The sequence below is a fragment of the Phyllostomus discolor genome, chromosome 11 (genome assembly GCF_004126475.2).
Source record: "Phyllostomus discolor isolate MPI-MPIP mPhyDis1 chromosome 11, mPhyDis1.pri.v3, whole genome shotgun sequence".
Taxonomy (NCBI): Eukaryota; Metazoa; Chordata; class Mammalia; order Chiroptera; family Phyllostomidae; genus Phyllostomus; species Phyllostomus discolor.
In genome coordinates, this window is record NC_040913.2 from 30,478,385 (window position 1) to 30,622,563 (window position 144,179).

Consider the following 144,179-nt stretch of genomic DNA (forward strand, 5'->3'; position numbering starts at 1 on the left):
GATTTATCTGCTTGGAAGTCGGGCAGCCAAGAAGTTGAAGTAGACGCGTTCATCCGGACTGGTAGGAGAAGAGGAGCCGGGTGGGCGCGGGGCGGGCACGGGTCGGCGGCACGCAGAGGTCGGGGAAAGTTTGGCACGAAATCGGTGCGACAGCCATCCAGGGCGCAAGAACGCAGTGGTGATCCCTGAGTACACAAGCTGCGGCTGGCAGACCCAGAGGGGTATCGATTGTGGACCAGGGCAGAGCTCGCAGCCCGGGAGCCCAGAGACGGGTCTGAGTCCAGGAGAACGGAACTACCGCCATTGTTATCTCCCGTCCCTCTCCCGCTCCCGCCCCGCCCCCACATATAACGTCACAATCTAGCGACTGGGGTGCCCAGCCCCGGAGAGCACCTAAGGCTCCGCCCCCACCATAACAAAAGCAACCAGACCGGAGGGGGAAAAAAAAAAAAGGAGAGACAGGGGGAAAATATGTTTTCAACAGAGCAGATCAGTCCCCCAGGACTCATCCTTTTGAGCGACCAAGAAATAGCCAATCTATCAGATGCGCAGTTCAAAACACTGGTGATCAGAAAGCTCACAGAATTGGTTGATTTTGGGTGCAATTTAGATGAAAGGATGCAGGTTACCATAAAAGAGATGCAGGAAGATATGCGGAGAGCCAATAGTGAAAGGAAGGAATCTGAGTCTCAAAACAATACAGTGGACCAGAAGGAAGATAGAATCAACCAAGCAGGAAAGCATGATGAAATAAAAATTCAAAAAATCGAGGAAAGGATTAAGAGCATCCAAGACACCTTTAAACGTTCCGATATCCGAATTATAGGGGTGCCAGAATCGGAAGGGGAAAAGCAACAGATTGAGCACGTATTTGAACAAATAATAAAGGAGAACTTCCCCAATCTGGCAAAGGGAACAGTCTTCCAAGAAATCCAAGAAGCTCAGAGAGCCCCAAAGAAGTTGGACCCAAGAAGAAACACACCAAGGCACATCATAATTACATTAGCCAAGGTAAAAACAAAGGAGAGAATCCTAGAAGCAGCAAGAGATAAGGGGACAGTAACCTACTAAGGAATTCCCATCAGATTGTCAGCTGATTTCTCCAAAGAGACATTACAGGCAAGAAGGGGCTGGAAAGAAATATTCCAAGTCATGAAAGACAAGGACCTACATCCCAGATTGCTCTATCCAACAAAGCTCTCATTTAGAATGGAAGGGCAGATAAAGTGCTTCTCAGATAAGGTCAAGTTAAAGGAGTTCATCATCACCAAGCCCTTATTTTATGAAATGTTAAAGGGGCTCATCTAAGAAAAGAAGATAAAGAAAAGACATGTATAGTAAAAGAACAGCAGACTCACAAATATTAACAACCACACCTAAAGCAAAACCAAAAGAAACTAAGTAAACAATTAGAACAGGAACAAAACCACAGAAATGGAGGGCACATGGAGGGTTAGCAGCAGGGGGGTGGGAGGAGGAGAGAGGGGGAAAAGGTATAGAGAATAAGTAGCATAGAATGTAGGTTGAAAATAGATAGGAGGAGGGCAAGAATAGTACGGGAAATGTAGAAGCTAAAGAACTCATAAGTATGACACATGAACATGAACTAAAGGGGGGAAATGTGGGTGGGAGGGGAGTACAGGGGGGAGGGGAGAGAAGGGGGGAAATGGGACAACTGTAATAGCATAATCAATAAAATATATTTTTAAAAATATTATATTTTAGTTTTTTCTCAGAAAGACTAATCTTTTTAGGTCTTTATTTTCTCATATATTTTTTCTCAACTAATGACTCTCAAATATTTGTATTGTGTATTGATGATTCTTTAATGACAGGGAATCTATAGATGATAAAAATAATATAAACCACATTTATATTTTTCACAAACAAACTCTTTAATCAAGTGGCTTATAACTTTTGCTTCACCATTCTGACAGGCATTTATTTTATTTTGTACTACATTTTATTTTGTACTACAAAATAAATTTATTTATTATTATTTTAGATGGCTTTATTTTGACTCACAATTTTGGAGGCTGAGAAGTCTCAAGATGTGCATTTTGCAAGTGCTGTTTGCAACCTGAAGAGCCAAAAAGCTAGTGGTATAATTTACGTCAGTTTTAAAGGCCTAAGAACCAGGAGCCCTGATGTCTGAAGGCAGAAGATAGATGTAGAATATAAGTATGACGTGATATTTTTTATCATCTATAGTTTCACTGTAACTAAAGTCACATGATATTTACTAAAAATACTTGTTAGTTGACAAGAGTTATAGGAATAAAGCAAAGGCAATAAATCCATCCTCCTTCAGTCCTTTTATGGTATTTAGGTCCTTAATGGATTGGATAATGCCCACTTAATTGGGGAACATGATCTTAATTCAGTCTACCATTTCATATGCTAAATGCTACCAATTCTCTTCAGAAAGCACTCCAGAGATGTACCCAGAAGTGATGTTTTACCAGCTACCAGTGCATCTCTTAACCCACTCAAGTTGACACATAAAATTAACCATTATAGTACCTATCCAAATTATTGTACTCTAATCAGGGTCTGGTTAAACTTAAAATTTAAAAAGCAAATTCTAGGTGCCTTTATCACGAGTTATATGCTCACATTCATAAACAGACTTCCTAAAATGTAACTTTATTTATGTTACCTCGCATACACAATTCCTGGCATCTTCAAATTAAATCCAAACACTTCAATTAGGATGTCAGTTCTTAACAGGTTGAGTTCCCCAGGAAGTAAACTCACAGACAGATTAGAGTGTGGAGAATTTATTAGAGGCTTCTCTTGGGATCAACTTGTGGAAGAAAGGGGAAAAAATTGAATCACACAGAGAAAAAAGTTGTGATGTGTTGTAGTTTCAGTTCAGGCTAGAGTATACTCCTTGGGGTGTTCTGAAATGGATATGGCCCTTCAGAATTTGCACAATTGAAGAAAGGTGTGCAGAGAATGCTCCCCTGGGAATATGATTTAATCTCAGGCAATTCTATGAGAGTTGATAGCAAAAAACTATTTATTCATGGCACTCCATGCAAATGGGAAAATAATTCCCTTATTCGTGAAGGAGGAATTGAGTGGCACATATTATTCTTTTTTTAATATTATATTTTATTTTCAATTTTATATTAATTATTTAACTGTTGTTGCAGTACAATTTTCTATCTTTTACTCCCATCCCAACCCACCTACCCAGCCCTCCTCTCCTCCCTCCCATTTCCACCTGCCCCTAGTTTTTATCCATGTGTCCTTTATACTTGTTCCTGTAAACCCTTCCCATTTTCCCATGAAATTCCCTCTCCTTTCCTCTCTGAATACTGTCAGTCTGTTCTCTGTTTCAGTGTCTTTGGTTATATTTTGCTTGTTTCTTTGTTTTATTGTTTAAGATCCTGTTAAGGGTGAGATCATGTGGTATTTGTCTTTCACCTCCTGGCTTATTTTGCTTAGCATAATGCTTTCCAGTTCCATTCCATGCTGTTGCAAAGGGTAGGAGCTCCTTCTTTCTTCCTGCTGCATAGAATTCCAGGAAGTAAAAGACCTATATACAGAAAAGTACACAACACTGACGAAAGAAATTAAGGAAGACACAAACAAATGAAAACATATACCATGTTCATGGATTGGAAGAATTAACATCATCAAAATGTCCATACTACCTAAAGCAATTTACAGATTCAATGCAATACCTGTTAAAGTACCAATGGCACATATTATTCTTTACAACTGCCTTTGACCACCCCAGTCCTTCTTTGGACTGCCCCAATGTCAGCTGCCTCTTTTTATTAACTCGCTAATGTAAAGGACAGCACTGAAGGCATCAACACTGTTAGACATTGATCTTTATCTTCTATTTATGTTCTACACCAATATTTACTTTATTCTATAAACTGAAAAGCTAATAAATAATTTTTCATCTTTGATTTTCCCAGTTCTAATAAATTTGCTGCTTAATACAGTATTTCTATACTTGTTATCAGATAGACCAAGAATTTTTTGTACCTTATTCACAGAAGACTATCTTATATACCAAAGTAGAAAATAATATTCTTGAAAACAAAGGTCATCTTTGTTTCTGTAATCCCTAAAATTGAATCAAGATATATGTATAATTTTGTGTGTCTGTATATGTAGATAGACAATAGAAACATGAGTTCAACAAATCTATACATGTTTAATTAAATTGAACTACCACGTGATTAAAGACAATAGTTCCTTTGCAAAGACTTCAGACACAGGGGTATATTAATAATGCCTACAAAAATAATAAATAGTACAATCATATTATGATTTCTGACTCTCATTCCTCTACCTATGACTTCTTATTATTATACTTTCCACTTCTGTGGTATTAGGTAATAACAAAAGTCGTGTGAATGATACCATAAAGTGTCAAAGTCCTGTTAAAATATCAGCATGATTCAGTCCTGGCCAGGTGGCTCAGTTGGTTGAGTGTTGTCCTGTGTACCAAGAGTTTGTGGGTTCAGTCCTGATTAGGACACATACCTAGGTTTTGTGCTCGATCCCAGTTCAGGGCATGTGCAAGAGGCAACCAATCAATGTTTCTTACTCATATCAATTCTCTCTCTCTCTAAAATCACTAAGCAAACCCTCAGGTGAGGATTAAAAAACAAAAACAAAACAAAACAAAAACATAAGCACTATCCCCAACAACCTCACAGAAACAAACTGGTTGCCTTCTTCCCCAAGAGTGATATAGGTGACATAATCTAAAGAATATTAATTATGGTATACTAAGCATCATTAAAAAACTGTGTGCATGATATCTGTATCCATTAACTAGTATATAGATTGTTTAAATTTGTTTTTTAAATTACTTTCTTTTAAAATTCTGTCCTTTGAAGGACATTATTACATCTTTTTCTTAAGATTTTATTTATTCATTTTTAAAGAGGGGAAGAGAAGGAGAAAGAAAGGGAGAGAAATATCAATGTGTAATTGTCTCTCACTTGTTCCCTACTGGGGGTCTGGCCCCCAACCCAGGCATGTTCCCTGACTGGGAATCAAACTGGAGACCCTTTGGTTCACAGCCCACATTCAATCCACTGACCTACACCAGCCAGTCAGACTTTATTAGATCTTAATTGACAAAATTACTCTTTATTCTTTTGTAGACAAATTAAATAATTGAATTTAAAATCATAGTCACCTTGGAAACATAATAAATTTTCTACTAGTCTTTAACTATAATGGATTTTCATTATTATTTATTTCCTTCAAAACAATAAAAATAATTGCATCATTAGTTGAAATCATGGGAGTAAAATGAGCCAACTAATCTTAATATGTTTAATATTTCTACACTGTAATCAAATATATAATATGTATGGTAAACAATAAAATTTATTTCTATACTACATGTATGTCTGTAATAAATAATTATCACCTTTTATAAAACATACATTTTAAAGTTTTGTTTAAGAATAATATTTATATTTTTTTTTAGTTTGAAGCACATTAACAAATGTCACATTCATGCATATACCTAATACAAGATATGGATTAAGTATTTACATCAAAATGTCATCCATTGTAGTGTCTTTGTATTGATCTACTTTGTCAACTAACTACTAATTTGCCAGCTGTTGAAAGTAGGCATGGTGCAGAGTAATCACTCTTACCACATTGTCATGTAGAAGAAAAAATCATGATTGGAGACTGAACAGTTCAAAGAATCAGTATATTTTTATAAGTTATTAATGTGCTCAAATTAACTTGAGATAACATAGCTTATAGATTTCTACCACACTGAATATTTATTATATGAAGTTTAATAGGGTATAGCAAAATCAAGTACAGAATACAGAAACTCCCATATGAAAGTGTTCATTGGTTTTAATATGCTTTGTTCAGGCCAAAGTTCTATTCCATCCCTCAGGGTGGGACACAGCTGTATGAGAGATGTGTGAGGTACATCTAAGAGACACATTGATATGATCTATAAGTTCTACTAACTGGCCTTTTAATCAACTTTTTCTTTTAAAGTAAGTCTTTTTTAGAGGGAGTTTACTATAAGCAACAGAAACATGACTAAATGAACACAATAAAAATACATTTAATAAGATCTCATGGACTACAAAGAAGGAAAATCATGCCAAGTGTTGTCAATCAAGGTATAAACTTGGGCTGCTGTCAAACCCTTAGCTGCATACTCGTTCTAACACCCTGCTCTCTATTAAACTGACTGTACTTCAGTCATGACACAAAATGCACAGAAAGTTAATGTCTTTGCTCCTTGTCTGTTAGTGGAATTTCTACTTTGGAGTTGAGTTTTCTGTTGTCCGAGTAGCTATTAGTAAGACCAGAAAGAAGTCACACACACCCTGGTCGGTGTGACTCAATGGACTGAGTACCAGCCCGCGAACCAAAGGGTGGCCGGTTTGATTCTTAATCAGGGCACATGCCTGGGTTGCAGGCCAGGTCCCCAATAGGGGGCACAGAAGAAGCAACCTCACATTGATGTTTCTCTCCCTTTCTTTCTCCTTCTTTCCCCCTTTCTCTAAAAATAAATAAATAAAATATTTTTAAAAGGTTCCAATAAGTAGGGATACCCTTCTCTTTCAGTGAATGTCTATATAATGCAAGATAGTGACTGTTTCCTTACTGAGTTATCATTTTCATCTCAGGCTGCACCTCAGTAATTTCTATTTCATTTAACATCCCCAGAATATTTACCTAGTATATCCATGTCTGCTAGCCCAACTGCTCTACTGGTAAAAGGTAAGGAAAGAAGAAAATCTGGAGGCATGGAAACTGAAGTAGAGATGAGAAAAATAAAAACATAATGGATTAAATTTAAAAACAACAACAAAAAAAGGCAAACAGAAGAAAATACTCTGGTTTGAAGTATGTAAACAACTGATGGTGAAGAAGAGAGTCCCATGATGTTTGAAATCCAAAGGAAGAGAGATGAAAAGTAAAATAATTTATAGTTAATACCTGTTTTGTGCTAGGTTACTATTTAAGGTAATTAACATATTCTCCCTCTCTCATTAAATGCTGTGAATTATCTGTGAAGGACTATGCCATTTAAAAGAGAGACTTCTGAAACACAGAGTGATTAACTTGTCTTAATTCATACAGCTTTTAGGTGGTGAAGTTATGACTGAACATAAATGTCTCTAATTTTGAATTTTATAGCTTTTTCAATAATTCATAGAAGGTGCATAGGATATAAGGACATAATTTAAAAAATGGTAAATTGACATCTGCACAGGAATGTAATAAGATGTTCAGAAACATGGCTAGCAGTGAGTAAAAACTTAGGATACTGGGAAGTATTTATCAGAGAGTTTAAAGAATAAGTACAAAACTAGAAAAAAAAAAAACAATTTCAGCCCTGACTGGTGTGGCTCAGTGGACTGAGCACTCGCTTGAGAATGAAAGGGTCATCAGTTTGATTCCCAGTCAGGGCACAGGCTTAGGTTGCAAGCCAGGTCCCCAGTAGAGGGCGCACAAGAAGCAACCACACATTGGTGTTTCTCTCCCTTTCTTCCTCCGTCCCGTCTCCCCTCTCTAAAATAAATAAATAAAATATTTTTTAAAAGAACAATTTCAATATTTAATTTAATTTAATTTCACTACAAATTTTTTAAAATAACCTAAATGTTACTCAAAATATATTTGGGTTATTGTTAATATTAGCACTTGATTAAAAATTATGACTCTTGCTGTTCACCTGTCTGTGGAAAAATGTCTGCATATTTGAATACACACACACACACACACACACACATTACACAGGGTAATTTCATAACAGGTATTTTTTATTTTATTTCTCATTTTAGTGTTCTTGGATCAGAGTATTGGCACCATAAATGTTGACTCAATTATTGTCTCATTGTTCATTTTTTGCCTCTTCTTTTGGTAAATTGCACATTTAGCAGGAAACAGAGGAGAAAATATGAAACTAATGCAAAAGCTGTTCCTAATGACATGATTTGCTCACAGTGGCATTATTTTGTGAATAATAATGACAGCTAATTTAAACCTAATGCACAGGCAATTTCTCTGAATATTCACACCAATAGTTTTACAAAGTGAATGATCTCAAGGCTAAGGTAAGAATCTTTAGGACAATTTAGGAAATTTTCAGCTCACTAAGCAAACACATGGGAGAAAAATATTTGGAAAGAAGTTGTGGAACCACAGATGAAAATTGAGTTTAATTTGTAATGTGTGCAAATATTTTACCGTATCTATTATGCTGATATCTAGACATTAAACACAGTCATGCTTATATCCATTAATGTGCATAAAATAATATATTTTTCTTACCTTTGAAATATTTCTCTAGTATTATTTTTGGGACATAATTGGTGTGTGCAACAAAAAGATACATTTCATATTGGTGTTGTTTTGTATTACTGACACTGAACTGGAGCCCCTCCTACTATTACCATTTGTATAACTCCTTAGTTACTTACACCTACAGATTAGGATTATACTCAATAGAAATACAATACATAATATGCATAATGTTTACCTCATATTCTTGTGTGCTCCACCCTTGAGTAAAAAATATGGACTATGCTTTATGTTGATGACCTTTCTAACAAATAGAAATTCTTTCATAGGGAATCATTTAGGCAAGTGAATGACAGTCACAGGTTTTTGACCACTTGGGCCCCATCATTAACAGAGAGAAATAAGCGTAAGTTGGAGATTCAAAATCCTCAATAATAACTACAAAAAATATGGAAGGGATGCAATATTCGAAGCTACTTGAAATGACAACTTAGATGATACTTTTAAGGCCATTTCTCTTCTACTGCACATGATTGCATCGAGTCCATTCTTTTTTCACCCTTAGTTATAACTTTAATATTCCTCAGCATGGTGCCAGCCATGTAATTCTTCTTCATTTAGTTTTAATTTTGTGTCTAATAACTATCAAATATTTGGCGGGAACTGTGGATTTTTTGGTAAATAATATAGATATATACTCATTTATATATAAAAAAGGAGGTAGATAATAAAAATGCTTAGTGTAATGACTTTGTATTAAATACTTTAGTAGAAATGAAAAATTCAAAATGTTGTAATAGAGAATATCCTTGCTCACTCTTTGTTATGTATTTCTTTGTAACGTCTTTCTTTGTATTGTTTTCTATTTATATGTTTGTATGCTTGGAAGAATGAAGCAGCCCTTCATATCCATGGTATGATAATGATAGAGAAGCCTCAGAGTTGTTAAAATGTGACCCAATACTCATAGCAATGCTCCACTGTTCTCCTGTTAGACATGCCTAATCTCATAGACTCCAACATCAGATAAGACCATTCTGAGGCTACAGTAAAGTGGGAAAAAGAGGAGGTCATTGTACAACCCACAAAGTAGCAAACATTCCTATTTCTCAGCTCTTATGAGTGACTGCTATTTTTTCCCTTACAACCAGAGTGTTATTTTTGCTAAAATCTGGCCTTTCTACAGATAAAATTTATTGAACTATTCAATCATAGTACTGCTGCTGCCTTCTGACTACCCAATCCAAAGTGGACCACCACTTCTGAACCCTTTTCCCAAAATTACCCAATAGAAGGCCAATGCCAGTTACAGGTTCTTTCCAATGCTTTCTCTCTGAGTCTCTGTACTGCCCTTTATTGTGGGTGTTCTCCACCTGCTTACTCATCTACAAGTGTGTTCCTGGTGTCTTGGCTAGAAGACATTGAAAGAAATATTCTTTCTTTCAAAATTTTATAAACTGATATACTGAACCATAAAGAAAAAGAACAAAATGAAAGAGTTTAAGACTTAGGAAATGTTATTTTTTGTTGTTGGAAAATGTTTTCACTTCACACCTCCTAAATGATTCATGATAAGCTCCCATCAACCTAGGAATATATAGCCTTTTTAGCTTTGTCTTACGCTGCAAATATTGGCACCTTACCCCTTCCTGCCTCCCATGAAAAATTTAAGTATTATTTCTCTATCCCAAGGTGTTCTTAGTTCAACTTAGATGATTGTAACCATCTGTTGAATGTTTGTATCGCTAAATATCTTCTGGAAGAAATTACTTACTTTAAAGAATTTCTCCTGGTGATAGCAATGAATTTCCAGCAATAGAGAAGTCATGAAGAAGGGATCATAAAAGAAATTTGGGGAAGATAACAGCATATGGGCAGACTTTCCTCCACATGAAACAAGCATTGGTTCTTGTGACAGAAGGGGTAGGTGTTAATCATCAAGCCGAGGAACCTCTCACCCAGAGGGTTCTTTGTGTTCTATCTACTCCAAGTCAAATGTTTTTTTTTTTTTTTTAAAGATTTTATTTATTTATTTTTAGAGAGGGAAGGGGAAGAGAGAGAGAGAGAGAGAGAGAGAGAGAGAGAGAGAGAGAGACATCAATATGCGGTTGCTGGGGGTTCTGGCCTGCAACCCAGGAATGTACCCTGGCTGGGAATCGAACCTGGGACACTTTGGTTCCCAGCCCAAGCTCAATCTACTGAGCTACTCCAGCCAGGGCCAAGTCAAATGTTTTATGTTCTACTCCAAGTTACTAAGTGCATAGGTGGGAAAAATGTGTGTGTGTGTGTGTGTGTGTGTGTCTTCAGAATTTTTATTTTTTTGATTCCTCAGAAAATTATATTATTTTATATTATTTATAAAAAAAATACCTTTTTAGGCTCCCTTTGGATGCTGCTGTTGTGAAAATACTTAATTCCTATTATTGAGAATGCTAGAAGATAATTTTTAAAAGATTGTATTTATTTATTTAGAGAGTGGAGAAGGGAGACAGAAAGAGAGGGAGAGAAACATCAATGTATAGTTGCCCCTTGCACATCCCCTGCCGGGGACCTGGCCCACAATCCAGGCACCTGCCCTGACTGGGAATCGAACCAGGACCCTTTGGTTTGTAGACATGTGTTCAGTCAACTGAGCTATACCAATAAGGGCTAGAAGATGTTTTTTTAACATCAAAAATTTAAAATATGTGATCAAATTACTCATTTCTGCAATTAATGGTATTAATTTTCATCATTTTTATATTTAACATACAAGTTACTCTAAAATTGTCTGTATTCATTAATATAATGTATTCTTTATAGTTATTGCACAGAACAATATTCAACTTTTAAAGGAGAATGAAAAATCTCTAGCTTAATGAAATAATATACCCTACTAACTTTCTAATTGAACATTTCAGTGATGATTCTTTTTATTTAGTGAGACTTAATTTCATCCTGTCAATGATTAATTAGCATGACTCTTGACAGAAATCTCTAAAGAAAAAAATATTTCCATAAATCACATTGTTTTTATAATGCACATTGTGGGTAAACAGTTATATTCACAATATTTATGAAATTGTGAAAATGAAAGAGATTTAAAAGTCAATAAAATGCATTTTTGTCTTATGCATTCCTTCACTAATGACAAACCTTTCAACATCTATTAAATATACTTTTTATTCTTTGTGATTAGAGCTCTAAAACTGAGAGCTCTGTTATGATAGACTACTGATTTTAAATTAGCAAATTATTAAATTAGATTCTTAACCTGAAAAAAGATGGTCATTTAAGCTTTTTTGTGTAATTTATGTTTATGCAGGATTAATCAGTTTTCTGTTTCTGCAGAACCCAACTAATAAATGAATTGTGATTTATTGATCTGTTCAGTATCTAATTTGTAAGTGTCCATTTTTTTCCTACCAGTTGTGTAGATGTTACAAAGTTATCAGAGAAAAAAAGCATGTAGTTTATGCCCTTGTAGATCTTACTGTATGGTGGGAAAATTCAGTATTTAGGAGGTATCTAGTGTGAAACAACTGAAATTTAATCCGAAAACTATTAAATTGAGATCAAAAGTAGTAGGCACTTGGTGAAGCTGATATAAGAAGATGAGTGAAAAAAACTTTTTTTTAAAGGAAATTACTTGAAGTTTCATATTTTACGGAAAATCTAACACATTCAAAAAGTAAAAGGTGTTGTTTTTATGATGCAACTTGAATAAAGCAGAAAAGCTTCAGAAAGAAGGCCATAGTGAAGGACATGAACCATATTGAGAATATGACATATGAGAAAGACAATGAAAAGTCTCTAAAGCATTTTTAAAACAGGAGTGATACATTGTTTCATGATTTAAAAGATGAATATGAAATAGATTATCCAATAAAGTCTAGAGAGATATACTCTTAATATGGGATGAAGATAAGGTGTTAATGTGAGTATAAAAAGTAGTGGACATTTTCAAAATATATAGGAGATACACTCAAGGTTGAAAGGTAAATTATAAATGGGTTGATGGATAGTGATGCACATAGAGATATTTAAAATGTTCAGCCACTGTGATTGAGTTAGTGGTAGTTTTGAGGTGGATTGTCATGTGTAATCTAGAATCAGTGATACATCCCAAATTTTAGAATTGAACAATTATGCAAATTTTGCTAACACAATAGAACAAGAGTATGGCAGGCAAAGAGAAGACTCCTTTAAAAGTCATATGGCACCATCAAAGAAATATTGTGAGTGCATACCCTGGAGATGGAAAGAAAATCAAGAATGAGATGTCTGTTACACATAGCAATCAAGCAAGAGAGCCTTCAGTAAAGAGGATGCAGTGAAGGTTGTCAAATACAGCTGAGAAGACAAGTAGTTATAGATCATAAAATGAAATTTGTATGTAGCTACATTGAAGCCCTATGTGTCTTTAGGAAAACGACAGTGTCTATGAAGACGTATTATCAATAATAAGTTGGATCGGATGATGAGGTATTGAATTAAGAAGATATGTTTGATAAAGAAAAACAGTTAACTTTAATGAGTATGTGATGAATAGATGAGGGTAAGTATGATATTATCTTTTAATTAAAATGATTCAATATTATTTAAATACAGATGAGGAGACTGAAGTATAATTTGAAGAAAAAAATAGATAAAGTAAAATCAACAGTGCAAACTTTCCATCTAGGAGACTGACTGCAAACAGGATGCAGAGCAGGGTTGGGGAGAGGGGGTAAAATTAGCCATTAATTAGAAAGAGTGTCAGCTTATCATTGCAATGGTGGCAGTTTAAAAGTGAAGGTGTGTACATAATCGCATGATTCCAACTATATGAGGTTCTGACAAAGGCAGAACTGTGAAGACAGTGAGATCAGTGGTTGGCAGGGGCAGCAGAGGAGGGAATCAGTATGCAGAGCCCAGAGGATTTTCAGAGCAGTGAAACTATTTTGTACAATGCTATAGTGGTATATCCATGTCATACACAATTGTCAAACCCATAGAATGTGTAACACCAAGAGTGCACCCTGATATGAACTAGGGACTTTGGGTGATATTGATATGTCAGTGCAACTTCATCAGTTGCAACAAGTATCACCTGGATGAGCAATGTTGAAAGTGGGGGAGGGTGTGCATGTTTGGGGGCAGCAGACACATGCAGACTATCTATTTTCTCCTCTGTTTTGCTATGAACCAAAAACTGCTGTAAAAATAAAGCTTATTTTTTTTGAAAGGTGACTGCTTTAGGGGGAAATTTAAATGAAAAGGGGCTGGTGGATCTTTTTGCAGTAATAGAAATGGCTTGTACCTTAATTGGAGGTGTGGTTACTTGGGTGGTGTACAATTGTCAAAACTCATTAAAGTGTTTAATTAATGTCTAGAACTGTGTGTTTTATTCTTTTAAAATATGCCTCAATAAAAAGCTTAAGGAAAGATATTTAATTCTTGATTGAGAGTAGATATGGGATGTGAACAGCAACTAATTTGAGTGTGAAGTTCATTATTTGGTTCAAAGTATAATCTGAGTCATGTTGATCTGAGTCTCGCTTTCCTTACTTTCATGATTAGCCCAACGAGGCCAAAGCAAGGTCAGTGGAGACATTTTCAATTTTTTTTGTTTTTGTAGATATTAATAGGAAATAAACAAATACTGTTGCAACTTCTTCAGTAAAACAGATCCATTTCCAACTTGTCAGTTTTTTATCAAACAGTTGTAGAAACAATTTATGTTTCTTAGTGTGCAAAATTGTTTGCAGCATTACAATCTTATATATTGTTAATCCCATTTAACTATATCGAAGTAAACTGTAGAAGAAAAAAATACATTGACATAACTGGCAAAGACAGTTTGTATTTTATGAATTTGTATAAAAAGATGTGTGAATGTACATCAATATATATATGTATGTAATGTTTTCTGCTTATGAATTTATTAGATGATGCCTATACAATACAATAATGTGTGTAAAACTTTAATCCCACACATCAATTTTCGAAATGTAAATTTTCAAAATCAACAAAAGAGAATGTAAAACAAAACTAAGTGAAATAAGCCGGGCAGTGAAAGACAAATACCATATGATCTCCCCTCTAAGTGGAACCTGATCAACAAAACAAACAAATGAATAAAATAAAACCAGAGAACTTGGAAATAAAGGACAAACTGACAGAGGGGTGTGGGGAGGAGGGTAGTGGGGACAAAGAGGAAGGGGCAAGCTAAGGAACGGGAACAGAGGACTCATGGGCACAGACAATGTGGGGGACTGGCTGTGGGAGTCAGGAGGGGACAGGCAGGGGCGAGCAATGGGGTAAAAGGCAGGATGACTGTAACTAAAGACAACAAAAAAATCATGAATTCTATGAAAAGCTTCATAAAACAATACATTTTAAGAAATGTTGGCTCAATTTGAAACTTCTATAGAAAGACACTTGACAAAGATGTATAAGAATTATTTTTTAGCACGCAGAGGATTTCAAGATTAGGGGAAAATATTTTAACATTTAATTTTTGGGAAGAATCTGTAAAGAATTACACATAAATTTCAAATGATTTCTATAATTTTAGAAATGTTAGTTTGTGTTATTCTTTTTTTAAAGATTTTATTTATTTATTTTTAGAGGGTAGGGAGGGAGAAAGAAACGGAGAGAAACATTAATGTGCGGTTGCCTCTTGTGTGCCCTCTTCTGGGGGCTTGGCCTGCAACCCAGGCATGTGCCCTGGACTGGGAATCAAACCAGCAACCCTTTGCTTCATAAGCTGGCACTCAGTCCACTGAGCCACACCAGCCAGGGCAATTTATGTTATTCTTATGTATACGAATATATAAGTCTAACTGAAAGCAATTCAACTGATGAAACAGAAAGAAGTAAAACATCATGCAGATCAAATTTTATTAGATAGAACGTGTCATCTTCCTAAAATATTGGTAGAGAAGAAACTCTGTCCCAAAATTAGGCCTGTTATGTGTGGAAGAAGGTTTCCAAATTAGGGCAAAAGGTAACAGGAAATGACTTTATAAAGCTTGTTCCTAGAAGACTGTAAGAAGTGAACAAAAAAAAATGAAAAAAAGTAAACATTGAAGTCAAGAAGAGACTAGACAAAGAAAGTGGAAATATTTAATTCTTTTATCACATTAGCATATGAGAATTTCTCTTTTTTTGTGCTCCAGGATCGCCTTGTTAAATGCATTTTAGATCTGATCTTACATTTCACTATGGATTATGCTTATTAGAATTGGGAGATTACTTATTTCTCATCTAATAAAAGAGCTTTTATCACAAGCAAGGGTATGGTCCTGAAAAAACATGCAAGTTGCGCATAACCAGTATCCCTAATAACTGCAGAGCCACATTCTCTGACTGTTTGGTGCCTACGGCATGAAGTATATGAATTTAGGTACATGTTTTTCATATTTCAAGATACTATGTATGAGACAGAAGTCCTGATTATATTGTACTATTACTATCAATATTATTATTATTGTTTACCTTGTAGAATGTGCATCATTTTAAAGGGAATATCCACAAAAAATATTTAACAAAAGAAAATTCTTTAACACACATGTGTGTTTGAGAACAGTGTGGTTAGTTTTAACTTCATAGTGAACAAAACTAGTTTGGACAAAATAGCAAATAAGATGTAGGGTGTGTTTTAGTCTGGCCCATAAATAATAGCATCACAATTATTCTAATCAGCTATTGACATACACGATCCCTTAATCAGCAAGAAAGCATAATCCTGATTCAGCAACCCAGATGGAAAAGCTCAGTACCTACTGTAGACCTTAATTGTTTAAGTGGGTGTGTCATCCTTCAAATGACTTAAAATCACATTAAAATCTGCATCCAGCATTTTAAACACAAGATCAATTGTATAATTTTTGCTTAATCTTGAATTTCTTAAAGAGATTATAAAAATATATTCAGGCCTAAATTTCTAGATAAGCATACTTTTTATTTTCGTAACAAAGCAAATTCAAATAATTTTTGTGTTTTAAGCAAACACCAATTTCTTAATTTCTGTTTCAGGTCTTTTGTGCCAAATCATACCACACTTTGTCATTCTCACTCTCTCTTCCATTGCTGTTTGCCTTTCTTACTCTGTGGAATATAGAAATTCTATTAATCTTTTGGGATACTGAGAGCTTTAAGATATTTCCAATATCATTTTTGCACTTCTAATTATGTAAATTTAATTGAATGTTTCCTGATGATACACTGTGTTTCTTCTTTGTGACAATTGTAATTATTTAATCAAATATCATAAAAACTGGTAAATACATTGATGTGACACAGGCGCTCTTCTTGTAAAAAGGATTTAATTTTCAAATGAATGATAAACAATGTTATTTGAACACTACCGTTAAGTAATGTGTGGGTAAATTAAAGGTAAAATATCAGAATGAGTACTCTTAATACTTTTTTCTTAGAACGCATCACGAATGTATTTTAATTTCTTACTCTAAGTTGAATATACTGAAACTAAAAATCCTGAGTATATGTTAGAGGTGTATTTTATACGATAATTTATTGCTCATTCACATCAATGGCCTCATTAAATAGAAACCTTGGCTTTAAATTGAATACCAGTAAATATGGATTTATATGATTGCTTTTTATAATATTAGTTGTCACTATATGATTATCTGATTTAGCAAAGAAAACAGAGCTTCTATATTATATATACTTTCAAAATTAAGTTGCAAAGTTTTCAGCATATTTTTTTCTTTTCATATAGCAATTCATTATTGTATATTGTTTTTGCTTTGAAAATGATTATATGCTTATTACAAAAAATTTAAGTGATGTAAAAATGTATAAAATTATTACCTAGGGAGATATTATTTCCAAAAAGAGGCTTTGTGGTTAAAAAATAGATTATATGAAATATTAAGAGGCTAGCATTGTCAGTTATTATATAAGTGTGTGTGTGTATGTGTGTATAATGGAAATATATATGAGTGTATATTAATTAATAAAGCAGATAAAGTTAACAGTGTAATTCTTGCTAACACTTCTCAATTTAAAAATCCTATGAATTATATTATTTTAAATTATCACAAATTATGAAAAATATAGTCTGTACTTTTTTAAAGTCATATTAAGTGTTTAACATTAGTTCCAAATTTCAATCTAGGCAATGTCAATGGACACAGTCTTTTATCACTTTGTGATTTGTTAATTTTCATTTACTTCTTAAATAATTTAATTTTGTAATGACTTTTCTTTTTCTCATAACTGTTTTTCCAAGCTCTATACACTAAGTTACTTCATATTTGAAAATTAATGTTGTGTTTCTAATCAAACGGCATTGTGGCTGGGTAGAATATCCTGGATCACAGTGATTCTCAACATTCTGTATGTGAGTGACATATGTGCACTCTCCCCATAGACTTGAATTATATTGTGAGTGAGCCTGAAGTCAGCCTGAGTGAACTCCTGAACACCGTGTAAGGGAATTGCTTCTCTTTTTCTTATTTCTAACTTGAATAATGTTTCTTAATCTACTTATTTTGTAAATATAGATATGGACATTTTTCATTCTATAATCATACAAATACCAACAACATGTATTTTTTGTGCTAAAAACTCAGTTTTTGCCATGGCTGGTGTAGCTCAGTGAGTTGGGCATGGTCCCGCAGACCAAAAGTGTTGCTGGCCCCATTCCCATCAGGCCTCCTGCCTGGGTTGTGGGGTCAGTTTCCAGTTGGGACTGTGGGAGTGAAACCCTTTCTCACTCCTTCTGCTCTCTCTCAAAATAAATAAATAAAATATTTAACATAAAATAAAAATTCAGTTTTTATTTCAAATAGTTTTTTCTTTTATTGTACTTCCGACTACCCTTCTTATTTCATTTGTGTGCTTGTTTCCTCAGATGCTCCAATTATCCTCATTTTGAACTTTTTGTAGCTCACTGAGTATGCTGTCTTCTCCATTTCAATTATTTGACATTTATAATGAATTTACCATAATTATAAGGAAATTATTTTGATCCTTAACATGTACTTTTAAGTTGTAACCTTTATTTTATTCTAAATTTCAGCTTTGAGTAGTAGAAAATTGTATTGGTTTTAGTTTTGGTATGTTTGAATGGAGTAAAAATTAAAGAAAATGTATGAAGCACACAAATTCATATTTTTATCTACCCCTACTTGGAAATGATTTTAGCTGATCATGTCTGTATGAAACTGTTCCTTGGCATAAAATGCTCTGTAGAACTTCTTCCTGAGACTTTTTTTCATTATCATGTGGAATTCCAGTTTTGCTTGGTACATGTCCTTCTTTTGTTTTACAAATATTTCAATTTATATTTTTGTTCACATTTATTTCATAGGATGTTTCTATATTAGTCACCTTGTTTCTCTTTTTACTTGCTTGCATTTTGGTAAATAAGGGGTTTGGCTCCAGGTTAAAAATCTTTATTAGTAATCTTTCAGGTTCAACCATAGCCAACGACCAAGGTTTTGCCTGGCAGCCCTCATGATGAAAGCTGCCCTTCCTACTTCAGGCTTGGTGCAGAGCCGGCACATCAAATCTCCAAGGGTGCTGCAGTGAAGGACTCAGCCCGCTCCCTGCCCAGTCGTGCTGATACATATATTGGCATACTTGCATTCGTAACCCAGGCACCTTCATTCCTAGGTGTATTATCTGATGCCTTTGGAAAAGGTCTACTTTAGGCCATTCTGCAGAGGCCTCTTTATAGGTGGGCGGGAAGCAGGGAGAAGTTGGGGAATCAGCGTCCAGTACTTTTCCCACTCCTTTGAGGTTCCTCAATGGTGAGGGACAATCCCATGTCTGACCCGATCCACCTGACCCTGCATTGGTGGAGGGTTCTATAGCGGGGGGCGGGGGGGCAGGGAATGGAACAAGGGGAACTGGTGCTTTCTTTAGGTCTAGACTTTTGCTTACATCATCGTACTAAGTTATTGAAGTTTTAACTGTTTTATTTTCAGCTTGTTTCTTTATTATTTTTTATCTTCACTTCAGGACATTTCTCTCATTACTTTTAGACAGAGGAAGGGAAACAGAAATGATGCTCCAGCCAACTGGGCCACACTGCCTAGGCCTAACTTATTATTATTTTTTTAATCAGCATCTCAGACACTCAGAAACTCAGCTTTCTCTCTCTCTCCCAGCTCAGCACATCCCTGATTACAGTATCATATCTTATTAAAGTATGTGAGTTTTCTTGAACTCTCTTCCTACATCATCTGAGATTTTTTTTTCTTCTTTGAGCTAAAGTTTGAGTGATATTTTATATTCCATTCAAGTTTATTTTGTCTGGAGTTAGGAAGATCCTGAGGAAAAGAAGAAATAATGTAAAGATAAAGGTGGAATGATGGGATAAAATCAAACAAATAAAAAAATACACTCAATCTACCCCCGCCCCTTGTAGTCTTTACAAAGATGTCAGCTCTGGCCAAGCTTCTGAATGGTTCAGTTACTACATCAAGATTACTTCCAGTTATATCGAAGACTGAATTTTCTCAGATTTCAGATCATTCCCCAAGTCAACTTGGGACAAATTTCAGTTCTGTTAGAAAAAATAATCAGTCTTTGTTGTTTATTACACCTATCTTCCAGGTAACAACCTATCAAAAGGGAGATAATACAGTTTTCCCACTCTATTTCATTCCTGTGCAGAGTTACACAGGAATTCTTAGCAGTTTTACAACTAGAGATTGAGACGGGTAGCAATGAGGCTAGGAGTCCCCATTACAATTCTAGAATGTCCTATTTCTAATTTAAGCAAAAAGGGATATCTGGTTGTTGCCAGTTCTGAAATTTATGCACTATGGGCACCTTCTGTAAGATACACGATTAATTGGATAGAGAGCTTTGGAAAATATTTATGAAAGTGAAATGCCCTTTAACTTGATCTGCATTAGCTCCACCGTTGAGTTGCCTCAGTTTAGACTGATACTCTTCAAAAATATTATGCCACTAGGTATGTCTTTTCCATTGTGCTACCACTGAATATATATTTGCTTTTTAGACATTTTGTTTATTTTATTGTGTTTTAGAAAAGGATAGTTTGTTCAGCTTCATTCTAATTTTAACTGCATCATCTTACTAAATGCTCATAACAGTACTGATTATGATGTCTCAAGGAAGTGAATTAAGGCATCCACTGTGTAATAGGTTGTCCAATAAGTGATGGCGCTGGTAATGGAACCCAGGTATGCCTGAAATTCTCCCTTTTTAGTGTGATGACTAAAAGCTATGAAAAGCAAGTTAAAGCCTGAAATTTAGAATTGATTGTTTTATTTTGAAATAACCAATTAAGTACATATTCTTAATCACATCTAAACATAACTGGTAGAGTACAAATACAGTAAAATTGAATATTAAAGTTATATTAGAAAAAACATGAATTATACTAAACAAAGTAATGCAAGGGCATTCATACTAAATTTCTACCCAAAGCTCTTTTCAAAATACTGATTTACTAACAGTTTGAAGGTGAGCATGCACTAATATTTCTGAATTTCTAATTTCTTATCTGTGAAATGGATTTAATATATATATATGAATATCAAATCTAGTACTAAGCACTCAATAAATATTAGACATATATGATCAATCTTCAACACTTATTAAGAGTAACTATATGGAAAGTATAATAGCAGGTAGTTATACTATTTTATTCATTATCTATATAAGTATTTCAAACACTTTTAGATGTGAACAGAGTCATTTGTTACTAAAAACTAGGATAAAAATCGGTATCCTCCATAGTTAAATAGCCTGTGTGCATATACTTTTCAAAATAATACAGAGTGAATCAAAAGTAGGTTTACAGTTCATATGGCAAATAATACAATAATGAATAAATAATAATACAAGAATAAACTATGTTTCACATACTCACAATTGTAAACCTACTTTTGCCCCACCCTGCATGTCTTTAATATTGTTTAACACTAAGGTATTTTAACAACAAATCACAATACAAATGTAGTATTTTTAGCTTATTTTAATTACTCTGAGTTCCAAAGGCTAATATGGTCTCATGTATCAACTCTTATATTCATACAATTTATGAACCTGAATTGTTTGCTGTGAGATTTCCTGGCTCTGAATTGTTTAGTGAATGGTCATTACACTTCTGCTTAAAGAATTCTTCAAGCCTCGGTCAGTGTGGTTCAGTTGGTTGGGCCATACAGCAATCTGAGAGGTTGCTGGTTTGATTCCCAGTCAGGGCACATGCATTGATTGCTGGCTCAGTGCTCGGTCCCCAGCCAGGGTGCTTGCAGAAGGCAACAAGCCAATGTTTCTCTATCATGTTGATGTTAATGTTTCTCCCCTTCTCTTTTGCCCTCCCTCCCCTCTCTCTATTTTTTTTTTAAATCATGCTCTTAAAAAAAAAAAGAATCAGTCAAAGTTGTAGATATTACTGAAATTCTGGCACATTTAAAAGTAGAATTTTTTAAAAAATTGAGCAAGGACTTTTTAACAATGTGAGCTGTCCCACCTAATCTGGAAGTACACATATACAGAGAAGATAGAAAAACATGTTTAAAATAGTCACAAAGCAAAATTGAAATGTATAAAGGGCCAAATTAAAGAGGTAAAGTAGAACCTTGGAAAGTCATCATTTTAGAATTCTATTGCCATAATCTCTTTGAAATAGTTTGAGTGATTTCAAATTCAAAGTATATATAGTACTATATTAGCTCATACCACATAAGGTTAAAGGTCTACAGGCAAGTTATACATAAGAGCTGAACTACAGACCAAATCTAGAATGGTTGGTAACAGAGGGAGCTGATAAACACCAGTTCTATTTCCAAGATCAACAGCAACGTTGGAGTGCGTAAGCTGGTTTATTAACTCCCTTTAATTCATTTTAAGAGATTGCAACTGGAAATGAATTTACAGGATGAGACTTGTTCTCTGCTTCTACAGAAGGAGGTCAGTGCATCTTGTTCCCATGTGAAATCCAAATAGACTCATTGTATGTTCTATCCCAGACTCGTCTGGCCTTGCCTGCCTTTCATTCTCTCTACCCCCAAATCAGGCATTGAGCTTATTTCTTGATCTGAATGTCATTCTCCTTCTAAAGTTTCCAAATTCTTGTCACCAGTATTGTCACACATTTAAGGTACCCATATACCGAACTTACAGAAATGGAGAGATTCTTATTCTTCCATGAAAGACAGTTACCCTATAGATGCAGTTTTAACCAATGAAACACCAAAGGTGAAAAAATATTCTCCCTTTTCTTCTTTGCTATGGGATCATTTGAAGATTTTCTGATTCAGCGCAGCTTCTGTGGAGAAAGGCTGTGTGCCATGGTCACAGCTGTGCTATATCACAAACCAGGCGCCATCAGCCTTCTCCTAGCCATGGCCCTCCATGTTCTCTGTGCTTCCTGTTGTCCCTCCTCTTCGTCCTCTGGATTGCCTTATTCATAGAACATTGTCAGGAAATTTTTTGCTTAGTTTCTCCTTTTTTGTGTCTTATTAACAATTATAATATACAATTTAGGTAGAATTATCTTCCATTCATTTTACTTCCCACAAATAGTACAATCCATATTAAAATTAAATGTAAAAACAATTTCAGTGAAATTATTTTCCACAATCACATTTACACAACACATGGAAATCATAATGTAGTCTGCAGGGAGGGTAGGATTTATTAGTAAATAAAAATATCTTATATTTTTGTTCCCTAAATAATGAGCAAATAGACACATCAGGTCAATAATAGATACATTTAGTGCTCTATGTCTAACTGTAAATATTTCCAAAAAAATTAACTCTCAAAAGAAGAATTCATATGATGCATTTGTGTTAGACTTAATCGTTCTCAGTATTGAGAAGTATAGCTCCACCGTAATTTAAAAATATATAAGGTTTAAATAAATAGTGTAACACTTATATGAAGATACTTGTATCTGCTTAAGCAATGTCTCATGAATCAATGTACATTATGAATGTTTATAGATTTTCATCAGTTTATCTTTTCTGTTTTCTCATATTTTTTGCAAATCATTTTGATCTTAACTTTTGCACTGGGCTTTGGTCAACAAAGTTTAAGCTCTTCAGTTAAAAAATGAAGCCAATCAATAAGGAAGAAAATGGAAAGACAGAAATTTCTCCCCTTGTCTCCAAAATTATAGTTCCTTTATCAGACATATGTAAAACCATTTGCTCATTTCAAAATAATAGTTTTTGTATTAGGGTAGACATTGTGAACAAATGTAAATAGTCATTTACTAACTTTGGGGATATGCAAACTTTATATCTTTAAGTAATGTTTTTTATCTTGGTAGCATGGCCATCTCCTTTCATTTTACCTGAGACTGTACTTTGCTTTCTTTTAAGACATTTTCTGTCTGCAGTTTATGTTTATTTGTGATATAAGGAAGAGAACTTATTTTAGTTTTTCTTCCATGATATCATAACACCATATATTGATTGCTAAATCTATTCTCCACTGATTTTCAATGCTGCTTTGGTCATGTACCAAGTACCAAGTTATAAGGTGATATTTATTTGAGCTACCTACGCTATCCAATTTATTTATTGATCTCTTCAACAACATATTTTCAGTTTATTATAAATTTAAAATTATACCAACTATCTGTAAGGACATCCCTCTTATTATTTTTCTCTTTCACAAATTTCCTGTTGATATTAAGCCCTTCATTGCTTCCAGATGATTTTAGGATACACTTAAGAGTTATAAAAGCCTATGATCAGAATATAATTGAAATTATGTTTAATTAATAGAGTAATTGGAGATAATTACTATCTTCAATATTATCTTCCCATCCAAGAACATAGATCCTTTCATTTATAGTAAATATTTTTCTTTCAACAGTATCTTTAAAACAAATATTTTTCAATACAATGCAATTTTTTAACCCTGGCTGGTATAGCTCAGTGGATTGAGCATGGGCTGTGAATCAAAGTGTCACAGGTTTGATTCCCAGCCAGGGTACATGCCTGGGTTGCAGGGCATAACCCCTAGCAACTGCACACTGATGTTTCTCTCCATCTCTCTATCTCCCTCCCTTCCCTCTCTAAAAATAAATAAATAAATAAAATCTTAAAAAAATGTAATTTTTAACAAATATATATATATATATCTGTTATTAGATCTATTCTCAAGCAAATTATAAATATTTATTGCTTCTGAAATATAGGCAAGCATTTACATTTTATTTTGACAGTTAATAGATATTTCATTAATATTTTACCTATGTTAGCATTTATCTTACCCCTCCTTCCCTAAAACACATTACAGAAGCAATCTGCTAGTGCATTTCATTGCAATGTAAACTTTATTAGTTAAAAAAGTTATTGATGGATAATATTCTAAATTGCATTCCATTGGTTATATAAAAAGGGATTTAATTTTTAATCAAAGAATCCAACTTATTGAATATGTAACTTACCAAACTTTGTTCTTTCTACTTTGGGACTTCAAACTCTAGTGTGCTGAAGGAGATTTTCATTTTTTTTTTTTACCATCAGCATCACTGCCTATAAAGGCATATTCCAACAGAGTTGTTGTTGAATTAATATTTCTTTTTATTTACTGTGGAGTTGCATCATACATAGTTTATTGGTATTCAAAAGATATATGTTTACAAGATGCCAGAGAGACAGAATGAATTGGAATGAGAATGAGAAGGATGGACATTGGGCTGCTAGGTGCAACGTGCCCCCAAAAATGTGATGCAGGATGGGACTTGAGCACCTGGCATTTCTCCAGCCAGTTCCAATACCTATGAATCACCTGGGATAAGAGTAGTTAAGAAAAAATAGTAATACAAAATGAACACCAAATTTAATTCATCTGTTTCATTTATTGTTCAACCTATGAAAGTACAATTTAGCAATGATAGAAGCAAAATTAGCTTTGTTTTACTTATTGAGAGATGGTCTTTTAACCTCCATTTTTTCCTGAACATGTGGTTTAAAGTATTTAGTACCTGTGTTATAAAGTTTTGAAAGTGAGTAACTGTTTAAGTCCAAATGTATTCCAAAATCTCAGTGACAAACCAAAAAGCAATACAAATCTAATGAAAACTGAAAGAACATTCATATTATGTTTAGATGGTATGAATGACTCTGAAACCTGACCATCCAGTACACTATATCATAAGAAAATTCTCTCAGGTTATACAAATCTCTATTTATTTAGGGCCACAAAGAGTACTTTATGGTTTTTATTATTCTGAAGACAATTCCATTTAATAGTATGAGGTGGGACCAGAGCTGCTTCCCACAAAATAAAATTTCACTTATAATTTTAACATTCTTTCCTTAAACAACTGTCTGCTTTTATATAAATTTAATTTGTATCCATACATTGCCCCAACTACATTTCCATGTGAATATCAAATAGACATCTGTATAAAGAGAGAATTGCATTCCTGACTTTTATAGACCTACTATATCAAAAGTTTTTGTTCTGACTTCAATTAGCAAAAGTCTACTCTGTTTTTTGCTCTGAAATGTTATAGTTCTGCTAATATCCACTCAGAATTTACCTGCATCCAAAGATTCTTCTCATATTTTAACTTAGCAATTTGTTTACTCTGTATTTATACTACCAGAGAATTAATCCAGCAACCCGAGAGGCTTGGGCTGGCACTGAAGCTATTGGCAGTCCAAGAAGGTAAACTCTGCATTCTTTACACTTACTAACTTTTGAAGTGGTTCACAAAGAGTCAAAGTATTGCTTGGCCCAGTTTCCACCCCAGATCCTTGATGTGGCCTGCTGGACTAATACTCTGGTCACACCGCCCATTGTATTGTGAGAACAACTCATGTCCTCAGGGCAAAGCATTGTCAGTGAAAAGTCCATGTCAGCAGCAATCGAATTGACTGACTTGTTTCCCTACACAGATAGAGAAGAAAAACATTGCCACTTGTTCCTTTCCTCTACTCAAACTTCAGATTAATGATTAAGAAACAAAGAGCTCACACATGTAACTCAGGAGGTCAAGCCCAGGGATATTGCCTGCTGGTTCAGGTGAGCAGAAAACACCAGTCCAGGGGGACTGGATGGAGCAGACATGGCCTCTGCTACTCACAGTACAGGGAGCACTGACGGTGGCCAATCTGCAAAGCAGGACTGCATGCCCCTGAGTCCCAGACTTGTTTTAAAAGGTCCCAGATAAATGAGGCACAAGTCTTGCATGTGACTATAAACTACATCACCTCAGTGTGTGAGTGCAAAGAGGAAAGGTCAAGAAGCAGTCACAGGAGAGGGAGCCCCTCCCAAAAAGAGATACAAAAGGAATTACAATCCATTCCCAAAGCAATACACATTCCTTCTGGCCAGGCACCCTCCAGCCAGCCTTCTAGTATGGGGGTGGAAGGGCCACGTCCAGCACAACCCCACATCCACCCCAACATTGCTCTTCCACCTCACATTCTTTGCATTGCATCCTTCCAATAGGAGACCTGTGTGGTGAGTGTGTTGGCACATTGCATCCACTCACCACAAATACAGTAAATGCTATACCCTAAGACCAATGATGCAAGATAAAACCCAAAGAGACCTAGAGGAAGGTAACACCACCAAAACCCTAGAGAACTCCACCAAGTTGTCAAGCAGTCAGAGCCATGGCTGATATATGATTAATCTCAACTCCTAGGGCAGCTAATGCTTGGAATACATTGTGAGGATTATCCAGGATATATATGCAACACTCCATGTGCAGAATGGCACAGGTACCCCCGGGCAATGGTGAGTAATTCTAATGCCATTCTATTGTGCAGCACAACTGTCCTCATTGAGTTACCTCATCAGAAACCAGAGCTATAGTATGTCTGGTGTGGTTAAGGGCTATTGCAATGTGATTTGCAAGGACCTTAATGTCTTCATGGGCCAGAATAGTAAGTGCAGGGGGCACAAACATGGTTAAGGTGTAGAACTACTAGTCAGAGCACTCGACTTGATAGCGTGCCTGAAATGACTCCCAATTCTGAAAGATACTTGAAAGAGTATTTAACACTCTCTCTGAGATATATAGTTCTCCCCAGATGCAACGCTCAGTACAATTAGATGGGAAGCAAGGCCAACTGTATTGGCCACAGGCCCACAGGGTTCCCCATGGGATGGGATGGGCCTGGGTCTCACTAGTAGACTGCTCCCAGTGGGCAGTCTCCTTGCATAGGGCTGCCAGCACACACCACCAAGAGCTGAACAGTCTTATTTATACTCACATTTCTGCTTTCAATACATATGGGCATAGGTGTCACACTTCTACGTATAATGCTGACAGCCACCAAATACCATCCCAAACTGTATACAAAAGCCATGGCTTGGTGCAGAATGCCTGTTCTGTCAAAAGGGAACACACCTTTCATGCATCTGCTGAAAGAAGGGATCAGGAGCTTTCCAGCCTTGCAGCCAGTCCCACCCAACATGTCTGGCTCACAGGATGGATCCACCATGGTAGACTGGCAGAGGCAGCAGTAGGACATTCAATGTAGACCTAACAATCAGAATTCAGAATGGTTGCTGACGGTTGCTAGCATACTGGCCCACTGTAGAAAGGAGCTTCCAGAGCAGACTCTAAGGGTGATGAGAGAGATGTTTAATAGGAACTAATAAAGGTAGATCTTGGTGATTTGGCAATACATATACCATAGTCTAATCTTTGGTTAACATGGTTACACTGACCGGTAGACATCCTGGCTTTTGATACCATGCCTTATCTGGCTCTAGGCTAAGGGCTTCCTGTACTCGAAGGGCCCAGGAAGGTGTGTGTACATGCCAAACTAAGGCTATATGAGTTCCCTTAGGAAGTGAAGTTTGCTGTGGGTTGTAACAAACAAGAGTGAGAAGTCAAGAGGCCATCACCATGGGTGCCAGCTGCAGCCCCACAACAAGTCCCTTCCCACATGAAATCACCAAGAAATACCAATGGGAATCTGTTAGGGCCAGGTGAGGGTGTTTTTTCCCGGAAGCATGTCTTGGGGTGCTGGCAAGAGCATGTTATTTTGTTGTCCCAGGCCAGGGCCTAGCAGAGGCTCCTATGTGCTTAACTGCAGGCAGATAGGTGCTACCCAAGGTTTAGTGAGGTGTTTGACGGGAGATGCTTGTCCTGTCCTAGGCTGTTCATTCAAGGTTCACAGGCAGTTGGACAGGTTGGTCATCCACCCTTGGAATGAGATAGAGTGAGTCTTCAGGGTATCTTTCAAGAGGCCATTGTATCTTTCAATGAGGTTGGCTCCAGTGGGTTTGTATGGTAGATGGAATCTCCAATTTATTCTGAGGGCATCCGCTCATTCTTGTACTTGATGTCCCATGAAATGGGTGCCTTGGTTGCTTTTGATGGTGTCTGGGGTCCCATAGGCAACACAGAGCTGCTTTAGGCTTTGGATGGTTGCTCAGTGTGTGGCCCACTTGTGTGGGTATGCTTGCAGCAAGCCCATAGGTGTGTCCCCGCCTGTCAAGGCATAGTGTGAGCCTTCAGAGAAGCCAGGGTCCAATGTAATTGACCTGTCATCAGCTCAGTGAAGTGTCCCCCTGTCACAGGCCACATGCGCCTCGGGACAGCCTGGGAGGGTGCTTCTCTGCACAGGTGGCACATTGCTGATAGGCCATTACAACACAGGAGTAACAGAAAGCAGGCCCAAGCTTCTACCACTTCCCATAAAGTCTTCTGTCCTTTGTGGTGCATCTTTTGGTGGAGCCACTCAGCCATGTCTTCTGCTGTAGCCCCTTCCAACCAGCAAATGCGTGCCAGGTTGTCAGCCTCAGCATTGACCAGGCTGCAGAGAGGTTGCTGTCCATTGACACGATAAAGTGTTATTATCTTTTCCAGACTATGTTCATAAATGTCCTTCCATAAGTCCTGTCCCCACAGGGGTTTTTGAGCCACTTGCCAATCATCTTGCTGCCAATGGGTCAGTCCTCTGTATATTGCCCAGCTGTCTGTGCAGATGGTCACTGGCCCAGGCTCTTGGGTTGTGACTATCCCGACAGCTCTCAACTCAATTCACTGACTACTTTGTCCTGAGTCATCTTCCATCCACATGCTGCCCATGCTGGGCTGGTAGGCTACTGCCCTCCAGGTGTGTGGCTGACCCCAGCAAAAGCCATCAGCGTACTCATCATCCTCAGTCACAGGTGCTCGTCCCTCTTTAATAGTAGGCCTGGGCATAGGAAGAGAGCAGAGATCTTCATGACCACATCTTGGTAGGTAACAGGGCCCAGAAGCTGCTGCAATTTGTGGCTCAGAGTGCTTGTGGTTAGTTTGCTTCTCTGTTGGAGATATGTACTCCACTTAGTCAGAGAGGCTATCTGTACTACTGAGTCCCTGGGTCAGTTTACAATGTCCTGTACCCACCCAGCAATGGGATAGGTAGTGTGTACTTGAACCTTAGTTGGCCTAGTAACAGTTTGAGTAGCCAGAACTTGGTAAATAGTGTTCACTTGTTGTTTTCTGGGTTGTATCAAGTCTCCCTGCCCCTTCCAGAGCTGGGACCAGAAGCCAATTGGCACCTTGGTGTGCCTTTCCCATTGACAGAGGCCCGAGGCATAACCTTCAGGGGTGACATGGACATCTAAATCACACACCTGACATTGATCTGTGACCCCCAGTGCTTGTATGGTACTCATTGCTTGCTTAGCAGCCTTAAAGCCCTGGTCATGCTCTTCCCCCAAGTCACAGGTAACTCCTTTTTGGGTGAGGTGAGGATGAGGGCAAACAAGCTGAGATAAGTGTGGTATAAAAATCTGCCATTATCCCAACCACCCTAAAAATTCGTGTAATTGCTTAGGCTTCTGAGGGATGGCGAGAGCTTGAATCTTATATATCATGACAACAGGCATCAGTTTTGTCTTACCCAACTGAGCACCCAAGAATTTCACTGAAAATCCAGGTCTCCAGATTTTGTTGGAATAGACTGCCCATCCTTGACCCTGGAGATGAGCCAACAGCTGAGAAGTGGCATGCTCTCACTCTGTAAGAGAATTGGAGGTCAGCATGATATCATCAATGTAATGGTACAATTTCACAGAGGATGGTACAGTCCATGCAGCTAAGGCTTCAGCCACAGGCCATGGCAAACAGTAGGGCAGTATAGGTAACCTAGAGGCAAAACAGTTTATGTCCACTGGTGAAAGCAAACTGGTCCTGGCTTTCAGGGTCAATATCAATAGAGAAAAAGGCATTAGCTAAGTCCAGTACAAAACGGTATGTGCTCAGCTCATGGCTGAGCTGGTTTAGGATGCTAGCTGTATTAGGCATAGCTACAAAGAGAGGGGGACCACCTTATTTAGGTCTCTGTGATCTACAGTCATGTGCCAAGTTCCACCCTACTTTTGGACAGGCCACACAGGTGAGCTGTAGGGGCTATGGGCCAGTCTGACAATGTTCACCTTAGCCAATTCTTCTATGATCTCCCCAACCTCCTTATGGCCACGTGGAAGGTGGTATTGTTTGGTGATCACTATTTTATTGGGAGTAGGAAGTAACACAGTGGGATGTCTGGCATTCTCCCTTAAAATAGCCTTCGCAACCCATATTCTGAGGCAAAACTCCCCCATGGTGGTCTGCAGGTACGTGCCAGCTAAACTGTCAATTCCTAGGACACACTCAGGGACAGGAGAAACATATACCTCATTGGGGTTTGGTGGTAAATACCCTATTCCAAAAGTCAGTATTACAGTTCACACCCAAATGTACTGTCTTCTGTAGACATCAATGGCACTTATGGGACACCTAAATCTCTCTGGGTTACCATAAATAAGAGAAAATTCTGCCTGCACAAGTATCAACTAAAGCCAACACTACCTCTATATTCTTTAGGGACCAATAAATAGTAAGTTATACATGTGGCCTCTAGTCCCCTCTAGGTCCCTGTAAGTAGGACCCTGGGTCATCCCTCTATGCAAAGACCCCCATGGATTGTCCTCCATGGGGGACATTGTTGCCTCCATGGGCCAGAGGCAACTCCACCAGTGGTGCAGCCATGAAGTCAGCCAAGCAGGGTGACGGGGCTGTTCCAGTCCATGGTGCCCATTCTAATGTTCGGATAGGAGATGTCGTTATAGGCTGGAAGTGTTGCTCAGGTTTCAGTTGTTATCACAAACTTACAAGAATGTGATTAGACTTTCTGTCTATTGTATCTTTATCTACCCCAGCTTTTACCAGATTGTTCTATAGCTGTTTGTGCTTTACCTCTACTGGACCTTTTTGCTTATGTTTCCTTCACATAAGATTCTCTCCCTTTCTTCCTTCCTTGTCCTTCTTTTCTACCTGTCTTATTACTTTCTTTTGTCTCAGTAGCTCTACTTCCCCTGGGTTGGCAACTGTCTGTGCCACTTGTACAAAACTATCCACTTATCCAAGTGGATAGTTTCGATACTTATCCAAAAATAAGTATCAGGTGCCAAAGTAGGCCGGGAAAGCTATTTGCACATCCAAGCCCCTCATTCTCATGGTAAATCTTTCCACATCTGGCCCATTGAACTGTGGGTTATAGATGGGGCGTCACATACCTCGCTCACAGACGAATTGCTGGAGTTCTAGTAAACTGATCCAGAAGGGTTAGAGGAGGATAGATCCCTTTCGTTAGGCTGTGCTGCCCTACAGGCAGCCATTAGCCACACAAGAAGGGTAGTTGTGTGACCAGCTGGGGCTCTGGCCTGGTAATTTCTTTGTCTCAAAGAGGGATGGGTGATGACAAAAGATATATGTTTTAATATGTCCCCCATAAGTGAAATGCCATCAGTCCCTTATCCCACAGCCACAGCAGGCACCCTGTGATGGATCTGGTCCCTTCTGTCTGAACTCAGCAGCCAGCTCCACTAGCTTTGAAGGGGTGTAGGGGCGTACCACAGTGTGGACGTCTGCTGGCGGGCAGCGCTGAGACGCTCTGTGGTCCCTGTGGCTGTCGGGCTTAATCTTCTAATCAGAAGAAGCACAAGTTTCCCTTCTTCTACCTCTATGGCCACCCCACTCTCATCAGTTATGATTTCTCATCTGAGTCACTTTCACTTTCATCCTGGGGTTCCCACTTGTGACTCAGACTGTGCCACAATCTCAAGTCACCATCCTGGTACACTGGAAAAACGGCATGCCAGGTCCCCTAATTACTCAATGGTCCATTCTAATTATCACCCTAGAGTATCCTTATTGTCCACTTTAGGAGACCCATGGCCCTTTCCGGTTTCAGTTCCTCTTCTAGTGCACAGTGCGCCTCTGCCTCTCTCTGTCTCTCAGTAACCCTCTGCAGTGCCAGCCACATTGCCAGCTGTCAGGTCTTCGTTTTTGCTAGGGCACACTGATTTCTCACATGCTGCAAGCCTTTTAAGAGACCAGCGGGAGTTTCAGCAGCATCCCCTCAATTCTGTGACAGTCCCCATGTATCAAGAAGGTTTGCCACCTCCTACAACAGAGAATTTGCTGGTGAGCTCAGGATTCCTCCCAGCACCCTTCAACTTGGCATACCATCTCCCACAATTGACTCAACTTGGGGAGTTTTCGGGGTATCCGAATCCTGCCAATGACTACACTGATTGTAATGCAGGGGGTCAAACCCAAGGTTCTCGACTACTCATTTAGATAAACTGAAAAAACCACAAGCGGGACTGGGTGGAGCAGACGTGGCCTCTATTACTCACCTCACAGGAAGCACAGACAACGCTGGAGACGCAGGACTGTGCCTCCCTGGGTCCCACACTTGTTTTAAAAAATCCCAAGCAAATGGAGTGCATGTCCTACATGTGACCCTAAACTACATCACCTCAGTGTGTATGTGCAGACAAGAAAGGTCAAGAAGCAGTCGCAGGACAGGAAGCCCCTCCCAAAAGGAAATAAGGAAAGAATTGCAATCCATTTCCAAAGCAATACACATTCCTTCTGGCCAGGGAGCCTCTAGAGCACCCAGGGACCCCTCCAGCCAGCCTCCCAGAGTGGGGGTTGGAAAAGCCATGTCCAGTAGGACCCCATACTACATCTTGGTAATTCTGAATCTTTTAATGGTCTACACAAAATTTTTAATTTATCTTTTTTTTAACACTATATATCTGGTGGTATTTTCTTCCCAGAGGATTAAAAATATTTCTTTCAAAAATTAGATTTTAAAGCAAAAGAAGTTTAACCAAATATAGGCACACAGATAAACAGAAAAATTGTATTCACTCACATTGATTCTAATGAACTATTTTTGTTTAAAATACCGTATAAAGTGATATAAGCAAAGCCACTTGGAAATGGAGTCAGAGCTGCCATCCTGGACGAATTGACTCGCATGTTTTACTTTGCAAACGTTTGGAATGTTTAAACTGGGCAAAATAACCTTTGGACTGAGCCTAAAGCAACAATGTATTCTAAACAACCCTTTGTGAAGCTAACAAGAAAGCAGACACCCTTACTACTGGACTGAAAATTAAAGACATCCTTTAGAACTAGAACCATAATGTATAGTTATAGAGTAACTTCGCTTGTTTGTACCTATAGAAATTCCTCTTTGCCTTATTAACACCAATGGAAGTACTTACCATTTTTCATGTAATTATTTCCCTTTCTTTTCTCACAAAAGCCATTGCCTTCACCTCTAATTAGAACACATTGGGATTTCAGCCTGAGTCAGTTCTTCCTAAATGCTATTTTTTTTAAAGCTCAGATTAATGCTTGTGTCCTCCCACTTTGGCCTTCTATATTTAGGATAACATTCTATAAAAAACTCGTTAAAACTAAAAGTCTCAGTATCATTTAAAAAATACAACATTTTATATGTGGGAATTCAGCAGGTGAACTTGCTATCAATAAACATTTAAAAATGAATACTAAATAAAAACAAGGCTCTGTAGACAGAGGATACACCAAAGCATATAAAAGGTCTTACTGTTCTAAAGTTATCTACAGCTGAGATGGAGAAACAAACAAATTAACAGCAATAGAAGGTTTGAGGGGCATGGTAACAATAATATTCTGATCTTCACTTTGCACACATTAATTTTATTTTATATTCACCAAAACATTAAATGAAGATGAGGGGGGAAAGCATGTGAAAGGGGTACTATAATTATCTGCTTTTTACAGATGAGGCACCAAGATATCAAGGCTTCAGAAGTCCGACAGCAGGGGTGTCCAACCTTCTGTGTCTCTGGGCCACACTGGAAGAAGAAGAGTTATCTTGGGCCACATATTAAATACACAAACACTAACGAAAACTGATGAGCAAAAAAAAAAAGTCTGTACATAATTTCCGTGATATCTGCCACCACAAATAATCATAAAAGTCCTCACATAATAACCCTAATTATGTACCAGCCCTTTGGATAATCTTTTCAAATCGTCGAGTAGGTCCTAAGCCTGTGATCACTAATATAGAAAATGGACATATCTAAGTAATAAAACATAGTATAAAACTTAGTAATAGAACTAAGAAACGTTTTAACTAAATTTTTGATTTTGTGTTGGGCCACATTCATAGCCAACCAGGGCCTCATGCATCCTGTGGGCTGTGGGTTGGACACCCCTGTCCTACAGCTAATTAATGGTTGGACCTGCATTAACCCCACCCCATATAATTCTGAAACCCACACTTGAAACATTACAACATATTGATATGGTTTTACTAGGAGGACAGATAAAGCATAAATACACCAAATTATTGAACAAAGAACATTTCCAGAGGCCCTACGTGTGTATTTAACATCTGATAAATAAAGAGTTACTTACACAAGAAAGTCAGTGGTGGAAGGAATAGAAGCATGAAACAGCCTGGGATGGAGCTGAGAACTACAGTAATGCAGCACATCTGGAGCCACGGGCAGTGTGTCTGCTTGGATGGCGGCCAGTGAGGCAAGATGTGGAAACTGGAATGCAGTCTTGCTGAGGTTCTGCCACCAACCAAGACAACCTCAACATTTCACTCAGCTTAAAGACACCTGGCTACAGGCCCTTGATTTCCCTTTGCTTTGAGGATCCTTACATTTGAAAACTTGTAATTGCAAATTTTCTGTGACCCTTTGAGATGTGTATCTTCTCCTGGCCTCTTGGTACTTTTATAACCCATAAATGTGTTTCTTAAGGACCTGGAAAAGATTCCTTTGAAATGTAATCATCAAGAATGATAATGTCCCTATTTCCTATTCTCTGTGGGAGAGTAGAAATTTCACTTGGATAAGCAACAATTAAGCAACACGGATAGCCTAATCACTCTGACCAAACTCTCCCCTAATGTCTTTTCCATTAGCTCACCCTAGTGTTTAAAAATCCTCTAGTATTCCTGTGAGTTCAGTGTCTTTTCTGATTACAATAGTGTTGACCCTGTCACAGTCATCTTGAGCAAAGTCTTCCTAGGCTATTTTACTCTGTCTGGGACAACTATTCCTTGACCTTGTTAGCATATAACTTTAATTATTGCCAGAAACTTACAGGAGAAAATATGCATCTACTCGCAACAGCTAAATTTTAATGTCTACACCTTTACTCCTACAGTGAGTGTGTGTGTGTGTGTTTGTGTACACACTATTCTCTGGGCTGGCAATAAGCAGGTAGTTGATGTTTGGGTATTATTTGAAACATGTATTGTTTGAAACAATAAATCTTCCAGGGACAAAAAGAAAATATTGAGGAGTTATGGAATCCAGATTCTAGATAGGCTCTCAGAGTCAGGCAATGCCTGCCTGTCAGAAAATATTAGTAAGGCCAGGAGTTTGTCATTTGATGGATAGACTCATAAGGACATGTCTCTGAAGGGATAACATAGATCAAAAGGTCAGTTTATGAAGAGGAAAGTGAAGTGGCAGATTGCAAGAATGATTAGCCAGATGTCCACACTTCAAGGTGTCTGTCCAAGTGAGAACAACGGCAGCCTCTGTCTCCCTTTGTAATTGAATGTGCAGATATCTTTGAGATGGGGGGTGAGTTTATACTTGAACTAGCAGCAACAACAGTAGCAGCAGCACCACATTGCCTAATATTAATTTAGTGGTGATTAAAGCACAGCCTGAGTGGGCTTCAGAACTGAGGTGCAATGAGCAGCTCTAAAGTGCATACGTCAACTTAAAGCTTATGAACAGTGCTTCGGAGATGAGAAAATTATGTATATTCATAGTTCTCTCATATTTTCTTCCTTCCCAATTTATTATTAATAATTTAAATATCCAAAACATTTTAATGTTGAATTCTGTTGATATTTTGATTTCTATAGATTTTTTATTACATATGTTAAGTATCTGAAGTGAATTCAGCCTTCAAACTATACATTTTACCCTGAACTTTCAAGGATTAATTAAACCACCATTTGTCTAATAGTTCTCATGAGAAAACCCCTATTTTTTTTCTAAGAAGTTTCATGGATTTGGTAATCTTTCATGAATTCTTTTATGCTTAAAATGTACTTTCCTGGTATGCATATTATATAATTGTTATTTATACTTTATGAATAACCTTGTTTGGTATAACATTCACCATTTTAGAATTTCTTTCTCTAAAATTTTAAACATATTTCCCTGTGTTCTTAAGCATTCGGTATTTTTGGCAAAGGTTGATGACAATCTACTTCTGTCTGGATATCCAGAAGATTATTTCTCTCCTCAAAATGCAATGACTTTCTAGAATATATCTTAATAATTACTATTCTGTATGTTTTAAAAAACATTTTATTGTATAATAAATTTAGATTATTTTTTAAAAAGAAGCAAAGATAGTACATTTTATATTAGTATACACTTGTCACAACTAAGGAATTGATTCTTGTATTTTGCTGTTAATTAAACTCCATATTTTGCTCATATTTCATTAGCTTTTCTCTAATGTCTATTTTCTGTTCCATAATTCTGTTCATTATATCATATTACATTTAACTTTTATTTTTCCTTAGTCCCCTTTAGCCTGTGACAGCTTATTAGACTATGGTGGTGGTGGTGTTATTGATGACCTTGAGTTTTAAAGAGTAGGAGTCAGGTGTTAGGTATAATGTCCCTCAATTTTGGTTTGTCTGCTGTTTTTTTTTTTCCTCATGGTTAGACTTGTGGTATGGATTTTGGGGAGGAATGCCTTAGAGATGAAGTGCCATTTTCAACACATCATATCAAAACTATGTAGTATCTCCATGACTCATTATTGTTAATATTGGCTTTAGTCACCTAACTTAGTGCAGATTTCTCTACTACAAAATTACTTTTTTTTCTATCCTTTTTGTGCTCTACTTGTGATAGTTAATTTTATAAACTTTCCTGAGCCACAGAGTGCCCAGATATTTGGTGAAACATTACTCTGGAGGTTTCTGTGTGAATATTTTTTCATGTGAGTTTAACATTTAAATCGACAGACTGTGTAAGTCAGACTGCTCTCCCTAAGGTGTGGCGGGGTTTCATTCAATCAATGAAAGGCTGAGTAAGAGAGGAGTCTTCTTGTGTGACTGCTTGAGCTGGTACATTGCTCTTTTCTGGCCTTTGTACTCTAACGGAAACATTAGCTTTCTCTGGGTTTTGAGCCTATTCAGACTGGAAATAACACCGTTGGCTCTCCTCATTCTGAGGCTTCATGACTTGATCTGGGACTATACCACAAGCTCTCCTGGGTCTTTAGCATGCTGACTGTAGATTGTGGAGCTTGTCAGACTCCTGGATTCTTTTTTCTAGAGAACCCTGACTAATACATTATTCTTTGAAAGCAGAGAGGTGGACAGGTGTCACTGGTCAGACCTAAGAATAGATTGTCTGTGCACTAACTCATGTGTATACAGCTCTCTATTCTGCATTTATCCATATATGTCTCTTTGAAGCTAAACCTGACTTTGTCATAATATTTCAGAATCCAGTCTGGTGCCACAATTATTTATAGCCTCCCTCTCCAGCAGTGAGAACCCTGGCTCCCGTCACCTGCCATTTATTAGTTATTTATTTTATATATATATATATATATATATATATATATATATATATATATATATATACAGACATCTCCTTTTATGTAAAATTTTGCAGTTTCTAGACAAAATACCATTTTCCAAAGTTACTTAGTGTAACACCTTCTTTCACACCCCTTCAGGTGAAGTTATGCCATACATTGATCTATAGTATAGTTATTCTTTTGCCACAGTCTGCACTCTGTGTGTTATATTTCATTGAAATGCATTAATAATGCATATTGAACCTTTAATTTTCATTTCAATGGTATAGAGTATAATAATTTTCATCTTTTTCATTTCATGTCTTTTGATATTTCCAAATCTGTTTCTAGTTAAGATTTTGTTTTTAATCATGCATGTTCCAAATTTTTACCATCACATGTTTACCTGTGATTTAAAATTACTTTAGCTGCCAATAATGACTAAGATTACTATTTATTTTTATTTATTTATTTTTATTTTTCAATTAAAGTTTACAAAAATTATTATATTAGTTTCAATTAAACATTATATATAATGTGATTAAACATTATATATACCTTACTAAGTGATCACCCCAGTGAATCCCACACCAAACTGACACCACATACAATTATTAGAATATTATTGGCAATGTTCTCTATGTTATACTTTACACTGATATGACTATTCTGTGACAACCAATTTGTACTTTTAATCCCTTCACCTTTTTCACCTGTCCTCTCCATATACCTCCCATCTGGCATCTATCAAAGCATTCTCTATATGATTATGATTTTGTTCTGCTGGTTTGTTTATTTTTTTTTAGATTCAATTATCAGTAGATATTTATTTATTGCCATTTTATTGTTTACATTTTTGGCCTTTTTTTTTCTTTCTCTTCTTAAATAAAGACCCTTTAACATTACATATAATATTATTTTGGTGGTGATGAACTCCTTTAGCTTTTTCTTGTCTGGAAAGCTCTTCATACGCCCTTTATTTCAAAAATGATAACTTTGCTGGGTAGAGTAATCTTGGATGTAGGTCCTTGCTTCACATCCTTTAAATATTTCTTGCCACTCCTTTCTAGATTAAAAGGGTTTCTTTTGAGAAATCAGCTAACAATACTAAGGAACTCCCTCATAGGTAACTAATTGCTTTTCTCTTGCTGCTTTTAAGATTCTCTCTTGAGTGTGTTGTGTATTGGTGTGGGCCTCTTTGGGCTCCTCTTATTTTAATACTCTGTGCTTCCTAGACTTGTATGTCTATGTCCTTCATCAAATCAAGTAAATTTTCTGTCATTGTTTTTTCAAATAAGTTTTCAATCTTGTGTTCTCTATCTTCTCCTTCCAGCACCCCCATAATAAGAATGTCGGTACACTTGTAGTCCCAGAAGCTTCTTACACTATCTTCATTTTTTTATATTCTTTTTTTCTTTTTGCCATTCTGATTGGGTGGTTTTTGCACCCTTATCTTTAAAATCTCTGAATTCATCCTCAACCTATTCTACCACACTTTTGATTCCCTGTAATGTATTCTTCATTTCAGTTAATGTATTCTTCAGGTCTGACTATTTCTTTTATATATTTATTTTTAATCTTCATTTATATGTTTCTTATTTCTTTAAGCTCTCATTAAGTTTATCTACTATTACCCTAAATTCATTGAATATCTTTATAATCAGTGTTTTGAACTCTGCACCTGGTAGATTGTTTGTCTCCATTTTGTTTAGTTCATTTTTCTCCAGTTTTATTTTGTTCTTTCATTTAGGATATGTTTCTTTGTCTCCTAATTTTGGCTGCCTCCTTGTGTTCTTCCTATGTTTTAGGTAGAGCTGTTGTTTCCCATAGTGTCCTGTAGGGTCCAGTGACAGAGCTTCCCCAATCACCTAAGCAGGGCACTTGAGGTATGCACTCTCTGTGGGTTGTGTACACCCGACTGTTGAAGGTGAGCCTTGATTGATGTTAGCCTGTCAATGGGAAGAATTAACAACTGAGCTGATTAGCTGCAAGGACTGGTTGTAACCACTGACACCCAACCTCTGACCACCATGGAGAATCAGCTGTGAAGAGACAACCCCACAGAGTAGGACTTACTTCAGTGAGGATCTGGTGTTTGGTGAGTACCCCCTTGATTGTTTTATTTGTGGAGGTAGTTGGGTGGATGTGCTTTACTGTGGTGTGCAGCCTTCCACTGGGGGCACTGGCTCGGGGATTCAAAAGAAGTGCAGACCAAGGTCAATGTCCACGTGTTTCCTTTTCAAGACCAACCAGATTGAGCTACAAAGTGATTTATGATGGCTACTACTTGTGCTAGGCTTGAAGGTGCCCAAGAGAGGCCAAGCTGTGAACCAAAGCTGGCTGCCACTAGTGCCAAGCCTAGATCCACTGAGAGAGAGGTGTGGGGTGTGCTAAGGCCAGATGCTGCATGTTTAAAAGTTTTTTAGGAAAGTCTGAAGCACAAGTCAAGATAGGCAACTTGTATGCAAAAGACACTGGAAACAGGTTGGCTTGGCCTGAAAGTTGGGTGGGCAGGGCCTCAGGGAATCACCAGGGAGAAGGAAACAGTGTGAATCAGGTTGGTTGAGTCTCAGACAAGGTGTTTCCTGCTGGTTCTGTGTGGTTCTGTGACTCATCAAAGGAACACTGACCCCTGCCAGAACCCCTCTCTGGAAGAAAGCTGCTCCTTTCCAGTTCTCGCCCTGATACTGGACAATTTAGTTCCTCCTTGTATATCCCTGGTACCTTTCAAGCTGCTGCCCCTATGTTGTAGCTCAGAGGGAGTTAATGCAAATAAGTTCATGCATGGGCCCTATAAGAGGAACTACCTGGGACTCCAGAAGTTTCCCTCTTCCTTAGCCTCAATCCCTGCTGGATTTTACAGCAAGAAGCTTTGGGGACTTCTTGTCACTGGAACCCTGGGCTGTGGTGCTTGGCATGGGGCTGGGACCACTTGCTTTTCAGGGGGAACGTGCAGTCAAGTTATCTATCCCAATTTTTATCTGCCATACATGGGTGTTGGACCAGGCTCTTTTGAACCATTGCGCCTCCTACCAGTCTCCATTCAGCTGCTTCTTTAATTTCCTTGTTGTGGGACTTCCATTCAGCCTCATTTCAGGAGGTTCTGAATGATGGTTGTTCTGTAGTTTAGTTGTAATTTTGAAGTGGTTGTGAGAGAAGGTGAGCACCCCATTTACATATGCCACCATCCTGAGCAGAAGTTTCATCACCTTTTTAAATATACCTTCTATTTGGTTGTGTAATTTTCTCAAAATTCTGAATTTCTTCTTTGAATATTTTCTCAAGAGAATTGTAAATGCAATTAGTTCTGAAACTAATGAAAGGGTTTTTTATTCTGAAATTTTGTTTTTTCTTAAGTAATTGCTTTTGCAATTGGCCTTGTGTTCATACTCTTTTCCTCCTTGTATTTGTAGTTTCTATTAAACTTTCCTTATTAATTTGTTTTATTGTTCTTATTCTGAATAACTAAAATTATTAAACAGTTGTGTGGGAGTTAGCAATATGGAGTTTGGTGGAATATGGAAATCCCATAGATACTATTTTGTGATGATTAAAACTTTTAAACAATACAATGGCTATGTATTTGGGAGGGGCTACATGATAAGGGTTATGTGTGTGGTATTTGGGAAAGAATATATTATATATTGTATTATTCATGCCAAGTACATATGTACTTATTAATACATGCAATAATCAAAATAATGAGATTGATGGAATAAAGATTAAATGATCACTTTGTTTTTATTTGTAATTAGTATAGCTAATTATATCTTATACATTTAACAGAGAACTCTTGTTTTCTTTTGCTCACTAAAACTGTAATATCTGTCAGAGTACCAAATATTTAAAGAAATATCAAATGATAAAACCGTTGATTTTAAGATGACTGATATGAATGAACCTCATCCCAGTGGTCTGCTAATCTGATAATTTGTATTTTTATGTCAATCAATTTTCTTTATTACATATTGGTGTTCAATTTACTTTTACTTTTAAAACAGTTTTAGATACCTTATAAATAGGACAAAGCCAGTGAATGTTTAATCAGAGAATCAAGTCTGATGAAGACATAAATTGGCAAAACAATTTAGGCCACTAGGCACATTCACACTTTAAGGCAAATTATATAATGCACAATGATATTTTATTTTATTTTATTTTATTTTATTTTATTTTTATTTTATTTTATTGTTGTTCAAACACGATTGTCCCCATTTTCCCCCATTACTCTCCACTGCCCTTGCCCTACCTACCACCCACCTCCCACATTCAATCATCCTCCCCATTGTCCTTGTCCATGGGTCCTTTATACCTGTTCCTTGACTTGACCTTTCTGTTTATTTCCCCCTTATCTTCCTCCCCCTCTAGTCCCTGTCAATTTGTTCTTTATTTCCATGTCTCTGGTTCTATTTTGCTTGCAATGATTTTTTAAAAATCCATTGGTTATTGATATTGGAAGCCCCTCCAGTGGAAAAATTACTAATTACTTCTCCATTGAAGTTTATGGTTGTGTTACTGTGTTGAGAATATAAGCCTAAAGAAACTGAGTTTTACACATTGGTTAACAGGAAAATGCTGCTGTGCAAAACACAGATTACCATACATATATTAAGTCCTTAATATCTATTGTTTGGCTTCTGAGCAAAACCATGCTTTCTCTGCCACTAATTAAGGAATAATCTTGGATAGTTTCCTTCAAATTGAGCACCCTCATATGAAAACTTTATGGTAAAATATGTTTCCTTTAGGGTCTATAATTCTTTGGTTTTTAAATACTTTTTGAAATACCAAAGAATAGTAGAATAGAAAGAAACATTATAAGGCAATGATAATGTGTGATAGAAATGCTTGAAATAGCATTTCAATGTTAATTAAAATATTAACATTAACCTTAATATTTATTGAAACTTTTTCTCTTTTTCTTTCCTGTATAGTTCTTCTTTTTTGTCCTTTATTTTTTTTAACCAATCATTTAATGTTTCCTTTATTCTTATTTTCCTCTCCCACCTTTTTCTTTTTTTCTTCCTTCCTTCCTTCATTCTCATGGCAATTGAAAACTAAAATCTAAATAATGAAATATCTAATGTTCACATATACTATGTTAGCATGTTACACTCTCATAGGAATATATTATATGTGATCATCTCTCAGTCTTTAGCAAGTAAATAAATGGCAATTCTACTTTTTCTACTTTCTTAGTTATCTTTCCTTCTTTCTTAGAACTTAAAATTTGTTCTCATCTTTGAATTCTCTTCTCTTATTCTATTTATTATAAATCTTACTTTCCATTCTATCTAAATATATCTATGACCTTATCAATTTTACCACCTACTCAACTCAGTTAATTTTCAAATTATGATATTCTCTGACCTGGGTAACTGCAGCAGCCTCATAAACATGGCCACTCAATATCTTACCCATTTCCACCAAGCTACTCTCCACCATGTAGCTATTACCATCCTTTTCAAATTGGATCAATTTCCCCCCACAGAATAATGTTCCAATAGCTTACTATGCCACTTGCAATAGGATTCAAAGTTCATACATGTCTACAGCACTCTAAAATATCTGGAACTTGGCTGTCTTTGGGTCTCAACACCAACAACTCCTTTTATGCTTAATCCTCTTCAGTTAGAATGGCCTTCTTGCCCATCCTCGAATTTGATAATCCATGATCCTGACTCAGGGTCTTTGAACAATGGTTTGGTTTGCCTGTGATACTCTTCTTTGAGATGGCCATATTGCTATGCCTCTCACTTTCTTCAAGAGTCTGCCTAATGCCTCTGTTTCATAGAGAGTTTTTTCTGGCATAGATCACAGCTAGACACATATTTACTTGTTTATTTATTTATGAGTTTTATTCAGTAGCCTGAATGTAAATTCCATGAAAACAGGGACCTATTGCTGACTGTTTAAGTCCAGAAAAGTTTAAATATATGGTAGGTGCTAAATCGGTGTTTATTCAGTAAATAAAGAAAATAATATATATCCAACACTCTTTAATATTTTACATATGTGCTCTAAGTGTGTATGTATATTCTAGATTAATTGCTACTTAAAATAATTTGACAGAAAAGTCAAATACCTCTTTTCTGAGTTGAATTAGACTCATTTATGTCTTGATAATAATAGGCAACCAAACTCTTCTGTGACATGTGGAAAGAACTTCATCCTTTTATTCAGTTAGTCAATGAGTATGTTGTATACTATTCACCAATACAATATTCTAACTACTCCAGTATAACACCAAATAAGAAAGTGTCTCTTATCCTTGTAAAGTTATGTTTTAGTTGGATACAGTCAATAGTACTCAAACAAACAAATAAGTAAATATACAAACAAATATATCTGATAAGATTCTAACAGTCAAAATAGGATGCACTGGTGCAGAAACAAGTCTCGGTTCAAAGGCAATGATTGCCAATATCTGGTTATGTCTCCTTTTATAATACATAGTCACACAGGAAAATGATTGCTTGTCCCTTTGGAGAAGGCTGAGAGAAAGTTTTGCTCTAAAAATTTTTGCAATGTAGCAGGATTCTTCCTCAACAAATCCATTTTTTTTCTTTATTACAAGGGGCTTTGTTTCTTTTAAATGGCTCAAGTCTGGAAATTACTTTAGGAACTGTGTTGTTATTGGAGTGATTTAAACTGGACTTCCCACTGACGGTATCTATCTATGAGGAGTTCAAAAATTATATCATCTCATGTCTTTTTCAATAGATGTTGAATTTTATAAATTAGCTCAGCAAAAATTATTAATATTGATGAATGTAGGCAAGGACAATGTGATAAACTGTTTACTCTTTTACATAAATGATTTAAACAGGTAACAGTGTTTCTTATTAATATTTTCTATATATAATACCTGAATGAGCAATGATGTTCTGACATTCCCTTGGGAAAAGTATCTGATTTAGGTGTTATCCTCAAAGAACTGCTTGGTTTTAAGACTCAATATCTGTGGCAGTATATTTATTTCTATCACCTACCAAATCTTTTGAAAAGTATTGGAGGAGAAAATAACCTGGCAGGAGACATGAAAAATAATAATGGAAAGCCTGTCATGTGACCTAGGAGAATTACATACTGAATGCAAACTATATACTATAGGCGTGTATGTGGAGTTCAATCACAGACATAGAAGAGTAAGGGATGATGCCTGTGATTGGTTCCATCTATTCTGGTATTTTAACTGTCAGCTCATGGCTGACAAGTTCAATAATTGGAGAATTTATCTCTGGCTTAAAACAGAATGTTTTGTTTTGTATGATTCCGAGTCTGTTTTTCACCTGGACATTTGAATAGTTTCAGGAAAAAAAAAGCAATGGATATCTATTCTTAGTTTCCCAAAATGATAAAAATAAACTAATTTTACCTGTGGCAAATTGTTAAAAAATAAACTGCCTGTACTTCATATAGCATAGTTAGAAAACTGCATTCGATCTGATAAAAATAATATAAGGGTGAATGGTATTTAAACATTTTATAGCAACATATGTGCTTTTATTATTTTTACAAATGTACTTGCATGTGACATGATAATTTTTTCAGATAATTACTTACTATTGATGAACAACATAATTATTCTTTGAGCAAATGCATGTATAATTTAGTGCAACTTATGCTTCCCCAGCTGCTGCTACTGCAATACCATAGTGGGTTTTTTTTTATTGCTCTTTTAATATTTCTTTGTCTCATCCATAGATGGGGACATCTATTTTCTCTGTTTCTGTCTTGCTTTTTTTTCCTCTAGAGCCTTGCACCACCATTCCACATAATAAAAAGCTGTCCAGCCACCATATGTGAGAGATAAATTACTCCAGCCTTGCTTTTCATGAGAAAGAACAGATCACAAAGTTTATTTTTTTGTTCAAAATTTTCTTAGCTGTATGACCATCATGAAGTTACTTACTATTTCAGGAAATTGTGCTAAATTGTGTTAGATATTACCTCCTCCTTTATTCCATATTGTCCCATACTAGAAGAAAGATAGAGAGGAAGAATGAAATGGAAGATGGGAGGAAAAATGAAGAAAAAGATGAAGGAATATCAATAACAAATAAGCATACATGAAATATAAATTTTGGTGGGAGTCAAACAATAGGTGGCATCCAAAGGGTTATTTTAAAACAATCATCAGAACCAGAGATTATTTGGCCAAAACTTGTTAATTTTAATATGTAATCATTTTTTATTATTTTAATGTGGAGTAGAGGAGTGACAGGAGAGCAATCACATTAAAATTTTTAAATGTTTAAAGGAAAACATTAACATTGAATCAATACAATATGAATGATATTTCTATATAACTTTAGATTAATCACTTTATAATAAAATATTATTAACTCTTAGGAGTACTATATTTTTAGAGAAGATATTAAATTCATTGCATCATTTATTCACACAGTATGTGTGTTAATTTTCCTAGGTATTTTAAGGCAAAAATTTAGTACAAAAATGAAGAAATAAAATTATTCACCCTGACTGGCATAGCTCAGTGGATTGAGCACAGGCTGTGAACCAAAGTGTCTCAGGTTCGATTCCCAGTCAGGGCACATGCCTGGGTTGTGGGCCAGATCCTCAATGGGGGCCATGTGAGAGGCAACCACACATTGATGTTTGTTTATCTCTCTTTCTCCCTCCCTTCCCCTCTCTAAAAATAAATAAATAAAATCTTAAAAAAACTATTCAGTTACCAATCGTCTACACATTTTGTGTTCTCTCAAGATACTCTGAAAACACCAGTACAGTATGGGGCAGCTGTATAGAGTTGTGAACAAAGTACAGGGGCTAAGGCATTCATTTCTAGACAAGAAAAATCTCAGAAGACAAAGTGTGTGGCAGTTTTGTTTGTTGATACATAGTGAGCTTTACTCTTTTCCCCCATTGAGGTCTTTCATTTACAGATAATAGTTGAGGAAAAGAAACATGTAAATGATGAACATCTGACAGTGATAAATATGAGGAAAAAAATGGCATTCCCTACCATTTCTCCCAGTCACTGGCAGTGGCTAAGCTTTAGCTTTCTTCCTTACTAGACTGAAATTCAAGTGAGGTATCCACATTTACTCAAGATTTTCAATGCCACAAAACAAGCATGACCACTGGTTTTTCCAGTTTTTAAAGTTATTTAATGTGTACTGGGCCCTGTTCTTAGGTGCTTATATGCATTATCTCATGTCACAATCACATCAACCTCAAAATCTCATTGCTCTCATTACTACCATTTTAAACACAAATACAACCTAATCTACATGTCACTGTTGCTTAAAATGGGGCTCCAGCCCAGGTTCAAGAAGTTCTAAACTTTGGCTTTTAAAAAATACATGCTAATACTTCTTTTTAATTTGATTTTATTTTTTAACATAATATTTCTGGTTTTGATGAAACTGACATTTTTTAGGGTATCACATAGCTTTATGTGCATTATCATCCTTTAACTTTAAATACTTTTTTATCTTTCAGTTACAGCTGGCATACAAAATTGTTGGGAGCCACCCTGCCTGGTTTTAGGAGCTGTACCCACCCATAACTAAGGCTGAGTGAGCGAACTTCAGACCATAAGCCACTAAGTAGACAAAGCTTATGTCTCTGGCAGGAGCACAACTTCTGCTCCTTTTACTTCATCCATAACTGGCCCCCAATGCTTGGTCAGTTAGCCAATGATGGATAAGATTCCTCAAGAGGGGAATGACCTAAGATAGGCACGATCATATGGGAGGCCCCCAAGGAAGGACTTGGGGGGCTACAGCAAAAGGGGGTGATGGACCCTAGCCCCTTGGTTTTCACAAAGCCTGAGTCGTCATCCTGTCTGCAAGAAGTCTCCTAATCTCTTGGCTGCCTTGCTTCCTCTGCCTGACTTAATCCTGAAACAATGACAGAGGGCAGTGCAGCCTTGTGCTGAAAAGGGTGGGTTCCCCGGGTGATCAGGCCTAAGAAACAATATGTAAAATCCTGTGAAACCTGCTATGTTTAGCATGTTCTCAATTAAATGATAAAGGTCCAAGCAGGAAATCAATTTGTTTCCCAAAGTTTTGTAGCCCTTCAGCTAATAGACCCTGACTCAGAATAGGCCCTCGTAGTTCTTTGCATACTGTCTACTGTTTGATACTGACTGACACTGATTAATGAACTTTACGTGTATTCCTGGTCAAATTAAGAGCCAATAAAAACCCTTTGAAGGAAGGATCTGGATGCTCTCCTTTGAGAGAGTGGCCGGGCCACTCCGAGGCACCCTCCCTTTGAGAGGGTAGCTGTGCCATCTCTTTTCCTCCACACAGGACTCGGTAGCCCGTGTGAATGCATCTGGTCTCATTCATGATGCCACAGACACTGCCAACCAGTGTCTGTGTCACAAAATTATATTAGTTTCAGGTGTACAACCCAGTGATTAGACATTATATAATTTACAAAGTGGTCACCCCAATAAATCTAGTAACCATCTGACACTATACATAGATATACAGAAAAATTAAAGATAGCACAGGGTTCCCACATAGCTGAAACCTAGTTTCTCCTACTAATATTTTAAATAATTTTTCTTTACTATTCAATTACAGTTGACATACAATATTATATTAGTTTCAGGGGTACAACATAGTGATTAGATATTTATATAATTTACAAAGTTATCACCTGGAGAAACATAGTGATCACTCCAATAAGTGTATTACCCATCTGGCACTATAATTAGTTATTACAGTATTTTTGCCTATATCCCCCATGAGCATTCCATAACTATCAGTATGTAGGTCTTAATCCCTTTCCCTTTTTAATCCCTCTCCTATTAGGGAGGCATCAAAATGTTCTCTGTGTCTATGAGTATGTTTCTCTTTTGTTTCTTTATTTAGTTTTATGGATTCCACATATTCATGACATCATATGGCATTTGTTTTCTCTGTTGGACTTATTTCACTCAGCACAATAACTTCTAGGTCCATCCTTGTTGCAGATTGCAAGGTTTCATTCCTTTTTATGGCTGAATCGTATGCCATTGTAAATATGTATCTCTTCTTTACCCATTTATCTATTGATGGACACTTAGGTTTCTTCTGTATCTTAGCTATTGTAAATAATGTTGCAATGAACATATGGATATATCTTTTTTTACTTAATGTTTTGGATAAATACCCAGAACTGGACTTGCTGGGTCCTTTTTTTCTCTTGTTTTAAACTCTGTTTTGTGTGGTGTTAGTATTGCTACCCCAGCTTCCAGCTTTTGTTTGTTTGTTTCCATTTTCATGAAATATCTTTTTCCATCCTTTGACTTTTAGTCTGTGTGTATATTTTGATATGAAGTGAGTCTCATGTAGAAAGCATATATAAGGATTATGTTTTGTTATCTGCCCAGTCTCCATATTTCTTTTGATTGGAGCATTTAATTCATTTACATTTAATTGTTAATAGGTATGTATTTATTGTCATTATATTATTTATATTTTGGTGTTTTCCTTCTTTTTAAAGAAAACCCCTTAATATTTCTGGAAATGCTGGTTTGGGGATGATGAATTCCTTTAGCTTTTTCTCATCTAGGATGATCTGTCCTTTGATTCTAAATGGTAGTTTTTCTGGGTAGAACAATCTTGGTTGTAGGTCCTTGCTTTTCATTACGTTGAATATTTCTTGCCAATACCTTCTGGCCTCCAAAATTTCTATTGGGAAGTCAGCTAACAGCTTCATGGGAACTCCCTTGTAGGTAACTAACTGCACTTCTCTTTCTGCTTTTTAGGTTCTCTCTTTGTGTCTCAACTTTGGCATTTTAAGTAGCATGTGTTTGGTGTGAGCCTCTTTGGGCTCATCTTGTTTGGGACTCTCTGTGCTTTATGGACTTGCATGTCTATTTCCTTTATCAGGTTAGGGAAGGTTTCCATCATTATTTTTTCACAAGGTTTCAGTTCCTTGCTCTCTCTCTCATCTTTCTGGTACCCCCATAATGCAAACATTGGTATACTTGAAGTCGTCCCAGAGGTTCCTCACACTACTCTCATATTTATTGTTGCTGTCCTGATTGGGTGTTTTCTCTGATTTGATCCTCTGCTTCATCTATTCCACCATTGATTCCTGGTAATGTAGTTTCAATTTCATTTAAGTATTCTTCATTTCTGACAGTTTTTGTTATATGTTTTTTATCTCTGTTTTTATGTTTCCTATCTCTTTGTTGAAGTTTTCACTAAGTTCTTGTACTCTTTCTCTATGTTCATTGATCATCTTTAGAACCAATGTTTTGAACTCTGCATCTTCTGGTAGTTTGCTTGTTTCCATTTTGTTTAGTTATTTTTCTGGAATATTGTTCTGTTTTGTCATTTTGGGCATGTTTTTTTGTCTCCCTGTTTTAGCTGACTCCCTGAGTTTGTTTCTATGTATCAGGTAGAGCAGTCTCCTGAACTTGGCAGTGTGGTCTTATGTCATGGGTGTCCTGTAAGGTCCAGTGGCACAGCCTCAGCATCACCCAAGCTGGGTACTTGAGCTGTGACTCCTGTGTTGGCTGTGTGCTCCCTTCTGTTGTAGTTGATCCTTAATTGCTGCTGTCATGTCAACGGGAAAGATTTACCCCTGGGCCAATAGGCTGTGAGAACTGGTTGTGATTACTATGGAGTATCAACTGTGCAGGGGCCAACCCCACAGAGCAGGACTTACTTCAGTGGGATTCTGGCACTCACTGAGTCCCTCCCTTGAAGGTTTGCTTGTGGAGGTAGTTGGGTGATGCTCTGACATGGTTTGAAACTGTCCATCAGGTACACTGGCTCTGGGGCCTCCCAGAAAGTTCAAGCCAAGCGCAGCTACCACCTGTCTCCTTTCTAGAGCCAAACAGAATGAGCTTCAAAGCAATCTGTCATGATGCTACTTGTGTTGGGCTCAGAGGTATCCAGGAGAGGCCAAGCTGCTAACCAAGTCTGGCTGCCACTGGTACCAGTTCTGGAACCACTTGGCAAGAGGTATGGGGCACACAGAATACAGAGGTTTCTTGTTTGAAAGAACTTAGGGAAGTCTGCAGCATGAACCAAGACAAGCTATCTATATAGAGAAACCTTTAAAAATGGCTTGGGTGAGGCCAAAAGTTAGGTGGCGCAGGGTCTCAGAGAATCACCACGATGGGGCAAAGAGTGATAGCCAGGTTGATGGAGATGCAGATGTGGCATCCACTTGCCAGCTCTGTCGTGGGGGGGGGGGGTGGACAGCTCAGCAAAAGAACAATGGTTTCTGCCTGCACTTATGTCTGAGAGAAAACTATTCCTCCAGCTCTTGTCCTGATGCCAGATAATTCAGTTCCTCTCCATTTGTCCCTGTTGCCTTTGAAGCTGCTGTCCTATTGCTGGAGCTCATAGGAAATGAGTGGGAGTGAATCTAGGAACGTGTGGGATTCCAGTGGCCCTCCTTTTCTCTTAGCCACAATCCCAGCTGGTCTTTACAGACAAAAGTTATGGACACTTCTTTTCCCAGCCCTGGAACTCTGTGCTAGGGGTCCTGGTGTGAGCTAGGACCTGTAGCTGCTCAGGTGCTATAGCCCTCCCTATTTTTATTCACCATCTGTAAGTAGGGACAAGCCCTTTCCACATCTTCACGTCTCCTACCAGACAGAGCTATGTGCTTTTTTTCCTTTAATATTTAGTTTTAGGACATCCGTTCAGCTAGATTTCAGGTGGCTCTGAATGGTGGTTGTTCTGTAGTTTAGTTGTGATTTTGATGCCCCATGTCAATACTTCTAATAAGAAAAATAATTCACTAAATACAAATCCTTATATTTATTTTTTTTAAGATTTTATTTATTTATTTTTAGAGAGGGAAGGGAGGGAGATAGATAGATAGATAGATAGATAGATAGATAGATAGATAGATAGAGAGGGAGAGAGAGAGAGAGAGAAACATCAATGTGTGGTTGCTGGGGGTTATGGCCTGCAACCCAGGCATGTACCCTGGCTGGGAATCGAACCTGGCACACTTTGGTTCCCAGCCCATGCTCAATCCACTGAGCTACACCAGCCAGGGTAAATCCTTATATTTAAAATATTAGTCAAGAATACTTTTTTCCTCAATTACTTATAACAAAAATTCAATTTAATATAATCTAAAAAAAAGGAAACCAAAACTAATTTTTATTTTCAGTAATTTTACAAACCATTCCTTCTTTTTTATCCCCATCATTGGCCATATTCATTTAAACTTTTACATTATGATGTTATAATGTACATATAACTTTGTAATGTGCTTTCTAAAATTTTTATGCAACACCATGTTTACACAGAAATGTCCTGTGTGAAATTTATATGTACACTTTAACTTAATTTAATAGTTTCTTAAATTGTTATTTATTATTTACTATTTATATTATATTATTTCTTACCAAGAAGCCAGTTATTGATTTCATATAATTACTCTAATAAAAGATGTGATTTTGATTATTGTTATACTATATTTTAGATGAATATGAAAACTATGGTAAAAGCAATAATTGAGATACAACTTAATATGAAAGATACTATCTTTTTCCTTTGAAATTAATATCATCTTAATATTGTTGAAGATGAACCCCTACTCCTTTTTTTAACACTAGACTTTTCTGTCTAAAAGTGAATTGGTTTAAAAATTTTATTAATTCATTCATTACAAAGATGGGGTGAGCTACAAGCCTGTAAAACTGTATTTCAGTATATATCCAGTAGAAAATTGTTCATTAAATTTATATTTTCATGTATTTATTTGGCTTATGTGCTATTAATTGTTTAAAAAATAAAATATTTTAAGTTTTCTTTTAAGAGAATGCCTTTCGGCAACTAGTAAGAAAATTCTAATACTAATCTCGAGAACAATAGCTCTTTAAGTATAACTGCTTGGGTTTTAAATGTGATAATAGCAAGTGCCAAAGTACATATTATCCATTAAGCAGGATAAAATTATCTGCTACTATAATAAATATATACATTATCACACATTAAGTTATTAATTATATTTAAATTTTCAAAGAAGATAAAATGTTAGGAAAAAATAAAGACAAAAAAGCTTTTGTTATATTCATGCTAATATATCCATATAATGTTGATAGCATATTAAAATTAGCCTATGTTTTAAATAAAAGATTTGTTATCAATTAATACTCTGATCCCAGTCTTCTAAATCCTCAGTTCCCATACTTTTTACATTGATCTTGCATTTTGTTAAGCATTTCTTTCTAATTCTCTAGTAAACTAGACCATGAAAATAGCTCTTACAACCTTTCTTGTCTGCAAAATTCTCCTCTTCTTACATATGTATCATAAATCTTTAACAGCTCACATTTATCATTACTGACGAGTAAAAAATATGTTTCCATGACAAAATATATGTTACATTACATTTATTTGATCCATTGCTGTGTAATCAAGGATAATTCAGATTATGGTGGCACTATCCTAGTGAAATTCTGCCTCATTTACTACATTTCCTCAAAACAAGTTTGCATTGAGACACACACATTAACTGGAATTATTGTTACTCATTATTCTCATATTAGTCTGTTTCTTCCATGAATTTGGTTGGAAAGCCTGACAAGTTACAAGACTAAAATGCAGTACACAGATTTTCTATTAAAAAGGAAAATTTGTACTTTATACAATCTCCTGTATTTTATATTTATTACCATAATGGTTTGCATGTTTCTGTTTGTGTATGAGTATATATAGCTGTAAGTATTGCCCATATCTGTGCTTTGCATTAATAAACTAGTCTTTTATAGCATTTGTAAATTACAAAGAAAATAGAAAGTAGGAGAACTTTTTTTTTTTATTTGCATCTAGCTACTATGCTGTGGAACATTTAGGAAAATATAGTGTAACATTAAAAGTAGTAGGCATCAGTTATAAATCCAATCATTAGTAGGCACAAAGCTCTTCTTGCAGTAATGCCTAACCAACTTATTCAACAAATGCTCCCTTTAGAATTTCTTTTAATATTGTTTTGTAAACTAATCTTTGGTTATGTAAGGGTGGAGTTAATTAAGCAAGTGCTACTTTGTAAAGAGAGCATGTAAAAGGCAATAAAATGTTTCCTACAGTGCTGATTAAGACTGAGGGCACTTCCCTTAATATAACTCGTATACAAAGTATAAAGACATTTGTAGAAAAGCCTCTGTGCTTCTAATGCATCTATGTGGTTTGTTCCATTTCAGTTGGTCATCGCCAACAGGCTGCCATGAAACTGTTGCCTGCGTTCTTGCTTTATACTTTGGAAAAGGAGAGAGCAGTGGTAGTGGGAAACACTTACCTCACTATTGAAAACAACTTTGCTCATGTAAGTTATTTAGGTTAATGAAATATGAAAGTGGCATGGCCAATTCCAAACATAATATTTAAAAATTAATTTAACCCCACCATCACTCATTTCCTTTCCATGTCAAGAAGAACCATGTCACAGAGAGGGGCTATTCTTTAAACTAGATTTCTGAATTAACAGAAGTTAACATTAGAGACACAAGTGACTCACAGCATGAGCAAGAAGTAAACTTGTTGTTGTGGAGGCTAATAATTAATACTGCTTTATTTTCCACCCTCTAATTTCTTCTATCTGGGTTAATAATCAAATTAGCTGAGGCAGATTTACAGGAGAAAATCAAATTTTAATATAAGCACATGGATATTCATATTAAGCATGATAATTCCAGTGACAGTGAGATAAAATTGGGTATCAGTCATTTTAGACAAAGGAAAAAGGGGGCACTGAAGAGATTTCAAAGGAAGTAGACCATTTTTCAGGTAGTTGAGGAAAAGCAGAACATACATGGCAAGTAAATCCTTGCCTAAATGGGATGCATGAGTGATCTAGCTCCCAGGCTCATGAGTGGCCTTTTCCTATGCACCATACTCAATTCAAGTTAGGCTGAGGTTAATATCTTAAGATTTCCTACCCAGAATAGGCCTTGCCAAAGTTTCTTTCTGACTCTGTTGTTTTTTAATGGTCAGTTGAAAATCAATACCCCAAAAGTAGCGTCAGGGTTAAAAAGCTTTGGCCCCTTCATTGTAAAGCTCAGACAATTATTTTACATTGTGTCTAAATGAGCATAACACAGATTATTCTGAGTGATGTATGGTGTACATACACATTGGAAGAACAATATAGATCAGAAGTATCTCTGAATTTCATATTGCATCTTTAGAATATAATTGTTTTAAACATCCAGTTTCATTCTAAATGATAGTTTTGCTGGACAGAGTAATCTTGGTTATAGGTCTTTGCCTCTCATGACTTTGAATACTTCTTTCCAGTACCTTCTTTCCTGCAAGGTTCCTTTTGAGAATTCAGCTGATAGTCGTATGGGAACTCCTTTGTGGTAACTGCCTCTTTTTCTTTTTCTGTTTTAAGATTCTCTGTTTATCTTTAATCTTGGGTAATGAATTATGATGTGCCTTGGTGTGTGCGTCCTTGGGTCTAGCTTCTTTGGGACTCTATGAGCTAAAGCTATCATTTATAATGGAAGGGCCGATCAAGCACTTTCCCAGATAAGGTAAAGTTAAAGGAGTTCATCATTACCAAGCCCTTATTATATGAAATGTTAAAGGTACTTATTTAAGAAAAAGAAGATCAAAACTATGAACAGTAAAATGACAATAGACTCACAACTGTGAACATCTGAATGTAAAAACAAAAACAAAACAAACTAAGGAAACAACTAGAACAGGAACAGAATCACAAAAGTGGAGATCACATGGAGGGTTATCAGTAGGGAGGGGGAGGGGGAAGAATAGGGAAAAAGGTACAGAGAATAAGAAGCATAAATGGTAGGTACAAAATAGACAGGGGGAGGTTAAGAATATTATAGGAAATGGAGAAGCCGTAAAACTAATAAATATGACCCCTGGACATGGCCTAAGGTGTGGAATGTTGGTGGGAGGGGGTGCAGGGCAGAGGGGAATAAAGGGGAGAAAATGGGACAACTATAATAGCATAATCAATAAAATATATTTAAAAAGCAAACTTCCAGTTTCAGCTCTAATGTATAAAATTCTTGGAATTTCTCACTACTATACTTAAGCAAGAAAAAAAATAAAACAATTGAAAATCAATAACTTTTCTTAGACTTTTCAGGGAATTGAAGTTGCATGGCAAACCACCAACCCCAAATCTAGAGAGATAGGCACATATAGAGAATCAGACTGAGATCTGCTTACCAGGAGCACTAGCCATGGGCACTGTAAATGAGTAAGCGCATCTTGTTGGTAATTCTGACAAATTCTTGGAGGCTGATTTACATTATTGTGACAGTGAGAAACTCCCTGGCAGACACATTTAGGGAGGCCCATTACTTTTTGGGTTTTACTTCCAGAAACTCCTCAATGTTCTTACACTGAAGGCCAATAAAAAAATACTTGACTCTGGTAAAGGAGGGAAATATAAACTATTTAGAAATACATTCACAGTATTCTCCATAACAAAGGCTATTTTCTACAGGAAATTAATTTACCAGAGCCTTATCCTACACAAATGAAAAGCCATTTATCAAACTCTACCAGCTTTTTCATGCCTATCTGACCTGAGAGGGAATATAAGCTAAGAAACACTTGAGAAGACAATAGCTCACATCCATCAACAGACTGAGATTTATTAAGATTACAGAACATTTCTCCTTCTTAACACATTAACACTATATCACAACATCTCTAGTGTAATAACAGTGGATTGCAACTGAAACAACTGCAAGACACAGAATGTATTTAAGGAAGAGTTGTTATGGAAATCCAAGACAACAGAAAAGTAAAAAATCAGGACAATAATATATTTCAATATTTTGGCATGCACAGCCATATCAAAAATTAAACACAGTCCAAATACTATACTAATATAAAACTTCATACACTAAAATATAAAAATAAAAATAACTTTAACTCTGTTTCTATGACTCAAAGCATGTCTAGCATTCAACAACAACAATGAAAGATAAGCCATGGTATTAGACAAGTAAAAACACAGTCAGCAGATATAGTAAGGCTCAAACCAAACTCTGATACAGTAGATTTTGGAATTATTAGGTCAGAAATTTAAAATAACTACTACCAATATGTTAATTTCAATTAACTAATAAATAAAAGTTAAAGAATTACAAAAAAGTAAACCCAAGTAATGGGACTATTAGAAAGACAAAAAGAAGAGAACTGAGTAGACAATATATTTGATGTAATAGTGGCCAGTATATTTCTAAAATTAATGACCGACAATAATTAAACAGAGCACAGATAAATAGTTGAAAATTTACACCTTGGCATTTTATACTCAAACTGTGAAAAACCAAAGACAATGTGAAAATTTCGAAAGAAACCTGTGGGAATGATGGTACCTTAACTGGAGGAATAGCAATAAGATACAGTAGGTTTCCAGTTAGAAACTATGCAACCAGAATGAGAGTGGAGTAAAATATTTAAGGTGGCAAAATATTAAAAACAGAAAAAAAAACACCTACCTAAAGCTCCATACCCAATTAAATTATCCCATAAAAGTAAAAGAAAAATAAAGGTATTCTCAGGCAAACAAAAACAGAGGGAATTCATTATCTGGAGTTTAGCACATTATAAATGATAAAATAGAATTTTCCCAGAGAAGGAAAATAATATAGGTCAGGAGTTTGTATCTACTTAAATAAAGCAAGATCTTCAGAGAAAGAACAAAAACAGCAAAATAAAAACTATTTTCCTTATTCTTAATAGATCTAAATAAACAGTAAATATCTGTTTGAAATAATGATTGCAACAGCCCTGGCTGGTGTGTCTCAGTAGATTGAATGCTGGCCTGTAAACCAAAGGGTTGCCAGTTTGTTTCTTAGTCAGAGCACATGCCTGGGTTTTGGGCCAGGTCCCCCAAGGTGGGCCCAGGAGAGACAATCACACATTGAGGTTTCTCTCCCTCTCTTTCTCTCTCTCTTCCCTTCTCTATAAAGATAATTAAATAAAATTTTTAAAAAATAATAATAGTAACAGTATATTCTGTGATTATACCATATGAACAAGTGAAATAATTCACAGCAATGTTATGGGACAGGGGAAGTACTCTGTTATAAGCTATTCACACTACGTGTGAAACAGCATGCTATTATAGTACAAGGGGACAGGAAATGGACTTATAAAAGCTTCCACTAAAATCAGGGATATCATAAAAATGAGAGAAGAAAAATATTCCAGTAGGAGTATAAAAATAGAAAAAATATAAATATGATAGATATTAGTACAAGTACATCAGTAATCACTTTTAATGGGGTTGGTTTACATGCACCAAATAAAAGAGGTGGGCAGAGTAAACTTTAAAACCAAAGCCCTTGAGCGTGGGCTGGGGACCAAAGTGTCCCAGGTTTGATTCCCAGCCAGGGTACATGCCTGGGTTGCAGGCCATAACCCCCAGCAACCACACATTGATGTTTCTCTCTCTCTCTCTCTCTCTCTCCCCTTCCCTCCCTAAAAGTAAATAAATAAAATCTTAAAAAAAAAAAAAAAAAAACAAAGCCCAATTACATGTTTGACAAGAATGTAATTATAAAGATTCACATATGTTAAAAGTAAATGGGATAGAGATAGATAATCTTGATCACACTAATCAAAAGTAACCTGGAGTTACTGTATTAATTTCAAAGAGCAGAGCAAATTATCAAAAGAGACATTTTATGATGATAAAAGAAGACATAAAACCCTCAACATACATGGATTTTATTTCATATAATAAGAGAAGAAATAAAAATCCTTAACATACGTGGACTTAGGTAACAAAAGAGTACCACCATAGGTAAGGCACAGTAGGATAGAACAGCAAGGACAAATATACAAATCTATTATTATAACTGGAGACTGCAAAAGCCATCCTTTAGACTTTGGTAGATCTAGTAGACAGAAAATCCATAGACACATGAACATGAAGAGCACCACTGACAAACATGATCTAATTGACATCTAGAGAATACTCCATACAACAACATCAGGGCACACATGGTTTTCAAGGTCACCTGAAACATTCAACAGGGTAGACCACATTCTGGGCCATAAAACACACCTTAACTAGTACAAAGGAACAGTCATACAAAATATGTTCTATTTCCATAATGGGATTGAATTAGATATCAATAACAGAAAGTGGTTGGGAATATACCCAAACATTAAACAGCATACATCTGAATTGAACATGCATCAGAAAAATCTCAGGAAAATGTTAAAATATTTTGCATTAATGCAAATGAACATAATTATATCATAATTTGTGGTATTCAGAAAAAAATGTATACAGAACAATTTATTAATTTAAATGCATACATTAAGAAAAATTATGTTTTAAAATCAATAATATAGGCTTTTGCCCTAGGAAACTAGATAAATAAGAGCAATTTAAACTGAAAATGAACAATAGAAAATAAATGTTAAAAATTACAGCAAAAATCACTGAAACTGAAAACAAGAAAACATTTAGACAATCAATTAAACCAAAACCTGATTCTTTCAAAAGAGCAATAAAATTGATAATCTTCTAGCAAATTTAAGAAGAAATAAAAGTCAAAATTATCAAGATCAATAAATGAATAAGGAGTTAAAACTTCTGATCCCAGGGACACTAAACAAACACTAAAACACTATTATAGAGAAATGATATGAGCAACTCTGTGCCTACAGATTTGATAGCATAGATAATACGGACTGATGTCTTGAAAAATACAAAATTTCAAAACTCATATGAGAAAAAAATAGGTAATTTGACAAGGCAGAGCCTTTTTGCCAGATAAGATCAATGGAAACAAAAACAAGTTTCCAAAGTCAAAATAATTGAGTCCTCAGTTCGATACCCTCCTCATGTTAAATACCTTCATTTAAAAAAATAAGTTTTATTTTGTAATTACAATGTTATATTAGTTTTAGGTGTAAAACCAGGGATTAGACATTACATGTCTTATAAAGGGATTGCCTTGATGAAACTAGTGCACATCTGACACCATACATAGTTATACAGTATTACTGAGATCCTATGCTATATTTCACATCTGCATGGCTGTAACTAGTAATTTATACTTAATCCCTTCACCTTTTTCTGGGAGGATATGTTGGGAACCACCCTGCCTGGTTTCAGAAGCTGTAACCCCCCCCCCCCCCCCCACCACACCCATGGCTAAGGCTGAGTGGGTGACCTTTGGACCAGAAGCCAGTAAGGAAACAAAGCTTATCTCCCTGGCAGGAGTGCCGCTTCTGCTCCTTTTACTTCATCCCTAACTGGCCCCCCATAACTGACCCAATGCTTGGTCAGTTAGCCAATGATGGGTAAGATTCCCCAAAGGGGGGAATGACCTAAGCCAAGCATGGTCACGTGGGAGGCCCCCAAGGAAGGACTTTGGGAGATACAGCAAAAGGGGGTGATGAATCCTCACCCCTCGGCTTTGACAAAGTGAGTCCTCATTCTGTCTGCAAGAAGTCTCCTAATCTCTTGGCTGCCTTAGTTCTCCTGCCTGACTTAAGCCTGAGACAATGCCTTAAGCCTGAAACAATGAGAGAGGATGGTGCAACCCTGTGCTGGAAGGGGCGGGTTCCCCAGGTGATCGGGCCTAAGAAAGAATAAGCAAAATCCTGTGAAACCTGCTTTGTTTAGAATGTTCTCAATTAAATAAGGGTCCAAGCAAGAAGTGAGTTTGTTCCTTAGAAGTTTTATTGCTCTTTAGCTATCTGACCCTGACTCAAAACAGGCCCTCAGAGTTCTTTGTTATCTATTGTTTAATCCTTATTGCCTGACAATGATTAATGAGCTTTACCTGTATTCTTGTGCAAACAAACCCAATAAAAGCCCATTGAGTAAAAGGTTCTTGGCCTTTTCCCTTTGAGAGATCAGCAGCCTTTCCTCACCTAGCAGATCATGTCTTGGCAGGCTTATTCTCATTCATGGCAGCAGGGGGGCTCTTCCGGCAAAGCTCCCCCACAGGGATACTTTATCCCACCAAATCATCTTTCCATCTGGAAACTGTCAATATGTTCTCTGTATTTATGAATCTGTTTCTATTCTTTTCATCATTTATTTTGTTTTTTATACTCTACATATAAGTAAAATCACATGGTGTTTCTCTTTCTGACTTATTTCATTTAGCACGATACTATACATGTTTTTGCAAATGGCAAGATTTCATTCTTTTTTATAATTGAATCACATTTCATTGTATATATACCACTACTATTTATTTACCCATTCATCTATTAATGAACATTTAAGTTGCTTCCATGTCTTGGCTATTGTAAATAATGCTGCAATGAACATAAAGCTATATAAGTCTTTTTGATTTAGTGTTTTGGGTTTCTTCAGATAAAGCCTCAGAAGTACAACTGCTGGGTCCTTCTTTGTCTCTTGTTACAGCATTTATTTTAAAGTCTATTTTGTCTGATTAGAGTATTGTTGCTCCAGCTCTTTTGTCCATTTGTTTGTTCTGCTTTATTTCCATTTTCATGAAACATCTATTTCCATCCCTTTACTTTCAGTCTAACTGTATCATTTAGTCATAAGTGAATGTCTTGTAGACAGGATTATAGGAGACCATTCTGCATAGCATGGGCCTACCTCCACTTGGAGATGCACAGAACCCACACCCACAGATAGATTCTCACATGGGGAATCAGGCCTACAATGTGCCTAAGCCACTTTGAGTCTTGCTCTTGCTAAAAATTTCCCTCACCCTGAATTGAGGGCATTTACTGCCCTCAAGAGTAACTTCCTAAAATCCATGCTAAACCTTCCAAAGATGAGTGTAACCAGTTCAGCCACTTTTGCCTTTTCATTTGCAAATATTCCTCTTCAGTGATATGATTTCTTCTGTGATGTGATTAATGGCATTGGCTCCTTTGTTTTCTGTAAAGTGTAACCACCTAAGGCAAACCTGTGTACAGTAAATGAGGACCATCATGTAATGTGGCAACAAACCCAATAAAAGCCTGTCATGGCAAGGGCCAAAGCTTTTGCTCCACTTGAGAGAAAAGCCATGCTGTCCGTTTTTCCTCCACTGGACTCGGTAGTCCGTGTGAATGTCTCATTTTATCCATAATGATGTGGACACTGTGGGCTGATGTCTGCATCACAGGATATGTAAGGATCTTGTTTTCTTACCCATTCAGCCATCCTATGTCTTTTGATTGTAGCATTTAATTCAATTATATTTAAAGTAATGTTGATAGATATCAATTCATTGCTATTTTATCATTTATATTTTTTGATATTTTGTCTTCTTAAAGAAGATCCTTTAGCATTTCTTTTAATACTGGTCTATGGGTGATGAACTCCTTTAGCATTTTTTTCCTTCTGGGAAGTTCTTAATCTGTCCTTCAATTCTAGTTGATAGCTATGCTAGGTGGAGTAATCTTTATTATAGGTCTTTGCCTTTCATTTCTTGAAATATGTTGTTCCAGTCCCTTCTGACCTGTGAGGTTTTGGTTGAGAAACCAGTTGACAGTTTTCTGGGAGCTGTTGTAGGTAACTAACACCTTTCTCTTGCTGCTTTTAAGATTTTCTCTTTATATTTAGTATTAATATATTGTATATTAATATTTGCCATATTAATTATGATGTATCTTAGTGTGAGCCTCTTTGAGTTCATCTTGAGACTCTTTGTGCTTCCTGGATCTGTGTGTCTTTTTCCTTCACTATATCATGGAAGTTTTCAGTCATTATTTCTTTAAATAGGTTCTCAATTCCTTGCTCTCTTAGTTTCTGGTATCCTTGTGATGTGGATGTTGTTATGCTTGATGTTTTCCTGTAGATCCTGTAAACTATTCTCATTTTTATTTTTATTTTTCTGCTTTGATTGTTTTCTGCTACCATATCTTCCAAAACAATGATTCAATTTTCTGTTTCATCTCATTTGTTGATTTTTTCTAGCATATTCTTTATTTCAGTTAATGTATTCTTCATTTCTCACTGGTTCTTTTTTATGGTTATGGTGTCATTTTTTTGTACTGTTGAAGCTGTCACTAAGTTTCTTGAGTATCCTCTGACCATTGTTTTGAACTCTATATCTTGTAATTTGCTTCCTTCTGTTTCATTTAGTTTTTTTTTTTTCTGGGAGATTTTGCCTGTTCTTTCATTTAGGACATATTTTTTGTCTCCCCATTTTGGCTTCCTCTCTCTGTTTTTAGGTATTAAGTAGAACTGCTCTGTCTCCCAGTCTTGGAAGGGTTTGCCTTATGCTGTAAGTATCCTGTAGGGCCCAGTGATGCAGGCTCCTTAGTCATGTGAGCTGGGAGCTCCAGGAGTGCTCCCTTATATGAGCTGTGTGTTCCCTTCTGTTGTAGTAGATCCTTGATAGCTATTGACAACTCACTGGGAGGGATTTACCTCCAGGTTGGTCAGTTGTGAGGACTGACTGCAACTACAGTGTGGGAGTTGCTATTCAAGGGCTGGCCCTATGAAGCAGAACTTACCTTAGTGGGTCTCTGTTGCCTTATGAGTCCACCTCTTGACTGTGCCACTTGTGGATATGATTTGATGGTGCTCTGGTGTGGCCTGAAGCTGGTCACTATGACCAGCTGGTCCATACCTTAGGAGGTATAAGACAAAACTGTCACCTGTGTCTTGCCTAGGACCACGTGGCATGAGCTCCAACGTATTCTGCAGATTGCTGCTACTTGTGCTGGGCTTGAAGAGGCCAAGCTGTGAACTGAGTCTGGCTGCCACCAGTGCCAGGCCTGGGGCTACTTAGCAAAAGGTATGTGGCACACCAAGGCCAGGAGGGAATTGTTTGTTTGTTATTGGAAGGAGGGCTGGAAGGGAAGCTTTCTTACTGACAAGGGTGTGTTCCTTTGCAGAGCCCTCCCTCTGAAGACCCAGGTGAGTGTCATGTCCGAGTCTCCATCAGCATGGCTAACACTGTTCACCATGCTCTGGTGATTCTCTGAGACCCTGCCTCACACAACTTATGGATCTGCCCAAACTGCTTCATGTTGTTTTTTCTTACAAATACCTATCTTGGTTCATGCTGCAGACTTTTCTAAATTTTCTGAAAGATTTACAAATCCCCCCAAACTAGCATCTCTTCTTGAGCTGCTACCCTAGTGCTAGAGCCCTGAGCAAGTGAGTCCAAGCAAGCTTGTGTTCAGGTACTCCAAAAGGATGCCTGGGACTCCAAAGCTCTCTGTCCTACCCAGCCACAATGTCCACTGGTCTCTACAGCCAAAAGAGATGGAGACCTCTCTCCCCAGTACTGAAATGCCAGGCTGGGGAGCCTTGCATTGAACTGGTAACGCTTGCTCCTCAGGGGAAATCTCCACAGCTGAGGCATCCATTGCCACCCCCAACCACCACTTGTAGGTTTGGGATCAGCTTACCCCATATCGTTCTCCTCGCACCAGTCTCGTCATGACCTCCTCTGTATATCCTTAGCTACAGGACTTTGCTCAACCAGACCTCATGTGTTTCCCAATGATGGCTGTCCTGTACTTTAGTTGCAATTTTGACGTAGTTTTAGGAGGATGCCAGTACCTTATTTATCTACTCCAGTATCTTGACAGACAGTCTGAAACACTTTCATTTTTATGTATACCACAGGTTATTTCATCTGACCAGTGTTCCAACATAAAATAGACAAAACCATATGACCATGATAATTCTCTATGTCCTTTACATTTCTATTTTGATTTCTTAGTCCTACAGTTCTTCAGGCCACCTTTCACTCCCTCCTGATAGTCAATATTAGGTGCTCTACATCTTGCCCAGATAGTTTATTCTTGATATTTTCAATAAATCAAGCCCAGGTACGTGTTTAGGGAATAGCATCTAAAAAGTAAATGTTCTATTTCTCTCCTTGACAGGACAAAGAAAAAGGAGGAGGAGGAGGAGGAGGAGGAGGAGAAGAAGAAGAAGGAGAAGAAGAAGAGGAGGAGGAGGGGAGGGGGAGCAGGAGGAGGAGGGGAAGAAGAAGAAGAAGAGGAGGAGGAGGTGGGAAGGAGGGAGAGGAGGAGGGGGAAGAGGGGGGAGGAGGAGGAGGAGGAAGAAGAAGAAGAAGGAGAAGACGATGACGGCAGTAATGGGACAGTGCTTACAAAGCCTGCAGTAATGTACAGTAGCATCCTGGGCCTTTACTTTCACTCAACACTCACTCCCTGACTCACCCAGAGATACTTCCAATCCTGCAAGTTCCATTCATGATGAGTACCCTGCACATTTTATGTTTTATACTGTATTTTACTGCATTGTATTGTATCATTTCTATGTATAGACACATTTAGTTACACAAACATGTGCTTACAGTATTCAGTTTAGTAACATGCTATATAAAATTGTAACCTAGGAGCAATAAATTATGCCATATAATCTTGGTACATAGTAGACTGGACCATCTAGGACTGTGTAAGTGCATTCTATAATGTTGGCACAATAACACAATCACCTAACAATGCATTTCTCAGACTACTTAGCTGTCATTAAGTAACACATGAATGTGTGTGTGTATATAAATAATGAATAAAATCAGTAACTAATAGCTTTCAAAAACCCCACAACTCCTAGCCCAAATATGTTTACTGTTGACTTCTACTGAACATTTTAGAAAATACAGTAATTTTTCACTTAATGTTGTAGCTAGGTTTTTGAAAAATGAAACTGTAAGCAAAATGATGTATACCAAAACCAATTTTACTATAGCCTAACTGGTATAAACAAGAGTTAAGTTCCTATAGCATATTTCTGGTCAAAATAAACATCATTAAACTTGTAAATAAAGATGCAAAGTACTTCATATATTAAACATTGAAATAAATATGAACTATACTTAAGTTTGAGAAATATTAATAAAACAATAAGATAGCTATTTTCCAACTTGATTATTCCAGTTCTGAGCCAGGGTGGCAGAGCCTCTCCCAGAAGCTTGGGGGACAAGGCAGGAAGCACCTATGGACAGGACTCCCTTCCATCGCAGGTGCACGTACATGCAGCCATGCTCACTCACAAAGAGACCACTTAGACATGCCATTCACCCAACATGCACAAATCGAGGATGACAGCAGGAAACCAGAGAACCCTGGGAACACCTGTGCCAACAAGGCACCACTGCATGGACAGTGGCCCTGGCCAAGAATCACTTTTTTCCTTATCAATGTTATAATGAAATGGCTTTGAAAAATATGACGTTATTCAAAGATCTGTAATAATAACATTTTTCACAATCTATTCCTAAAAACAAAGCAGAAGGAATACCTTCCAGTTTATTCTATGAGTCCAGTATTTTTCCACTATGTAAACCAAACAAAGACCACACAAGGAAGGAAAAGTAAAGATACGTCTCTCAAACCTGCATACAAAAATCCTCAAAAATATTATTAAATGCATTCCAACAATGTAAAAAAAAATTGTATCTTATTATCAAGTCAGCTTTATTCCAGCCATGCCCATTTAGTTCAGCCTCTGGAAATAGTTCAGTGGAATCCATCTTATCAACTGGTCAAAAGAAAAAAAAATCACATTAGAGGCAGAAAATGATCTGAGAAAATCAACCACTTTTCATTATAAAACCTCTCAGCAAAATAAAAATAAAGGCAAATTTCATTCACTTGGTAAAGATGATTTCAAAAATCCTAAAGGTAGCATCATAATTGATGGTAAAAAACTAAACACCTTTTCCACAAGATTAATAATAAAACAAGATTATTCCCTCTCATAGCTTTTATAAAGCAACATACTGAAGATCTAGACAGTACAATAAGACTAGAAAAAGGATAAAAATATACATACACGGAAGAAAAAAACATGTTTGTTTAAAGGTTATTTATTTATTTATTTATTTTTAGAGAGGGGGAGAGAGGGAGAGAAACATCAATATGTGGTTGCATCCCACATGCCTCCTATTGGGGACCTGACCTGCAACTCAGGCATATGTCCTGATTGGGAATCGAACCTGCAAACTTTTGGTTTGCAGGCTGGCACTCAATCCACTGAGCCAAACCAATCATGGCAAAAGAAAAAAAAACATATGTTTTTGTTGTCAGATGATATGATTATCTATTTTTAAAAATCTCAAGAGTCCTAATAAAAACAAATAGTTAATATATTGAGATTTTAGGATACAAGGTGAATATGCAAAATCAATTTCCTTCCTATATCCATCAATGAACATTTGGAATTTGAGATTTATAAAACCATACTATTTATAATATCACTCAAAATAGTAAAACACTCAGGTAAAATTCTAACAAAATATATGCAGGGAATAAATGTCCAAAACCTCTATGATATGCAGGAGACAACTAAACTGAATTCTCAATGGCCAGGGCTTGGACAACTAGAGCAATTGGCTGAAGTAGTGTTGGATTTTAATGCTAAGTATAAAATAAATATCCATAGGTCTGTACTGAAGTCAGGAAGAAAAAAGACAAGAAAAAAGAAAGGAAAGACAGAAGGAAAAAAGATAAGGAGGGAGAAAAATAATAATATCCTTCCCACTCCACACACAAACATATATACACACAGAAAGAACAGTACCATATTCTTTGAAACATATGCATAATCAGAGGATAAACTATTCTGAAAATAGATACAAAAAGAGAAGAAAGTTAATAATTCTCATTTGCTTGTGGAAAGGCCAGGAGAAAGAAATGAGAATATCCTTCATGAAGTAAAGTGAACATCTGACTACAGCATTAGCAAATGTTGGAGATAGGATAGAACCAGATGATAGGATGCATTAAAATGATATAAAAAACTATCTTTGATATTACTTTATTTCTCTTCTTCTTGCAAACTACTAAATATACTAAATGGAACTTTTTACTGACTAGTAACATTAACACATTTTTAGTGCTTAAGTATTTAATATAATATTGCTTTCAAATGTGTCACACAGGATTAAATGATGGGCACCTTGCTATCTATGCCAACAAAATGTTTTATTAATGGGACTGGAAGAAAAGAAACAGAACAAAATGCTTAAACTAGTGTTGAACTGAATGAAAAACTCTGGTAGCATAAGCAGTGATAGCAGACATTGTCCATCTTTTTAAACAATCCAATGGCAAGAAAAAAGATGGTTGATTTACATATTTGATTTGATTTTTTCCACTTGTACTGGTACTTTGATGGTTTTTCTTCATTTTTGAATTTTAGTTTCCTTCCTGAATATCATCCTCATATACAACATTTTTTAAAAGACATTTTCCAATATTGATTCTTAGATCTTTCTCCTGATATCTGAGCATTTTCTGGACATTAGAAACTTGCCTATTATATCTAGTACTGAATCTATCATCATTTTTGTCACCCTATTCCTGTTATAACTCACTCTTTTGATGTTTATTCAGCCCTCCATCATGTCTCTCCTAATATGATTGAATAGGTCAGTGTTGGGAGCAAGTGATAAAGAGGCAACTCTCAGTGTGTTCTGAAGTTTAAAAGGCTTGAATGACGTGTAAAAATCTATAGATAGATTTATTAGTGAGGCCTGGAGAAGGAGAATATTCTGCAATTTTGGATACACAACAGTCAATAACAGTGAACAAGTTGAGGAGTTTTGCAGACACATAAGAGTAATCAAAATTAAGCCTACTGAGGGAGAAATTTGTCACAATACAGCACTATTGAATAATGTCACGCATTTTAAATGTAGATAAATGATCATAAGTAGAATGAGTTTTGGAATCTATTATTACTTCCAGATATTTGTTCAGTCATTTGTAGAATAAGCTGATCTGTTTCTATTTATATATTTTTTCAGGATTTACCCATTAGTGAGGAGATGGGAGCCAATACCTAAATACCAGTGCAGCCTTCTTTACCAAAACACCAGCGTCCTCCTTCTTGCGTGCATTTTAGACAGTTCTGTGTAGAGCAGTGTCTGTGTGTACCACTACATACCAGTTATTATAACTTTGGGAAGCATGACTGCCTAAATGGTTCCCTGAGTAGTCAGCTGCCAAGTGGAATGATGCACAGTGTTAATTAAGTGAAACCCACAATTAGATACTTTAAGTACAAAAATGTAGGAAAGTTTTATTAACACTGCTTCTTAAATCATTGTCTTATAATTAATCAGATATAGGAAAAAATCTTAAAATTCTGCTTATCTAATGCATGAATATAGGAAATAGTTTACCATTTACCTTAAAATAAATTATGGTAATACAATAATAAGTGGCAATTGACAACTAAAACATAAACATTATTAAGGTCTTAAGTTTCCACTGAGTAGGAATATATGGAAGTCATGTCAATATGTGAAAAGGAAATTTACTTACTTATATGTAATTTTATATTTTTATAAATACATATTTCAACTTAGTTGCATATTTTAGCTTACAAAAGTTATAGCAAATTATGTCACAGCAAATAAGTAGTGATATTTAATGATGCTAATATTAAAATATGCAATTAAAATAATTGCTGTATTTTTTCTGTAAGTTAATGTGTTTTTTCTCCTATGTTCTAGCTCTTAGTATTGAATTTTCAGATATTAATACTGTTCTGTCATTTGAAAACAAATAAGGAAACTGTGCTTTAAAAACAATTTACAGGCAATTCATTTTGAATGAACAATCAGAATTTTAGATTCAATGCAGAGCTCATTAGTGTCTCTTTAAAGTTGAGGTTGCTCATTAACACTAACAGTGTTGGAATTCCACAAAGTTGTTGGTGAAAATGCACAGGACATTAATGTTGTTGAAGGAAAATATATCCAAAAGAATGTGCATATCTCTGAATATAAACAAAGGGGTGATAAACCTATAGTTTTTTTCCCCAGCAGTTCCTTCTTTTATATTCCACTTATTTTTGTTGTAGCTGATCATATTATTAATATTTAGTAATTATCAGTATCTCAGTTACCTTAAAAAGGATAAAATATTCAATAAACGAGAATTAGAACAGAAATGCAAATTTCACAGATCTTTTAAGGAGTGAACTCTGACAATGGGATAAATGTCTGGTAGGCAATAAAATATCAAGGCAGAACTATCTTGAAGATCAACTTCTATTTTCAGACTCTTATAAAAGTAAGCAACGTTGGTTACAAATATTTGTGTGAAATTTGAGCTAAACAGCTGCAGACTATTTAGGTACAATTAACCACCAAGTGTCATTTAAGAGTCATATTTTACTTTTTATTATTCAATTTCCAATTTAGTAATTTTCTTCTTTCAGAAAACTTTCAATTTTTACCATCTGCCTATAACTCAAATTTAATGAACATTTATTTGCCTAGTGCTAGTCTATTTACATTTACACAGATGTCATTACTTAGTTTTAATAATTTTAGGAGGCATAATCATTTTCTCATTTTATAGATGAGGAAAAATGGCTTGAAAAATTATATATAACAAGTTCATGGTCAGATATCTAATAAGTGGTATGTAATGGAAGAAAAAATAACATCCCCCCTACCCTGCTGAGCCCTTAGCCGAGATCCCAGTAATAAAATACAGATTAACAAGAGAAAACAAACTAGTTTTTCACTATGTATACCTCATGTATATATGGGAGGTACCTGAGATAAAATAGGGAGCTTCCCAGAGTGGCTTAGAATTCAGACTTAAATGCCATCTTATTAGGGAAAGGGGAGTGAAGATATAGGCATCTTAGGGCAAAATAAATTATGTTTAAAAAGACAAATGGGATCTTAGCATTGTAGAGGTATGATAGATGGTGATAAAGTCTGTCCAGATGTGGTGTTGACGTGATCACTTGCCGGTAGTGACTGAGGAACGCTGTGGATGGCTTGTCAACACTTGAGAAAAACATACACAGAGACAACCAGGTCCTGTGGGGAAGTAGGAACGAAATGGCCACTCTCTCTGGTGAAGATAGCTCCATTTTCCCCCTCCAGAGAGGCTTTTTATTGGTTTTGTTTGAATAAGAATTCAGGTAAAAGTTCATTACTCATTGCTAGGAAGTAAGGATCAAACAATAGCTAACAAGGAAATCTGAGGGCCTATTTTGAGTCAGGAACAAAGAGCTGAAAACTTTAAAGAACAAACTTACTTCTTCCTTGGACCCTTATCATTCAACTGAGAACATCCTAAACAAAGCATTTTTCACAGGATTTTACATATTCTTTCTTAGGCCTGATCACCCGGGGAACCCACCCTTTTCAGCACATAACTGCACCCACCCTGTCATTGTTTCAGGCTTAGGTGAAGCAAGGGAAGTAAGGCAGCCAAGGGATAAGGAAATTTTCTCCCAGACGATGAGGATTCAGGCTATATCACAGCCGAGGAGCCAGGGTCCATCACCCCCTTTTGCTGTAGCCCCCAAAATTCTTTCTTGGGGGCCTCCCACATGATCGTGCCTGTCTTAGATCGTTCCCCTCTTGGGGAATCTTACCCATCATTGGCTAACCATCCAAGCTTTGGGGTTCAGTTATGAATGAAGCAGCAGAAGCAGTGCTCCTGCCAGGGATATAAGCTTTTGTCTCCTTGCTGGTTTATGGTCCAAGGCCACTCCCTCAGCCTTAGCCTTGGCGGGGGTTACAGCTTCTGATACCAGGCAGGGAAGTTCCCAACATGGTGTCACTTACTCGTTTCCACTTCGTTAATAAGAGTCAATCTTACCTTGGTGAGGAAACTCCCAGGGAGAGGATTTATAAGGACTGAGTTTCTTTTGGGGGATCTGTGTTTAGGCAGATAGGGAAGTTAAAAAAAAAGCCTCTCTGGAAATTTGCTGCTTTTCAAGTGCTTATTTGGAAAGCTCAAAATAGCACATCAAAGTGGCCTATTTGGGGCTGGCATGTCATGAACTTGAGCAGTCATAATTTGGGTTGACTATTACATTACCCTTCAGGTAGCCCCAAGCACTTTGATTATCCAAACATGCTTTTGACCACAGTATGTTCCTGTCATCCTTATCCTTCATGTTAATTGGTTGAGAAGGTCATTCATTAATTTGTTCATTCATATGTTCATTAGTTTATTCATGAAAGTGCAATGGATTTACCCATGGTTCCAAAAATTTATTTTAGTAGCCAGTTCTTCATATTTGGCTCACATATATGTTTAATTTGGCACAGAAACTTGTTTAGTTTTAACTAAGTCAACTAGAAATATTATGATTTTTGAGAAATCCAAACACCCTGCTTCTCCTTTATAGCTTAGAAAACCTGGAAAACTGAGCCTGCAAGAGTGAGCCACAGCAAGGAGTTGAAGCTCAGGGACGTTTCCATGGAAAGAGACATGCCACCATCCTGAAATTTTCTTATCAAATATTTAGTATTTGTGTAAGTGTTACTGGTAGCTTAGAACATGTTGGCAGACTGAATTTAAGAAATTTATTAGACACATGGAGGTACTTAGCTACTTCTTGCAGATTTTAGTAAATTTTAATCTAATATAGAGGAAAGAAAAAAGAAATATCATAGCATTTTGTTAGTCTTTTCAGTCTAGAGATAACGCCCATGCTTGCTGGGTATCAGATGAACCTGTGCCTTGATAAATTTCAAAAGTTAATTTCAAGTTATAGTCAATGCTTAAATTCAAGGTGTCAGAAAACAAGAAATATATATTATTTATAATAAACTCGATCCCCATTGGGGTACAGTTTAGGACAGGGAGGAGATCAGCTTTGCATCTTCTTTCAGTGTATTGTTTCAAAACAAAGGCCACCAAAATAGTCAGTCCATCAAGTTTTAGGCAGTTTAGTGACTTGCTTCTAAGACAAGGACAAAATAAGGACTGTGTTCACATTTCAAGTTTCTTACTCAACATGAACAAAAACGTCTGATTTTGTTCACTAGATAATTAAGGCCAGAAATTTAAAACACAATGTACCTATTATTCTAACAAAATTTATCACCAGAGAAATCCCAGCCCTGGCATAAAGCATTTTATAGTCAACCATTGAGGCAGCTTTAAAAAGTGCTGGTGCATTTGGTGTCGGTGCCTTCCTGTAGGCAGAACTAGATCTATCTATACAGACAGACAACTTGTTATGTGACCAGTGGGGTCAAGTTGTTTTCTTGACTCAGAGTGAGTCTGTAACAAGTGACATGAAGTAGTGACAACTATATGTTGTTTCCAATATTTTTCAGGGTAGGTTATGTGCAGAAACAAAGGTCCCAGTAATCTCAGTGGTTCTTCAATGAGATTAGGGAATAGAATAAAGAGAGAGAGTTAAGACAGGAAAAACAGGTAAAGAATATTTAAGAAAAGAACTGTCAGTAGAGGTAACATCAGAATGTATCCCTTAATATCTCAATGAGAAAATCAGTAAATGAAAATACCCATAATGATTTGGCTAAGCAGGAAACAAAACAGGAATTGGGAATGCAATATGGAATCAGTGATGCTTGATATTCAATGTTAACTTGACTAGGCTAAGGGATACCAGAAAGCTAGTAAAATATAATTTCTGAGTGTGACTGTGAGGGTGTTTCTAGAAGAGATTTAACATTAAATCCTCAGGCTGAATAGAAATCTGCCCTTACCGACCAAAAGACAACAACATTATGCCATCTATTGAGGCCCTGAATAAAGCAAAAAGGCAGAGGAAAATTGAGTGTTTGTTTTTTCAAGCCAGGACCTCCATCTTCTCCTGCTCTGGGATATTGGGGGTCCTGGTTCTGGAACTTTCAGACTCTCAAATTTATACCAGTAGTCCTATTTCTCAGTCCTTCAGCCTAGACTGGGAACTTCACCGCTGGCTACCCTAATTCTCAGACCTTTGGATTTGGACTGAATTGTACCGTGAACTTTGCTGGTTTTATACAGGTTGCAGAAGGCAGATTATAGGACTTTACTGCCTTTATAACTGCATGAGTCTGTTCCTGTAATAAATCTCCTCTTACGTAGATCTATATACATTCTGTTGGTTCTGAGTTTTGGGTTTTTTTTTGTTGTTGTTGTTTGTTTGTTTTTTGAGGACTGTAACTAATTAAGAATCACAAAGGAAAATGGGAAAATTTACCATTTTACCAATTTTCTATCAATAAATATTTTTGGAACTCTTATTTGTGAGAAATCCAGCTCTCGGGATTCAGTTATGATTCACTGTGGTAGGAAGGGTCAGATATAAATCAAACAGTCACAGAAAAAAAATTAAAAAATCACAAGTATGATAAATGGAACCAATTAAACATATATAGCAGGGGATCTGATCTCACAGGTCAAGGACAGCTCTCATGATTAAATGGCTTCTGTTCTGGGGTCATAAGAAGAAGAAATGTTTACACAATCAGATTTAAATTAGGTTTAATAGAGTTGCTAGAATTCTAAGGAAGAGAAATTTTAGTAGAACTGAGATGGGCTATTAAAGATGTGAATGGGGTTCTAGGAAACTGACCCAGTGATCACAGATCATTTTTCATGCAGTTTAAAAAATGAATTAATTGAGAGAATATAGCCACCATGTATTAAAAATAATCTAAAATAATTTTGTAACACTAAAAATAAGACCAATACCAAGTATTTCTAAATCTATAATAAAATATTTCTCACCAACACCACTACTTTAGTTTTCATAGCATCTGAATTGGTTATCACACATCCACCCTCTTCTTTTTGTGGTTTAAAATACACATGAGGAATTCTGTTAAGACAGACCACATCACTCCTCTGTAAAATGCTCCGATTGTGTCCTATATAATTCTGAATAAAACTCAAAGTCCACATTGCCCTCCATAATCTGCTTTCCTCACTCATCTTTAGATAGCACGTGGACTTGAACATGGCCAGCACAAGCTTTTCCCAAAACCCTCAGCACTTGCACCACTCTGTGTTCACTATTCTTTCTGCAGCTAGTGACTTAGATCACTGTCCATTCCATTTGTGTCCCTGTTGAGGCTATTATAAAATAGATTTTCATAATAACCCTGTATAATACACAACCCTCATTGCTCTAAATTATTTTTAGCTGTTATCTCTACTAGTATGTACCTACTTTTTGTGTATTCTTTGATCCCCACTATTAGAAAGCATGTTTATGAGAGAAGGAGCTATGGTTACTTGAATGCTGTATTCCCAGTACATAGTAAATTGCCAAGGATGGCATGGACCTCTAATACATGTTGTAGCCAGTTAGTGGTAAATTAATGAACATAAATACTGCTAAGGAGTGTTTCTTATCTACTAAGTTAAGAAATACTAAGCTTCATAAATAATGTATATTTTTATTGGTATAATCCCAGTATACATTTTGTAAAATGTCAGTTTTTCAATTATTCTTTGCACCCCTGACATTTCGCAGGATTCTGATCTGGTCTTCTGTGTTGCTGATGTTAAGGCTTAGATGAACAGGACTTTGCCATGGAATGACATGAAATGTGGGCTGCTACAGAAAAGTTTATACATAATCAATTAGGCTCCAAAGGTTAAAAACAAATTAGGATTTTCTCTTTGTTAATACTACATACACCTTTTTTCCCTCCATTAGTGTGAAAAAGTTGAAAATAGAATATATATTTAATTCTTTTTTGCTCATGCTTTCCTGAATTCTAATAGGAAAATAATATAATATCCATATACTGAATAGAGTTAATTCTGGTTCTCACCATTAAATATATTTTTAAAATCATGTGCAAATGGAGTATATTATGGGGAAGATTTAAAAATAAAACTATGCATTATGGTTTTCTTATAATGGAAAGCTATAACAGAAATATCAGATTAATAAAGACATAATGATCTCTAACATTTTAGTTTACAAAAGAAATAAATGAGTATATGTGTACTGATAATGTCATACTGCAACTTTGTTTTTTGAATTGAGATGTTTACATTTTAGAAACACTATTGAATAGTCATTTTTTGTTTATGGTTAAATGTCAAGACATTTAGTTCCATTAATTTTCCAATATTAGGTTTTAGTCTGTCAATTTATACCACTTTTGCATATTTTGATGAAAATGCAAATATGAACTGTATGTCTTTGAAAGTTCCTGCCAATGTTAACTCTCATCTATTCATTATATACATATATAATGTCCATTAATATTATGACTGCACCTGTCTGATGGAAGCAGCACATAGAATGAATGGCATGTTTAGTCTTCACCTAGCATAGCCAATGGATATTCTTATCTCTCTAGGTCAAGTTAAAGGAAATACAGTGTCCTCTACCCCCTTATCTGTGGGGAACATGTGTCAAGGTCACCCCCAGTGGACGCCTGAAAACATGGATAATACCAAACTCTAAATATACAGTGATTTTCTTATAAATAAATACTTATGATAAAGTTTAAACTACTCTTGTACTTTGGGGTCAATATTAAGTAAAATAAGAGTTATGTAAACACAAGCACTGTGACACCCTACAGTCAGACCCAAGACTACTGAGGGCTTAGTGGTTGGTGGTTATGGTGTGGATACGGAACACAAGGGTGATTCACCTCCAGGGCAGAATGGAGCAGGACAGAATGAATGCAGTGACATTTCATCAACTACTCAGAATGATGCAACATGTAAAACATAAATTGCTTAGTTTTGAAAATTTTTGTTTTTGATTTTTTACTTCATTCACACAAACAGAGGGGAAATTAATATTTTCAGACAGCAGTTGACTATGGTTAACTGAAACCACAAAAAATAAAACCACAGCCCTGGCTGGTGTAGCTCAGTGGATTGAGCGTGGGGCTGTGAACCAGTGTCGCATGTTCAATTCCCAGTCAGGGTACATGCCTGGGTTGCAGGCTACGGCCCCCAGCAACCGCACATTGATGTTTCTCTCTCTCTCTCTCTCTCTTTCTCCCAACCTTCCCTCTCTAAAAATAAATAAATAAAATCTTTTAAAAAATAAAATAAAGCCACAGATAAAGGGGGACTACTGTGTTTATTCTGTGAGGAAGTGTGATCATCATATTCAAATAGACTTCATTCATCATGATCAAAATTATTAAATGAAACAAATAAATTTGGTTGTTGCCAAAATTATTTTTAAAATATTCTCTGGAAATTTTATGAATTTATGATCAGTGATGCTTTGCATACAGAATATTACATCAATCTTTGTAAGTAAACACATACAATGTTAAGTTTGTTTTGAGGACTGACCTTGTAGCTGATTAGCAAACTTTGTTCTGGGCATATTCAATCCCTCAATTGATCTCACAGATTCTTCCAACACGGAACACTATTTTTTTTTTAACTTTTAGGTTAGTGTCCATCTTTGCTGCATCTTCGCCCATCTGACATTATACCCCTTGAATAATAGCTATTGGTATTAAATTGTAAGTATTACTACGTTCATGACAAACTGCACCAGAGAGGAGAAAATATCCAAAATGATATTTTTTCAAGTATGAGTCCAAGATAAAAAAATACAGAAATCACAGGATACATCTCTCTTTCAGCTTGTGTTTTTCTGGGTTCTCCAGAGAAACAGAACGAATTATGTAATATATATATATATATATATATATATATATGATTACCAAGCCTGAGAGATTCCAGGATCTGCATTCGGCAAGCTGAAGACCAAGGAGAACTGAAGGTTTCATGCTGAATCCAAGTTGAAAAGCAGGAGATGACTGAGGTCTCAGCTCAAAGACAGTCACTCAAAGGAAGAGAATTCTTTGTTACTAAGTCTGACTATGTTCGGGCCTTCAACTGTTTGGAAGAGGCCCACTCACACTGGGGAGTGCAGTATGCTTTCCTCAGTCTAAGAATTCAAATGTTAATCTCCCATGGAAACAGCCTCATAGAGACACCCAGAATAAAGTTTAACCAGCTATCTGGGCACCTTGTGGTCCAGTCAGGTTGACACATAAAATTAGGCTTCACAGCTAACTTGCAAACTGAAGTCAATATCTTCATGGAATTCCAAGGGTTAATTGTTTAACATCGAAAAGGGGTTGGACCATTTTATTTAAAATTAAACAGCATGTTTTTCCTAAAGTGCTCATCTTTATAATATAAATCTATATATTATTAAAAATAAGAAAAGATATAGAAACTTGTTTTCTTAACAATTGTATTTAGTCTGGAAATGTTTATTTTTACATTAATAGGACTATGTTCTCTAAAACAAATATAAAAATATTAATCATAGTATGTAGAAGGACTAAATTAAGTTAACTAGAATGGTAGGTAATAAATTACAGATTGAACTTTGCAAAAACTTTATGAAAGACATTATTTAATATAACTGAAGTTCATACTATACACATGCTCATTTTATTGAAAGTATTGTTCAACAAGACAAACATTAGAGATTCTTTTTTTTAATTTTTACAGTTAAAGGTCTATCATGATCTAAACATACCATTTCTCAGTAGAATTATGTGGGCAGTGAAGCTTTAAGCTTCATATTAAGCTTTGAAATAAAATCACTCTGAGCAGTCATGGTGCATCACCTAATTATACATGGTGACAGAAGGAGACTTGACTTTGAGTGGTGAATACACAATATGATATGCTGATGACATGTTATCGACTTGTATACTTGAGACCTATCTAATTTTACTAACTAATGTTACTACAATAAATTTAAGAAAGTTGAAAAGCAATCAAAAGGAGAATCAACAATAAAACACTGGAAATAGGGTCTGATACCTGAGGAACTTAAAATATAAGATGCCATAGTAGAAGTGTGTGAAAATCAACATATGGCAGAGAGACTGGGTATGTTGCACAAATTATGTATAGTTTCTTCTAAATCTGAATACCACATTAGAAGAGTAGTAGCAGAAATTTTTTAAAAACCTGAAAGACTGGAATAATTTGGAGATGATCAATTATCTTAACATACCAGAATTTTTTTCTCACCTATAATATTGCCCAAATGTCCTACCACATCTGCTTTACCATACCTTATACAGAATTCTTGTGGTCTCTGTCATTTTGTTATCCCCTTCATAATAATCAATAATCAATAATTATTTACTTAATATGAAGCATTGTAATGTGTAATTTTATTCCATTTTTAATTCATGGTATAAGTTTTAATATGTAAAAATTTGATTCATTTTTGAGACAAATAATATGAGGTTATAAAAATGTCTTTAAGAGTAATTTTGCATGTCCCATTTTATTTGAAATTGACTATGGATCAGTGATAAAAATTTATAAAATCAATGAAAATACAATTATGTAAGGATTTATTAATTTATGCTATAAATTTCACAATAGTAAGTCAATAAATTTAGTAGATTTTGGCTCAGATACTGCAAATTATTGAAGAATCTGCAAACAAGCTTTGCTAGTATAAAACAGGGCAAAAAACTGGAAATAACCTATTGGGGACAAAACAAGGATTAGAGCTGTCTTAATATCCTAATTATTGTTATAAGAGAGTAAATGCAGCATCAGAAAACTCACAGATGGTGCTACAAGGGAATGTAGAGAAAGTTTGTTAAGGACAATGAAATAATGAAGTTGAGAGAATAAAAGTTAGAGAAAAAATTTATAGGACAATATTAAATAAAGTTTTTTTTTAACTTCAATGTTATAATAAACTTATAAGACTATTGAACATACTCAAAAGAAGTCTTAAAGGAAGTTCAGATCTCCTAACACCATTTGTGGAAGAGGCTATTTTTACTCCATTTTATGCTTCCGCCCCCTTTGTCAAATATTAACTGACCATAGAGACATGGGTTTATTTCTGGGCTGTGTGTTCTGCTCCATTGATGTATGTGTCTGTTCTTATGCCAGTACCACACTGTTCTGACTACAGTGTAATATAGTTTGATGTAAGGTATTGTGATCCTACCTACATTTTTCTTTCTCAAAATTGCTGCAGCTATTTGGGGTCATTTATGATTCCATATACATTTTTGAAATGTTTGTTCTATATCTGTGAAATATGTCATTGGTATTTTAATAGGACAGCTACATGCAAAAAAAAATGAAACTCAACCACCAATTTACACCATACATAAAAATAAATTCAAGTTCACTAAAAGACTTAAATATAAGTTGCGACACCATAAAAGTCATAGAGGAGAATTTAGGCAGGAAAATCTCAGTATTCCATGCAGCAATATTTTCACCAATATGTCCCCTAGCACAAGAGACATAAAGGAAAGAAAAAAACAAATGGGACTTCATCAAAATAAAATGTTTTGGTGAGGCTAAAGAAAACATCATCAAAATGAAAAGGGAACCAAATATATAGGAAATATATTTGCCAATGATACCTTGGACAAGGGTTTGATCTCCAAAATATATAAAGAACTCACACAACTCCACTCTAAGAAGTCAAGCAACCCAATTAAAAAATGGGCAAAGGACTTGAATAGACACTTCTCTAAGGAGGACATACAGAGGGTCCAGAGACATATGAAAAGATGCTCAATAGCACTAATCGTCAGAGAAATGCAAATTAAAATCGCCATGAGATTACATCTCATACCTGTCAGAATGCCCATCATTAATAAATGAACAAACAACAAATGCTGGCCAGGATGTGGAGAAAAGGGAACTCTTTTGCACTGTTGGTGGGAATGCAGAGTGGTGCAGCCACTTTTGAAAGCAGTGTGGAGATACCTGAAAACTTTAAATATGGATCTACATTTTGACCCAGAAATCCCACTTCTGGGGATATATTTGAAGGAACCCAAAACACTAAAACAAAAGAACCTAAACACCCCTATGTCAATTGCAGTGTTATTTACAATTGCCAAAATATGGAAGCAGCCCAAGCGTCCATCAACAAATGAGTGGATAAAACAACTATGGAACAGTTACACGATGGAATACTTCTCAGCACCAATAAAGAAGAAAATTTGGGGGGAGAAGAGGGGAGGGTTGGGTGGGTGGGCTGGAATGGGAGTAGGTGGGAGAAAACCGTACTTGAACAATAATTAAAATAAAATAAAAAAGAAAAGAAAAAAAAGGAAGAAGAAAATTTTACCCTTTGCGATAGCATGGATGGACCTGGGGAACATTATGCTAAGAGAAATGAACCAGTCAGAGAAAGACAAATACCATATGACTTCACTCATGTGTGGAATCTAATAAGCAAACTGTACCAACAAGCAAAATAGAGACAAATCTGTGGATAGAGAGCAGGATGACAGCTAAGGGTGGCAGTGAGGTGAGCTGGTGGAGGGATTGAACAAAAACGGAGAATGGACTCATGGACATAGATACCAGTGTGCTATTCTTGGGAAGATAAGTATAAAGGACCTAAATTGCAATGGAAAATATAATTAAAATAAAATAAAAATTATATATATATATATATATATATGTACATTAGTATTTTCAAAAAATAGAATTACTTTGAGCCAGTTGAATATTATAAAAGCATGAGCATAGAAGACTGATCAAGGCTAGCATTCCCTACTTTATTATTTATTAGTAATGTAAATTAAGAATTTATTTGAGCTCTCTTAATAACAGTTCTCTCATATATAACATACAAATCTTTAATAATTAGAAGAGTTAGTATATGCATAGAAAATAAAGCATATGGTTTTTGTGAGTTGTTTTGTGCAGTTGGAAGTATTCAGTTATAGCATTAACCTTTTATTATAGAATTTAAAGATTTTTTCAACATGGGGAATATTTAAATCACATAAAAATTAGTTTGTTACATGTACTTAGCCTTTGAAATCATCTGCTTAATCTTTTCATTATTTTTGTCTGAAGTTATTGTTATCAACAAACAGCCTTAATGCATACACTGCCACAAAACTAGCTGTTTTTATTAAAGTTTACATGATTATCCTTCCAAGTAAAGCTATCAAGTGAGAGAAAGAACTAAAAGGCTCCCAAAGTTCTGACACCCTAGAGTAATGGTGGACTACAAATATTTTTAGAATCAGTGTCCTAGATCTGTAGTTCCACCTGATAATTGATAAGAAATTCACCTGGGACTATCTTCAAAACCAGAGAATAACAGATCTCTTCCTTGAAGATGCTGGATATGTAGGACTATAAGAGAATATTAATAGATCTGTGAACATCCCTAGGAGAATCTTATCATTAGCCATATTTGGAATATAAGCTTAAACTACATAAATGGTTCAAGGTTATTTTTTATATATTTTAGGAAATATTAAATGCATTTTTGTTTTATTGTGTCAGGACAAACTTTGTATGTATTAAATATGTAATTCTTATTCAAATATATGTAAACAGATGCAAAAGTTCTGTTTAACTCAGCAAAGGGACTTCCAGAATGATAATGCCATTCAAAAGAGATGGCCAAAGATGAAAGCCTGCAGTAAAACCTCCAAATCAGATACAATCTGGCTAACGTCCTATAGGACAATAAACCCATCACTCTTTGAATTGTCTTGACTTCTAGACAGAAACTCATTACATCTTTAAAGGCCTAAAAATCTTTTTCATTTTTCCACTTTGCCACTCATTATAAGTAACTTTCTAGGGCTGTGAAATGTAAAACTATAAGGAATTTATTTAATTGTAAACAGCATGTCAGATTTATGTGTTTCTTAGAAAAATAAATGATCCTTCCATAGGGCTGTAATTCTCCAGTTACAGTAAAATGACTTGCAGTCAATGTTTTGTTTCAATTCTAAAGCTGGGGTAATTATTCTTAACACAATAAGGTTACATAAATCATATATTTGATTTTTTAATTTATATATTCATAATAGTTATTTAAAACTCAATATATGTGTAGCCTCAGAAGTTGAGAAAGCAGTTTGTTTTTAAGAGGTTTCACTCAGGGCCTAAACTGTGAGGTACAAACTGAGTTGAATGGCTATACCTAAACCAAACTAAATCCAGATGATAAAACTTGGTATTTGCATTGTTTAATGGAAACAATTTCTTTATCAGAACCCTTGAGCTGCCAATTAGTAGAGAAAGAAAACTAATAATAATGTATTAAACAAAAAAATCTTTAAATTTCAGAACTGGGTAAGCTTATCATGGATCAATCTCAAATTAAAGATAAAAAGAGTTTTAAGTACATTATCTTTTCTATGAAGGTCAAATTAACAGAACATTTTGTAGAAATATGTACTTTCGTCCCTGCTTTTTGTTAAGAAATTATGGTTACTACATAATCAATTTAGTTAAAGTCATTATTTCAACCACATAATGATGTTCAGGTATCAAACATTTAATTCAGCTATTTTATTTAAACTACTTTATCCTTACTTTGGTACTATTTTAAAATACATAAATAGTCTGTTCTCTTGGTGACATCGTGAGTATAGACAGTGAAACAGTGAGTAATCAGTCATATCATGCTTCCTAAAGATTATGAAAGCTGGTAATAAACTTTTTTTATGTAATTCGATGTGTGCCATTACTTTATATATAATTTAGGTATACAAAAACATCAATAATAATAATAATAATAATAACATTTACAAAAGATAAACTAAAAACATCTTCCTACCAATAAATGTAAGCATTGGGTTCAGAAGCTAGTTTAAGCTTATATAATGCATGCATATATGAATCTAAAGAATACTACAACAAATTATATGAAGTAGTTAAGAAAAATAAATACCAAATATTTTACATAATGTCATATTTTACTTGCCTGTTTACCTTATTTTTACTTTTCCATAAACATATGAAATGATATCAAATCTATCTTTCTATCCTCTATCTATCTATCTGTCTACCATCCATCTCTGCCCTGCCTGTTGGCACAGAGCTCCTAAAGCCAGCATACTTTCCTCGGTGATACAGCAGTAGAAGCATCTTCTGTTTTAATATTTGGTCTTTGACCCAGTGTTCCAACACAGAGTTCCCTAAATCCCTTGAAATTTCCCAGGTGATAGCAATGTTTTCTGTTCTAATGAGGTGAATTCTGGTGGGCTCTTGGATGGCCATCAGAAAGACCAAGTCATGACTAGAAGTCTGAAATTTTCAGCCCCATTTCCCAGAGAAGGGAGAGGGACTAGAAATGGAGATAACGACTGGTAAGACCTAGTGACGAAGCCTCCATAAAAATCCCCCAAGTGTGGGGGGGTGGGCCCAGAGAGCTGCCAGTCTGGTGACTGCGCATGGAGGTGCAGGGAGAGGGATGGTCTGAGGAGGTGTGGAAACACCCCTCTCTTTCCTACACACTTGGCCCTATATATCTTTTCAGTCATAATGTTACCTGTATTCTTTATCATATCCTCTAATAATGAACTGGTATAGTCAGTAGACTGTTTTTCCTGGGTTCTCTGAGCCACATTAACAAATTGATCGAACTTGAGGTGGGGCTGGGAACGCCTTTGATTTATATGGGTGGGGTCAGAAGCACAGGTAACTGCCTGGATTTGACATTGGCATTGGAAGTGTGGGGTGGGGGCAATCCTGTGGGACTGAATCCTTAACCTGTGAGTTCTGGTGCTTTCTTGAGGTAGATAGTGTCAGAATTGCATTTAGATGTAGGAAACCCAGCTGGTATCATAAAATCTTGGGCATGAGAAAAACTCTCACCCGTCTGGTGTCAAAAGTGTGTGTGTGGAAGTACAGTGAGAAAGGAAAAGCACAAGAGAACCGTAGGTTTTCTAAACATACACCTTATTCCATAGTGTCAGTTAAGAAAGGATTTTTTAATTGGCACTGATGTATGATTACAGTATCAAATATCTATGTTTAGCCCTGGCTGGCGTAGCTCAGTGGATTGAGCTCGGGCTGCAAACCAAAGTGTCGCAGATTCAATTCCCAGCCAAGGTAGGTGCCTGGATTGAAGGCCATAACCCCCAGCAACCGCAACATTGATGCTTCTCTATCTCCCTCCCTTCCCCCTCTAAAAATAAATAAATAAAATCTTTTTTAAAAATCTATGTTTTAAAATTATACTGTTTATAATAAAAATGCATGTGTTAGATAACATGCACACATATATTTATATATTTTCTTTATATATTACATAAATATATAAAGAAAATATATATATTACATAAATATAAGCAATATTTTACATAAATATATATTACATAAATATATTTATATTTATATATTACATAAATATAAGCAATATTTTCTTTCGTTAAGACATAATATAAAATATATCAAATGCAATGTAGTTTATGTGATGTTTGAAAATAGTTAGTTTGTTTCATAATTTTCTGACATGTTCATTCCTCTGATTTTAACTATCATTCCTTGTGTTGGTTACTTTGCTATTACACATCTTTCAGTTGTTGCTTCTAATGTGTCATGACCTAGGATTACCGATCGATCCATCAGGACAATCAGAACATGATATACGGTACAATATGTAATGGGCCCTAGATGAATGACTAGAAATGATTGTGTTTTCAATAAGTACATGAATTATTTCTAAATTTTAAAATGTCAGGGTTTGTAATCATTAATATAAACAAAGGGCCATTTTATGAAACCAAGTTTTAGCTTGTATTCTAGAAAGTAACATTTGCTAAAGTCTGACCCTAAGGTAAATTTATATAACCATAGTTAGTTTATATCTGAATGTGGTAGCTTAGCATGCTTTTAAATAGATGATTTTCACTCTCTCACAAGGATAAACAAAGTAAATGGATGGATTTATGATCCCATATTTCACCCCCAAACATTCATTGTGATCAAGGTCAGCTTAAATTAAAGTTTGGCTCTCCAGTAAATCCTCAGAGCTGCCTCCAGATTCTCAGCATAGAAGAAAACTGGCTTCTGGCAGTGTGGAAATGAGTAGCTATTACCCTAATGCAAGCAGCACATTCTTAGACTATGCTCAGTTCCAGCACTATGAGGCATGCCTCATGTATACTCTGAGTTCCATTTTACCTTGTTACTACTTCGTCTTTGATATGTACAACAAAGCAGAAATATTTCTCTTAAAAGCATCCACCTTTCCTCCTACCATTTCCTCTTGCTAACAGTAATGATAATCATGAAACATGTGAGGATGCTCACATACATTCTCAGTCTGGAGAATGGAAAGATGTTTGAGACAAAGATTTCATGTCTATTTCTTTGAGTAGGTAGATATCATTTCTATTTCAACTAGATACCTCAGGGGTTCAAGAGTTTGGGGGGGAGTCTTTATTCCCTATAACCATTAACTTAAAGTTATGTTTATTTAATAACTCAAATTCTTATGTTTGGCTAATAGGTTTCCTGCAGATATTCTTTGAAGACCCATTCTCTATAAAATCCTATTGTCCAACTTCATTAGTGAATTTTATTTTAGATTTACTCACACGTGGTCTAATGAGGTAAAGGCCAATGTGCAATTAGCATAAGTGGTGTTTTTTATATTTCTTATTTTTATAAAGTATCACTGTAGATTGCATTACAAAATCAGCATAATTCTTTACAAGAGAGCCATTTGTTTTCCTCATTTTTGGTCAGGATTCAATTTAACAAATGAATACTAAGAAACCTGAAAAGTATGAATTATAAAACATATTATTTGTTATAAAGAAATACCTCAGTGAGTCATTATCCCTGAAACCAAATTTTATCTATTGATTTATAAATGAATCATCATTTTAAGTCAATTTTACATTTCCCACTTCCCACTTTGAGAGAGAGAATATGAATAAGTCATGTTGCCTGTTTAAAAATAAATTATAATTAATTTTTGGAAATAAACACATAAACAAACAAATGCCCCTTGAAATAGAAAGCACCACATTCCAACACAGGAATTATAGAGAAGAGTGTCAAAAGTAAGATGTTAGAGTGATATGGCATCTAAATACCTTGAAAATCTCTCATGCTGCAAATCTAAAAAAATATGAATTAAATGAAAACTATATACATAGAGCACAAATACATATAAGCACAGGATGTGTGTATATACAATACATATATGTTTAGAAATTACATAAAAATTGTCAGATACCATACCTTTTAATGAAGCCAAAATCCAGAAAAGGAAGTAAATCTAGAGGCTAACAGTTGGCCTAGATCAGGAGCTTCAAACTCATTTTCACTGGGGTCCACATCAGCCTAGTGGTTGCCTTTAAAGGGCCAAATGCAATTTTAGGACTGTATAAGTGTGACAACTCCTTAACTATTAAGGATTTGAAATTATATTCAGTCCTTTGAAGGCAACCACTAGGCTGATGTGGCCTCCAGTGAAAAAGAGTTTGACACCCCTGGCCTAGATGTTAGCAGGGGATCATGCTAATCTATTGTGTTCCAGAGCTTTGGTTTTAATCAATGAGAAATGGAATAAAAAAATAGAACAGAGAAGAAAACTAATTTTAGCAAATGTCGAGAATTAGGTTAAAGACCCTGCATGAACCTTGTCCATGCCCAAAGTATGTAAACTTGAAAGAGGGTACTCTTAAAAAAAGAATTAGGAAATGTGTAATTCTACCTTTACCCTTGATAAAAGGGCAAACTCTCTACCGCATTTATCCCCTGAATTATGTCCATTGTTTTTGAATCTTCGGTTATGTTGCAGGGGAAAAAAGGAATTTCTCTATGTTGGTACACACCTTTAACCCAGGACTCAATTAATTTCCTCAGAAAAATGTTCTAAGGAATGTGAACCCCCAATTCATCTACAAACATCAATCAGAAAGAAAAGACCACTTATAAGCACAAAGATTAGAGTGACAATTGACTTTCTGCCATCGACAACAGAAGACAGAAAACAGCAGTGAGAGAAAATGTTGTGTAAAAATAAACATTAACTCAAAACTGCATATTAGAGATTATTTTTTAAATTTGTGAGCAGGGATTTCAGTGAACTTTTTGAAAAAAAAATACAGTCTTCATTACTAACTATTTCCCCTTAAAGGAGCTCATATCATATGGAAGAATGAAAATAAACTCAAAAAAGAGTTCTGACAAAAGAAAGCCTATTGATAAAAAAAACAATGTAAATATTTAAAAAGAGATAATAGAATATAAAATGTAATGACATATCAGTTGATATTTTGGGAACAGAATAGTACTAAAATTAAATAGCAATAATATTCAATTAGGGAAGGAGTGTTTAAAAGAAGTTCAAGTTTTCTAAGCTTCTATAACAGTTTTGAATAACTTAGATTTTGGTACTTTAAATAAATTAACTAGAGTAACAATTTAAAGTATGAAATAGTGGATAGAACTTCAAAATTAGTAAATACCAATCAAAAATATTACATAAAATGGAAGAAGTTGGAAATAAGAAAATGGCTATTGTACGATTGTGGTTCCAACAAGAACACAGAAATGCTGGATCCCTCCTTGTTCTTCATTCATTCGCCTTGTGGGGTTTTTGGCTTTGGAAGTTATTTCCACAAACAAACGCAAAATGAAAAACCACAAACACATATATAAAGGCCTCATCTTATTTTGATTTTATTTATTATAGTTTATGCTTCAGTAAATCAGACTAGGGATTATAAATGGCTTCTAGAGCAGAAAGTGCACTATAAAAATTAAAATAATAATAGTGTGTTGGTGGTAGGTGTGCAGACATTGATAAAGACACATCAGCATGTACAAAATACTGATTATCATATTTAACAGTTATTGAATCAGAAACTCCCCTGAATATTCTATGCATTGTACATAAGTTCATTGAATCACACAATAACTTATGACACAGTATACTTTTCCTTATGTGGTCAAAAAAGGTATTGTGAGTTTAACATCATCACCATGAAATGCTAGAGACAGAATTCAAATCCAGGCAATCTACTTGCCACACAAATATTTTGCAATGTGGGCATTTTACCTACAAACATTTAGATGATAAGGAAATGCATTAGGAGGTAGAGCTACACAGAAAGTAGTGGGCAGGAACAGGGAGAAAGAATGGAATACAGGGAGAAAGAAGAAAGAGTCGCTGATGCTTGTGGACTGACCATGCACAAATGTGTCCTGTCTCAGACTCTGTTGATTTCAAGAGTCTTCATGGGATTTCTGGAGAGGATGTGTGTTAGTGACAGTGGTATTCCCCAAGGATGGGTCACTATGGCTCTGGGTCCAGGTGCTTGGAGTGGACTTGGGTCTAGCTTAGTGAGAAAGTCAGAGCTCACTTTCTCTATGACAATGGCAGTTGATACAGTGCCACTCACAGATCAAGTCATTAGAAAGAGGATCAAAATAATTGAAAAGTTATCTTAGCTGGTGTGAGGTATATACATTTTTAGTTTATCTAAAAAATAATTCATTTTTCATTAACAAGGACTTTGGTAGCAAATTCTTGGTTATCGCTGCTTATAACATTTTAGTATACTTTAATAGTAAAATCACTTGTATTTTAACAATGAATATATAATTAATAGTACAACTCCAATTATAGAATATTGACAATATTAGAAGCAATGACTAAAAAATAACTATTCTTGATTATGTGGGATTTTTTTCCTGGGGGTGTGTTTGGTACAATATCTGAAAATCAATGTGATACACTCCATAAATGTAATGCAGAGTAAAACTTGTACAGCCATAATAGTTGCAGACAAAGTATTTAACAAAGTCCAATACCCATTTATGATAAAAACTCTCACCAAACAGGGAATAGAGAGAACACACTTCAACATAATAAAGGATATCTATGACAAACCTATAGCCAACATCATATTCAATGGGCAAAATCATAAAAGGGTTTCCCTTAACAACAAAAACAGAATAGGCCTAGCTGGTGTGGCTCAATGGAATGAGTGCTGGACTGCAACACAAAAGGTCACTAGTTCGATTCCCAGTCAGAGCACATGCCTAAGTTACAGACCAGGTCCCCAGTAGGGGGAGCATGAGAGGCAACCACACATTAATCTTTCTCTGCTCTTTCTCCCTCCCTTCTCTCCCTAAAAATGAATAAAATTTTTTTAATAAAACAAAGAAAACAGGACAGGGACATCTGCTTTTACCACTTTCATTTAACATAACACTGGAAGTCCCCATCATACCAATCAGAAAGGAAGAAGTAAAAGGCATACAGATAGAAAGAAAGAAGTAAAACTGCCATTATTTGCAAATGATATGACACTCATGAACATATGATATGTTTATAGAGAATCCTAATGATTCCATGAAAAAACTATTAGAACTGATAAGGAAATTCAGTAAAGCAGCAGGATAAAGAAAATAAATGTGCATTTTTTACACCAACAGTGGACTATCTAGAAGGGAAACTAAGAAAACAATCTCATTTGCAATTACTTCAAAAAAATACATAGAAACAAATTTAACCAAGAAGATAAAGGTTTGTACTTGGAAAATTATAAGACACTAAAGAAAAAAAGTAAAGAAGATACAAATAAGTGGAAGCACATACTGTGCTCATTGATAGGAAAAATTAACACCATTAAAATGTCCATGGTAATCAAAGTAATCTATAGAGTCAATGCAAGGTTCCTATCAAAATTCAAATGGTACTGTTCACAGAACTAGAAAAAAATAATCCAGACATGTATATGGGACCACAAAAGAGCCCAAATAACCACAATATTCTTGAGAAAGAAGAACAAAATTTGAGGTATCATGTTATCTGGTATCAAATTATACTATAAGGCTATAGTAACAAAAACAGCATGGTACCATAACAGACATATAGATTCATGCAACTGAATAAAGAGCCCAGAAAGAAACCCACATTATATGTTCAATTAATATTTGCTAAAATGTCAAAGATATAGAATGGGGCCCTGACTGGTATGGCTCAGTGGACTGAGCACTAGCCTGTGAACCAAAGGTTTGCCAGTTCAATTTCCAGTCAGGGCATATGCCTGGGTTGCAGGCCAGGCCCCCAACAAGGGGTGCATGAGAGGCAACCGCACATTGATGTTTCTCTCCTTCTCTTTCTCCCTCCCTTCCCCTCTCTAAAATAAATAAATAAAATCTATGAAAAAGAATATAGAATGGGTTAAAAATAGTCTATTCAATAAATGGTGTTGAGAAAATTGATAAGATATGTGGAGAAAGAAAAAAAGAAAGAGAAAAAGAGAGGAAGGAAGGAAGGAAGGGAGGAAGGAAGGAAGGAAGGAAGGAAGGAAGAAAAAAAGAAATGGAAGGAAGGAAAGGAAAGGAAGAAAGACCATCTTCTAGTTTAATCCTCAAATGGATTAAAGAATTAAGTGTAACGCTTGAAACCATCAAATTCCTATAAGAAAACTTAGGCAGTGTTGGAGGCGGGGCTAAGGTGGCGTAGGAGTAGGAAGAAGCAGATTCGGCTTCCCTCTGCTCAGGGGAGAAAATCCTGACCAATCTATGGAGTAGAGAAGCAAGCAACCAACATACTTCAGCATTTTTGAAAATAGGGGCCCAAGGATTGTGGCAGAACCGAAAAACCAGAATCTAAGGAGAGTGCTGCAACAAGAATAGGTGGAGGTGGTGAACACCAGGATACCCACTGGAAGAGGAAACCCAACGACAAAGGAACCACTAACAGATAACAACAGAACAAGGTGAAGGAGGGAGTGGTAACCACACAAACCTCAATCCAGGACCTATCTGGAAATACAACTAAACAGTACCCTATACAAACAACTGAACAAGAATTCTATAAACCTTATACACACAGAAGAGCCAGCTTCAACACAACCTGCCCTCAAAAGCACAACAAAATACAGGAGGTGGTGGACAGAGTGACCTTCATTTAACCAGCTGGTAGGAAGGAACCACCAAAGAAAGACTCAACAACAATCAAAACCCAAAGGCAAACACAAAGCCAACTTAAATGACAGCCCAAGACCAGTGAGCTTGAGAGATCAAGGAAACTGCACCACTGAAACTCACTGTTATTCTACTACAGAAGTTCACACCACAAACCCAGGGAGCCAGAACTGATCAATATAAGAAGCTGAGGTTAACAAGAAGAGTCTCACAAACAATGGGAAGACAAAGAAACAATCCCCAAATGAAAGGAAAGGAGGAAGCCCCAGAAAGAATGCCAAATGAAATAGAGGGAATTCAACTATCAGATATTGAGTTCAAAGCAATGATAGTCAGGAAGTTCAATGAGCTCACAATGAGCTACCAGAAACTACAGGGAAGCTACAATGAACTCACTGAAAACTACATCAGCATAAAAAAGGAAATAGAAACTCTCAACAAGGGCCAAGAGGAAATGAAGAATACAATTTCTGAACTGAAGAACACAGTAGAAGGAATGAAAAGCAGGATCAATGAAGCAGAAGATTGGATCAGCGAGCTAGAGGACAAAGTAGAAGAAAACACCCAGAAAGAGCAAGAAAAGGAAAAGAGACTCAGAAAGAATGAACAGGGATTAAGAGAAATGCAAGACAATATGAAACGTAATAATATCTGTATAATAGGGATACCAGAAGGAGAAGAAGAACAAGGCATAGAAAACCTATTTGAAAAAGTAATGATGGAAAACTTCCCTAATTTGATGAGAGAAAAAGTCACACAAATCCAGGAAACACAGAGAGTCCCAATGAAGAGGAACCCAAAGAGACCCACCTCAAGACACATCATAATTAAAATGGCAAAATTTCAAGACAAACAGAGAATCTTAAAGGTAACGAGGGAGAAACAGGAAGTAACATACAAGGGAGCCCCAATAAGGCTAACAGCCGACTTCTCAATGGAAACACTCCAAGCCAGAAGAGAATGGCAAGAAATATTCCAAGTAATTAGAACCAGAGGCCTGCAACCACGACTACTTTACCCAGCAAGGCTCTCAATCAAGATAGAAGGCCAAATAAGAAGCTTCCCAGACAAAAGAAGTCTAAAAGAATACACGTCCACTAAACCAGCTCTGCAAGAGATGCTAAAGGGACTACTTTAAGGAAAGAAAGGAAAAGAGAGAGTGAGAGACGAACACACGTACATAAAAGGCAATGAATAAGTACCTGTCAATAATAACCTTAAACGTAAATGGATTAAATGCTCCAATCAAAAGACATAGAATAGCTGATTGGATAAGAAAACATGACCCACACATATGCTGCCTACAAGAGACCCACCTCAGGATAAAAGATCTTCACAGCCTGAAAGTGAAGGGCTGGAAACAAATCTTCCAAGCAAATGGAGAGGAAAAAAAAAGCCAGGGTAGCAATACTCATATCTGACAAAATAGACTTCCAAAAAAGGACTGTAAAGAGAGACCCAGAAAGTCATTTCATAATACTCAAGGGAAGAATCCACCAAGAAGACAAATATTGTAACTATATATGCACCCAACATAGGAGCACCCAAATACATAAAGAAAATCTTAGAGGACTTTAAGAAAGATATGGACAGCAACACAATTATAGTAGGGGATTTTAACACCCCACTATCAAAAATGGACAAATCTTCCTAACAAAATATCAACAAAGATATTGTGGCATTGAACAATACCCTAGATGAAATGGACTTTACTGATATATACAGAACCCTCCATCCCAAAGAAGCTAAATACACATCCTTTTCAAATGTACATGGAACATTTTCAAAGATTGACCACATGATAGGACACAAAACAAGCCTCAACAATTTCAAAAAAATGGAAATCATACCAAGCATTTTCTTGGATCACAAGGTACTGAAGCTAGAAACCAACCCCAAGGAAAAAAAGCCAAAACACTCAAATTCATGGAGATTAAATAGTATGGTATTAAACAATGAATGTGTCAAGAATGATATTAGAAAAGAAATTAAAAGGTTTCTGGAAACAAATGAAAAGGAACTCACAACAACCCAAAACTTATGGGACACAGCCAAGGCAGTCCTGAGAGGGAAGTTCATAGCAATATAGGCCCACCTAAAAAGGTTAGAAACATTCCAAACAAACAACCTAACCCTACGTCTACAAGAACTCGAGGAACAACAACAAAGGCAGCCCAGAGCAAGCAGAAGGAAGGAAATAACCAAGATTGGAGCAGAATTAAATGACATAGAGACTAAAAGCACGATTCTAAGGGTCAATGAATCCAAGAGCTGGTTCTTTGAAAAGATAAACAAAATCGACAAGCCTTTAAGCAGACTCATCAAGAAAAAGAGAGAAGACCCAAATAAACACAATCAAAAATGAAAGAGGGGAGATTACAACAGATACCACAGAAATACAAAGGATCGTAAGAAATTACTACGAAGAACTGTATACCAAGAAATTTGAAAACCTAGGTGAAATGGACAAATTTCTAGAAAAATATCATCTTCCAAAACTCAATGGAAAAGAAGCAGAAAGCCTGAACAGACCAATAACAGCAAAAGAAATTGAAGCAGTAATCAAAAAACTCCCAACACACAAAAGCCCTGGACCAGATGGTTTCACAGGAGAATTCTACAAAGAATTTAAGCAAGAGCTAACCCCTATCCTTCACAGACTATTTCAAAAAATCCAAAAAGATGGAAGACTCCCAAACTCTTTTTATGAGGCCAACATCATCCTAATTCCAAAACCAGATAAAGACACAACAAAGAAAGAAAACTTCAGGCCAATATTCTGATGAACATTGACACTAAAATCCTCAACAAGATACTGGCAAACCGCATCCAACAGTACATTAAAAAGATCATACACCGTGACCAAGTGGGATTCATTCCAGGGATGCAAGGATAATACAATATTCAAAAATCAGTAAATGTAATACATTACATAAACAAAAGCAAAGACAAAAACCACATGATCATATCAATAGATGCAGAAAAAGCATTTGATAAGGTACAGCACCCATTCATGATAAAAACACTCAGCAAAGTGGGAATAGAGGGAGCATTCCTCAACATAATAAAGTCCATATATGAGAGACCTACAGCCAACATCATACTCAGTGGGCAAAAATTAAAATCTTTTCCACTAAGATCAGGAATAAGACAAGGCTGTCCACTTTCACCACTTCTATTCAATACTGTACTGGAAGTTTTAGCCACAGCAATCAGACAAGAAGAAGAAATAAAAGACATCCAAATTGGAAAGGAGGAAACAAAACTGTCAGTTTGCAGATGACATGATAGTGTACATAAAAAATCCTGTAGACTTCACCAAAAAACTGCTTGACCTAATAAATGAATTTGGCAAAACAGCAGGATACAAAGTCAATATCCAGAAAGCAAAAGCATTTCTGTACACCAACAATGAAACAGCAGAAGCAGAAATCAAGAAAAAAATCCCATTTGAAATAGCAAAAAGAAAAATAAAATACCTAGGAATAAACCTATCCAAAGAGGTAAAAGAACTGTATTCAGAAAACTACATAACGCTGAGGAGAGAAATCAAGGAAGACACAAACAAATGGAAACATATACCATGTTCATGGATTGGAAGAATTAATATCATCAAAATGTCCATACTACCAAAAGTAATTTACACATTCAACGCAATACCTATTAAAGTACCAATGACTTATTTTACAGACATAGAACAAACACTTCAAAAATTTATATGGAACCATAAACAACCCCGAATAGCTGCTGCAATTTTGAGAAAGAAGAGTAAAGTAGGAGGGATCACAATATCTGACACTAAACTATACTACAAGGCCACTGTAATCAAAACAGCCTGGTACTGGCATAAAAACAGGCACATGAGCCCTGGCTGGCATAGCTCAGTGGATTGAGCGCAGGCTGGGAACCAAAGTGTCCCAGGTTCAATTCCCAGCCAGGGTACATGCCTGGGTTGCAGGCCATAACCCCCAGCAACCGCACATTGATGTTTCTCTCTCTCTCTGTCTCCCTCCCTTCCCTCTCTAAAAATAAATAAATAAAATCTTTAAAAAAAAACAGGCACATGGACCAATGAAACAGAACAGAGAGCCCAGAAATAAACCCAAGTCTCTATGGTCAATTAATATTTGACAAAGGAAGCAGCAACATAAAATGGAGTAAAAATAGTCTCTTCAACAAGTGGTGTTGGGAGAACTGGACAGCTACATGCAAAAAAAATGAAGCTCAAGCACCAACTTACACCATATACAAAAATAAATTCAAGGTGGATAAAAGACTTAAATATAAAACCTGACACCGTCAAAGTCTTAGAAGAGAATGTAGGCAGGAAAATCTCAGATATTTCACACAGAAACTTTTTTACTGACTTGTCCCCTAGAGCAAGGGACGTAAAGGAAAGAATAAACAAATGGGACCTCATCAAAATAAAAAGCTTCTACACAGCTAAAGAAAACAGTATCAAAATAAAAAGAGAACCAACTGTATGGGAAAACATATTTGCCAATGATGCCTCAGACAAGGGTTTAATCTCCAAAATATATGAAGAACTTACACGACTGAACTCTAAGAAGACAAGTAACCCAATTAAAAAATGGGCAAAGGACTTGGACAGACACTTCTCCAAGGAGGACATACAGAAAATCCAAAGACACATGAAGCGATGCTCAATATCGCTAGCCATCAGAGAGATGCAGATTAAAACCACAATGAGACACCACTTCACACCAGTCAGAATGGCCATCATAAACAAAGCAACAAACAACAAGTGTTGGAGAGGTTGCGGAGAAAAGGGGACCCTAGTGCACTGTTGGTGGGACTGCAGACTGGTACAACCACTATGGAAAGCAGTATGGAACTTCCTCAGAAAACTCAAAATGGATCTGCCTTTTGACCCTGCAATTCCACTCCTGGGACTCTATCCTAAGAACACTGAAACACCAATACAAAAGAACCTTTGCACCCCGATGTTCATAGCAGCACAATTTACAATAGCTAGGTGCTGGAAGCAACCTAGATACCCATAAGTAAGTGAATGGATCAAAAAACTATGGTACATTTGCACAATGGAATTCTATGTAGCAGAAAGAAAGAAGTCGCTCCTACCCTTTGCAACAGCATGGATGGAGCTGGAAAGCATTATGCTAAGTGAAACAAGCCAGGCAGTGAAAGACAAATACCACATGATATCACCTTTAACAGAAACCTAAACAACAAAACAAAGAAACAAGCAAAATATAACCAAAGACATTGAAATAGGGGACAGACTGACAGTGACCAGAGGGGAGAGAAGATGGAATTTCAGGGGAGAATGGGTAGGGTTTACAGGAACAAATTTAAAAGACACATGGTCAAAAACTAGGGGTGGGTGGTAATGGGAAGGAAGTAGAGAGGGTTGGGTAGGTGGGCTGGAATGGGAGTAAAAGGGAGAAAACTGTACTTGAACAATGATTAAAATAAAATTAAAAAAAGAAAACTTAGGCAGTGTAATCTTGGATATTTCTCTTAGTTATATATATGTTTTCCTGATATGGCCCTTTGGGCAAGGGAAGCAAAAATAAGTGGGACTATATCGAAGCAAAAAGGTTTTACACAACAAGGGGAACTATCAGCAAAATTAAATGCAACATACTGAATGGAAGAAGATATTTGCCAATGATATTTGTTAAGTGGTTAGTATCCCAAAACTGTTAAAGAACTCATTAAACTCAACACTAAAAAACAATCCAATTAACAAATGGGTAAATGATTTGAGGAGACATTTACTTAAAGAGGACATACAGATGGCCAATAGACATATGAAAAGATGCTCAACGTCAGTAATCATCAGATAAATGCAAACTGAAACCACAATAAGACCTCACACCTGTCAGAAAGGCCATCAACAATAAATCAACAAACAACAAATGCTGACAGGGATGTGGAGAAAAGGGAGCCCTGATACTGCCAGTGGACATGACTTTTTTTAATGCTTTGGGACAGTGTGAAATTAAAAAAAATCCTTGGATATTTATGAAGCTCCTCTAAGTTGGTGGGGATTAAACTTCTCTATTTCTCTTTTAGTAAAAGCTGCTTTTTAGTAAAAAGCTGCTGAAACATCTGATTATTTTTTCCAACTTTTCTACTGTTTTGTTTATTTGTTGGACAAGTAATTGATTAAAAAATAGAAACTGAATATGAATAAAAATACATACAAGAGAAAATCAAAGCATCTAGTAATCATGTGGAAAGATATTCAAATAGATTAGTAGTGAAAAAATAAAGTTGAGATATAATCAAATACCACCTTGTTTTATATATGGCTATAAAAAATCTTTTAAAATATGCTTTAACATCTTTTGTTCTTAGAGATTGAGGAAGAATACTCCTAAATATTTTTTTGCGGACATGCAGTGTTAGAAATTTTCTGGCAATCAAAGGGAATATATGTACCATTAAAAATACATGTGCCTAGCACAGCTTTTCTATATCTAATTATTGCTGAGTAGCTTTTACCAGAAAAATCATCTTGCCATTGATGATTAACTTTTTAAAGACACTGTAGAGTATTCAAATAAGAACAAAACTGGAGGATAAATGACGCTAGAGAAAAGGGAAACCCACTGGGTGATATTGAAGTTTAATTGACTTTGCCATAAGGGTACTTTCTAGTCTGCTTAACACAGAGAGCAGTTTGCTAAGCAGAAGTTAGTAGTCTTACTGGTTAGAAATATTACAGGTTAGAGTTTGGGACTGCACAATAGCTTGAAATTAAAGAAAAGAGGGAACCGTAGGAGGCAAGCCCCAAATCAGAATAAAACTCTCCAATCTCTCACTGGTTTAAAAGTTGTACACACTTGGGGCAAGACCAGAGTTATCTTGGAAAAAGTAATGACTGAAAGTGGGAAGACTGAAATTTCATCAGTTATTTGCTGCTATGGAGACAGAGTCAAAATGGACACATTTAGGAAAATTTGCTAAAAAATATGAGCTTTCATGGAAACTGTAGAGAGGTAATACTATAGGAGAAAAGCACCTGAGACCAAGTGTAGGTCCTTGGACACAAGACAAATTGCACTAAGCTTCCAGTATCAGCCACATAGGGTCAAGGCTATCTGCTAGTAATGTACCTTTTACTGAATGAAACCCAACAATTCATCAAAAATAATAATCCAGATCTATACAACACAGCAATGAAAATGGTAAATTTAATTGCAAATTATAAGACATGTAGTGATGCAGGAAAAATGTGACCCTGAATCTACAGAAAAATATTTAAAATACACACAAAGTTTTCTGGTTTTAAAATTAGTGGTCAAATTAGATTTAAATGACTGAACTAAACTATTCATCAAAGATAGCATAAGAACAGGAGGAAATAATCAGTATTATGTGACTGAAAATTTCTTACTTTATGCATGGTCTGGAAATACTAATTTCTAAAACAAACTCCCCTGATGGACAGAGAAGAAACAAGCAGCATAGACAGAGGGGAAAAACACAAAAATGGATTGTACTAATCAGAAAAACATCACTAAAATAAGGTCATGCATATGCAACATTGAATTCAAGGAGTCATGTGGAGAAAATAACTAGAAGTCTTAATGAAATTAACAGAGGTTCTGCTGCTGCTACCCAAGAAAGACATAGGGCTTTTAATACCAACAAGGTAAAAAAGGTTCATAAACGCTTTGGGATTTCAATACACCATAAAATATCTCTGCTCAAATTCATGTTCATTAGCCACTAGTTAAACTGTGTGATAGAATAAAATACAGTTCAAATAGACTTACATATAAATATAACTTTGCAAAATTATACTAGCAAAGATATAAACTGCTGATCAGCAACCTATTTAAATATTTTTAAAATAATTAAGCATGCCATGATATATCTACATAATTCAGAATTTTATAATAATTATTTTCCATTGGGTTTAGTAACCTAGGAATATATGTATATGTTCACGTATGTAATAATTTACAGGATTACATTATAGAATGCATATAATTAGTAAACATAAGTAGAACACATATTTCTTATAAGAATAACATTTTTAAAAAGATTTTATTTATTTACTTTCAGAGAGAAAAGGGAGAGGAAGAAGAAGAGAAACATCAATGCGTGGTTGCCTCTCATGCACCCCCTACTAGGGATCTGGCCCAAAACCCAGACATGTGCCCTGACTGGGAATCAAATCAGTGACCCTTTAGTTCAGAGGCTGGCACTCAATCCACTGAACCACACCAGCCAGGGCTATAAGTATAATCTTAAGTATGAAAATGATTAGTAGAAATTATGTTTGGAGACAATTGTAGAAATATCAATTCTGCCTTGTGAGTTATGTTATTTTGTTGTTTTAAATATATTTTATTTTCATTTCCAAATGTTACTCAATTTTGATGTATAATTTTAAAAAGCAATTCAATAATAAAACTAAGTGTTCAAGATCCCTATTTTAAATTCTGCTTTTCAGGAATATATTCATTTATGTGTGATAGTATACCTATATGCTAATCTTGTGTTTAGATATATATTCTACACTTTCTGAATATGTTTCAAAATGAACATACAGTTTGGCTCTGTTGGCAACATAGCCTAAAGGCTATGCCTTAGGTTTTTTGACCACTCAGTTAATGTATATCTGGTTTAATAAAATATGTAGAATGTTGAGATCATTTAGGAAAGTTAACATAACTGTCCCAATAATCAATCTCTAAGCCTTTATAAGAAAATATATTAATGCAATGCAAAATTAAGCACAGCATTTTGGAGCTTAGAAATAAATATATTGAATTTGTTATTAAGTGCTATGGATTTGCAAATGTTAATTTCATGCAATTGAAGTGTCATACATTAAAATGGTCACTTTAGCACAAATACTTATTTTAAAATGAATTTTACATATTTTCAAAAATTATTATTTTAGTTTTTTAATGTTTCATGCAAAATAAATGCTTTTTTTAAGCCAACATATATTTCATTACAGACTGAGACTGCAGAGTCTTTCACAGACTTCAGTCTCATAAGGCAACATGATTCCATTCTGCGGTTTTTAATATTATATTTAAACAAGACTTTGAGAGAACAAATAGCTGCATTTTATGTTGACAATTTTATTAAATCATTTTTAGGTTTCACTATTCATTTTTGAAATAAGTACTGACATTTCCTTCAATGTATTTACTTTTCGCTTTAGTTGCCTTAGTCACAGCTAAAAATTACATCCTAATACATAATGTTTTTGATTCATCCTCTGGAGTACAATTTTTCAGCTAAATGGGAGAAGAAACTAAAATACCTAGATTTAAAACACCTCACAAATATAGGAGACTGTCCTTTATAATTATGTCAGTTTCTTTACCTTCTAATACAAGCTATATAATGTTGATGTAAAAACAGTTCATATCACTAGAAAAAAAAATGGGTGGAATTTATTACCGAAATAATTTTAACAATATGCTCTTCTTCGAGTGCATAGGCTAAATGTATCCCACATTCATTCTGTTCCCACATTAAATATATAGGACATTGTATGACAATCTTATCAAAAATTGAAATTTAGACCTAAAAGTAATGAGGTCTAAAACATAAAGAAGCAACTCTTATAGTTCCAGGGGGTGTAAAAATTCTTTATGAACCTGGGAAGGCAGACACAGCTACAGAGATTTAGCCAGATTAAAGATTAATAGCCTGGACCTACAGTTGGTGAGAGTTGGAAATTAGAAGAGCATCAACATAAAGCAGGATAATCATTGTGGACATGGCAGGTCTACCTCCAGGTGGTCACTGAGCATTTGAGAATTTGGCACGAAGATACACAGCCTGGTGGCCATTACTAATGAGAAATGGGGAAGAGCTGCATTGGGTGATTATGTAAAAGGCACATATTGAAAACCAACGGATTAAAAAACTACAATTATTTATATAAATAATATTTGTAATGAACGGTAACATGAAAACAAAGGAACAGTGAATTAATTAATGGAAATTGAACTAGAAAATTATCTAGAATGCAGCCTGAAAGGAAGTTAAAAGACACTGACAATATGTCATGAGTTCCAAAAGCCATTTAAGACATAATAGAGAAAAATAATAATAAAATGGAAGATCTAATAGGGGATAAAAGAGAAGCAATAGTTAGAGAAAAATAGTCCAATCTGCTCTGGCTGGCGTAGCTCAGTGGATTGAGTGTGGGCTGTGAACCATAGCATCACAGGTTCAATTCCCAGCCAGGGCACAAGCCTGGGTTGCAGGCCACAGCCCCCAGCAACTGCACATTGGTGTTTCTCTCTCTCCCTTTCTCCCTCCCCTCTCTCTCTAAAAATAAATAAGTAAAATCTTTAAAAAATAGTCCAATTCTTTTAATAACAAAAATTTTAGAAAAGCATTCCTCTGAGTAAAAGATCGACAATGCAGGATACAAATGTATATTTTTAAAAGCTTCCACCTAAACACACAATAGTCAATATTTCAACATTTTTTAAAGAGCAGATCAAAAGGCAAACATAAAAGTATCAAATTCCCCACAAAGAATGCAGATCTCATTGATATCAGATGTTCCCTGCACTTTCTCAGAAAAAAAATTGAGAAATGTATTTAAGAACAGCTATTTGAGACTTCTACAGAGACTTAAATCCAGAAATTTTTATACATACAGAACTCAGAAGTTTTGTCAGCTATATACCATCTTTGAAAGACTAACTAGAGGATGCAGTGCAGAAAAAAAGAAATGTTAAAGTATAAAGTACAATTGAAAAAGTAATGTTTAATGAAGCCATATATACTTTGGGTATTCAAAATTAAGAAAGAATAGACTCAAGGAAATCAAAATTTGGAGAAGAAATGCTAACACTTTTTTCAAAATGCTGCGAAGAAGAAATAGAGATCTATGGCTTGTTTTAAATTAGTGCAGTAAGTACTATAAGCTGTATTTTATCAGATATAGCAAATTGTATCTATCTTTCCAGCACTGTTTGCATGATATGAAATTTCATTTATTTACTAGGATATATTTTATCTGGCACACTGTGTTGTAATTTTAAATTAGTTTTAAATTGTGATTGTGGTTTTCCACACTTTGTAAAATATAAAATAAAATAATTATTATTTGGTAATAAATAGGTCAGGGAAAACTTTTTGTTTTGGAGTTTCAGGCATTTCATGTCTCATTTTTGTTTTGTTTTGTTTTTGTCTTTATCTTACAAACTATTTTCAGAATCAATGACTCCACAGTACTACATGGGATATTTTAAGTTATTGTTTGATGTGTTATTGTGTGGATACTCTGTATCATTGCTGTTTCATTTTTCATTTCTAAACAAACTGATTCTGAATGACGCTTCTAGCAAGAATGGAGGATAAATGTTGGAGTTCTCTTTTCCTCTGATTCATACATAAAATATAAGCCTCTTTTGAAAGGAAAATCACTTCAAGAAAATACACTTTATGTTCAGACATAGCTGAACAGAAAGTTTCCGAATGTAGGAATGCTCATTTTGTCTATTTTTTGGTTTTTCAAGTATTTTATGTCTGCCATTTTAATGAGAGCCATAAGTCATAGACAAAGCAACAAAAATAATATATACTAGTCAGAAAACTGGAGGTCACACCTGTGTTTTTTCTGATTCCTGAGTGATACTGAGAAGACTGCTAAATGTCACATCAGGTAGTGAAGGACATGCAAGTACCAGCTGAGGGTCCAACCTGGTGTGTTTCCAAAAGTTTTTACCAGACAAAATGAAGAAGAATACTTCAAAAGTATACTAAATACTATTTATTAGTTGAGCTCCATTCTACAAACACATACAAAGGTGGGATATTTTACTTATAAATTTCTGCATTTTAATTTTAATAAATGCATTGAAATGCCTGTAATTTATTTAAGACAATAAAGAAAGGTCCAAAATAAAGGTCCAAAAGTTTCAATTCAAGAGAATAAATTAAATTACAATTATGACTTTAGGCGACAGTTAAAATGTCGGTATCTAACCACCTTGCAAATATTGTCTTTATTGATCAATAAAGACTGAGTCTCTTGTTACTAGTTTTTCTAATCTCTAAAGCAGTAATTTTATTTTGTGGCAATTCTAATGATGCTTCCACTGCCTTCCTGCCAAACTTTCTTGCTTTTTTTCTAAAGCAAAGTCAAAACAAAATTAAAACAGAAAAAAAAATGGTGCCCTGATGCAGCCCAAAGAGGGAGGGGTAGAGGAGGACAAGGCCATATGTGAGAAATCCTACATTCCAGGCAGCTGCACTTGAATTCATCACTGATCCTCAGAACAGGGAGCCGGACTGGGGGTTGCCCAGCCCATAAAGCAGATGAGACAGAGAAACCAACTGCTCCCTTCACACTCATACTGGGCAGTCATTACACCACCACCAAATGTTTGCAAATAGGATTTAGGATAAGGGAAAGAGCAGACTCTGAGAATGAAGTGACATAAAAGGACATGAAGTTAAAATTAAAAAGTGGCTGAGATATGACTGAGTTGATCAGCAAAACCAAGACCTCGGTTTATTATGTTGTCTGTCCTAAGTGGGCTGAGTGCTCAGAGGTAACTATTGCAATTCTTTAAATGCAGTCATCTGTGTTGAGAACTTGAAGTTTATACAAATTTCAAATTAGTTAATTCATGCAGCACACATATTTCTCCTTCCTGTGCTGGCGTGGCAATTATAATCTATTACAAGAAAAGTCTGAGCTGTATTATTTATGTAGAGCTGAAATATTTTGCTATCAATCACAAGATATATCCCTTTTGATTTCTTGTGGCATCTGTATATGTTTACTTCAAATTATTTTAATTATTTTTATTCCTTAATATAACATGAATTGTAATGTCAATAAGCATATACTATACAAATAAAATGTCATACTCCCCCAATTTTTTCATTTCCCTTTTATTTCCTTAACTGTTGATTTGAAAATTTACTTCATTTTTAATATAAGTATTGACACTATAAATTTCCCTTCAGCTGTGGCCCATAAACTTTGAAATGTAGTTCAATATATTTTCTAATATCCATTTTGATTTACTTATTGACCCAGGGATAATTTATTTCCAAATATTTTGGATTTTCAAATATCTTTCAGTTATTGATTCTTGTTTAGTTTCATATATGGTGACAAACACTATTTCCTGTGATTTTAATTCCCTTTTATTCATTGACACTTGTCCCAGGATACAGCCTGGCAAGACAAATGTTCTGTGTGCACTAGAAAATAATATGGTTCCAGGTTTCTGGAGGAAGGAATGTTCTATAAACATCAATTAAGTTTAATTGCTATACGAAATTAAAGGAATAAAATCAGAAATGTAGTTATTAACTTCACATGTTTCTAAGTGTTGTGTAAGTTTATCATAATATTCAAGAGATTCTCCATTTACTACTTTCTTGAAAAATAAAATAGTTTTGATGATGTTTCATTCAAGTGTAAAAATCTTGATTTCTTGAATACTTTGAATTTTCTGAGAATTTTATTTATTTTAAATTCTTTCAGCAAAGACTGAAGTATTTTTTTTTAATGAATCAATTCTAAAAATTCTATGTAAACTCTGTAAACATAGTAACAGAGTTTAAAAAGCTGTTTGGTTGTTTTATAAAAAATAGTCTTAAAAACTCTCATGATGGAAGCGACATCATTATATACAAAGTTAGGCTCTTTTCCTTATTCTTAAAAGTGTTTTTTCTACTATGTTTCATTGTTATTCTATTACAGTTGTCCCAATTTTTCCCCCTTTGCCCTCCTCCATCCAATCCCCCACCCCCGTTCCCGCAGTCAATCCCCACACCGTTGTTCATGTCGATGGGTCATTCATATATGTTATTCTGACCATTCCCTTCTTTTCTTTTCATCATCATCACTCTCCACCCCCCACCCCCCACCCCAGCTACTATAATCCTGTTCCTTGTTTCCATGTCTCTGGTTTTACATTGCTTGTTAGTTTACTTTGTTAAATAGATTCTTCTTATAAGAAAGATCACTTGGTATTTGTCTTTTACTGACTCACTTATTTCACTTAGCATACTAGTCTCCAGTTGCATCCATATTTTCAAGGATCGAATTGCTTTTGTTATTTTTTCTGCATGGTATTCCATTGTGTAAATGTATCACAGTTTTTTGATCCACTCATTTACTGATGGGCACTTAGGTTGTTTCCAGCATGTAGCTGTTGTAATTGTGCTGCTATGAACATTGGGGTGCGTAGATTCTTTTGAATTGATGTTTCATGATTCTCCATCATAGTCCCAGCAATGGAATCAATGGGTCAAAAGGCACTTTCATTTTTAATTTTTTGAGGAAATTCTTTACTGTTTTCTACAGTGGCTGCACCAGTCTGCATTCCCAACAACAGTGCACTAGGGTTGCTTTTTCTCCACATTCTTGCCAGCACTTGTTATTTGTTGATTTATTAATGATAGTCATTCTGGCAGGAGTGAGTTGATAGCTCATTGTGGTTTTAATTTGCATTTCTGTGATGGCTACTGATGTTGAGCATCTTTTAGTATGTCTATATCCTCCTTGGAAAAGTGTCTGTTCAGGTCCTTTTGCCCATTTTTTAATTGGATTATCTTCCTGGTGTGGAGTAATATCAGTTCTTTATATATTTTGGAGATTAAACCCTTGTTCAGTGTATCATTGGCAAATATGTTCTCCTATATAGTTGGTTCCTTTTTCATTTTGATGATGGTTTCTGTAGTTCTGCAGAAGCTTTTTAATTTGATATAGTCCCATTTGTTTATTTTTGCCTTTATTTTTGTTGTCCTAGGAGATATAGATCAGCAAAAATATTGCTGGTACGTGGGATATCTGAAATTTTACTGCCGATGTTTTCAGCTTGGAATTTTATGGTGTCATGACACGTTTAAGTCTTTTATCCATTTTGAATTTATTTTGGTGTATGGTGTAAGCTGGTGGTCAAGTTTCATTTTGTTGCATGTATTTGTCCAGATATCCCAACACAATTTATTGAAGAAGCTATTTTTACTCCATTGTATGCTCTTGAATGCTTAGTCAATTATTAATTGACCTGACCATAGAGACATGGGTTTATTTCTGGGCTCCTATTCTATTCCATTGATCTATGTGTCTTCTCTTATGCCAATACCAGGCTGTTTTGATTACAGTGGCCTTTAGTATAGTTTTATATCAGGTATTGTGATCCTTCCAGCTTTATTCTTTTTTCTCAAGATTGCTGAGGCTTCAGGCTCTTTTTTGGTGTCATATAAATATTTGTTCCACATCGGTGAAATATGCCAGTGGATGTTTAGTAGAGATTGTATTGAATCTATAGATTGCTCTGGGTAGCATGGGCATTTTAATGGTATTAATTCTTCTAATCCATGAACACAGTATATGCTCTCATTAATTTTTATCTCCCTTCTGTTTTCTATAATTTTCTAACTAGAGGTCTTTTACCTCCTTGGTTAAATTTATTCTTTTACCTCCTTGGGGGAAAAACAGTGCAAATAATGAAAAAAAAATGAAGTGGAACTCATCTCAGCAGGGTCTAGTGTTTGTTGGTCTTCTCCTTCAGGATCTGTTCGTGATGTCACTTGGGGCCCTAGTCTAGCTTTAGGCAGCTGGTTCAAGAGTACAAGCAATCCACAGTTTGTGGCTGTCTCCTTCAGGCTCGCTGGTCCCCGCTGTTCTGTCCTTCTTGGCTTTTGGTGAACACAAAGCCCAGGGGTGGTTCCTCTAATGTCCTATAGCACCACATGTACCACCTCCACCTGGGCGTCTCTGGTGTGATCAGAAGGGCGAGATCCCTGGATCACCCCAAGGAAGGAGCTATTAAGCCTTTAGGAAAGATAGTGGCTGTGTCCTCCACCCCTGTGCCACACGTCTTGGTCTGTCCCAGATTATTTCCACTAATGTATAGTTCCTGATGAAGTAGCTGTCCTTTTCATGTTTGCCACCAATCTGTGTAAAAGGGTCAGCTCTCCCCTGCTTGGTACTGCTGGCAGCTCTGTGTGAGAGCCAAAACTATGCATGGCCCTGAATATCTGTTGCTGTGCCAATTTCTAATCTCTCTGCTCTGCTGTGTTAAGTTCAATATGGCTTGAGGAAGAGCCAGCATAGAGTCTGATAAAAATTCATAAAGGGATCCTTTGGAGATTCTCTCTTTCCCCTGTGGAATGCGCCTGGCAGGGAGTTCTTAAGCCTCGCCTTACTGGTCTGTGGGGATGGCAAACCTGCAGGGGGAATGTGCATGCCTTCTTCTTCCCAGAGGTATTTGTCTTCTGTGGTTTGAGTGGTCCTGCCTAGCTGTAAAGAATCCCAGGTGCTCAGCTCTAGCCTGTCTAGTTCCTGGCTCCCTGCTCTTGCTGGAGGCTCAGACTCAAACCCTGTATTCTGTGTGCAGCCCCCTGCTCACCAGCCACTCTGGGTGGGGCACAACTACCCCATTGTCATACAGCCTTCTGCTCTCCCTGGCCAGCTAGGCTCAGTGGGCATGAACTATGTTTTGAATCTGGCCTATTGGTTGACAGGGCAGCTGTGTGTGTATGCACGTGTGTTCCTTGCCCAGCCATGCTTCAGCTCCTCTCTTTAAAAAGTCCCTGTGTGGCACTCACACTACAACTCTGAGCCATAGCCTGGCTCTTGGCACACTCCACTTCCCAATAAAGCAAAAAGTTTCTCGGTCAGTGATGGCCACAATCTTCTATTGTCTCCAACAGTCTTAGGAGCCAAAATTTCTCTCCTGGAATCTCCCAGTTAATGCTGCAACCATGGACATGCTGCTTGCTCTACATGCAGCCGGAGTCTCCCAGAGTCTCCCAGAGTCTCCCAGACTCAGTATAATCTCCCAAGTCTCTCCCAACTAGATTTGGACAGTTCTCTGTGTGGGATCAGGGCCCTGCTCCAGGAGGGGTGGGGACAACCAAGCTACGCTTTTTCTTTTCTGCTCTCTTCTTTGCTTCAGGCACCTCAAGCAGGGTTTCCCCTGCAGCTTGTAAAATCTCTTATCGGATAGTGCAAAGCCTCCTCAGCACTCCTCGGCTTCAAAAATTCATATCAGCTAAGATTCCGTTGATTGCTCAAGTTACTTGTTAGAAGACAGGTTGAAAATCTGCACTGAGGGCATGAGCCAGTGGGCTCAGATTCTACCTACTCAGCCAGTCTTTCTCTCCTAGAGAACTTTATATAAATTCAATAAGAATTACACCTTTTAACTGTCTGGGTTATCGTATTCTAAATTTCTTGGGTATAAATATGGATAGTGTATTTAAATGATAAATTATTTCTTTACTTCTTAGCAAATCCTTTCTTAATACAGGGTGATAAAAATGCACAAAAAACAATTAATGTGAAAAATTAACACATAATGGTAACTTACAACAAACACAGAAAAAAGGATAGAAAAAGAATATGATGCAGCTAATAATACATTTTAGATTATTTTCAAGATAATTAAAAGACTATGTAAAAGCATGAGATAGTACTTACCACAATGGACTGTGGCACATTCATATTTTTTGTTGTTGTTTTGGCTTTACCTTTGCTGGAGTGTGTATATATATATATATAATGTAATATATTATGATCATAGAGATATTATATTACATTTATGTATGTGTATAATGATGGAATATCCTAGTCTTCAACCTATCTAAAGCAAATATAGATTAAAATCTATATATTTCAAGTTCCTCATTAAATAAAACTTTAATGATCTCTATTAAATATTATTTTTTAAGAAAAAACTCACAGGTTAAATATTTTAACATAGAAAAATGTTTTTGGTGATTTTTAAAAGGCTACTGATGATATGGCTTTAGTGTGCCACAATTTAAATTTTAAATTTTTAATATAAAAAATTTACAGCACAGATTTTACAAGTATAGATTCACAGAGAGTATATGCAAGAATTCTTTTTAATATTATCAGACATGATGGTTCTCTTAGTTTTTCTATTTACATTGTAAATTTATTCTGTTCTTATCTTACCAGGTAAAGCCCTGTAGTACTTAGTTTTATTCAAAACAATGTTTATATGTGAAGACTTAAATAGTGGTACATTATCACTTTTGAAAATCTATTATTTTAATACTTTAGATTGAAAAATTTCCTATATGACTTTTTAGTGCCCTAAGATGCAAACACTAAGTATTCACTTCCACGAGAGGCTTGAAATTGTTCAGTAAAATAAACTTTAAAGTAACATAATTAACAAAGTAATGCTAATTTGGAAATTATTCTTAAAAATAATCTCTAGCCCTGGCTGGTGTAGCTCAGTGGATTGAGCGCGGGCTGGGAACCAAAGTGTCCCAGGTTCGATTCCCAGCCAGGGTACATTCCTGGGTTGCAGGCCATAACCCCCAGCAACCGCACATTGATGTTTCTCTCTATCTCTCTCTCTATCTCTATCTCCCTCCCTTCCCTCCCTAAAAATAAATAAATAAAATCTTTAAAAAAAAATAATTTCTAAGGCTACTTATGATATGGCTTTACTGTGCCATAATTAAAAATAAACTGATAAAAATATAAAAATAAACTGATGATAGATCATAGAGATTTTAATAAAAATTATAATTAAAAGTTTTTTAATTTTAATACTTCTTTCATAAACATTTAACCTTATAAGTTGATGCTAAAATTAAAAATAGGCAAAAAATAAGCCTTTAGAATGGGGTATAGATATAACTTGAATTTGCATAAGTATTTATCACATACTAATCTTTAGCTTTACACAGAATTAAATCTATACTAAGTCGAACATTTTCATATACAAGATATGATACTTGAATAAAACATTTTACTGGAGTTGGGTCACCACTAAAAAATGTAAATAATTATTTGTTAATAGGGTAACTTTTGAATGTCTTTCTGTAATTTTATAAAAGCATTTAATTTTAATTCAAACTGATAATTTACCTCATTTTACAATATAATTTGTGAGATACACTTTTTAAAGTTTTTGTTATATATTATGTTCTTAATAATAATAATATGAACATGTATAACATATCTGTGTATATATTTATATCAAATAACTATATTAATCTTTTCTAAATGATACCAAAACTCTCATCAATTCCTGCATTTGATTCTAGAAAAAAAGTGGTTCCTCATAATATACAAAATACCTCACAAGATGATTAAAACTTCCAAGACTTTTCCTTAATTATTAAATTGTTAATTGTTAACAATTGCTTAATTGTTAAATGATATTTTAAACTGATACTAAAAATTCTATTCTAAATAATTCATATTAAACCATAAAAATAATAGCATCAATTATTATTTAAAAACAGACTAAAATGTCCAATAATTTCATTAAAATAAAGGTGAAATCTAGTCAAAATATTACTTTTGACTTCAGCTAATTGTATATAAACATATCTTAGGTGCAAATCAGGGAACTTGTTTAAATCTGTGATGACTTGTATTTACTTAATGTGTCCTAAGTGTTGGCTCAAATCTGAAGAACCCTGAGATCTGCATCATTTAATCTGCACAGTAAATGTATCATAGAATTATAATCCCAATAATGTAAGGATGTATGCAAATAAATAACTATAATGTGAAATTTGAAACTAAACCTTGCCTTATTTAGGGCAATACATGCCATACATGATTTATGGCATTCATTCTGCTCATTTTAACGTTAGACCAAATCTCAGTACAACACAGTGGCTCCTTCTGCCTACTTTGTCCACTTAGTTTTGTCTTCCTGATCAGATGGAAATGCAGAGTATTTACTTTTCCCTACATGAATACACACAAATTACTTCTGCCCCATTGCCTACCTGGCCTCTTTTAATTTTTTACACATTCCCATTCCCCTCCTTCTCACCCTTTATTGACCATAGATGAATTAGGAGCTTTTGGCTCTATTGCAAAGCATGTTATTTTATCAGTAACCCTCCATGTTATTCTCCACATTACTATATTAGTTAGATTTGGTTTCAGATGACAGAAACCATTCTACCCAGCTTAAGCACAAAATAATTTAATAGAGTATATATTTTTTCACTTCCAAATTTACTGAAGATACTGCATAAGCCGACCTATGTGCAGACAAGGAGGAGGTACAAGAATAACTCTGACCAACACCAAGAAGCTGACCCTGAAAAAGATCTGCCACTTCTGCCTCATCTCACTCCAGAATAAAGTGCCTAGAGCTACAATGGAGGGACCACTAACATTTTGGCTGAAAGTGATATAGTACCTGCCACAAGCTAAGCTATTAAAGCAGGTGGTTTGTGCACAACCTCCTCCTGTACTTGCTCAGCTCTAAATAGAAGTCTCGCCTGGATGAATCTGAGCATATACATTTGTTAAGTGAAGGAGATTAGTTTTTAGCGTTGCAGGCTCTGCACTCCTGGAAGGCTCACTAGACACTGGAGATTGGAATATATGTGAATGAGACAACCTACTGTATTTGCTACAGTGACCTTTCCAAATTCAAATTATCTTCTCCTGATCCTAAGCTAACTCAAGTATAAAATTAGGTGGCTGGACTAGAAAATACCAAAGATTAATGCCAGTTGAAGCATTCTGTGAATATAAGTCATATGCAAAAGCATAGTAAGACATGGTTATAGCTAGGAATCAAATGAGTCAAGCACAGCAAGTACCAAAGAAAATAATAAAGACTATAAATATTAAAATATATATAATTATTGACTACAATCTTAACTTAGAATCTTTAAAACATGAGCAAATTGATTTTTAAAGAAACCCTTAAGACGTTTGATGGAAAAAGTGAGTATTATGCCTTTTCTTGTGTTATTACTATGCTAAACAAATTCAGCCAGGACTTTCTTCTGAGTATTTGGTTTAAATGTGCATGCGCGCGCGCACACACACACACACACACACACACACACACTCCTTCTAAAGAAAAAGATGCAAGGAGGAGCAAACATGAGATAGTGCTGTCTGAAACTCAAAGAATCTAATATCTGCTGGATAACTTATAAACAGCTTCATTCAGTACTCATACATGCAATTTATGTCTTCTGGCTGTAAATCTAAGTAACAACAACAAAAATATAAGGAAACTTTGCATCGCTTTATCTGAAGTAAATGATCATGATTGTAATTTGTTTACAAAGGGAAATTCCATTTTCCTGCCCTGCAATTAGTAGACTAACACAGATAGCATTTGAGAAGTATTGCTAATTAATTGTTAATAACCTGCTGGGAACATAACCAAGACAGACATTAAATTGCAAAACTAGTTATCAAGTGTGTTGGAGCAGAAATGATTTAAGCATTTTAATCAGAATCCTTTGCACAAAACATTTATTTAGCTTGGCTACCTAAATGAGTCAGTAAGTAAAACAAGAAATCTGAAAATGGGATCATCCAAGCTTAATTTACTAAACATGAGGTTCATTATATTTTCTTGGTTATTTTAGATAATTTTCTATGATTTCTTCATAAATAATTTGGCAATTTAGTAAGGTACAGCTGTGAATTGTTTGCTATTTCAATTTTTACTTCTGCAGCTTTACAAAGGTATCCAACAACTAGGAATCATGGATTAATCTACATGATAGTAATGGAGATATATGAAATTTAATAGTCAATGAATAATACTACAATGAATTCTTTAAGTTTCATTTAAAATAGCCTTCTTAAAAAAGTGAAGACAAAAATGTGACAACCACAAAACCTCAGCATTTTTCTTATGTAGTCCCCATACTGTCTCCTTGTACCTTTAAATTATTATGCATTATAATAAGGCACATTTTTGTACTGACTTTTCTCCTCTTCCCATTTTCTCCACATATTCCTGAATCATTCATTACTTATTTCTCCATTTTTTGCTTTCACATTAGAATCTCACTCTTTAATATTTTCCACACTTACCAGCTTTATTAAGTTAAAAGTGAAGAGAGAATCTAATAAGTTCAGTGTACATTATGTTTTGTTATTGAGATAAGCTGTGACAGTTTATCCACTTATTCGTTTTTTTCACCCTATAATTATTGGCATCTTTATATTGCAGGTGCCAATCCAAAAGCTGGGGATAGAGAATTGATTTTACAGACGGAGTTGAGTCTTTGTGAAGCCTTAATTTTGTGAAAATGTACTTAATGTAATGCCTGGCAATGATGAGTATTTTTAAGAAAAAGTAAAATGTGTTAATAATACAGAGAATGGGGTACTTGCTTTATAAAATATGATTTATAGAATAGGAAAAGTATAGAGTGATAGAATATGAAATATGAAAATTATTCAATATACAAAGTCCTGTAAATAATTATAAGCACTTGAGATATTATTTTAAGTGGTGTGTATAGCCACTGGCAAGTTTTGATTAGGGAACAAGATCTTTTTTCTTTTATTTCTTGCCAGAGAACATGCTTATTGATTTTAGAGAGAGGGGAAGGGAGGGAGGGAGAGACAGAGGGAGAGAAACACCCATGTGAGAATCATCTTTGCCTACCATACGCAGCCAGACCAGAGACTGAACTCACAATCCAGGTATGTGTCTACACAGAGAATTGAACCCAAAACCTTTTGGTTAATAGGATGTTCTGACCAACCGAGTCTCACTGGCAGGGAAGGAAACAAGATCATTTGAATTTTTTTTTTTCAGAGGATCACTTTGATTAATGGGAAAGCAGAGAATCCTGTTAGGAGGATATTCTAGATGTCCAGATGAGAAACAAAAATAATAGAAGTTGGTATATTAAAAAGTGGCTATTTAAAAAATAACTTGCAATAAGGTTGAGGACATAAACTTATGAACAGAAGAAAACGAGAAGTATAAAGGCAGTCCTTTAGCACCTTCGGTACAAAAGCACCGTTGCAGAAAGAAGTTTCCTAATCAGAATAACTAGATTAATCACACCATTCTGGACATCTACAAAGGCGATGATGCTGGGCTGCCTCTAGTTTACTTTGTCTCTAATCGTCTCACTGATAACTTTCAATTTGGTATTATACTTCCATAAACTTTGCTCTAACTTCGATTACTTTATACTTATTTTGTAATTTTCATATTTATAAGTTAGTTTTTCATATTTAAAATACTTTTAAAGTATTTTTTAGGACAGAGCCCTATGTATAATTTTAGAAATAAATATATATTTTAATTATGGATTATCATTTTAGACTATTAAGACTAAGGGTTTTTATAATATTTATGTGTGTTTATATAAATAAAATTTATATTATTTTATATTTATAATATAAACAATATAGTATTATTCTATATCATCACTATAGATGCACTAATTAGTAATATAGGGAGAAAAACTATGTAACAAGCAAATATCTGTCAAATGTCAGAGTAATGGTGACCTCTAAAAAGCAACTTCAACTAGCCTATGCGTAAAGGGACCAATATTTAGAACATATTTTAAAAACAACATGACAAAGCAATATAAGATTCAAAATTAAAATAATTAATAATAGAATATATTAAAATATATCCATGGCAAGTGTAAATTTAAGGTTAATAACAAATGTGAAGTAAATTATAAAATAAGGTATAATAAAATATATGAAATGTATTTTCCATGTGCAGATTATATGTATAAAGTGACAAAGTAAATAGGTGTGATCTTGCCATCTTGGATCTTACGGCCTCTTGTAGGGAGACAGTTCTCTAATGGAGAGACACAATCACTGTCCTGACCATTGATTGCAAACTTGACAAAGCAGGGAAGTGTGTATAAGGGAAACTAATAAAAACATTTAGATTAGGGTATATTTAAGTCAGATGCCCTTAATAAAACTCCCTTATAAAGAGTTGGAGAACAAGCCAGGGAAAATGTAAGAATTTGTCAGACATTAGTCATGTTTCATCAAAACAGAGAAGTGAGTATATGTTGTAATAATAAATCAAGAAGACAGGGACGTTGATGACCCTGAAGCAGATAACTTAGAACAGGCCTAACAGGAAGGTGCAGCGGGGCAGGAGTCCTGGGGGATGGGAGGCAGAGGGCTGTAGTCCTTTGCTACAAATCTATAAACACAAAAAATTTACAATATGATGATAGATACGATGAGATGCGATCATTGTGGAAATGAGACTAAATACCTGTAAATTAAAGAGATGGCCCATTGTGCCTACTCCTTTGGTCCAAATACATTTAGGGGTGGTATATCAGAGTACAAGGCAGTTTCCCCTGGCAGAACTCAGTTACTAAAATGTAGTTACCGACTTGCTCTGTGGTTGAATGTACAGATCTCATTTTAAAAAATTGTGTGAGGGTGAGCAGGAACATTTCATTATTTGCAGAAGTTTGGATTTTTTTTAAACCAGAGGATTCAAGGCAATCAACTGGAAAGCGATTAGTTGTAATATGAGAGTTACACAAGGGAGCCAGAACACTGTCAACAAATAAAAATCAATACACATTTTTTTGCACACCACCAATAAGCTATTAAATATAATGAAAAAGGTTTCATTCAAAATAACAATAAAAAATTTTGAAAATGCTTCAAATAACACAGTAAAAACAAGATGGCAACTTAATTGAAAGAACGTATAATATACTACTGAAGAAATAAGAGACTACACACACATATAAAGTATTATTGAATAGGATAAGGAGTCAATATTTTCTAATACTATAACTTAATTTATAAATTTAATACAATTTCAGTTAACATCCCTACAGAATTTTTAAGTGGAATTGGACATGTTTCAAAGTTTACCTGAAAGAGAAATAAATCCAAAGAGCCAGTTAAGTTTTTGAAAAAGAATAATAATTAGAAGGAAATTCTTTTGATTATATAAAATACACTGTGTAATTACAGTTAATTAAACAGCTTTGTATTGCCACTGAAAAAGAAACTTTGGGAGGAAATGCAAACAGAAGAGATAATCCAAAGAGAGAGAAATGTTTACACAGTTTTATCAGTTAAGAACTGCCTTTGTGTGTGCCAGAAGCCCAGGGACAGAAGGTCACCTGCTGGATTAAGTCCTGGCAATAGTGAATGCCATCATTGACAAATTGTAGGAGTTCAGTGCGGACTAGCTTCAGAGATAAAAACACTGGATAATCAATATTAGGGATATTCCCACTAGTTTCAACACCAGAAGTCCCACCAAGGGCTCAGGGTGAAGGCCAGAATAAAAATAAATCTCTCCATACTTCCAGTAAGGAGACAGGAAAAGCCACTATTATAAATAGGCCCAGGGCATATGCCCTACCAGTTGAGGCCTACTCTTTTCGTTGTTGTTGTTACTGTTCAAGTACAGTTGTCTCCATTTCTACCCCCCTACTCTTCCCCTACCCCACCCATCCCCACCTCCCACCCTCAGTCCTATCCCCTTTAGCCTTATCCATGAGTCCTTTATACATGTTCTTTGATGACCCTTCCCTGTCTTTCCCCTGCTATCCCTCAACCACCTCCCCTTTGGTTTCTGTCAGTTTGATCGTTATTTCAATGACTCTGGTTATATTTTTGCTTGCTTGTTTGTTTTGTTGATTAGTTTCCACTTATAGGTGAGGTCACATGGTATTTGTCTTTCACTGCCTGGTCTATTTCACTTAGCATAATGCTCTCCAGTTTCATCCATTCTGTTGGGAAGGGTAGGAGCTCCTTCTTTCTTTCTACTGCATAGTATCCTAAAAAAACAAAAACTATTGTGTTGTAGCCTAGCAATCTGGTAAATTTTCAAAAACTAACTGATATGGGGGAAGGGAAATAACCAATTTCAATACTTTATCATTCTTCTCCTTTAGGTGGGAAAAGACCTGAGAAACATTTGCCAAAGCCACAACTCAGAGGCATAGGCTCACTAAAGTGCTGGGGCATAAGCAGACAACTTTAGAACACATCACCACCACAGCAAACAGGCTCCTGTATGAGTGTGTGTTACGGCTGAAAGGAGTAATACTCAGAAGGATATTTAAGACGGAGTCTCTAGAAAACCTGAAGATATAAGGGAGGCTTTCACACAGACAGCTACAGCCTTACTCCTATCCAAGCACATCCCCACACTACAAATAACATTTCTGTCAACAAAGGACAGTATATATGATGGTGTGAGCCCGTAAGATTATAATGGAACTGAAAAATTCCTATTGTCTAGTGACATCCTAGATATTGTAGCATTCACAGTGCAGTGCATAATCACATGTTTATGCTGATGCTGGTGTAAGCAAACTTACTGTGTTACCAGCAATATAAAATATGGTGCATACAATTATGTACAGTACATAGTACTTGATGACAATAAATTATGCTACTGGTTTATATACTTGCTATGCCAAACTTTTTATTGTTACTTTAGAGGGCATGCTTTTTCACTTATAAAAATATAAGTTTGCTGTAAAATAGAATAGCCTGTTACCTAGGTAGCAGCTTCACGCCTTTTGTGTTTTTCATATCTCTTGGTTGTATCTTTTTTCTTGTGCTCAACTTACTCTCACACTGTTTTGTACAGTAACAGGATGTACAGGCCTGTAGCCTAAGAGCAAATTCTTCGAACAAATGATACTTACATGTAAATTTAACAAGAAAGTGTACAAGAACTATGTGAGGAAAACTAAACACCTCTCATGAAAAACTCAAAGAAAATATAAATAAATGAAGAAATACTGCATGCCATACATAGAAAGCTTTGATATATTGATATATTAAGATGTCAGGGCATACCAACTTGGTACATAGACTCAATGCAATCTCAGTCTTATTCCCTACAAGTTATTTGTGAGTACCAACAAGCAAATGATCGAGTAGAAAATTTAGGTAAAACAAGGGGATGTGATAGTCTAGAAGGAGACCTACAGAAGTAAAGCTAATTAATTTTTGACAAATGAATAAAGACAATCAAGTGGAAAAGGATTGCCTATTCAACAAAGTACACTGGAAAAATTATACATATATATAATTTAACATAAAATTATGATTGAATTTATATATTTGTATTTTAAACACTGGTTAATAATGAAAACCCAGATGAGTCATATAATTTTCTGGTTTACATAGCTTCTTTGAAAACGGTGGAAATCTGCCCCAAGCAGAATCAAACAAGAAGTTCTGAGATTAAAATATGACCTGATGGTCTGGTGAGCTGTAGATGTTGGCACCAGAGAATGACAAAGAGAGAAAGTATCAACAAAGACCAAAGCAGCTCAGTGTCAATTGTCCAAAAGTACATAACAACTCTTTGCTTCACTTTTGTGAACACGTTGAGTTCATTAAAACAGCTTTCGCCAGTTACCTCCAAGCAATGCTAATTATTTCACAAATTAAAAAAAAAAAAACATACTGCATCAATTTTTCTAACCAAAATTTTCAAGCTTTTCTCTTTCTATAGCAATAAACTCTTTAATCCTGGAAGGTATGATCTTTATAGGGATTTCTAGGACATCAAGAAAATGGCTTGAAAATAATTTTAGGGTTTCAAATTTTTCTACAATTCTTTTTTCCCTTATGTATCCATATGTATCATGACTCTCTAACATTTTTGGTATAATTGGGCTTTTCCTTAAGTGGCTGATTTTAAAAATGAGGAGTGAATATATTACTCTGGTATAAATATTATGATAAACTTTGTTAGTTATTTCAAATTTTATAGATTGATCTTAGTATACATCTGAACCCTACTGTCATGACCTTTTGTGAGATTGGTGTTACTAAATTGTTCTTTAACTTTTGAATTTGGATTTTCATATGATTAATTTATTTAATAATGGAATGTTTATTTATTTTTTTTGTTTATTTTTTTATTTTTTAAATATATTTTATTGATTATGCTATTACAGTTGTCCCATTTCCCCCCTTCTCTCCCCTCCCCCCTGTACTCCCCTCCCACCCACATTTCCCCCTTTAGTTCATGTCCATGTGTCATACTTATGAGTTCTTTAGTTTCTACATTTCCTGTACTATTCTTGCCCTCCCCCTATCTATTTTCAACCTACATTCTATGCTACTTATTCTCTGTGCCTTTTCCCCCTCTCTCCTCCCCCCACCCCCCTGCTACTAACCCTCCATGTGCCCTCCATTTCTGTGGTTCTGTTCCTGTTCTAATTGTTTACTTAGTTTCTTTTGGTTTTGCTTTAGGTGTGGTTGTTAATATTTGTGAGTTTGCTGTCCTTTTACTATACATGTCTTTTCTTTATCTTCTTTTCTTAGATAAGTCCCTTTAGCATTTCATAAAATAAGGGCTTGGTGATGATGAACTCCTTTAACTTGACCTTATCTGAGAAGCACTTTATCTGCCCTTCCATTCTAAATGAGAGCTTTGCTGGATAGAGCAATCTGGGATGTAGGTCCTTGTCTTTCATGACTTGGAATATTTCTTTCCAGCCCCTTCTTGCCTGTAAGGTCTCTTTGGAGAAATCAGCTGACAGTCTGATGGGAACTCCTTTGTAGGTTACTGTCCCCTTACCTCTTGCTGCTTCTAGGATTCTCTCCTTCGTTTTTACCTTGGCTAATGTAATTATGATGTGCCTTGGTGTGTTTCTTCTTGGGTCCAACTTCTTTGGGGCTCTCTGAGCTTCTTGGATTTCTTGGAAGACTGTTCCCTTTGCCAGATTGGGGAAGTTCTCCTTTATTATTTGTTCAAATACGTGCTCAATCTGTTGCTTTTCCCCTTCCGATTCTGGTACCCCTATAATTCGGATATTGGAACGTTTAAAGGTGTCTTGGATGCTCTTAATCTTTTCCTCAATTTTTTGAATTCTTATTTCATCATGCTTTCCTGCTTGGTTGATTTTATCTTCCTTCTGGTCCACTGTATTGTTTTGAGACTCATATTCCTTCCTTTCACTATTGGCTCTCCTCCGCGTGTCTTCCTGCATCTGTTTTATGGTAATCTGCATTCTTTCATCTAAATTTCATCCAAAATCAACCAGTTCCGTGAGCTTTCTGATCACCAGTGTTTTGAACTGCGCATCTGATAGATTGGCTAATTCTTGGTCGCTCAAAAGGATGAGTCCTGGGGGACTGATCTGCTCTGTTGAAAACATATTTTTTTTTTTCCCCTGTCTCTCCTTTTTTTTTCCGGTCTGGTTGCTTTTGTTATGGTGGGGGGCGGGGCCTTAGGTGCTCACCGGGGCTGGGCACCCCAGTCGCTAGATTGTGACGTTATAAGTGGGGGCGGGGCGGGAGAAAACAATGGCGGTAGTTCCGTTTCCCTGGACTCAGACCCTTGTCTGGGCTTCTGGGCCGCAACTTTGGAATGTTTATTAAGTAAGAAAAACTAGCATGATCTATTTAAAAAGTGACCAAAAACACAGAAAATTTCCTATATTTTATTTAACATACTTTTTTATTTTTAATGTACAGTTTACTTTCTTTTCTTAAAAACATTTAAATTAAATTTATTGGGGTGACATTGGTTAATAAGATTATATAGATTTTAAGTGTAGATTTCTATTATACATGATCTGCTTATTGCATTAAAATTTCTACGCCCAAAGTCAAATCATCTTCTATCATCATATATTTGGGTCCCTTAAATCATTACTTTCAACATTATTTCATATTGGTTTCAGGTATACAACATAGTAGTTAGACAATCATACATTTCACAAAGTGTCCCCACCCTCTGTATTTCCAGTACCGACTTGGCACGATAAATAGTATCACAATACTATTGACAATCTTCCATATGCTGTACTTTATATCTCCGTGACTATTTTGTAACTACCGATTTGTGTACAGTTGGGTGATACCAAGATATTTTTAGGAATATGTCTTTTATAAACAATTCAGATTATTTTCTTTATGTGTGAATATTGGAAACAATACAAAATAAAATCAGACAAGGAACTGCGTCCACTGAACAACTGCTTGTTTGTATCTCATATGTAATTTGAATCTTGTACTAGTTTGAGTTTTCTTCCTTTCTTTGGCATGTATAGTGCTTAATGCCAAGTATGAAATGCAACCCTTAACCATAGAAAATCACATCCCATATATAACAGTATATTTTTACTTACCTTGGCAATATTTTTCTTCATAGAACTTTTTTACAGTATATGTATTATATTTAAATGTTTTCTCAAATCTTTTCTTGAATAAAATTGGGTGTAATTAATTTAGAACTAATAAAATGAAGCAGCTGATGAAAAAATGTTATGTCTGGGAGTTTTCAATATGGGTGTCAAATTATGCTTATTTTAAAAAGTTTCTTTTTTTGTCTGTGAATAGAATTGCAAAAATTATTTTGTAAGCCACATGGTTCTATTTTAGCCTTAATATTAGTGATGAATATGGTGAAAATGATTTCTGCTTGTTTTCCTTAAATATTGTAGAGAATATATCAGTGCTTAAATAATTCAGTAGGAACAATTAAACTTCAAGAAGTTATGTATATAAAACTTTAAATGAACTAATAGTAATGTTATTTTGAAAGCAAAACTAGCATATCCTCTGTAACCACATTTAAAGGATATTTAATGTCCATTTATTATTTTTCTGAAAGAGTTACCTGGAAAAATACGCAGTTCCAAGTGGTGTAATTATGTTTGATACATTCAGTTCTCCAGAACACATTTAATTTGTAACTGCTAACAATAAATATAAAGACATTACAAATGAAACCACAAACACATTCAATGTAATTTTTTATACACTGAAATATTTAACAAAGATTACTTTTAAAATGTTGATTCATATTGACAGTAGTCATATAATCAATCAAACATTTTTGTTGGAAAAACAAAATGTATTTTTATCACTTCTGCTGTCTTTAAGCCTGAAAATTTCAACAGTACTATATTCAAATCTTTAAGTTTTCAAGGTAAAGTCTGTTGAAACAGACACAAATGGACAAATATTGTTTTTCTTAAAGTGATTTTCAGTCAGTGAATTCTGTATTAGTGAGAAACTATACAAACAAGTTTGACAAATCAACAACAAAAATATAAAATGTGGTGAGTTCAAGCCTTTGAGTTCTCATAACAACCAAGCCCCAGAGAACCTGATTTGATCAATGCATAATCATTTCCATTCAGATGAGCCTGCCCAAATAACTAGAATGTTCATTTTGTGGTCCAGTAATTTTGGTTGACTTAATGACTTAAGTAGAACAACTATGAGTAACTGTGCAGCATCCAATTAATTTCTTGGTGATAGATTTTCAAAAAGTCAATCAGTCTAGTGCACAGCACCAGATACTTTTAAATCATTGCACATAATCTAGAGGCATTTATTGCAGGGAATATTTACAGCAGATCTTGCCTTGTTTGCAGACATATTTATGTGAGCTCCTTGAAATCACCTTTATATAAACTAAGTAACTAGTTTCATTTCTGTAGTGAGATATTAATTATGCTTATTTAGAGAGATCAATCCATATTCATACTTACTGATGAAAATACCAATGATATGAAAACTATATATATTGGTTGATGCAGAGGCAAGCCAGGAAAGAAGACTCTGAGCCTTACTGAACAAATCTGTGTAAGCTGACCTCCTTACTGCTGTTTAACAAAGAATCAAGTTTTTGGCAACAGATAAAAACCTTCTACAATTTGGATAAAATAGGAAGATATTAAATATTACTTTAATAACATTACATATTTAGAGATATATGCATATGAAGGACTCACTACACTAGGCATTGGCAACATAAAGAAATGCATTTTAAGTTATTCCTCTTAAATAGGTCACAATCTAGTTGACTGTAACACTGACCTGCATAGTTTACAATCTAGTACATTGTAACACTGATGTACATTAACATGTAAAAATGGGGAATGAATTTAGTGATTTTTTACCAATTTAATATAAGTCTTTAGCAAAATGGGACATAAACACAATATATATTTAATCTAAGGAAAAGGGATTAGAGATTGATGAAGTTTTAAGTCCAAACTATAGGGACAGATAGAGTAGAATAGAGCACTAGGCAACCAGGATACAGCAAATAACACAGAAAATATGTATTGACGGAAAACAATAGTGAAAACTTGGATGAAAGAGCAGATTGTTTAATAAATGGTCAGTTTTATAGGGAGAGAAGTTAACAAAATAAGTTAAGGGCACAATGGGAACTAATAGCAACATGTTTACATTTAGGATGGATCTAATGCCTATGAAGCTATGATCTTAGTTATTAAATTATTAGTGTGATATATTTTATGATTTCCTTAATTATAATGCTATGTTAATATGAGAATCTGAAAAATTCAAAAAATTGTTTTTGTTCACAACATTAAGAGTATTTAATCTTATCACATATAATATTGATAGGTATAATAATTCTTAGCAGGACTTTTGAAGACATAGCAGTATTCATAGTATTTTCTCTTAAAATGTTAAAAAGTAGTAATAAATGTCTGCATTTCTCTAAATCCATAAAAATCCATTGGAAAAAAGAGCCAAAATTAGGTTGGCTTAAAATTAGAGATACCATGATGATGTAAAATAATTATACCCCTGTAATTATCCTACATCTAAATTTCCTGTTTTAAAAATAACAAATAAAATTATATTTGCAATTTAAATCTTTGTTTCTTCTAAATATATCTAAGCTTAAATTTAAAATGACTAAGTTTTATTGGAATGCACACTTTTAAAGCAATTAATTACCACTGATGAAATATGACATTGAGAAGTCATGCTGTTGATATTTTATCAAAAATCAAGCCAGCTCACAATCCATAATTCAACATTCTTACTTTGATCCATTTAGTAAAGAAAGTAAAAGAAAACAGCTTCAACTATGTTGTGCAGCTTAGAAATCAATATTAATATATCAATGTCAATAACAATATATTGCAAACTCGATCATATTACTCAGAAATGGGACCTTAACTCGTGGTATGTATTGCATTCTTTGTGGTAAAAAAATGTAAGAGTGCTTTGTGAGACATCTTTCATTGCAGGCCACCGTTTTCCGTCAATCACACTTTTTTTATAGATATCATTCAGGATGAAATTTTTATGCTTAGACTTAGCCTGCAAGTTGATTTTGTTACAGTTAAAGAACATTTTCGCAGTTGTTCCTGAGTTATTACAGAGTAGAAAAGTGTGTTTTTCCATTTATAAAGTTTCCAGAATCACAACTCTCATATCCATCTCTGAGATGACAAGGAAATACCTTGTCTGTACAATGTATGGGCTGGAGCACATTTGAGGTATGGTTTCTGGCTTCTCGAGTTTTTGACTATAAACTTGACATCAGTGTGAACAAATATATTAAGTTGCTAAGCTGTGAAGACAGTGGCATTATCGTCATTTAAATTATCAAAGGCAGTTGTGTACCCTATATCACTGTGGGTCTGAAATGATGGTCCCATGGCCCCCAGCAGCATGCTTTTTTTTCTCTTTCTAATCCCTTTCCCTGCTCCCACTAAGTAAAGAAACAGACTTAGGAAAAGTAAAACATATGTCATATTTTGATTAGACTTAATGGAGGAAATAAATATGAGAAGTAAGGGATGATCAGGACTGTGTAATATATTTGAATTATAATTAAACACTGGATAAATAAAAACAGGAATATGAGATAAAATTCTTCATAATTATCATGTCAATTTTATAATGACAATTTTCTTCATTCTTTCTCTATGAGAATCTCTTTGGTTCCCTGGAGCCTAGAAAATAGCTTCAGTAAATAGTTGCTCAATGAATGATTTCAAGGATAATGTTTTAGGAAAATGCTATATTTCATAATATGGAAAAGGAACTGAGGGAACAGAAGTTTAAGCAAGTTATATATTTTATTACTTTATAAGCAAATCTATGAACAACACAGTAGGCAAAACCCTTTTTAAAACATTCATCCCAAATTATTATTTCTACTTAAACCTTCTTATCTCCTCTACATACCTGCCCCAATAAGTTCATTGTTTATATGATGCTTATTTCATATTTACACTATTGCATTTGCACTGTAACCATTTGGCAGATTGTCTATGTAATTCACTAGACTGTGTTTAAAGGTTCTTTTCACATTTCTCAGTTTAAAAAAGTATATATAGCCCTTATATTCACATTTAGAATATTAATAGTACTCACTGATTTAACTGGACATGGGGGACTCTGTAGTGGTATTAGGATCTGGTGAGGTCATAAAGTGTTAGAAGCCAGAATCAGAAATGCAGGTCCAATATAAAAGGGAAAATATAAACAGTGATTAGTGTGAATACATAGCAGATAACACAGCTACTGTCTTCGTTTGGGTTGCCATAGTGCCATAGACTGGCTGGTTTATAAACGACAGAAGTAAATGTCTCACAGTTCTGAAGTCTGGAAGTTTAAATTTAGGGTGCCTGTATGATTGATTTCCAGTGAAAGCTGTCAGTCTTGGTTGCAGACTTCCCACTGCTTTATTCCTCACATGGTAGAAAGAGGGATGAGGGCTACCATTTCCTCTCTACAGTCAAAATCTACATATAATTTTTGCCTTTCCAAAAACTCAACTACAGTTGGCCTGTATATTTATGGAGTCAACCAACCATGGGTTGAAAACAATATTTTAAATCCCAGATGGGAATCTGCATTTGGAAAACTGTAGCTTTGAATGAGAAAATACAGTTTAATTAAAAAAAAATATATTTGCCAGTAATACTTCAGACAAGGGTTTGATCTCCAAAACATATAAAGAACTCACATGAATCCACATCAGGAAGACAAGCAGTCCAATTAAAAATGGGCAAAAGACCTGAACAGACACTTCTCCAAGGAGGACATACAGAGAGCCTATAGACACATTAAAAAATGTCCAACGTCACTAGCCATTAGAGAGATTCAAATTAAAACTACAATGAGATATCATTTCACATTGGTCAGATGGGCCATCATTAATAAATCAACAAACAACATGTGCTGGTGAGGGTATGGAGAAAAAGGACCCTTCGTGCACTGTTGGTGGGAGTGCAGACTGGTGCAGCCACTGTGGAAACAGTATGGAGTGTCCTCAAAAACCTAAAGAGGGAACTGCCTTTTGATCCAACAATCCCACTGCTGGGACTATAGCCTAAGAATCCTGAATCACCAGTTCAAAAGAACCTATGCACCCCAATGTTCATAGCAGCACAATTTACAATAGCCAAGTACTGGAAGCAACCTAAGTGCCCATCAGTAAATGAGTGGATTAAAAAACCATGGTACATTTACACAATGGAATACTATGCAGCAGAAAGAAAGAGAGAACTACCCTTCACAACAACATGGATGGAGCTGGAGTGTATTATGCTAAGTGAAATAAGCCAGGTGGTAAAAGACAAATACCATATGATTTCACCTGTAAATGGAACATAATCAACAAAACAAACAAGTGAGCAAAATGAAACCAGAGACTTGGAAATAGAGAACAAACTGACAGTGAACAGAGGGGATAGGGGAAGGGAATAATGGGAATGAAGGGGGAGAGTCAATCAAAGGAACATGAATAGAGGACTCAGGGACAGAGACAATGGGGAGAATTGACTGTGGGAGTAGAGGGGTGAGGTAGGGATGAGCAATGGGGGAAAAGGCGGAACAACTGTAACTGAATAGCAATAAAATATTTTTATTGAATTTATTGTGGCAACATTGGTTAATAAAGATATATAGGTTTCGGGTGTACAATTCTATAATACCTCATCTTTATTTTGTATTTGTATTTTGTTTTGTATCACCATGCAAAGTCTCCTTTTATCAGTATTTATCCCTGTTTTCCCTCTTCTATCCACCCCCGCCTCCCTTTCCCTCTGGTAATCACCATACTGGTGTTTGTGTCTACGAGGGTTTTTTTTTTTTTCTTTGTTTAACCTCTTCACCTTTTTTCGCCCAGCCCCTCTCTGCTCTGACAGCTGTCAGTCTGTTCTGAGTATCTATGATCTGTAGTTGGTTAAGTCCTTGGATGAAAAAACTGCACATATTCCCTGGACTTTATTCATTGAAAAAAAATCCATGTATTAAGTGGGCCCAGGCAGTTGAAGCCTGTGTTATGACCCAATTACCTCTCAAAGGCCTCACATCTAAATCTATTATGTATACCAAAATAAACAAAACAGGCACGTGCTTAGAGTCTAGAAGATACAGATATAACTAATTTTTATTCATTATGATGAAAAATATAAACGTTTACAAAATTTATAAGTCATAATAGTGTGATCATAGAAAACAAAGGGTTAACTTACTCTGGTTGTGGGTGTCAAGCAATGACTTTCTAAGGTAGTACCTTGGAGGAGAAGAAGTCAGGTTATGTGTGAAATAAAAGACAAAATTTTTTCATTAGGGGTTAACAAGATAATTAATTCCCTGAAGGCAAAATTGCACTTTTATTCTAGGCTGTGACAGACTCAAGGGACTAAGCCACAATGAGTGAATGAAACAGCATGAGACAGGTTTTGGAGCAATGCAGGAGCCAGATGATTTGAAAAATCTAGGAAGGATTTGAATTTAATTTTTAATGAAATGGGAAGACTTGGGTACTATTATTTAATTTTCATTTTTTAAAGAGTTATTTGGTTACCAATAAAATATACCAGTAAGAGAATGAAAGGCAACCAAATACATACAAAATAAATGTACACATATATTCTTATAATAATTAAGATAATGTTAATGGTGCCAGTATGTATGGCGATATAAACTGGAAACTCCCCAAATGCACCTAAGTATGATGAAAAATAGTCATTGATACAAACACATCATGGAATATCATGCACCAAAATTGACTGAAAATGAAAAATTGAAAAACTTCATAAAACAACATTGATGAAAGAAATTAGACACAAATGATTACATCCTGAATGACTGCATTCATAAAATGTTCAGAACAGGTCAAACTATTCTATAGTGTTAGAAGTTGTGATCATAGTTAACCCTGGTGAGTGGTGACTTGAAGAGAAAGCACAGGGCAAAGGGCAGTGCTTCTGCATGTTGAATTCTTTATTTATTTGGGTGAGTAACTTAGAAATGATTACTTCTAAATTATATATAGAAAACTTTGTATATTAGCTGTATCCAGTTACAGGAATATTTGGTTTCAGATACAAATACATCTCATACCCCACTGAAATGAACACAGGTGCCAGTGGAGATTTCCATGACTTCCCCGAGCAGGTCTGGGGAGGGAAGAGGTCAGTGAGAAACATACTTCCCCACTGTACCTGCAATGACACTGAGCAGCAGTAAGCACCTGAGGATGTGGTATAAGGCATGTATTTGGATGTATCTTTTATGTTTGAAAGATGTCCTGAATTTTCTTCATATTCTGTCAACAAAAGCCCTAGCAAGGGCTTGGAAACACAAATTGCATGTGAAGAAGTGTCAGTAGCATCAGTTCTGCCTCCAATCACCCATCTCCAGAGGACTGTGCCTATTAGTCTTTAGATGTAGGGAACAAGTCAGCTCTGAAGGCCCTCCTTTTTAATTCGCTGCACAAATAGGCATCTTTTTTATTTCAGATTTTTAAAATTCATTTTTTCTTTTTTCAGCACCTGGTAATTGGTGCTCAATCTGATTAGTCCACGTGGGTAATTTTGTGATATTGTGTTGAGCTGCCTCTTGCCCTGCTTAAATTCTCTGGCTAATCTCAGTGGTCATCCAGGGGAATTACCTTCAAAATATATTGAAAAGGCAGGAGGAAATTTTTGAATATTTTAAGGATAGTTAAATATGATACAAGACAAATGTCAAATTTAAGTTATTAAATGGATGGAAGTGACATTTACTAAGTCAAAAATACATGAATTGAATTTGGATTTTATTATCCTGAGTATATGAGCTAAATTCAAGGCAAATATACCAACTTTCCTCACTTTTAATAATCCACAACTGGAACTGTAAGTACTTAAAATTTGAAGTTTTAATTCTATTGTGTATAGAATTAAATATTTATTTTTTCCAATTACTATCCATTGTAAATGAACAGTATCTTCATATTTAAGCAATCTTATTCAAAACTAAAAAATAAAAAAAATATTTAAAAATTATCATTTTTACAAAGCAGTTGTTTATGGGCATGCTTAAAATGGATTTCATCCTACACTGTAGTTGGAGCTAGTAATTACATAAAAATGAGTTGAGTGAAGAAACAACAAACTGTTTGTGCAATTTTAATTAACATTAAGCCTAAGTTATGGTTTAATAAACTCCAATCATGTGATCCAAGACCTGTATGTACAGACCCAAGGAAACTCAGATGACAGAGCTTTTAAATAAAGTCAGTTCAACAAGTATTTACTAAATGCTTATTCTATATGGATATTTGTTAAATGATGTTAAATTTATACCATATAATGAATGCAGCTATCATTGTAGTGAACTTGAACACAATTAAAGCAAAAATTGCAGTAGACAGAATTAAACATAAAACAAAGAATTTATTCGGGTTATTACAACAGGAAAGTGAAGCCATATCTCCGTCAGAATTCAAGTCTGGAAACAAAAGCCTGGAGTGACAGGAAATGGAGAAGCCAAAGAACTTGTATGTGTGACCCATGGACATGAACTAAGTGTGGGGAATGCTGGTGGGAGGGGGCACAGGGTGAAAGGGAATAAAGGGGAGAAAAAATAGGACAACTGTAATAGCATAATCAATAAAATATACTTAAAAAAATGAGGCATAGGATCATAGACTATCTTCATTTGCTAATTGGCATTATCCAAACAAATGTAAAGTTGTTTTCTTCTCCTGGCCACGTGGTTCTGCTAATCCGAGCTCTGACTCTGCACCAAAAGGTTGCCAGTCAGATTCCCAGTCAGAGCTCATACCTAGGTTGTGAGTCGGGTCCCTAGTCAGGTGTGTACAGGCAGCAACCAATCGATGTTTCTCTCTCACTTTGATGTGTCTCTGTCTCTCTCTCTCCCCCTCCCTTCCTCTCTCAGAATCAATGGAAACATGTCCTTGGGTGAGGCTTTTAAAAAAGTTTCACATTTTTATGACAGGAGATAGTTATACAACTTGGAGCAAGGCTCTCAATGGTAGGCTCCTTATCTTCCTACAAAAACTGGGAAAGCGTGGCACTGTCCTTGATAATTATATCTCAAAGATGGCCAGTAAGAAGCTTTTAAAAAGGTTTACACATGCAATGGCAAAGAAAAAAACTTACCATTACAAATTTTTGGAAGTAAATATTCTAAGAAAATAGAGAGAGAAGCCTATAATCAAGAAGATGACTGTCTAAAATTTAGTCAATTTGAAAGGAACATTAATGCTATGTTGACCACAACATGCCACAGAAGCCTTGAGAAGACACTACTCTAACCCAAGGCTTGCCTTTACAACATTTTTTTAGCAAAGCCTGAGGCAATTGCTTTTCCAAATTATGCCTGCCATTTTGGAGAACTGAGAAGGAATGAATCTTCATTGACACGAGGCAAACTTGTGTATGAAAGAGCTAATGGGGAAACTGATGTTCCCAATGGCTTCCCTAACAAAAAGTTCAGATTCTAAAATCAGACTCACAAGAATAAGAGAATTTACACAAAACAAGACTGTATTGAGAATTCAAATGTTTCAGGCAATTATGAGATATAGGTGAAGCATGGGAAATCTGAAGCTGCCAGTAATAGTTTTGTAGTTCCTTCCTCATCACATTTGGGTGGGTTTTCTTCAGATCCAACACATGTAGGTTTACACAAGGCTTATAGGACATCACTTGCATTAAAGAAGCTCCCCAGTCAAAGAAGATCTCTATTTTATACTCGTTATGACACAGAGTTTGTGGCATTTCCTAAGAGATGCAAATTCTGTTTATTTACAGTAAGCAACGTACAATAAAGATTGTATATCTTAGCCAAGCACTTTACAAATAAAGAATATTCTGCTAAGACTGGCAACTGTCAGAGGAAAGTGGGTAATATGTTGGGGTGCTGGGTGAAAAATTAGGCAGTAGGAAGTCTGCAACCAAAACTGCTTACACAGGAACCTGACTATACGACCACCCTAAATTCAAACTTCCAGCCTTCATAACTGTAAGATATTTGTTTCTGTTTTTATAAACCACCCAGTCAATGGTACTATGAAACCTAAACTATGGCAATACCCATATTTTCACACAAATTACTGCTTATATTTTTCCTTTTGTATCAACCTACATTTCTGCTTCTTGCTTCTTACACTTTTGGACCTCATGGTACCCTAATGTCAGAACAGAGTCCCCTGTGTTGAGTAAAATCAATGAATACTATTACAATTTTAAAAATCTGTCCGCTGTAGACTTTTGTTTTCTTGATAGTATTCTGAGAGGTCTGCACCACTACGTTATGGATATCCTAATGTATATAACATTTTAGCCTCACTTTGTATGTACTCTTTTCTTCATTTGTTTTATTGTAGTAAAAACAAAAAAATCATCTTAACTATTTTGAAATATGCAGTTCAATAAAATTAAGCATGGTCATATGGTTGACAAAACAATCTACAGAATCTTTTCATCATATAATTTTATAACAATTAAAAAACAATTTCACTTTTCTTCCTCCCACCAGCCCTCAGTAATTATCATTGTACATTCTGCTTCTATGAATTTGACAACTTTAGATAGTTAATATGAGTGGAGGAATACTGTGATTTTTGTGACTGGATTATTTTTACTTAGCATAATATCCTCAAGGATCATCCATTTGTACCATGTAACATGGTTTCCATTTCTTTAGAGGCTGAATTATATTCCAAGTATGTACATACCATCACTGGTTTGTTTATTTATTCATTTGATTAAAATTTGGGTTTCTTCTACCTCTTGGTTTTTGTGAATGGTACCTCTGGAAACATGGGTGCGTAAATATGTAAATATCTCTAGCAGTTTTGCTTTCTCTCTCTCTTTTATCATTGTTTTTGGGACTCATCCTGATGGGTTGGAGATATTGTGGTTTTGATTTGTATTTCTCTGATATTAGTGATATTGAGAATCTTCATATGCTTGTTGCATATATATCATCTTTGGAGAAATATCTATTCAAGTCCTTTGTCTATTTTTAAAATCAGTTTATTTGATTAATTTTTGTCATTCAGTTGGTAGAGTTTTTTATATGTTTCAGATGTATTGACCTCTTATCAGATGTATGACTTGCTAATATTTTCTCCCATTCTTCATTCTGTAGATCAATTTTGCAGTTTGTGGATTGTGCGTCCTTTAAAAAAACAACTTTTAAAAAAATATTATGTATCCTCATTTGCTTTTTATGCTTGCATTTTTAAGTGTCATATGTAAGAAAGTATTGCCAAATCCAGTATTACAAAGCTATTCCCCTATATATTCTTCCAGGTGTTTTATAGTTTTAGGTCTTATGTTCCTATGTTTTCTTCTAGGGTATTTTTTAATAGTTTATGTCTTATATTTAAATCTTTAATAGGTTTTGAGTTAACCTTTGTACATGGTGTATATTAAAAATTAAACCTCATTCTTTTTCATATCGATATGTAGACTTCCCTACGAAATTAGTTGAAGAGATTACCTATTCCCCATTGAAGGGTTTGACATTTTATAGAAATTTTTTAGTTTAGAATCAAAGCACACAATTAATGTAGATCTAGTGGGGATGCAGAAGTTAGTACTACAACTAGAATAGTAAAAAACAGCAGCCATGATTTTTTAAATAAATTTCATTATGTGTGATCTGAAATTTGCTGCAACATTAAAAAAGAAAAAATACTGGGTAAATTATTTTAAAAATAATAAAATTAATAACATTAAGGAACATTTTACATACAATTAGATTAGCTGATTTTGTTATAAAAGTAAAAATAATTCAATAAAATTGTTACTTGAAGTCAGAACCAAATGTCCAACAAAATCAATTTTAATGGTTTTAGGAGATTCTGATATTCATAACTTTCCAGCTATGAAATGAGCTTGGATTCTTACACAAACATAAATACACACAAAATTTTTAGTCAAAGACATGGTAAATTGTTACTTCAATAACAGAAATTTTATTAGAAACTTATGAGAAATATAGTAAATTAAATTTATATTTTGCAAAAGATGAAAGGTCTTAAATTATAACCAATCACTCACAGAAGATCTTTTTTTTTTTCCTTTTAGATTTTATTTATTTATTTTTAGAGAGGGAAGGGAGGGAGAGAGAGAGAGAGAGAGAGAGAGAGAGAGAGAGAGAGAGAGAGAGACATCACTGTGTGGTTGCTGGGGGTTCTGGCCTGCAACCTAGGAATGTACCCTGGCTGGGAATCGAACCTGGGACACTTTGGTTCCCAGCCCGCGCTCAATCCACTGAGCTACGCCAGCCAGGGCAGAAGATCTTTTTAACATCACTGAAGTCCAATTAATTGAAATTTTAAAAATTTTGAGTATCTCTTTAGTTTTAGATGAGTCATGTGATTTGAGAAAAAAATACTATTATTAATTTGTGATTTTTTTATATCAAATGATTTTTAAATTTATGAAGAAACAGGTTTTGTGGATGAAAAAATCAAACTAATGACAGATTTTATTTTAATCATCTACATTTATCAAAGAATAACTTCAATCTGATATATAAAACCATCTGTTTTTATCCTGATGGCATGTGCTCCAGTTATATATAGTGAATCCAATATTCTGATTTATTGGGATTTTAAAACAAGCGGCTGATATTTTGATACTTTTCTAATTGCTTTTTTACATGTAGACTGTCTGCCTGGAGGTCTCCCCCATCAGCAAAGATGGTGGCAGAGTTAAGTTCTCATACTGAGCATGTGGAAAGCTAGAAATATCAATGGATAGGACCCAAGCACACAAGAAGCTAGCAAGATAATTGGATAGGGAAAGTCCTGGCCTCCACCACTTCCAGTACCAGATTGGAGGTGGGACCAGGGAAGGATGTGCGTACGCCCCATACAAGTCAACCTGTTGCAGGTGGAAGGTGCCAGATCAAGTAGGACTGTCTGTCTAGCCTGGGGAAAGAATGGATTGCTTGGGAGGTGGACCCACCTGAAGCATGAGAAAGTCTGGAAAGTTAACTGGTCATTTTGAGAAAGCACCTTGCTAGCCCCAATCCTAAATTTGTATAATCCCATGGGAAAAAAGCTCACTCTCTGGCTTGTGGTACTTTCTGTTTGTGGCCTGCACTCACACATGTACTCATCTGTTCTCTCCACCAGCTATGTGGCCTCAGTAGCCATGTGGCTCATGGCCTTCAGGAGGGAGTCTCTCTCTCTGTCTTGCCCACCTGGTTATTTTTTAGCCAGTGCATTCCCATGCTCTGCTGGGGGCACATGATCTTGTGGCCTTAGCAGCTTCAGGGCCCATAGCCCTGCAGGCTCCACACACAGACTCCAGGAGGGAACCTGAAATGAACAGCAGTTAGGAACATGCTGTGCTACCTGGGTGGGGACTATGATCATTTGGCAGCCAGGTATGGCTCCAAAACATTGTACCTTATTTTGGAGTGGGAACTCTGGACATTATCTTTTGTCTTGGTCTTGTTGAAGAGATGGGATTTGAGACAGAGTCTGCCATACTCCCATATAACTCGGTGTTTGAAAAAACCTCTCCCCTTTTGCCCCACCATCTATCTCATGAGTTTGGCTTTTGTGACAACAGGCAGCTGAAGCTTTTTTTTTTTTTTTGGCTTTGGCTATAGCTTTATTCCATGGCATAAAACAGTGTTAATATTTTTGTTTTGTTTTCTGAAGTGACATCAGTGAAAAATGTCATGGAAAAGCTTTTAGCATGTTAAGGTAAATACTATGAATTATTTCATGTTTATAAAACTATTGAAATGGAAGGAAAAAATAATAACTTTACATTATTGGTCAATTCTGAATAATTGACTTATAGAAGCATTGACTGACTTATGTACTCTTAACACAATTCAAGTTTTTTTAAGTTTTTTTGAAACATAAAGGATGCTTGCAAACTATTCAATAATCAAAGAGTCTGTATGATTTACATTTTTTAATTAATATCAGATATAATTAGAATGTGCTCAATTTAAAGTTTCAAGGAACTACAATTTTTATAGGTTACTTAGTGGGACACAGATACAAAATTTGTGTTGAAATTGAACTTTTCTATCATATTTATCAATAGTAATTTTACTTAGTTTGTGGCATGATTCCATATTCAGGTTTTAATTTCACTAGACAGCATTATTTAAATTGAGGGCTAAAACCTGAAGTAAAAATGAGCAGCTTTCTAATATCGAAAAATATAGAATCATAATTTAACTTATGAAATGCTTATATAAATTCGATGTTTATAATATTAAAATTACCCAAGTGATAGTGAACTCAATAATTTAAAAAAGAGACTTTGCTTAGGGCAATGGATGAACAATGCAGTGTACAGATGAAGTTTTATTGAGTTTTACACTTGAAACCTGTGTGATTTTGTGAACGGATGCTGCCCCGATAAATTCAATTAAAAATACATTATTTATGATGGTCATTCTGACCTGTGTGAAGTGGTATCTCATTGTGGTTTTAATCTGCATCTCTCTGATAGCTAGTGATATTGAACATCTTTTCATGTGTCACTGGATCCTCTGTATGTCCTCTGTGTGTTGGAGAAGTGTCTCTTCAAGTCCTTTTCCCATTTTTTAATTGGGTTGCTTGTCTTCTTAGAGTGGAGTTGTGTAAATTCTTTATATATTTTGGAGATTAAACTCTTGTCTGAGGTATCATTGGCAAATATGTTTTCCCATACAGTTGGTTCTCTTTTTATTTTAATACTGTTTTCTTTAGCTGTGTAGAAGCTTTTTATTTTGATGAGATCCCATTTGTTTATTCTTTCCTTTATGTCCCTTGCTCTAGAGGACATGTCAGTAAAAAAGTTTCTGCATGAAATATCTGAGATTTCCCCACCTATGTTCTCCTCTTGGACTTTAATGATGTCACGGCTTATATTTAAGTCTTTTATACACCTTGCATTTATTTTTCTGTATGGTGTAAGTTGGTGCTTGAGTTTCATTTTTTTGCACATAGCTGTCTAGTTCTCCCAACACCATTTGTTGAAGAGGCTATTTTTACTCCATTTTATACTGCTGTCCCCTTTGTCAAATATTAATTGACCATAGAGATTTGAGTTTATTTCTGGGCTCTCTGTTCTGTTCCATTGGTCCATGTCAGCACAATTTACAATAGCCAAGTTCTGGAAGCAACCTAGGTGCCCATCAGTAAATGAATGGATCAAAAACTATGGTACCTTTACACAATGAAATTCTATGCAGCAGAAAGAAAGGAGTGCCCACCCTTTGCAACAGCATAAATGGAACTGCAAAGCATTATGCTAAGCGAAATAAGCCAGGCAGTGAAATACAAATACCATATGATTTCACCTTCAACAGGAACCTAAACAATAAAACAAACAAACAAGCAAAATATAGCCAGAGACACTGAAACAGAGAACAGGCTGACAGGAATGGGGGGCAGGGATGTTCAGGGGAGAATGGGAAGGGTTTACAGGAACAAGTATAAAAGACACATGGACAAAAACTAGTGGGGGTGGAAATGGGAGGAAGGTGGGGAGGCAGGGGTGGGTGAGCTGGGATGGGAGTAAAGGACAGAGAACTGTACTTGAACAATGATTAAAATAAAAATAGAAAAAAAGAATTCATTATTATAAAACAGCTATTCATCTTCTCCAAAGTCAAAACAACTCTTCCTAATAAATGAGACAAATTGGTATAGATATAAATATTAAGGGAAAATGTTTTGTTAACTTATTCAGTGATTGAACTATCCTTAACTGTTGGGAAAACTTGTGCATATAAATCTAATTTTTCAACTTCAAATTTTTTAAAACCTCAATACAGAAAAGCATTTGTGATTAAAATATTAACATCTGAATTGAGCCATGGTAAGAGTATAAAATGCACAGTACATTTTGAGGACTTACTATGACTAAACAAATCTAGTCTAATTTTTTACAGTTGAAAATATATTTTAATATAGATTGAGTGTTGCAATAATATTTTAATCTATTGGTTAAAATACATTTTTAAAATTTAATTTTACCTATTTCTTCTTATGTTTTTATTGTACCTACTAGATACTTTAAAATAACATATATGACTCATATTATATTTCTATTGGACCTCAATTGTATAAAGTTTATGGCTATCTAAAACAGCTCAATCTCTAATATCTTGTTTTTCACATTCTTCCATATGAACCATATGCTCAATTGTAATCCATGACCTTTTTACTTTGGTACATCACTGCTCTAGGATCTTCCTGAGTGCTTGAATGAATTGCTCCCAAAACTGTCATGGACACAGAATGGGTCTTCATCCTCATTAATCAGTATGTGCATAGAATGGCCTGTTAATAACATTTTACTCTCAGAATTCAGAAATTATGTCTCCCTTTCCCTTCCTTGCCCTTCCCTTTCCTTCCCTCCTCTTTCCATTATATCTTTCTCCATTTTCTAAAAAATATTTTGATGACAAATAGCTTATAATAAATTGCTTGGACAGATTTTTTACTATTAAAGTTAAAACTCTTTAACAGTAAAAATGAATCAAAGTTCCCATAATTATTCTGCCTTCTTGTCAAACCTGCACTAAAGTGTACATTATATAATATACATTTCTGCTACGTCAATTGAGTAGCAAATCAAAGTATCCAATCTTTTTCCCTGCAATTCTTTTTCTTTACTATTTCCTTATTTACAATGATATCATTTCTGTACAATACTGAAAAATACCAAAATGTTATAATTTTGGGTGCAAGATCTAATCTTCAATGCATTTTTATTTTGTGCTCTTTTCAAATGCTCATTTCCTAAAAATTATTCCCCATCAAATTTAAGCTCTATATAGTAAAAAAATATTCCATGAAATAATTGGTATAGAAAACATGTATATAAATAATATGACAGAGTATGATAATAACAAGAAAAGGTTTTTTGGTACCCTTTCATACTGTATTCCTCTTATAGATGGTTTGTAGAAATGCTACTCTCCCACTTGTCTACTTCAATACCCTACATTTTATATCATCTGCTTTGCCTGAGTGATGATAAATTGTATCTCAGCTCACTGAGTAAAATACATTTTCCTTAAAAATGTATATGATCATTCACATCATAGGCCTGTGTCATGGGACTTAGGAGTGGCTATTGAAATCAATTCAAAACTAAAAGTAAGATACATATTTAATAACAACTACAAAGTGAATATTATAATTTTCTGTATTTTTAATGTGATGAATAAGTTAAAGGAGCAGTAAGAGAAAACTTCTGAACTCTACGTTTTAAAGTGAGATGCTGGTGGATCCTGCATGAAAGCACGTAACTGTTCTTTTTGGCTAGAACTGTCATCTTCCAGTTATTCACCCGAATGACTAATATGGAGTGAAAGAGGAGAGGCACCCACTCCATGTTCTCTGGGTTTTTTAGAAAACATGGAGTCATTCTCCAGGCCACACATGTGCAGATCTGCAGGGAAGATTATATTATAGACATCAAGGGAATGGACACTGTTCAAAAAGGAATGCCCCAGAAATGTTCCCAAGGCAAAACTGGGAGTCTACAATGTTACCCAGCTTGTGGTGGGCAATGTTGTAAACAAACAGGTTAAGGGCAAGATTCTTGCCAAGAGAATTAAGGTATGTATTGAGTATATTAATCAATCTAAGAGCAAGATAGCTTTCTGAAATGTGTGAAGTAAATGATCAGAAAAACCAGGAAGCCAAAGAGAAGGGTACCTGGATTCAACTGAAGTGTCAGCCTGCTCCACCCAGAGCAGCGCACTGTGTGAGAACCAATGGAAACAGGACTGAGCTGCTGGAGTCCATTCCCTATGAATTCATAGCATGAGTGCGTGGGAAAAAAAAAGCCTGTACTGACATAAAATAAAGCAGATAACTTATAAGAAATTGAAAGGATAACATTTGCTGTGAAATATAAAATATTATTTTTAAATGAAAGTGTAAATGTTGGCTTTTTATATCAGTAGGGAGATCTATTGGGGAAACAATCTTCACAAAAGAGCAAAATGAGGCAATAATATTAATATAAAATCATTTTCTAGTTTCGATTTAAACAACAGTTATCAGCTATATGATAAAAACTGAAAGCATAAAATTTAAAAATCAAGATAAAACAGAAACTTATTAGAAGACAACCAAGGAGAAGAAAAAAGAAAATATATCTATTTAAAAATGTATTTATTTTTAGAGAGAGAGGAAGGGAAGGCAAAGAGGGAGAGGGAGCTCCAAGTGCAAGAGCTACATTGATCAGTTGCCTCTTGCATGCCCTCAAGTGGGAATCTGTCCCACAACATAGGCACATGTCCTGACTGGTAATTGAACTGAAAACCTTTTGGTTCTGAGGCTGGCACCCAATCCACTGAGCCACAGCATCCAGGGAAAGAATAAAATATCTTATGCAGATGAATTTTGAAAGTAATTGCATATAAACAAAAGAGAAGAAGGAAGAGGTAGAGGAGGGGGAATGAAGAAGAAGAAAGCAAGAAAACGGAGCATAAACATTTACTAGAAATAAAAATTATGATTTATACAATGATGAATTCTATGGAAGGACTAGAATGTAAAGCTAGTTGATTTCTCAGAGGATAGAGCAAATTGACAGGTATTTGAAAGAAAACACGACATAGATAATAGAAAAACTGAAGCCCTGGTTGGCATAGCTCAGTGGATTGAGCGCGGGCTGCGAACCAAAATGTCACAGGTTCGATTCCCAGTCAGGGTACATGTCTGGGTTGCAGGCCATGACTTCCAGCAACCGCACATTGATGTTTCTCTCTCTCTCTCTCTTTCTCCCTCCCTTCCCTCTCTAAAAATAAAATGAATAAAATCTTTAAAATAAAAAAGAAAAACTGGAGAAGGGACAATATTCAAATAGACATTTGAAAACTGAAAACTAATACAAAAACAAAAATGAAAAATGTTATGGGTAGAAAGGAAACTATCATAGAGACAGAGAAAATAAAGCTGAAGTAAATATAAGATGAAGGTAAATAGCAACCTAGATATTTCATATGAATTATCATTTGGAGGAAAAAAAAAAACACCAGAGAGAATCTATAAGGGGAGGAGAATCAGTTTGGCATCAGCCTATTGATGGGCATTCCTCCGTGCTAGAGCAGACCATTGAAAAATGTTCATAGCACATAAACAAAATTGTTTTTAATTTAGACATTATTGTTCTGACAGATTGAGTAAGCCAAGGACAATTTCAGATATGAATTTACTAGAAAAGGTTAAATCCATCTTTACTAAGTTATTTTGGTATGTAGTACAGGAAAAAAATTTGGTTCTTTCAAGAAGAGTAGGGGTTGAAAAGACACTCTGGGTGGACTTAAAGCGGGAATGTTTAAATTATGCACTGGAGTTACCGTGCAAGCATTATCTTTTGAGAAAAACTTTCTGGGATAATATGTAGGCAAATTATTATTATTTAACAGAAAAAGGAAAATGGTGCACAGAAAAAGTATCAATTGTTTTATAATTTATGTGATAAAAATATAAAATTGGTTCAAATGTTACATGGACATTACTAATAGGGAACTGAATTCATTAGGCATTGGCACTGCCTGTGTTCTCATAAATAGCACAAGACTTTTATACCAACAATGCTATGACAAATTATACATTATCCATACAATCTAGAGACTTTTATTTTCATTTCAGTATTTAGGATCCACCATTATAGACAGTATAAATAAATACTTGAATAAGATGGCAGTATACAATAAGTGGAATAAGTCATACAAATACAATATCATATAATTTTATCTATGTGTAGAATCTAAAAAAATACATAAACAAATCAGAAACAAACTTATACATACAGAGAACAAATTGATGGTTGCCAGGGGAAGAAGGTTGGGGGACTAGGTGAAAAAGGTGAATTGATTAAGAAGTACAAATTGACAGCTATAAAAACAGTCATGGGGATGTAAAGTATAGCCAAGGGGATACGGTTAATATTACTGTACTGGAAGAACTGTGTATAGTGCCATGATTTACTAGGTCTACAACTTCACAAGTTATATAGATGTCTAATCACTATGTCGTTGAAACTAACATAATATTGTATGTGGACTGCAATTAAAAACTATAAAGAAAAGAGAGGAAAATAAAGATTATAGTGCAAAATGCAAAATAAATTGGTAGATGATGTTTGGGTGTGTGGAACTAGGGGAGCCGTGTGGGTTGAAAGGGAAGACCATTAGTGTTTTCCTTTCATGTAATTCATAGATGATTTTAAATGTTGGTATAACTGCATATGGTGGCTAATAACATTTTAAGATTGACATGTTTTCAGTAGGATACATTTTAAAAATGTTATTTGCTTTAAAATATTGAAACAGGTGGGGAAGAAACAAAGTAGAGAATAGCATAAGAACATTGAATATTCATTTTTCTTTGCATCAGTAGACATGATGTAAAGTTCATAGATAATACATTGACATATAAACATGATTTAAAGTTGTATCAGGCTTGACTTCTCCAAGTAACAACTTGGTAAAAAACACCTTACTTTATTCACTGTGTGTTTGTTATATGTTACAGAATCATTCTTGTCAAGAATTATACTAAGGATTTTAAAACAAAATAACATATTCTGCTTTTAAGTTTAAACTATATACCTCTCTTCTTATACAAAATTCTCAATTTTTAAAGTGTTCATTGCTTTACATTTTTGAGATGGGCTGTGAGTGATCTTTCCTCTTAGGCACTAAAAGTGTACCTTTATTTCTGGCTAACTTAACAAGTGAAGGAAATTGCAGTTGAGGGTCTATGTATTTTATACTTCTGAAATCAAGGGCTTGATCCATACTTACCATGAACTTGGAGGTTTACCAAAAATATTTAGTTAACCTTCTAGTTTTCATGTTCAACTAGTGTTTATTTTATGAAGAGGACATATTATGGTGTCTTTTTTTTTTCAGAGTCACCATCTGTTTCTCTTCTCTCCCAAATGCCATTTGCTCTTCTGCCAGGAAGAGACGCTCCCACCCTTCTCTGAGGCATTTTCTCACCAAGAAATCCTGAAAACTCCCTTTCCTATGACATTTCTTCTCACACCATTGGCATGGATGTGCTTTCAAATTGGAGTCCCAGAATGGAACGGATCAACTGGAAAAAGGGCATCACTCCCACTGGACTAAAGAATGGGGAAGAAAAAAATGGATGAGAGAAATATTGAAGCTGATATGATTATGCTCCAGGGTTACAATCTTCCTAAATAAAGTGGAAGGGAGAGAAGAAGGCTTTAGGAGTCTGCAATGTAATGGCTACAGATTTCCTTAGGGATTCAGAGAGAAAACCGCTAAGCAGCCAGTCCACCTGGGTTTAGCCATAAGAAACTTACAATAAAGGAGGTCTACTGTAGGGATTAAAGAAAATGGTGGTAGGTATTTAAAAAATAGGGTGCAGACTAGCAATGGAGTGTTTCAATGTCCATACTGATAACATATAGTTGATCTGGAAGATAATATATAAAACCTCTGAGAATTTAAGTGTAAGTAATATACAAGATAGCAGAAAGACTATAAATAAAACATAAAAGTAGATCTAAGGTAATTTTGCTCACTGATTTCACTACAGTCATTATACACACACACACACACATGCACATATACATACACACAGTTTTTAATTTATTTGTGAATATTTTTTAAGTAGTAGTCTCTGACTGAATATTTTTAGATTTGAGCAATCAAATTATTCCATGATATGGTTTTGACAGAAGAAGTCTACTAAGGGTGATTATGATTTCAAGCAAAGAGATGTGAAACACGGAGCAGTGAAAGCACACCCGATAAATGTACATAACTCCCACTTTACATTCAGCTCTAACAGGATGGCTTATTTATGATTTTAAAATTTACTGAAAATACGACTGTCAAATCTGAGGAAAAGATATGCCACACCTACACTAAATGGATAGTTATAAAAGTGACATTAGAGTTGTATTATCATCACAAACGGTTATACATTCCCTGCATTTTCCTAATAGGTTAGGGTTAAAATAACTTTATTGACAAATGATACTATGTTTGAAATGCATATCTAGTTAAGTAATTTTTACCAAATCTCTTCACCATTGCTTTTCAACAGCAGACACAATTTTACATTTTTCTTAATCCTCTACATTTATACAAACACTGAAATAAAACACATTTCATTAAGAGTCACTTGAATGCACCTTTGACATGGGAAGCTCCAGGGGCAGCCTGTTTACCCTTTTGCATTCTGATGGGGGATCACTAAGTATCTGAAAAGATCAACTGAAATATCTGGAATATACAATTTGGCAGATGTGTTTTCTTGCACTGGATAATTATGTGGTTTGACATATCATAATGAATTAATACTATTTATTTGAAAGCGAAAGGTTATGATAGAATAGAAATGCCCACATGAAATATAGCAAGTAGCTCTCACACATATGTCCCTATGCATACATACATACCAAATTAACCTAACATGTACCAAGAAGAAGATTTCCTCACATTTGAACTTTATTTTATTTGTGAGAATTATAATAAAATTAATTTGAGTGGCTCAGAACCAGTAACATGCTAGAGAATTTTTTAAACTAGCTCTTCAAAATATTAAGACGTATATGATTATTTTTTCTTTTATAAACAGTGTGCAGCACGCAATCACCATTTGTCTCTCATAGAACAGTTTGATTATTTTTTTCTAGATGCATGCATCTTTAGTCAAATTATGGTTGTAACTTATTGGGGGCCAAGGTCTCCAGTGGGGGCCAAGTGAGAGGCAATCACACATTGATGTTTCTCTCCTCCCCTTTCTTCCTCCCTTGCCCTCTCTCTGGAAATAAATACATAAAGTCTTTTTTTTAAATCATGGTTGCAACTTATGAATGAATATATGAGATACTTCCAACATGAATATTGGTCCAATTTAACATTAAAGAGTAGATAAAAATGAAACAATGAAGATGTTCCTTTGACTCTACTCATTTTTCAATAATGTGAATCACTTCTTTTTTGAATTTGTTAATAGTTTCCCAAAACTTGAATGGTAGTTTCTCAATTTTTTGTATTATTC